At 47.8% G+C, this 139,646-nt stretch overlaps 7 protein-coding genes across 9 annotated transcripts in view; 2 read left to right on the plus strand and 5 right to left on the minus strand.

The window, feature by feature from the left end:
* LOC118698859 (rho GTPase-activating protein 20-like) overlaps window positions 1–2,571 on the minus strand; it is a 16,369-nt gene extending 13,798 nt beyond the window's left edge. Inside the window, exon 1 of the mRNA XM_036402408.1 lies at window positions 2,492–2,571. Within this exon, the coding sequence (XP_036258301.1) occupies window positions 2,492–2,571 (80 nt within the window). The remainder of the gene's footprint in view (window positions 1–2,491) is intronic.
* Window positions 2,572–15,960: 13,389 nt separating this feature from the next.
* Window positions 15,961–38,409, minus strand: LOC118698838 (translation initiation factor IF-2-like). Its single transcript, XM_036402382.1, has 4 exons — window positions 38,380–38,409; window positions 37,510–38,031; window positions 24,962–25,019; window positions 15,961–16,859 (listed from the first exon to the last, which is right to left on the minus strand). The coding sequence occupies exons 1-4, from the start codon at window positions 38,407–38,409 to the stop codon at window positions 15,961–15,963; spliced, it is 1,509 nt and encodes a 502-aa protein (XP_036258275.1).
* A 12,195-nt stretch (window positions 38,410–50,604) lies between these two features.
* LOC118698909 (V-set and immunoglobulin domain-containing protein 4-like) lies at window positions 50,605–60,327 on the minus strand. 2 transcript variants are annotated; one of them, XM_036402467.1, is made up of 8 exons: window positions 60,232–60,327; window positions 58,545–58,901; window positions 57,253–57,534; window positions 56,262–56,369; window positions 55,570–55,635; window positions 54,055–54,177; window positions 53,759–53,780; window positions 50,605–52,945 (listed from the first exon to the last, which is right to left on the minus strand). In XM_036402467.1, the coding sequence occupies exons 1-8, from the start codon at window positions 60,284–60,286 to the stop codon at window positions 52,774–52,776; spliced, it is 1,185 nt and encodes a 394-aa protein (XP_036258360.1). In that variant the 5' UTR covers window positions 60,287–60,327; the 3' UTR covers window positions 50,605–52,773. The 2 variants fall into 2 exon arrangements, with proteins under 2 accessions (XP_036258360.1, XP_036258359.1); XM_036402466.1 differs by having other exon boundaries at window positions 50,605–52,951.
* A 3,448-nt stretch (window positions 60,328–63,775) lies between these two features.
* Window positions 63,776–72,076, minus strand: LOC118698910 (V-set and immunoglobulin domain-containing protein 4-like). Its single transcript, XM_054516366.1, has 8 exons — window positions 71,972–72,076; window positions 70,966–71,322; window positions 69,763–70,044; window positions 68,788–68,862; window positions 67,719–67,787; window positions 66,928–67,041; window positions 65,779–65,800; window positions 63,776–64,677 (listed from the first exon to the last, which is right to left on the minus strand). Exons 1-8 carry the CDS (start codon window positions 72,024–72,026, stop codon window positions 64,494–64,496), a joined length of 1,158 nt encoding a protein of 385 aa, XP_054372341.1. The 5' UTR covers window positions 72,027–72,076; the 3' UTR covers window positions 63,776–64,493.
* A 3,423-nt stretch (window positions 72,077–75,499) lies between these two features.
* LOC118698690 (heat shock factor protein 3-like) lies at window positions 75,500–91,006 on the minus strand. The gene is made up of 13 exons (XM_036402171.2): window positions 90,864–91,006; window positions 89,643–89,751; window positions 87,935–88,062; window positions 85,008–85,132; window positions 84,086–84,161; window positions 83,359–83,420; window positions 82,842–82,923; window positions 82,429–82,562; window positions 81,394–81,639; window positions 80,097–80,202; window positions 79,482–79,547; window positions 78,577–78,643; window positions 75,500–78,007 (listed from the first exon to the last, which is right to left on the minus strand). Exons 1-13 carry the CDS (start codon window positions 90,999–91,001, stop codon window positions 77,676–77,678), a joined length of 1,671 nt encoding a protein of 556 aa, XP_036258064.1. The 5' UTR covers window positions 91,002–91,006; the 3' UTR covers window positions 75,500–77,675.
* Window positions 91,007–91,208: 202 nt separating this feature from the next.
* Window positions 91,209–113,332, plus strand: HEPH (hephaestin). Of its 2 annotated transcripts, XM_036402402.1 has the most exons (21): window positions 91,209–91,289; window positions 94,317–94,513; window positions 96,597–96,841; window positions 97,331–97,543; window positions 98,102–98,281; window positions 98,633–98,887; window positions 99,473–99,641; window positions 100,784–100,923; window positions 101,717–101,848; window positions 102,014–102,225; window positions 103,875–104,025; window positions 104,337–104,549; window positions 104,876–105,080; window positions 105,334–105,473; window positions 106,357–106,488; window positions 107,366–107,472; window positions 108,218–108,440; window positions 109,716–109,855; window positions 110,221–110,383; window positions 111,036–111,068; window positions 112,610–113,332. In XM_036402402.1, exons 2-21 carry the CDS (start codon window positions 94,353–94,355, stop codon window positions 112,852–112,854), a joined length of 3,459 nt encoding a protein of 1,152 aa, XP_036258295.1. In that variant the 5' UTR covers window positions 91,209–91,289; window positions 94,317–94,352; the 3' UTR covers window positions 112,855–113,332. The 2 variants fall into 2 exon arrangements, with proteins under 2 accessions (XP_036258295.1, XP_036258296.1); XM_036402403.1 differs by lacking the exons at window positions 91,209–91,289; window positions 94,317–94,513 and having other exon boundaries at window positions 96,715–96,841; window positions 97,360–97,543.
* A 14,976-nt stretch (window positions 113,333–128,308) lies between these two features.
* Window positions 128,309–136,204, plus strand: LOC118698677 (G-protein coupled receptor 83-like). Its single transcript, XM_036402154.1, has 4 exons — window positions 128,309–129,139; window positions 130,721–130,846; window positions 132,447–132,580; window positions 133,087–136,204. The coding sequence occupies exons 1-4, from the start codon at window positions 128,762–128,764 to the stop codon at window positions 133,709–133,711; spliced, it is 1,263 nt and encodes a 420-aa protein (XP_036258047.1). The 5' UTR covers window positions 128,309–128,761; the 3' UTR covers window positions 133,712–136,204.
* The last annotated feature ends 3,442 nt before the right edge of the window (window positions 136,205–139,646 follow it).

The following is a 139,646-nucleotide window of genomic DNA, read 5'->3' on the forward strand; positions in this document are numbered from 1 at the left end:
ACAGAAAACTGCCTAAAAAGACCACACCAAATCTTGTGAGATTAAGTTGCTGAAATAGTAGTTTTTGAGTAATTTCCAACTCAGGTAAAAAATACTTACTTCCTGCACATGTATGTGAGCTATGACTTGACCATGGAAAGCCTGTGGCTCATGGCGTGGCTCAGCTGGGCGTGGGGGCACTGCCCTTTCTGTGCATGTTTTCCATCCAGCCTGAACAATTTGTCAGCACAAGAGTTGCAGCAAAAAGAAAATGAACTGCATGTACTCATCTAATTCCAGACATCTGATTCTGGCTTGCCTGGCAGCCATCCAGCTTGCTGTTTCCACTGAGATTCATAGAGGTGCTCACCATTTCCAAAAATCCCTGAGGGGTTCTGCTGTTGACTTCAGTCAACAAGGCAGCATGGAGATTGAACCAGACCCTCTCCCTGTGCTGTCCCCAGCTGGAAGAGCTCTGCCAAGTGCAGTGTCCTTGCTTGCAGCTCAGCACCCCACAGAGCACCTCCTCAGCACTGCTCTGGGCTCAGGGCAGCTGGCACAGCAGCTCCCACAGCCATTTCTGTGCTGCATGAACATGCAAGAGTTCCTGCTCGTGTGTTTGTGTGCCTGAGCCTGACTTAATTAGTAAAACTCTGAGACATGGCCTTAGACTGACACAGAAAAAACCTCACAGAGATCCTCCTGTCTCTACACATAGAGAAAAATGTGTCTCTTGCTTGCAGGCAAGGATACTTGCCTTCCCTTCACCCCTCAGCAATTCTGCTCTCCCTCTGCTGCTCTACTGCTCTACCCTCTAGTCTGAGGACACTCTACACAAACAAATAAAAACCCACACAAGCTGTAATTGCAGTATTTTTGACGTTGGTCTTGACTCAGTTTCCACTGGCCTCATAACTGAACTCACTTGATTTCACAGGAATGAGGTTAAAACCAGCCAGTAGCTGCTTTACTAAAATCCTCCCCCATTCACAGGAACACCTGCACTCTGGCAAACAGAAATTCCCTCTTCCCTCCTCCACAGCCACCACCAAGTGAATCTTGACTTATGCAGCTGTGGGGCTGAAAGTGAGAAGTTTCATCACCTTCAGATATGATATTAAAACTCTCCATGTCCATCAGCTGAGCAGTGGGAGCCACAGCATCTCACAGTCCCAAGCAGTGGATTTCCTAAAGCTGGAGGATTACCCAGCTTTATAAACACAATGGCAGGATAGCAAAAAAATCTCACTGATGCTTTCATGGCCTGAGCAAAGATGGCATTGGACCAGCTCCCTCCACAGCAATTCATCACAATAAACACTTAAAGCTTCCCTCCCTCGTAAGGATGTTCTCCAGCCAAATAAAGTCAAGAATTTGTTTCTCTTCCTCACTTTTTTTTTTTCCTTACTGCAATTTACAGGGGGTGGGAGGAAGGAAAAAGAAGTCACATAACTTTTTCAAATGACAACCAAATGAAAATCAGTCCTGCCCTTCATATTAAATGTCCTGTGAGACTGACACTCCCCCTCATTCCAGAGAAGCAGGCTGCACTGTGCATCCATCACCAATGGTGGGATACAAAAGGGATATTCTCCAGAGGGCTGGTCCAGATCAATCAGTTCAGCTTTATCTTCTCCTTCTTACAAAGAGAGAAAAAAAATCAAACTAAACAAATCCCTCAGGAAATGTTATTTACAAGACTGCTATCAGAGCAAGGCAGAAAGGACCATGGTATCCCCTTATCTGTCTCTGGCAGTGACACAGTGCTGCAGGAGGGGAGGAGGTCAAGGAGGACTCAGCTCCCACTGGGCTGAGGTGCTCAGCTCAGGGCTGAGTAAGAACACTCAGTGTTTCAGCAGAAAATGTGCATGACTGGCTGGCATGTGGCTCCCTGACTCTGCTGGCACTCCTCACTGCAGGAGCATCAGTGGAGGCACAGGCATGGGGGCAGCTCTCCACTACCCAAGCTGGCAGGAAGAGAAAGCTGCTGCCCCCTGACAGGGACAGGCTGGCTGGAGCATGTGTGGGTCTGGCAGCTCTTCCAACAAGTGTCCTGAGCTGATGCCATCCTGCACAGGGCTCTCAGGGCCTGGGCATGCCTCCCACCACTGCCTCCATCTCCAGAAGCAGCTCCAGCCCCCTCACCTGCCCAGGTGTACCTGCAGCTGAGGCAGAAGCAATTGTCAGGACTGTCCCTCCCACTGGCAGTGCACACATGGAGCAGGGGCTGCAGAGGGCTCTGGCAGTGAGTGAGCTGCACAGGGGGTGGCTGTGCAGGGAAACTCTGAGGTGGAAGCCCAGGATGCCCCTCAGGGGTGCTAAATCTGCATCAGCCCATGTCCTGCAAACCACCACATCTGCCTGGTGCCTTGTCCCCCCCACCTGCCCCCACCTGCCCCTGCCACAGGACCAAATTGCCCTCAACATGCTTAAATGAATTTGAAAACCCATTTGATTTCAGTCTGTGCAGGCAGAAAGATGGAAACAGGAGTCAGAAAGATATTTTTTCTACCTGGAATGGGACTTTGATTTTCCAAGAGCTTTAGTAATGGCAGATGAGGTAGATCGTCTTCTCTGGACGATGGGCTTCATCTTCTGCAGGACAAAAAGACATTCAAGTTAGCCTGGCCACCCTGGGAGCAGACCTGCTCATTGCACTCTTCAAATTCTCTTTTTGTCTAGCTAATAATCATGAACGCTCAGCACTGAAAGCCATGATCTGTGCTCCCATGTGCTCCCAGACACCTCCCTCCCCTTCCTGATCATTAAAACACTGGTCAACTCTCACATTTATGTTTGCACAGCCAAATCTCAAAGTAATTATATGAATAAACAGAGGGAAAAAAACCAAAGGATGAAGTTCAAGAAAACTTCCAAACATTCATACCATGAAATAATTTGTTAAGGAAAAGTATAGAAATACAATTTAAAACTGGACCAGACCAAGATATGAAGAGCATATAATGCTTTAGGGAGTTGTACTTTATCAGCTAGAGGAATGAATGAGGTTCCTTGGTAGATTTTTCTCTATTTTCATTTTCCATGACTCCCAGTTTAGCAAACAGGTTGTTACCAGGCCCCTCTCCAGGCAGCCTAACCTCAAGACACTTCTGTCTTTTTTAACAGCCACAGCCACCAAGTCTTGTATAACACAGAACTGGGGTGACTGTAATGCTGAGACCTAAGAGTTAGAAATTATAACTATCCAAGTCAACATATACAGAGGTCACAGGTCCCCTTTTATTTGCTAAGTAAATTTTGTGCTGGAGAAAGATGAGAGATTTTAGCCTGGGAGAGAAATCCTTACATCAGTGACTCTTGATTAGTGAGCATGGGAAAATCTGTCCCGTGGCTTATTTCTAATTTCAGCATTTGCCTATGTTAGAGCTTTAAGTGCCAGGGAGTTCAGAGCATGTTGAGACTTACTGATCTTTTGACTTCTGAATGTTACAAAATATGAAAAATTCTAGGAATTAAAGAAACCAAGATTGCTGGTTGATGAGGGAGGGCTCCTAAGGGGAAAGGATGTTGCTTTTGTTAACTGTATACTTTTCAAGGTCTGTGCTGAGCAGTGAAAACATTCATTGCATGGGAGCTCACTGGTCCCATCTCTAAGGATGCAAGGCTGTTACAGCTCAGCACCTTATGACTGCATTACCATTCCTGTGATGCCAGGGGAAGGTTTTATCTCATATCAGGCATGGAAATGCAAAGGACAGAGCCATTTCAGCCAATTTGTGTGACTGGTGTTCACCACATTATGTCAGGTTTTTCAGAGCAAACTGGAAGGCTGGCTGGGGCTGGTTTGCTTCTGTTTGCCCTCCCTGGAGCTACAGGAGCTCAGCATGGCTGCAAGTCTGTCTCCAGGGGTTTGTGTGAGAAAATAAAAATTGGTGGAAGTGATTTAATGCTGTTCAAAAAGGAAATCCATGGCAGAGGCTGGAGTGGAGTCCAGCTGCCAGGGAAGGGACACCCTCCTCATCTCCCATTTAGTTTACAAGACTTTTGACTTCTGCAGCCAAGGACCTGGGAATCCTACAGCCTAGAGCTTTCCACAACACAGACTCCTGACTCCATGCCTGATCAGGTCCAACAGAGGCCTCCAAAGCACAGATGACCTTGTGAAAAAGAATGTATGATTACATAACTCAAAGCTGGAGTGGGCCTGCAAGTGTGACTTAATAAATCAATTTCCTAATAGATGAATATTCAGCTTTGCAGTATCCTTAGTGCTCCCTAAGTAGGTTCCCTGGGTACATGTACAAATGTAGGCAGAGGCAGATGGACAGCAATTTCTCCCTCATACCCTGCTGTGACATTGCCAAGCAAAAATCTGTCTTTGGAAGTTTCACAGGGAGAACTGAATAAAAATAACATCAGCTCACAAATGCTTGTTTTAAAAAAAGGAAGCCCCTACTAAAAGAGAACATCTGGCTTCTGGAAGTGCCTTAATAGGATAAAACATTCCCACAAACATAATGCAGCAAAGCATCAGCCATGCATTATCTGAAGGTGGGCAGTGAGGATGGGTGTGGATGCCCGGGGGCAAATGCCAGCAGCTGCCACTGCAGAGGTCACTGATGAGGACAGGGTTAGCTGAGGCACCTCTGTGCCAGGGGCACTGCAGATTGCAGCAATGTCTTCAGAGGCTTTGTAATAAACCCTTGATAGGATCTCCTGTGCCAAAGAATCCCACGGCAAACAATACCTGGCTGTAGGCAAGGCAATCATTTTGGCCACTCCAAAGCCACTCTCTTCTGGGGTACAAGTGGTGCTAAGGACAGACCTGATGGAATTTTAGTGTAGGAGGGCATTTATCCCAGAATAAACTTCAGGGAGTTGGTACTGGTGGATTTCTTCTTCTGACCACTGGGAAGGCTTTCAGACTGTTCCTGAATGGTGACAGCAAAGCAGCCTTGTCTGAGGATCTGTCCTACAGCACCACCTCCAGCAGGCACTGGGCTACCCCTGGAAGTCCAACAAAGACAACACTGGGACTTTCCAGTGGAATGCTGTGACTATACAGGATATAGATACAGAATACAGGACACAAGGTACTCCCCATCTCTCTGAAAAAAATGCTGATATCATCAGCTGTCCAGAGGTCCAGCTGCCTGATCTCAAACAGACTCTAGGCAAACAATGAAATCGCTTTCCAAGACCTCAGCCAAAGTTCCTTTGATCCTAGCCAGTCCCGTTCCTTTGGCAGGACATCACTGACATTATGGAATCCCCTTACTGTAGGTAAGGCAATCATTTTGGCCACTCTAAAACAATCATCTGACTGAGGGAATTTGACACACAGCTAATTGGCACAATTTCAGGGTTAACGTACTTAATTTGCATATTTAATAGAGGAATAATAAATTGTTCTGCCTTTGGTTTCAGTAGGCATACAAAGTAAAACAGTTGCTTGTTTACTCCCTCCCTGCATGGGAGAACCTAGCTGTGTATCTCATTTTAAACAATTTGATTGTGCATGGGCCAGCCCATGTAAATGATATTTTCTGAAGAGACTGCTGGACCAGGACAGAGTCTCCTAACACCTTGAGTGTTCTCACAGTGCCATGTAAACGCACTCTGAATCCAGCATATTTCTAAGCTCTACAGATTTATGGTTTTCTTGCACAAACCCCCTCCCATCTCACTACCCATTAGCAGCATTACAAGTGCCCTGTGTGATGCTGGAGCCCCCTGACCCTCCTGCCCAAGGGCTGGGCTCGAGCAGAGCTGGCTGGGCTCTGAGGGTGGCTCCCAGCCAGACTCACCTGGCTGCCAGCAGCCTCGGGCAGCCCTTGCCCACAGCATTGCTTCTGCAGGAAGAGGGGACCTCGTTGTGCCCCTCCACACTGGAGCCAGGCTGTGCTTTTTCCTGGAGGTCAGCTCTGCTCTCATTCACTGGGCATGGAATCACAGAAGTGCCGAAGGACATGGCGTGATCTCTGTGCTGTTTTGGTGCCATGGAAACAGAGACTCATTTACCCAACACACTCTGGAAGTGCCTGAACACTTCTAACACTCTGGACCATGTTTGTGCATTACTCATCTGTGAGCTGCTGATTTTAGCTGTGTATTTCTTGGCACCAGGGGGGCTGTGAGTCTGATGCCCTTCATTCCAAATCCATGTATGGTCTCTGCTATCGGCTCAGCTGGCCAGCAGCACTGGTTGTTTTTTTTTTTCCCTGCTGACCTCTGCACTTGAATGTTATTCTCCAAATAGTTAAGGTGGGCTGGAACTGAAAAATAATGACATCTGCTTAGCACAGGGTGGGTTTTCCTTCTGACAACAGCGGGTCAAAGTTTGCAATGCCTGTGGCACTGGAATGATGCTGTTTGGTTTAGTTGCCATTCAGAAATGAAAAAAGAAAATTGTTTAACAGGGCTATTGTTCTGTAAAGCATAAATTGAAATATTTGTTTCAGAAACATTGATACACTGTTTCTTTGAAACCACACTGTGCTTTCTTCAATCCCAGCGTTTCAGGGTGGGGTTGCAGCACCCAGCTCACACTTCCAAGGGGAATTTGCTGCTCCCAGTGCTCGTAGCTGCCAGGTTCTGTTACTCTGTGTGGAGCATTAAGCTGTCAGTGTTACTCTCCCCTCGTTAGACAAACAGTACACTTCCCAGCTGCAAAGATGATTGAAGGGTATCATATACTCTTCAAAAAAAAACCATCCCAATTTTTATAATCATGGATTCAGAGTCCGTTTCATGCTGGTATTCTTATCTGTCAGGGAGGCTTATGTTGCTAATGGTCAGAGAGAGCAAAACATGGGCCACAATGTCTTTGATTATTTGGAGCATCACAGATTGTTCAGAGCCCACAACATCAACATTATTCATATTCTTGCATGGATGTTGTGAAACATTATCTTCCTACAAATATTCTCCTCATGATATCAGCGTGGGGTGTTAGAGCAGATAGCAGATCACTGCTATTGATCAGCTGAGCACAGCTGTCAGTGGAACAGGGCAATTCAGTGGTCTGCTGGACCAGGGCAAACATTACTGTATAAATGTAGCACATGGCCACTTAGTTCTCAGGCAACATTAAAAAAACACTTAAGAGTCCAGTTAAGAGTAGAGAAACAATTCATTGCTTGGACTTGGATCCATCCATGTGAAAACAACTGCTGCTGTCCTGTCCATTAATGAGTTTACATTAGCAGAGGCATGCCTACAAAAGCCTCTTAATGAGATAATGTGGGCACTGCTGCCTCCTGTGCTGTCCATGCTCCTACCATGTACCCATGGCACACTGCTGTTGCATTTCCAGTTAGAAAATGCCATTAGAGAAAGATAATGAAACAGAAGAGAAGATTGTTCAGTCCATAAAAGGAAATCAGGCATTAGGTTATGTGAAAAAAACCCAGGCTTGCCATTGTATGTGGATTTACACTTAAATTGAGTTTAGGGAACAGTGCACTCACACAGCTGCTGTCTCCCTCACCCTGCTCCCAGACTTCATCTGCCACTCAGCAAACTGTACAGTTTGAATGTGACCCCTCAAGCTGGAACAGTTTTAGCAGGGGCTCCAGCAGCTGTTGCCTTGCAGCCGTTCCCCCTTGCTTCAAATGGGAAACCCATCCCAGGGCACCCACTGGGAGGCAGGGCAGTGTGTGCCCCGAGCCTCACCAGGGTGCTGTGCCACTCTGCCAGCCTGGTCCTGGCTGATAGTGCCCTGAAAAGCTCCACTCCTTCCTACAGCATGCCATCAGCTCCTTGGAAGAGGCGTCTTTTCCTCTCAGCCTTGGTTTCCGCCAGCTCAGAATAAGATTAAAAACCTTCCACTTCTTCTCCAAGTGTCTCTTAAAGGTGAGTGATTGGAGTTCTAGGAGCAAAACAAAAGCCCGGTCTGTGATTTGTTTTCTGCACTGTTTTCCCTCTCTTTTCACAGTTCTCAGCCAGGGGAAGATTGGCTCATGTCATTTACAAGGACTGGCTGAGGGAGCTGGGCTGTTCAGCTCTGAGAACAGAGGTGACCTCATCAATGTCCATCAGTATCTGAAGGGAGGTGTCAGGGCTGGAGCCAGGCTCTGCTCAGTGGTGCTGAGCAGGACAGGAGGCAATGGGCAGAAACTGGAAGACAGGCAGCTCCATCTGAACAGGAGGAAGAACTTTACTGTGAAGGCTCTGTGCACACTGGAACGGGTTGCCCAGGGAGAGTGTGGAGTCTCCCTCTCTGGAAATATTCCAGAACTGTCTGTTCACAATGCTGTGCATTGAGCTCTGGGATGACTCTGCTTGAGCAGGGAGGATGGACCAGTGTGGTCCCTTCCAGCCTGAGCCATTCTGTGATTCTGTGAGGATGCCATATATAGCAGAGATAGTGCTCCCATGATGGTGGTCAGGATCAGGCATTGCTAACCAGCTTCCTTCCAGCCAGGCAGGCCAGCATCACCCAACAGGGAGAAGGGAGAAGGCTCCAAAATGGAGCAGGCCCAACAAAAAACATGCTCTGTATGAACCATGGTTTGATGTGAACTTAGAGCTAAGAAACTTGGGTGTAAATATTTATCTGAGCCATTTTACACAACTTCATCTTCCTGTCATGTTTCACTAACTGCTTCCCTCTTCCTTACTGCTAATACACAGCTCCAAACAAACTAAAACATTTCTTAAAATATGCAGAGCTTGGTGGCTGTAAATCAGTTTGCAAGGACACACTTTGAAATATTTCCTTTTCCTTCCAAGAAATGGAACCCTGCTGGTTTGTTTTAAAGTCTCCCATATAAGCAGGGCTGGGAGAAACAGTTCTTGTCTGCCAAGGGCCAAGTGGGTTTTCCACTTGGAGGTGGAAAGAGAGGTGCCTGGGGATCAGCTTAATTCACACAAATCTGTTCCATGCCACATTTTTTCCCTGCTCCCATGGATTCCTTGTGCCTTCCTTGGGGTCTGGAGCAATGCCAGCAGTGGATGGCAGTGAGGGAGGATGGAGGGGACAGTCACCACACAGAGCACCAGTCCTCCTGCCTGAAGCAGGTCTTTCTGAGCAGCTGGTGTCATGGGGATATTCTTAAATGGCACTGGGCTGGAACCCAAATAAGGACACTTGGAAGTTATCATGGCTTGGGGCTGTGTTTCTGGTACTGAGCACAGCCTTGCCTTGTCCTCCACCAGCAATGCCCATGCCTGGAGAACAGCACAAATGTTCAATCCCATAACAGGGCACTGCTGAGGGTCCCAAAACAGAGCAAAACCCTCAGCTGACACTCAAAGACAGGCACCTGAAAAGGGGCCCAAAAGCTTTAAGCAGGAAGGCAAACCTCAGCTCTCATCCATCAGCTGTGCCTCTGAAAAACACACGGTGCCCACCTGCAGCTCTGTGCTCCCTCACTGAGGTCCCAGAACCAGACAGAGAGGTGAAAATTAAACAATACAAGAATTAAAAATATCCTGCTATTTCCAAACCTCAACCCTGATATAGTGTTGGTGGACAGAATCTCTGAAAATTACAGGCAGCCTCTGCTGAGAACATCCACAGGAGGTCTTTTCTCTGCAAATCTTAAGGTTCAGCGAGAGAGGGGTCTTTATGTATTCTGGGACAACAAAAAAAATGCATTGCACAAAAAATGCTTACTGCTGGTGAGGATGATTCCTAGTCATCACCTGCAGCAGCAACAGGCCCTGAACATCCAAAGGATACACTCAAAGTATTTTTTGCATCAATATCAATTTGAAAAACCTTGAACAACACAAGTGCAAGTCTCTTCTGTGTCACTAGCACAGCAAATCACTAACTGATGGAAATTGAAGAGATCAATAAATATTGATGTTGATTCAGAAATACTTCTGAATTTCAAGCATTTGGCCTGGCAAGATATGAACAGCTGCTAAAGGAAAGCAGTGAGAAATGTAAAACCTTGTTTTGCAAAATTTCTTCACCTTTTCTTGGAGGTCCAGACAGTTTTGTCACAATTCTGATGTCCAGGGCCAAGTAAATTTGAAATGTGTGTTGACAACGGATTAGACCGAACACTGGCACCTGCTGGGATTTTCCTGAAGTGCTCCATCCCATGGTGAAAACCCATCACAACAGATTACCCCTACATGTTCTGATAAAAAATTTATATCAGGGCTCTTTCCTCATTCCTTTCCCTCCTTTGAACCAATGCTGAAAGCCACCCCAGGAACATCTCACAAGGAATTCTTGCCTCTATAGCTCTGAAGAAAACCTCTACACAGCTCTACACACTTATAAGGTCTCTGACCTTAAGCTGAGCCATGCTCTGGTGATGAGCATGACACCAGTGGTTAGAAGGCGACTACAGATTCTACTCACATGGGAAATCAGAGGGGGAACACTCTTATAAAACCCTTTGGACCATTTAATTTAGGTTGGTACTGTGGGGTAGAAGTTTCTGTTGTGAAGTTGTATATACATAACATTGGAAGGGAACTTGCTGGGTTTCACAGTATAAAAATTCATCAATGAGGCCAAAGTAAATGAAGAATCATGTTCTTTCTTTAAAAATGCAAATAAACAGTCCACTGAATTGAGCTTTGGCAAAATGAAAAACTTGCAAAGCAGCCAAACCAGAGGAACAGAAAAATGTAACACATTCCTTGCTGCCTTTAAAATATCTCCTTTTCCCCCTGCCTCTTTGTTCAAAACCCCTCCTCCTGCCATATTAAAAATTAAAAATTCACAGACAGCTGGGTCTGCTCAGCTGCAGAATTACTTCAGCCTTTCCATGCAGGGCTTCTGAGCATGAGTATGGTGGTCCAGACCCTGCTAGGGCCCAGATTAACTCCCAGTGCTTGACATGCAGACTGCCCAGGTCTGGTGTGTGACAAAGGAAAATATAAACTGCCCAAGGAAGAGAAAGTGCAAACCACAAACAGTTTACAAGGCAGAAATGCTCCAGGTCTCCTGAGCAGACAGTGCAGCTCCACATGACACTGGCTCAGATCCTCACCTCTCCCACACCCCCACCAAGGTGCCCACAGCACCCCTGGGACAGTGACCAGAGACCCACCAGCCTCAGAACTGCCCTGGACTTGGCTCAGGGATAGAAGGAGGCTGTTTCCAAGCCAGCCTCCCCGGCCCTGCTGGAAACTTGCAGGAATTGTGCACCCCAGGGAAGGTCCCAGGTTCCCCCCAGGGCTGATGTCCCTGCAGGCAGGGGGACAGGGGGTGACACAGCCCCTCCAGCAGCACTGCCAGCAGCGCCCGTGAGCTCAGTGAATGCTGCTTCACGTTGAGTGATGGTGCTGCTCATCTATTTACAATGATTAAATCATTTCATTTGCAGCTTGGCCAGAGAAAGGACTTTGAGGAGAGGCAGCTCTGTGCATCTGGATTTCATTAGAGCTGAGCATTAATCCCTTTATGCCTTATAAGCATCCCGTTAGCATTCTGCAGAGCTGGTGGTTGTGAAATGGCATTTGCAGAGCTGGCTGCCTGAAAAATGGGTTAATCAACAGCATCTCTGCTAGCACACACACCATGAAAGGCATTTTCCTCCTGCTGCTTGCTCATCTGCCTGTCAGCATCAGTGTGGGCACACTCATAGTAGCATTTACTGTCAAACTACTTCTCAAACCCCAGATAGGTTTGTGCTGAATTGCAGGATTTAATTCCACAGAATTCTGCAGTTGATTGAAATGAAAAATAGACATCCTAGCCTCAAATGAGGATCCAATCATGAATTTCAGTGAAGCTTTGAGTCTAAAGTTACATGAGCTGGGCAAATAAAAGTAGATTTTGGCTTAAACAACTGCACTTTTTTGCCAGTTTTTGGAGTTGCAGGAAGGCATTAAGGGTTGAGCAGTGATAGAGGCCAAGAGAGAGACATTGCTCAGCAGCTGAGAAAAGGTCAAGAAAGGGAAGGCAGGAGGGAGCAACTGAACCCATGTGAAAAAGAAGATGCAAAGGAGAGGTTTGAAAACACAGCCTGAAGAGCTGCCAGTGGGCTGAGAAAGGGAGGGAGAGAAGCTGATCAGAGATGATGAGGAGCTGCAAGATCAAATAACCTGGAGGCCAGGGGAGAGTTTGCCAAGGCTAGCAAAGAGATGTGCACATTCCTTTACTAAAAAGAATGCTATGAACCAATGCAAGTCAGGCTGTGTGGCCTTAAAGAACACATCCCATTCTTTGATGGCATGAGAGGTGGAAAAACACCAGCAGTGGAATCACTACTATGCACACAAAGTTCCCTACACAAGGCTGTTATAATTATCCCACAGGAGCAACTGCTGCAAGCCACTGCAGAATCTCAGAGATGAGCCAAGGAAAAGAAACAACAAAGGCAGAAAATGGTGTTCCCTGGAAGGCAGGAATAGAATGCCAGTGTTCTGCAGGGGATGGGGGTGCTGAGAGTGGGTTATCATCCCCTGGCAATCAGAGTAAGGCTAAACCAGAGTTATGACCTCTCATGCCACATGCAAGGGCACAGGCTGGGGTTGTGGGGGTTGGATCAGAGGTGTGGAGGTTCACCTGCCCCCAGGAGCACCTGGAGAGTGGCCATGGGGCTTTTTGGAGATGATGTTCTCTGTGCCTCCATTTCCAGTACAGCCTGAGGGGGCAGGCAATGGAAAACTCCAAGAAACATTCAATTTAAAGACAATTATTCTATTCATATATTATTCCCTGCTTTCATTTCTCACAGTATTTCTTTTTCACTTTTGCCTTAACATCAACAGTGTGAAAACTGTATCAGCTGAAATTAGGCTAAATACAGGACATCCTGTGGGGTACAAATGACCCCAAAGGCTTCCTGATCTCCCTTTTGTGTCCCATTTCCCATTACTTGGGCTTAACATGTTTATGCATAAACTAATACCTCCAGTCATGAGTATTTTCATGGGTCCTTGGTAAACACTTTATAATTTGACATAATCTTTCCAATATTGAGGTGTTCAGAGCAAAAACCCAATTATCCAGCAAGATTTACAGAAGAGCTACATAGAATTTATATTTGCCGTTACTTAGCTGTTAGTACCTACTAGTTTTACTGATTTTAAGGAGGAAAATTTTCCTCAGATTGAGCAGTAGCCTCTTCACAAGTAATGCCTACACAAGGACATGTGTACATACAGATCTGCATACACACATCAGACACACACAAAGCTCTCTGGGTTATAAATTTCCCAATAAATAGAGCAGACAACTTCAAAACCAAACTGAGCCTTTAAATAGGAATTATGAAAAATAAGTTTTAAATCACAAAAACATCCTGTTTTGCTTCAGTTTCTCTCTCACATGCCACAAACTGGGCTCCACCCCAGCTGTTTTCCAAGGGGCTAACTATGGGTGCCTGGTTTTGGAAATTTTCATGTCCTTATCTGTGCTGCCATTTGCTCTGTGGGAACATGAGGAGAGCAGCACTGTGCACAAGCAGAGAAGGGCTGATCCCCATTGCATGGGCTCTGAGCACCCATCCCTGTGCCAGCTCCTCTTCCCACAGCTCTGAGACATCTCAGGAGGAAAGGCAGAGAAGTGGAAGATAGAAGGAGTGGGGTTTATTGGTTTTTAGCTTTGTTTTAAACCACAGTGTCTGTTACACTTCCAGCCCCTGGATGAAATGGAGAAGGTGCTCTTGAGGAGACTTTCTGTTTGCTCTGTTAGAAGTCAGCACCCCCAGTGCTGGCACTGCCTTGAGGAGATGTCAGTCCCTCCCCAGCAGCACACAGAGGGATGGGGAGCTGCCAGGGCAGCTTTCCTGACTGCCTGAGAAGCCATCAGTGTAACACAGATCATCAGCATCACACTTCAGCAGGGCCCTGGGGGAGCCCTGCACGCCAGCTCCAGGCAGGCACCGTGGGGTGTCCCCTCAGCAGAGCTGATGCACTGCCAGCTCCACAGGCTGCTCGTTTGAGACAGGTGCAGTGTGATCAAGGTGTGACTGCACACTGCAGGACACAGTGAGAAACAGCCTGAGGGGCTGAGTGCTGCTGTGGGCATTCTCAGAGCTGTTTGTAACCAGATCTGCTGGGAGCTGTTGCTCCAGCAAGAGCTGAATGGTGTCACTGGCAAGAGTGGAGGAGTGGGTAGTGTATGGATGAAGGTAAACAGAACAAACACAGGAATCTGGGGGTGTTTTGGAGGGTTCTGGTGTGACAGAGGGGTGCTGAGCCTAGGGCAGGTAGGAAGATGGAGCATGGTGTGCTGAGGTAATGCTGTCCATGAGGGACTAGGAAAGGATCCACAAGGATCTCTGTATCAGAGCTGCAAATCAGAATCTTATGCATTGCATTGCAAGCAGGAGGGGATCTGAGATCCCTCATCACTGGTCATGAAGAACAAGCATCCGCTACATCTTCAGGTTAATTAAGAGAAACCATATTCACAGTACATTCCTCATCTCTCCCATAGCTGTGAAGTAAAACCAGTCTGACTACACAGGTGATTGAATCCCATCCCCTGGTTACAACCTAAAAGAGTTCCAGCCCCTGGAGCTAGCTCCTCTGCAAAGACAAGGCCACTTCCTAAGTCTGGGGCCAGCCCAGTTGAATTGTAATTAAGGAAGGTGGAGCACAAGAAGCAGAAGCAATCACCCAGACCAGAGCCATGTCAAGTGATCTACATGTGGGTTCAGCCAAAACCTAAAGTGCACCAGCACTTAAAGACAGCTCAAAATAAAGGAACTGTGTCCAGTGCTGTTGTTGCAAAGACCTTCACTGAGCACCCAGAGACTGCAGGGGAGACACACACTATCATTCTGTATCCATGCCTACCCAAAATCAGGCTATGCAACCATCCAAAGTGTGGTATGAGGCTTGAGGGGGATTCCCTGAAGCCACTGACTCTTGGAAAATGTAAATCTTTTTTAACAGACAAACTAATATTTATTTTCCTCGTGGAAAGAATCTATGTTAATTTTTAGGACCTCACTAGAGGGCGATAAATAGTTGGGCTACAACCAAGCTATTGCCTGCGCAGGCAGTGAGATCTTGGAGAAAACTGGTCAGCTGCAGGCTCGGGGGGTGGCTTTAAAAGGCCTGTGCTTACCAAAACAGCCCCCTGAACACCTCTCTCTGGTTCACACACTAATACTTCACTTCTCTTTAGCTGCTCACTGGAAAGCACCAGCCCAGGGGCCCAGGAAGTTTACCCAGGAGCTGGGGGTGAGCCAGGTCTCAGTGAGGCATTGGCAGCTGTGTCATGACCAGGAACATTCCCATTTGTACATAACCCATCAAGTACCACTGGCTTAATGAGCTGAAAACCATGCTGGACAAAGTGATGACCAGGTCCTTGAAGGCATCAGTGGAAGGCTGAGGTGGAGTGCCTGGTCCTGCTTTGTGCTTCTGGGAACAGAATCCATGCAGAGCCTCATGCTCCTGCAGAAACAGGCGTTCATGGCCCTGCTGCTGAGGCTGTGCAAGTGAGACCTTGGCTGGGATGCTGAGGCAAAGAGCACTCTGTTAAAGGTCCTCATTTTCCATCACCTGCAGATAACGTGGAGCTGCCACATCACAGCAACACTCTAGGTGACACAGAGGTACCAATAGGCAGGGGTCTGCTTAGGAAAATGAATGCTAAGGAATGTTCTAAATATGGAAGACCATCAGAAGGTAAAGGGAAATCCAGCCACCTGTGTCTTAGGTAGGGCTCATAGGTAGAACCTGCAAGTGGCTCTAAAGAACTGGCAGCAAAAGCAGCAATGAACCATCAGTCTGGATCACAAGGATTCTGAGAGCACATTCCAGCCCTGGCAAGCATCACAAGTATTACAACTAGCTGCAAATTTTTATTTTTATATTTTTTAACAGAACTTGCTATTTATTCCAGTGGAAACTCCCTGCAAAGAAAATTGTTCCACTCTGCTACTGTTTGTGTTGGATGGTTCGTTTGAGAATTTCCAACTGGCATTTTGGGAAAGTTTTCCCTCTTATTTTCCATTATTTCAAGCTAACCTTATGATAATACCACATTTTGTTGCTTGTTCTGTTGAGTTGAAAAATCACTAAGGGCAGCTGCGGTTCTGCGCAGCCCGGGCACCCCTGTCCGGCCGCAGCCGGTGCCGCCAGCCGCGCTCAGCAGCTGCTGCCGGGGAGGCGAAGGGACGGGGCAGCGATGGCAATTCCCGTGCCTGTCCCTCTGTCCCGACACGAGCGCACGGCTCGCAGCCCCGACAGCTCCCCCGACCAGCGGCGACCCCGCGAACGCACCGGGGCTGCCGGAGCCGCGCGTGGTTCCCGTCCCGACCACCGGCACCGCACCCGCCCGTCCAGCGCCGCCCGGTGAGGCTCCCGCGGCCCCGGCACCGGGAGCTGAACGAGCCCTGCCGGGACCCGCAGCGCAGCCACCCGGCGGTGCCGACCCGCTCCGCTCCCTCCCGGTGCCGCTCCCGCCCGGTACCGCTCCCGCCCGGTGCCGCTCCCGCCCGGTGCCGCTCCCGCTCGGTACCGCTCCCGCCCGGTGCCGCTCCCGCCCGGTGCCGCTCCCGCCCGGTACCGCTCCCGCCCGGTGCCGCTCCCGCCCGGTACCGCTCCCGCCCGGTGCCGCTCCCTCCCGGTACCGCTCCCGCCCGGTGCCGCTCCCGCCCGGTACTCGCCTGGCTCCGCGCGGAGCCCGCGGCGCAGCTCGGGGCGCGGCCGCGCTGTCATGCCCGCGGCCGGGGCACGGCGCGGCCCATGGCCCGTGCCCGGTGGCTGCTGGCCGGTGGCTGCCGGCGGCCCCAGCGCTCGGTCCCGAGCGGCGGCGGCGGCGAGTGGGCGCGGGGAGGGCGGAGCGGGGCCGGGAGGGGCCGGACCGGACCGGGCCGGGCGGGGCCGCGGCGCCCCCGCCCCGAGCGCGGCCCCGACGGCCGCAGTGCCGAGCCCCGGGAGCCCCTCCGGGCACGGGAGGGGTCCTGAGACCGCCCCGGAGCTGCCTCTGCCCCAGCTCGCGGTGGCCGCGATGAGCACGGTGGGCGCTGCCCAGGAGCCCGGAGCTGGGACGGAGAAAGAGCGACCCAGAAAGTGACGCTCTTTTGGAAAATCGGGACCGATTTTCTGGGCAAACGCGGTGGGAGAGCCAAGAAGTGACAGGAGCCGGGACAGCCGGGCAGTGTGTTCTGGAGGACCACTCTTCCTGCACGCCAGAGCACCTGAGCACTCTGTTTCCCACTCTAGGACTCTCAAGGCTCCTCTCGTGGGGATTTTTGCCATACCAGAGAGAGCAGAGTGGGGTGTAACAGCCCTCAGAGACTGGCCCGAGCTCCTTCTGCGCTCCAGTCTGGTGCTGCCGAGAGTGGAGTCTGTCTGCGATGTCGGCTTCTAGTGCCAGTTATCACAGAGAAGGCAGGAAAAGCAATAGGGACCCGAGTGCATTCCTTTTCTGCCCCCTCGTCCCACCCCCAAACCCATTTGTGGGTTTTAGTCGTTGTTGTGTAGGAAGTTTCCTTTAGAAAGTTTTCTGTCTGCAGTGCAGGGAAATTTTGTGTCTGTGAAGAAGTCTGCGTTGAGAAAGAAGCCTCTTGAGAGGCTATTCCAAGGTAAACACATACCAAGGGCACACACTTTCACAGTTCTGTCACTTTGAGAAATATTTGTGCTATAAAACCCTCTCTGGAGATGTGCTGAAAGGGATATATTACATGAGAAAAATGTTCTCTAATCCACGTTAAGCTATTTTGATCTCTTTCACGTCACAGGTTTCAGTCCTGCAAACAACTACTTAAAGTGTTAAATAAATGGAAATCTTTAGAAAACGAGACTGAAGCACATCTCAGTCACACAGACTGTCTTGGAAGGTCAAAAGATTTTTAAAAACTATGAAGAAATATGAAGGATACTGTATTTGCCATCTGGTACTCTGTGGTCTGATTTTTGTTTTCTCTCTGCATACAAGATTTGACAAGTAGTGAAATTTTGGGAATGACATCTCCTCTGTCTCTAAACAACCCTTACAAGTACTTTTGAATGTAGGATATATAAAGACATTTTCAGAAAATGAAAGAGTAGCCCCCTCCCCCCCATAAATCTGATTTGCCTTTAAAAAGACAAAATAAAGCAGCCAGTCCCCTCCTTCCCTTCCTCCTCCCCGCCTACCCCCTGCCCCTCCTCGCCTCCTCACACACATTCATGGAGTATTCCAAACTATGCAGTCCCTCCCCATCAGCTCTCATTCTCCTGGGAAATACCTCAGGAGGCATTTCCTGTAAGCAAAAGGTACCACTGGGACAGACTAATTTAAGGCTGCAGTCAAGACCAGCGCTTGTTAGTGCTTTTCATCCATATTTTTCCATGTCTAGTGTCCACAGTCTCAATATGGTTCTGCTTACTGTTGTAGCAACAATAAAATAATTAAAATGGCACAGCCTTTTCCAAAGGATTCCCATGGATAAAATTTCTTGATCTTTTCATTCCAAAGTACCTCTTTCCTAATCCATGAGCAGAAAAGATTTCCTCTGCAGTTGTAAGTTCCTCTGAATTCTGAGTTTAACAACACTTATTATACTAGATAAAAATGCTGTAGAACCTCTAACCTTATTACATTTTATTACCACTGGTAGCTGGGTGGACTTCAGCTGTGTTCCTTTATCTCCACTGCATGGGAAAGGGGATTCAGGATATCTGTGTGCCATAGGTCAGAAAAATGTGTCAGGAACAATGGGAACATTTCTCCTGAATTTTTTAGCAAACTTAAACAGAGAATCATATTCCCTCCTCTTTGCCTCCTGCCCAAGAAACATCCATGAATGACCAGTTTCTGAAGAACAGTGAGTCTTCCTTCATAAAAAAGAATCATAAATAGCCCACTCTGTTTTCAAGTTATTTTTTATGGTATCACAGCAGCCATGTAGGGAATCAGATATGGAGAAAGGAAATAGTTCTATCAGGCTGGGGTACAAATGCTCAGGCACTCTTTCCAAGGAGCAGAATTAGGGCTGTGGAATTTAGAAAGGTCATCTCTGCTTGTGTTGGCTTTGCCTGCTTGTGCTTGACTTTGTTGCTCTGCTCCATCATCTGTGTATCTTTCTGAATCACTGCAGTGCTGGGTTTGTTTGTTTTTTTTTCCTTTTTGAAATCTGAATACACATCAAGCATGTTTTAAAGCTACAACTGCTCCAAGCCAGCTAAATTGGCTGCAAGCCTGGATATTATAGGGAGGAATTTAGTCTTGGAAATCTGACAGCATCAATGGTCTTTAGGTCCCTGGTGTCTTTCAAAGGGGCCCTGAATGTCACTGCTCCACTGAAACAGCCTTTTCTAGCAGGTAAGCCCACTAGTAAACAGATCAAAACCAATTTGTTACAACTGTAGCTCTTAGGGTTAAAAAGTTTTATTAAAGAAAGAACTCAGCACCCTCCAAAAAATAAAACCCCAACAGTTTGGAATTTGTTTTCAAAAGGGCATTAAAAATAAATTACTTGACAACTGTTATTCCAAATCACTGGCTTTGGAGAAACACAAACTGTGCATTATCCCATGGGAGGCATCAGAGAGGAACCCAATTCCACACCTCTGGCTCCACCCACATTAGAAAATGAATAATAAGCCCAGGGATTCCGTTCCAATGCAGTTGTTTCTTTTGCTGGTTATGGATTTGTTTCAGACCATAGTGCAAGCAGGGAAGGGCTTGGAAAACTCTGCTTGTTTATGGGACAGGGCTGGAAACTTTGCTGCTGTCAGATCTCCGTGACGCTGCTGTGGGAGCAGCAGGGATGAGCTCTCTGTCTGACAGAAGGAAAACATTCATCCACCAATAGGAATATCCTTCATTTTTTGGACTTATTACTTGATAGTGAAGAGAAACTATTTGAAAGAGTCTACCAGCACACAGGATCAACAAATCCTTCCACCATGCTTCTAGGTTTGTTTTCCATACTACAGTGCTGCAAACACATAGCGTGACTCAGGGCTTGCCATGCTGCTGACACTGCTACCTGTGCATGAAATGCTCTGATGTCCAGTGGCCCTAATTAGATGAACAAACGTGGGAACTAGCTGAGACACTTCATCAAGTCTGGCCTTGCTCTGTCAGTGAGCTGAAACCAGGGAGGACCCTCCTTTTCTAACCCTAACCCTAAAACTTCAAGCACTAAGACATGGACTGCATCTGAGAGCAGGAGACTGGGTTATCTGGGGCATGGGTCAGATCTGTTAAAAAAAAATATGTGTTCCTGTGCCATGACTTGGATGGTAACCTTTGATGAGTGAAGGCCAGCCCATGACATCCTCCCCACACAATATCATTTAACACAGTTGCCTAGGCTTAATCTTACTCCAGCCAAAGGTTGAGCTGGCCCCTTCTATAGAAGTAACACATTCTATAGTCATTGTGACCTCCTCTCCCTGATTTACATGGTGTTTCCTTTAGCAAGGCTTGCTGGCATCCTGTTTGCCTGGTTCCTTTGTGTGTTGTAGCTTCATTCTGGGCTGAAAATACTGTCAGGGTTTCTACACAATGATCAGGCATGTCTGAAGAGCATGAAGGCTACTGCAAGGATTATGCTTCTAAATGGCAGATACTCCTTTTTCTTTCCTCCTTCAGGGCAAAAAGTCAGTTTTACAGCATGATTTCTTGCCACAGTCCTCTGAACCCCCATATCAGGTATGTATTTCCCATGACACTGTTTACCCTTCCTTACCCTCAGCCTTAGGATCTCTCATGACTGACTTGCTGCTTCACTGCCTGCCTAGTGTTGGTTAGAGTGGGGTGACACATAGTTTTGCTGCTAGGTCAGGCAAAAAAATGTATTTACAACAGACACAGGTTGTCCCAGAGGTACAGCCTTCCTCTCCCCCCAGCTCGGGGCTGTGCGCCTGTTTGCAATACAAACACACAGCGTGTCTTGCTGCAGGATTGGAAAACACCTCACTCCTGTTTTGGCCAAGGTTATTCGGCCAAGGTGTTGCTGCTTTTGTGATCTCATCTTTTGCATTTCCATGCACACAAGACCAGCCAGTTCCATCAGGGTTAAATCATCAGTTAGTTGTAAATAACCATGCAAAAATCCACAGTCCACTGAAATTGGTGGGATAACTCCTTGGTTGCCCCCTGTTCTATTTCAATGGAACTTTAATCACATGAGTAAACCCAGTGAGACAGGGCCATGATTTAATCAATGTGATAATTAGGTTTTGTCTTGCTTCTGTTTCAGGTCCTGCAGACTCAGAGGAGAGAGGAGAAAGCCTCTGGATTACCAAAGCTGTATTTTCCAAACAGTTTTGCAGAGATGTGGGAGGGACTGGAAAAGGAAAGAGCTGGAGAACAGGTCTTTAGATCTTTAATAGCAATGGCATGAGGAAGGCTCTCTTCCCCTGCCTGTTCTTGTCATTGCCTGCCTGGAAATATCTTGACACAAAGCTGGTTTGAAAGGGCAGGAATGTCTATTTGCATTGGGACTGCTTAATCGCAGGTTGAATAGAAGATCAGAAAATTCCAGCTGAAAAGAGCACCTTCCCATCTCCCTGCTCTCATTCACTGGGTCTTGTTGGGACAGCTGAAAGGCAGGAGTTCCCTGGATGCTGACAGACCTGTGACTTCCTTTTTTCCTGAACAAAGGCCAGGTTGCCTGAGAATTGTGCTTTGTGAAGCTCATGTTGAAGTCTTCTTCATGCAAAACAACCCAGCAGAAACACTGAAGCAGCAATGACTTGTCCCATGCAATGATGGAGAGTAAGCCTTGCTAAGATCCACTACAAAACTCTAAGAGAGGCCCCAAAGCACTCAGGGGAAACTTTCAAGCACTGGTAATAATTTCCCTCCAGGTTCCACCCTCCTGTCTCCTGCAATGTAACATCATTGCAGCTGGAGATTTAGTGCTGTTGGATTAAGTCCAGGTTTCAGACCTGGTCCTGAACTCTGCCTTTCATCCCTCCTTGATAGAGGCCTGCTGAAAAAAGCACAGCCAGGATTGGTGCAGAGGGGAGGATTGCACAGTGGGGGCTAGGGCTTGTTTCTTTTCACTTTCCTTGAACTTGAAAATACCTATTGGGATTCCATACCAACAAAACAACCTTTCTTAAGAGGGACCAAGCATGGGAAATATGAGGTCAAATACTCAGTGGAAGCAAACTCAGGATGACAGCAAATGTTACAGTGTGATCTGGCCTTGGTGGTGTCTGGTATCTGCTGTAACAGTACACTGAAACAGGGTCACTTCAAGAGAAAATATTCCAAATTTTGGCAGGCTCAGGGAGCCTTTTCTATGGCCCTATGTGACAAAGTTTTTGAAATATAGTTTAAACAGGTGATTAAGGCTGTGTATTTTCTGAAATAGTTTAAAAGGAGTCACTGTGGTTGTTAGAGTACACTCTATCTCCTCAAAGGCAGTTTGTTCAGGTCAGGAGATCCCATCAGATGCTGTCAGTGCCCAAGAGAGGCTGGAGTCAGAGCTGTGTGCTGCTTGGTCTGGATGTTCAGCAGCTGCTGAAAACATGAGTGTGCTAAAAAGGGGCTTTTGTTGCTCTGTGTCCTCCAAGGGCTGGGGGGCAGGTGAAAGTCCCAAGCCCTGTGTGCTAGCTGAGGGCCCCAAGTACCATCAGTGTGCATTGCACTGCCTGTGAAGTCACCCACAATTTTATCCTGCAGTTCAATCATGTCACAGAGCTGCTCCTCATCAGTAATGGACATTAGAGCTCCTCCCTATGCCCACATCAGCTCGTGGTTGCTGGTTCTTTGTGACTGGCCATTTATGGGAAAATATGTGCTTTTGAGAGTATGAGTTTTTGCCATGGAAGCATTCTGCCTATGCAGACAGGGTTGTTCTTCTTGCCAGCTTTCAGCCTTAGTCCTGTGTACATGATTTAGCCTTTGGAGAAGGAGGTAATCAGTGCATCCCACGTGTGTTTGGAGAGGAATGCACAGCAGCTTGTGAAAATGATCCAGTGCATTTGTTGAGCACCAAGAATGTCAGCAGGCAGAGCTCTGAGGGCTCTGCAGGGGCAACCCACAGCTCTTTGCAGTCACTGCAGTCATCAAACAGCCATGCTGTGAGGAGCACAGTGTTCATCCTGGAAAACTGGAACCCCAGGAGCACCTTCCTTCCTGTTTCAAATGGATTAGTTATGAGGAGCACAGCGAAGCTCACATGACTTACCTAAAAATTATTTTAACCTGAAATAAGAGAAATAAGACCTGGGAATAGTCCCCCAATGTGGGATCCAGGATCAGAAACTCCACAGGAGACGTGTATTGCATGGCACAGGTTACAACTGATGGGCTGAGTTCACTGTCTGTGAGCTGTGGGCTGGGGCACCTGAGCTCTGAGATAAACTGAGCTGTGAGATAAACTGAGATAAACTGAGCTGTGAGATAAACTGAGCTGTGAGATAAACAGCACCAGCAGGCTGACAGTGGCTGCAGACCCTGTATCTCCCAAGAGGAGCACATGTGAGTTAACATGAATCCCATTATGTGTGTTTTTGGATGGGTGTGTTTACAGATGTTTTTGGCCCACTTAAAATATCCTTGGCAAGAGGCAGTTCTGTGAATCTGAACCAAGCCAAACACACCTCTGAGGTCATTACTGCCATGAGATCACCACCTAGGCATAGTGCTCAGGACCTCTGAGGGCTCCTTTTGCCTTTTTTTAAACTTTTTTTTCTCCTATTTGAAGCTGATTCAGGGCAATTACTGTCTACCAAAAAAGCAAATTGAAACCCTTTACAAGCCAGAGCTGTAACAGCAGGACATGGAGATGGCATGCAGGGGCTAAGACAAAGTGTGTGTGGCTGTGGTGTGATTCTTCAGGAGGACTCCAGACTCATGAAGTCAGTGTACATATCAGATTACCATGATCCTCTGGAATTCTGAGCAGAGCCTCCCATTAGGTCACTATTTCTATGTTTTCACTTTCTGAAGGATATTTATGAGCAAGCTTGATTTTTTCTTTCCTCTACTTTGTCTTCAAACCTGTTAATTTTATTTATCAACCTCTTTGCCCATGCTTTTCAGGAACCTGGCTTAGAGAGAGTTCTGATTTCAAATGTCACTTGCTAGCACCTCAGGATGTTGGGGTCAGCTGCATCTTGGTCTAAGCCATGTGGGTCAGGCAGTCTCCAAACCAAGCCAATTTTTTTTTTTTTAAACAGAAGAAGCAAAAACTTGAACTGCAAAATGTTGAAATTATAGGGAGAAGTGTAGTTGGAAGGCTACTGCAATGAGGGATGAAGCTTTTGTTTTCCCTCTGGTAACACTGATATGTGTGAATATTTTTTGTAAGAAGATGGCTCAGTGACTCAAACATCAGCAGAAACATTTCTGGAGAGTTTGCTCTCTAATGACCCCCAGACTCAACACTACAGCAACTCTGAAGCATCTCTGTGTGCTCAAGGGAGCTTTGAAAAGATGCTGCTTGTTTGCTTGAAGGGATGGACAGCTCTTGCTGAACCTTGGCACCCTACCCAGACCCTTATACCACAGTTTTTCTTCCTCAGACAAGGACACTGGATATAGAGGGTTAAAAGGGTAAAATAAGGGTGTGGCTGATCGGGTTGAAAAGGTGGTCAGAGCAGCTGGGATGGAGTGTTCTGTCTGGCAGCACAGAGCAGGCGCTGCATCCTTCTCCATGCCACCCACAGACATTCTGCCTCTCATCTCATCTTTGCAATCCTCTCACACACAGCCATACACAGCCTCTTTTGTCTCCTTCCCACTCCCCTGACACCACCCACACACCCACACATCCACTCTCTCTCAAATACTTTCTTCTGCTCTGGTTTTGCCTCCCCTCTGGACCCTGTGTTGCACAACATCCCCTCCTGCCTGGCACTAGCACCCTCCCTCTCCAGACCATGTGCAGAGCAGAGGCATTTCCTTTTATTGTCCCTGCAGCCCCTGCAGCCCCACCCAGCTCCCGTCTATTCCCTGCAGTAACACATTTGGAGTGGAAGTAATCCTGCTCAGAGCAGGCACACAGACAACACAGGAGAGCTGTCTTCACCCCAGATTGCTTCTACTTGTACACTACTACTTCCTGCCTGTGGGCCCAGAGGAAGAGGCTAACTCAGGCTTGGAATAGGTGGTGGCAAGATGCCCTGTGCTGCTCAAAGGCTGTGAGGATGTTTGCAAAGCACCTCTGTGCTCTGCTCTGCAAGAACAAACCTGGCACGGGCAGCTTCAGCAAGGAGTTCTCCAGCAGATCCTGGGACATCCACCTGGTCTGTAAGAATGCATGGGCATGATGGGGATCAGAATGACATGGCAATGTCTTTATGGGTGCTAAAGCACTTGATCTCCTTGCTGAGGGTGATGGCAAAAGGGCTGGAGAGGACCAGTGATGACCATGTGAGACCATCAGTCTGCATTACACAAATCACAGGCAGAACAGCTTCAGTGCAGACAGAGAAACAACACCAGCTTGTGCATGCCAAGGAGCTGATCCCAAAAGGTAAATCTTAGTAGAAGTAGGTGACAAAAAAAATCCACCAGAAATAAGAGCATAAGCAGGACCCTGCCCATATAATCAATTTCTCCCTTAGAAAAGCAAATTTGGAGGCACAGAGCAGTTCTGTATTGTGATAAGCTGCAGCCTACAGGACCACACTGGACTAGAGGAGATTTCCAGCAGTGTCTCTGAGCTCCTTCCTCAGGACTTCCCCATAAGGAGCTTCTGTGCCAGTCATAAACTGGGAACACTTTTGGCTCTCTACCACTGTCTGCTCATGAGAGGCCAAACATAACCTGGAGTCCAGTATTTAATACAGAGCTTCTCAGCCCTTTCACAGCAAATCTAAGTTTTCCCTTACTCCTCCTCATCTCCAGAATTCCCAGACCCTGCCACTGCACTGCCAGCTCCATACAGAGCCCAGAGGAATGTGTTACAAGACACCTGCTCCTTGCTTTATTCTTAGTGTTGGTGTATTTTGCTAGCAGGGTGCACCTTGCTGGTGAAGGATCAGTGATGCCACAGAGGGCAAAGGACCCAGTGAAATCAGTGCTGCCAGGAGCTGTTAGTGAGGCACAGCCTGATCCCAAAGTCATCAGACTCTGGCATGGAAAGGACAACTGGGGCCCTGGTAATCACTGGGAGCTGGCTGGGTGAAATACATGTGCCACTTTCTGAGATGAAGCTGGGATAAGATCTTCAAGCATCACGCAAACCCTGTCAGCACTGCTGCTGCTGCTGCTACTGCTGCTGCTGCTGCTGCTGCTGCTGCTGCTGGGAAACCAGCTCATGCCAGTTTAAAGAGAATCTGAAAGTAAAGGACAGACAGAAGCCAAATTGTGGTGGTCAGTGCCAGGGCTGGCAATGTAACAGCCCCAGCTGCTGACTCCTCAGCCAGGGCAGCAGTCCCTCACTCAAGCTGGCTATAGACATGCAGAAGCAAATAAACACAGCAGGGAAGCCACAGAACCTGAAGACTCCACATCTGTATCTCTAAGCTCTTCCTCTCCTCATTTGGCTGGGGACATTTGGCAAGGGATATTGGTACAGCCCTTCCTGAGCTGGGAGAGTGGCAGGAGTGAAGGGCACTGAATCCACCAGCCCTAACCCTTGGTACACCACGGCTGTCTGAGACTGGTGAGGACCATGGGCATGTGGCAAACCTGATTGCCCTGGAGATGGTTTTAATAGGGAAACCTTGCATTGGGATCACTTCTGGGACATTGACATCTCTGTCAGCTGCCTGGAGCAGGAGGAGTAGTTGTAGGCTTTGAGAGGTGCTCAGTGCTGCTGTCTGGAAATGTCTGACAGCCCCAGTCCAGTAAGAGCTACTGATTCTCCTTGCCAGAGAAGACATTGCCAGAACTTTGTTCAAAGTTTAACTAATTAGGAGCTTAATTACTTTGGTGTTATATGTAAAAGGAAACCCTAGCAAGGACTTTTGCCACACAGACAGATGAGAGGCCAACATTCTTCCAACCAAAACTAATGAATCTGATGAAAATGTGGTGAAAATTTGCAAGTACTCAGATGTAAAACCTCCCAGTGCCCAGACCTCACTTCATCTTATGGTTTGCCAGACTTGGTTCACAATACTTTCCTTCCCACTCCATGTTTTGAGGTGTTAGTAATACTTATTAAAGAGAGGACTCTTGTGTTCCATTGTTTTATATAATTTCTACTACTAAAAATGTATGTTCTTATGAAAAAAGGTCATAAGAACACGTACTAAGCATGAAGACATGCAAGTCCTCTGGCTTTGTAGTCTGACTGGGCATTAAAATTCATTAAAAACACCATGTCCAGGTGAATTAGAGACTTCTGGTTTGTTTTGTGATGGAATTATGTGTTTTTCACACTCAAAATAAGCAAAGCTATCTCTTTACTGCCCCTCTCATCTCATATAAAGATATATTTAAGTTTAATTGTAAAGTGCTTCACAATTCTTGGGTGAAAATTTCAAAGTGCCAAGTACCACACTGCTGCAATTATCAGTTTGGCCCCCTATCACAGATGCTGTGATGTGCATCCTCATTAGAGAGGGGAACCTTACCATGAGGATGAACTCATGTCAATCTTTTCTTTTGGTGTGCTGGATTCCAGACTTCCCTTCCCCATCTGACATGTGGGTTTTATTGTTCAACTGGCTTTCTTCTTGCACAAACATCCTGGCTGAAGCACATGGAAAGGGAGGAGGGCAGACATTCCTCTCTGTATATGTTTGGGCTTTTCTGTCTTCTTGCTATGTGGTCCCAGGAACACAGGGAGGTCCCTGCATATTTAGAAGCTCTTTGTTTCCCAGTTTCCAAAGCCAGATGACACATTCTGGTGTCTTGTGGCTCTTTTACCTCTAGGCTCTGAATTTGTTATAAACAGAGCTGAGATGCTCTCACCACGGTACTGTGCAGCTAAGGAAGTTCCTATGGGTAACCACTGTGGAAACAGGGCAAGTTGCTCTGAAAAAAAGGCAGAGGAGACCCTGGCAAGGCACTTTCCTTGCACTGATCTGGGCAGAGGGCGCTGTTCTCATCACCTGTGCAGAGATCTGGTGCCGTGCACCTTGGCCACTGTCACAGCACAGGGGATGGATTTGCTGGCCACACCCAAGTTCACTGCACTGCATCTGAGTGCACAGGTGCCTTCCACTGGGCTTTGGACTTGGTCCTTTGTGCCTCTGTTAGCAAAACAAATGGTCAGGTGATCCCACCTGGTTTTGGCATCACCTTTATTATTAAACAGTTTATTATTGACTCGATTGTTATAATACCTCAGTGTTATATTCCACATAAGCACAAGTCTCAAGGTGGTCCCTCATAGTCTCATGCAAGGAGAGGAGTAGAAGAGTCAATAGAAGAGTCAGGAGTAGAAGAGTTGGAGTTCACTCATGGACATGCCTTTTGTCATTCTGTTTGGGAAGAATGCTGCAAACCATGTATGATTGAGAAGGTGAGCTTGTAGTGTATATGTGGACTAGATTTCTGCTAAAGTGCAGGAAGTAGAAGAAGGTATCCACTTGTCAGGACACGGTCTTATCTGAGATTGTGAAATTATAAATTTTTTTTTTAGATGACCATAAGATCCATGATCTACAGGGCACAAAAATTCTTATTCATCTTTCAGTCAAAACCTGCAACGTGTTTTATATCAGAGAAGGCATGATCGAACTAGGTTATATGATTTTCTGAAATGAAAACAGCAGGATGGCTAAGGCCCAGGGAGCTGAAATGCTGGAGAGTGGGAGCAAGAGGAGCCAGGATGCACTGCTGGGGTAGCACTGCTCCCCCTGGGCTGTGCCTGGCAGGGGCTGCAGCACATGTGTGCCCCTGCCTGCCCACAGTGACTCCAATGGCCAGTGCTCCCTGAAAGAGCTCATTTAACATCTAGGTGGGAGAGCACAAAGGAGCCATGGAAGTGAAGGCAGTGAAGCCAGGCTTTCAGCTTTCCACCCTTTAAAGGATGAAAACATCAGGGAAGGTGTCACAAGTCAATTTGCTTTGGCAGAGAAAGGGGGAAAGAAACTCTGTGGGCTGGCTGGGGGCCAGAGGATTCGTGCTGGCCACAGCCAGGGTGATGCTGAGCCCAGGAACAGAGCAAGGTCTGTGTGTGGGGCTGCTGACCCAGCTCTGAGCACTGGGGAGGGCTGAAGGTTCTGTGGGGTGAGGGCAAGGACTCACCAGCTGCAGGTATCATCTGAGGTCCTGGCCTGTGTCCTGCTGTCCTGCAGGGAATTCCTTTCCCTGCTCCAGGATGTGTGTGTGCCAGACCCTGTGTGTGTGTGTTTGTGTGTGTGTGTTGGAATGGGGGGTGGAGGAGGAAAAAAGCCACCATTCAAGCTAAATAACGTCCTTGGCATTAACCTTCACCTTCCTGGCTTTTTCTGCCCAGCTGGACAAAGGAACTCTCTGAGGGATGAGCAAAGGAAGATCCCATCCCTCCATGCAGGGAAGCACACAGGCTTCTTTGCATGGAAGTTTTTAGGGACACCTCACTTTGTGTCTGTCTCACTCTATTAATTTCTACATTCTGAACAGTCCTGAAAGAGCCTGAACACCAAACTTGCCGACCTGGAGGAGATAGGCAAGGTTTTAATCTAAACTGGAAGTGAAAGATGCATCTGTTCAGGCTCTTTAATCAGTAAAGTATGATCATGGTGTTGAGAGTTCAGTCCATGTCAAACCCTCCCCACCTCACACCTCTGGCAATAATTCCGCCTCTGCTCACTGACACATCTGTTTGCAGCTGATTTTATTTTGGTGGGGAGACCAAAACAGAAAACAGGACAGATCTTATTTTAAAGGACATGGAAATCCTGCTCTCATCTAACAAGCTGTATCTATCTCCCAACCTGTAGTTCTTGTTTTTGAGTCCTACATATGGAAATTGTTACTCTGAGTTATTACAAATAATTACTTCGTGACACTGGAATTCCTGGGCTGGGTATCACACCCATGTTAAGGCTCCCTCAGACATGCTGGACTGTGCTGGCTGTACTGGGGCAGGACCAGGCTGCTGTCTGCAGCCTGTGATTGCTGTTCTGAGGAAATGGGCTCTGTGCAGGGGAGTTAGTCACAGGGCTCTGAATTGGGTGGAGGAGCTTTGCAAAACCGTCTCGCCCTTAGAAGCATCAGCAGGAGCAGATCAGCCAAAGTGTCATCAAAGTGTTCCCCTGAACTGCCTCCTGCCTTGGACAGCTGCTTATCGAGGTGGCAAAAATCCCTTGTAGGAAAATGACAAATGTTTCGAAACAGTCCCAGTCTCCTTCCAACAACTACGTAATTTTCCTGTGACCTCACTCCTTCTGAAAAAATGCATGTAAAAGTTCCAAGATTTTAATCTTACTCTCTAACATCATTGTCCTGTGCTTCCAAAGGTGGAGCAGCTTAGAGACCTCTCCAGGAAGTCAGAAATCCTCAAAATATTTCTATTAAGATGCAGCAATGCCCATATACAGAACTTTGCCACCATCCCTCCTTGAACAGTGAGGCCCATCAGCCTCACTGATGGGAAAAAAACCCCATTGTTGTGTGAGCCCTGGGACACAGTGAGGCACAAGTTGTGTGCATGAGATGGGTCAGAGGCTCTGAGCCAGTCACAGAGCTGGTGATGTGACAGTCTTGTGACACCCTCCCTTGTCACACTGGCATTTGGGCAGAATGAGCAGCTCTTCTGCTGTCCGTGTTCCCAAGGATTTTATGGGATCATTGCGAGACACTGTACAGTTAACAGACATAAGTTAGGAATAAAACAATCTCAGAAATGGATTTTTGTGACTCTCATGACAAATGAACACAGAAAATAACAATTCTTTCTGTTTTCTTACTTTTCTGCACAATGGTCAAAACATTTCAGAAATTAAACAATATGAAAACAAACCAAACAGTTAAAAGCAAGCAAAAGAAATCTCTTGTATGTTTCTTTTTCTATTTCTTTTCTTTTTTTCCAAATTAACTGCAGGTAGCTTGTCCCTCATCTTGTAGGACCAGGGCTCAACTCTGCACATTTTGTCAGACAGCATTTCTCTGAACCCTTGGACTGCTGGCACTTCCTGACCTGTGAAACAAGAGCTGGGAGATGTTTTGTAACTTGTGCCTTTGACTTACATGAAAGATCCCCAGCAGCCAGGCTCCCACCCATACCTGGAGGTGCAGGCACACCCTCCTGACATCATCAGCCAACAGGTTGGAAATTCACACCCCCAGGCTTTGAAAATGTTTTTAATTTTTTGTGGGTTTCCCCCATTCCTTCTTTGCACTAGTGCCAAACACTTCCTAGGACAGGAATTAGTTGGAGAAAAAGCGATGATGGAGACAGGCAAGCAGAAACATCTGTCAGCCAAATGGTTACCCAGAACCAAAGCTCCAATTTTCAGTCCATGAATGGCACTTTTTGTCTCTGCCAGAGAGTGAGTCTGGGTGAGTGCCCAGGAGCCAAACAAGAACTGAACAGAGAAAGCATCAGCACAGTCAGTAATACAGGAAAAGGTGGAATTTTTGTGGAATCTTCACTCTTTCCTGCTGGTTTCCTGCTTGCTACATGTGAGCCACAGAGACATCTTTTGTACTGCAGAGTAAAGCACAGCAGTGATTCTGGGGTGACCAGATTGAGAAAAACAGCCCATGGATAAGCCACTGCCATTAACCTGACTTCAACTTTTGTTGTGATGTGCAAGTCAATTAACAACTTCTCTGGTTACCAGGGATTTGGTCAAAGTTCTCATTCTCTTTATTTTCTCATTCCTTCGGTAGCAGCCTGGCAGCCCTCCAGCATCAGGGAGGATGGCCACACTGGAAGCCAGTGCTGTGACCAGACCTATCAATGTCACACACAGGCACCCAAGCAGCTCCACACCTGCATGGCTTTTCCCTGTCATGGTCATAAGAGTTTCTATTTATTGATGTATGCTAACCTATGTGTGTATTAATTCAGGAAAACCTTTATCTGGAGATCTCTCAAACCTTTTTTTTTTTTGTGCAAGGACTACTAAAAACCTTTCACATGAGTTTCCTGCTCTTGAGGACAGAAATAAAGCTGGACATTCACTAAGAAGTTTCACTTTGTTTTAGACTTGGTTTGGCAGTGAGGTGGTGTGATTTATGGTGAACACCATATCCAGCACAAGGCTGCTGTAAGCTATGTGAGAGTGTGTTTTTATAAAGAGATTATATTTATCTCAAAACCAGAAGGCTGGTGGGGGAAAATTTCCCAGGGTCCTTTCAGTATCTTCCACAGAAAAGAGGGGAAAAAACCCAACATAAAACCTTACAAAAAATATCATACTGCAGTTTTGGGATTGCTTCTGCTACCAAAGCTTGACCTACCCAAGAATAAAACAGAATAAATGAGTCTGCTTTTGAAAGAAATGCTTGCTTTCTTTTGAAAAAAACAGTCCATGCCCCATCCCAAGGCATCTGGCTTAAGAGCAAGTGCCAGAGAGATGGGAGCCTCAGAGATAATACACTAAGCAACCCTCTGTTATCATGGCTCAAACATGATTAATTCATGTGGAACTTGCTGTAATAACATTAGTCTGGTGACCTCATTTGTTATACATGTTGCTGCCATTAGAACTCCAATACATCACCTAAAAGATACAGAGCCCACAGCCATCTGTGCTGTACCTGCTTGTGAGGTTCTCTGGATCTCCTCCTCTGCAATTCTGCCCAGTTCTTTCCCCCTGGTAGCTAAGATTTCAAAAGAAAACTGCTGGCAGTGATTTGGATGGTTTAGGTTTCAGAACCAGTCATTCCCCAGCATGTTCAGACTTTGTTTTGGTGCTGCTCCACTCACTAAGAAATCCTCACTTCATTCAATTTGTCATTATTGAGTTTTGGTATTAACTTTTTTTGTCCTCTTTCCCATCACCCTCACCAAATCTCTCCTCTTTATCCATCTTCTTCACTTAATTCTCTCACCTGACAGACACTGGGGTTCTGCTGACCTTCCTTCCGTCCACAGCATGGCTCTCATCTTAACCTGATTATTAGAATAAGCTGGAAAGATTAAATCAGTTTAGAACTCTTCTTTGTTTGCCAGATATATGTGGACCAATCACAGCTACTGTCAGATGCTGCTGGGCTTGGATCTTCTGCTCAGGGTTTAGGCTAGCAATCCATTTCCAGTGCAGCATCACTAAAATTCCTTCTGTGCTGTTCAGCTCTCATACAATCAAATCAGGCACTTGGAGTCAGATTAATGCACTTTTCTTGAGTTTGAGCCTTGCTCCTAGAAGCCCCCCACTTGTCTGTGCACTCCCCAAGCCAGCAGGTCCAGAAGATCCCTGTGGGGATGGATGCCCAGCACTGGAGATGACCCAGCTGGGTGGGGGCAGGCACAGGGCTGCTTGATAACCCACGAGATCCAAATGCCCACCCTGCAATCCCCTGCCCTCAGCTACCCTGAGCACTTTGCAGGTCTGCACTATGAAGTTACTACATAGGGACTTCACAGCAGTTATAAAACTTCTTTGGTGTCTGCATCATGAAATGTGTTTTTAACAATCAGCTTTGTTTTCCCAAGGACATTTTGTCCCCTTCTATCAATGTACTCTGCAAACATCACTTCATGCATTTCCCTTGGCTTCATTTCAGGTCATTCTTCTTCATTTTAGCTTGTATCTGAAACTAGTGGGATGCAACTGTGCAAACGGATACTTAAGATTGAAACCTAGTAAGAAAAATGCCCTAACAGCAAGATTTGTAAAACCTTGGCAGCATTTCCAGTGTGAGGGGATGGAAGCCCTGCCACTTAAATCATGTTAGTCTGGGCTCAGTCTGCAGCTCAGGAATGTGCTGCAGGGAACCAACTTCTGCTAGGCCAAAGTACCTTCCATGCATATGAATATTCCCACTTCAGATGCGAGGCTTGGAAGAGGTGCCATGGAGTAAAGGCATCTCCTTGTAGTCTTCCAGTTTGATTTTCTTCTACCCTCGCTTTTCACTAAAAGTCCCTGGAACAACTGACAAGTAGAAACATCTAAGAAATCTTGTAAAGCTTGCTGAGAACAAATAATAATTTAGGGAAGGACAGGCGGAAAAGGCAGACCCTTGGCAGTCTCACCCTAGCTGAGCCAGGTGTATTCACTAGGAAGGTCAGGTGCTGATTTGTGCTCCCCAGCTGGGAGCTGCCTGTGGCAGAGGATGTGATCTCAGACTGGAAACACAAATAGTTTTAAACAGTGAGTAAATAAAGAAAATGGTGGGGAGGAGTGTCAGAACAGAAAACTTGCAGAGGGTGAAGTGTATTGGATCAATTACTGACTATGAGCAATTTCTGCTGTGCTCAAGAGAAGAAAATTAGCTGTTTAAGAGATTTTAATGTACTTCCAACCACATGAAAAGTCTTTATTCTCAAATGCTTTTCTTTTAATTTAACGACCTTGAGATGTTTTTGACTACTTTTCCATGGAAATGTGGACCACCCTGATTTTAGGAATAAGCCACATTGATTCCTTCCTGATCCCAATACTGCTCCCATAGTATTTGTATTCTGTACAAATAGCAGGAGCAAAGAAACTTCCTGGGCATTTGAAGAATAACCAAGGCAGCCCTTCAAAACTGTATTATCAGTGCATGCAGCCCTGATCCCAGTTGCTTTAGTATCCACAATCTCTAAGAATGGCACCACAATGCTACCTGTGATGCTGTTACAGTCCTTGGAGAAAAGCCTCCTCCTGCTCTCCAGGTGCCAGTCCTCTGCTTGCTACAGACCCAGCACATCCACTGCATCCCATTCATGCCTGAACCCCTACACAGTGTGCAACACTTCGTGTTCCTCTTTTGAACCAAAACAGCCTTCGTAGTAGAACTGATTTTGTGATTATTTATATAAGAATATAAAAATTACAGTGCTTGAATTATGTTATGGCAGCTGATGGTCACTGAAAAAGAAGAAGCAGTGCAGTGTTGGAAGGACCAAGGTTTCCTGATGCTATGGGATATCCCACTTGGCAGAGCAGTGTATAAACTGCATATCTTCCAAATCACATCCCTCCAGTTTCCACTGATTCCCAGGCTGTGGCTATGGTGTAAACAAAACATTCTCAGCTTAAAAGCTTCAGCACTGGACCAGTGATTGTCTATCCTACTTAATTATTAGCTCACATCCTGGCACTATTTTAGCCTTTGCTAATAATACTCTCCTAAATGATGCCTGAACACTGTTTGGACAATATCATAAATCAGGAACAATTGCCAATAGGCAGCATGGGCAAGCTTACAGTTCCGTGCTATGCAAACACTGCTCAGATGAACTGCAGCATGGGATATGGTTTTTTCCATATACTTTCAACTGAAAAAAAAACTACATGAAAAATTGAGGCTTATTCTTTATGAACACAAAGGCTCCACATGTGGATTCAAGGGCTTTGTAATGTGGGCACAAGCAAACTCATGCTGTTTGATCCTGGGGCTCAGCAATGGCCTGTTCTGTTCTGTTCTGTTCAGAGGTGTGGGCAGAGCTTGCTGCTCCCCACAGGACCTGGGTTTCATCCCACTGCCCTCCCTCCTCTTCTCCAGCTGCTGGGCAGGACGAGGGCACATCCCCACATCACCTGCCCCTTGTTTGTGCTGGGTGGCACTGGCTGGACCATGGCCAAGGGAGGGCACCAGGCTGGCTGGCTGACTCTGTGATCCAGGCTCCTCAGGGCAAGGCTGTGCCATGCTGTGGGCTGCAGGTTAGGAGGGAAGAAGCTTTTCTGTTGGAAGAAAAAACCTCCTTTAAAGACAGGATGAAAGAAAATGGGAAGAAGTCCCACTGTGCCAGTTTAGCCTTTACTGGACCTTGTTGAACTTTGTTGCAAATGTATTTAAATTGGTATAGAGCTGAAATGCAGAAAGTTTTAGGGGTTTGTGTCTTTCAAGTTCTTCCTGAGACAGTTTCCACTGCAGTGACCCACCAGGACCTCTCTTCTCACAGGACAGGCAGCTTGCCTGGTGCCACTGCTAGCAAGGTCTGGGACAAGCACAGTCCAACCAAATGCTGTCAGTGTGGGGCAAGCTCAAGAGAGGCTAAAGCCAGGACTTTGTGAGAAGTGAAATGATCCCAATCTTTTTTATGTGAGCGAAAAAAAAAATTGAGGAAGACAAACTTGCTTTCAAGCTATTGTCACACTGTACATGCAGGGAAGTGTTGTGTGTGTCTGTGTAAACTGAGAAAAGGTTGAAGAGACAGAAGACCCCTAAATTCTCAGGTCACATGAAGTAAGAAATACTTTTTATCTTTCCCATGGGCACATGATGCAAAAGGTTAAGAACCAAGGGCTGAAAGGAAAAAGTATCTGAAATATGCATTTACTTTATTCTTCCCATGTTTTTGCAAGTGAAAAATGTTATATATGTAAAGAAACTGGAGAGCCCTCTCACTTCATCAAGTAAATGAAAGGAAATCTGAGAAGGAACATGCCACACTCAGTATGCATATATACTTTTATTTATCTCCCCAAAACTGATTAAAGCAAAAAAATAAATGTGTCCCTGAGTAAAGAAACAAAATATTTCATTCCCTAAGAAAATGGCATTGCAAACCACATCTTCATCAACAAATTGCACCAGTAACAGTGTGACTTGGGAGCTGCTCAAAGGGGATGAACAACCTCTGTGTAGCTGTGAGCAGGAACACTTGTGGGACCCCAGGGGTAGGAGCCAGAGCCCGGCAGAGATGCACAGGGAGCTCTGGCTCTGCTGCAGGAGTGAGGCACACTGGCATGGCCACACAGCTAGAGAGCAGGCACTGATATTTTGTCTGCACCAGCCTTGGCTCTCCCCATCACATGGTTACAGGAACTCCAACTCCCACTGCAAAGTGCAGGTACTCCTGATGATTCAACTCGGGTGTTCTTGAAGAGCAATGTCTCCCTTTTTGCCCTTGCTCCACTGTGCTTTGCAACTGCCATCACTCTTACCAGCCCAGGCAAACCTGCTGTCCCTGCTCTCCCTGGGTTCCCCTTCCTCAGGATGTGACCTGCCTGTGGGTCAGCCCAGTTCCTCACCTCATTTCGCATCCTCCCAGGGCTGGCACAAGCCCCTTTCCTGTGGGACATTCCAGTGGTGAGTACTCACTTGCAGCCTGACCAATGCCACATCCACACCCCCGGTGCTGGCTGTGTGATGCAGTCTGTCACTCACCCATCCTTTTTGTTCCTCAAGTTTCCTGTCTCAAGGCATTAGCAGCGTGAAACTCATTACAGTGCTCACCCCAACTGGAAACACCTGCAAAACCTGAGAGACTGTTACTGCCAGATAGCCGGGAAGAACTTGGCTGGGTCAGGCTGAAGGAAGCAAAGTTAGACCAGTGGGGGAAAGATGGTCACTGTGATCCTGTGCAGAGGCACGTGGTGCCCAGGAATCAGGTCCATGGCAGGTGTTTGCCATCAGCTTTGTGCACACAGTACCCAGAAACACTTAGGGACAGTCCCTGAGCTTGGCAGCAGTGCTGGGACAGGGATGGAGATGGCAGGCAGAGCAGTGGGAGTCTGGATATGGTCTGGGGCTGACAAGAACCAGGTTCTTGCCATTACTGACAATGGCACGCCCTGCAGAATTTTCCAAGGAGAGAGCTGTGGCTGACACAGCGATATCGAGGGCCACAGCAGGGCTGTCAGGAAGGCAATTCCCAGCACAAGGATTTCCTCGGTGCTGCAGCTTTGAGCAGTAATTGAGCGGGACTGCCCTGCGCTGACTGCGAATGAGCCTCCGGGCCCGTCAGCCGGCTCGGGCTTTATTTGCAGTATTTTTACGCGGATTTTAAAAATAAAACCGGCCCCCCCTACCCCCGCCTGAAAGTCGTCCTTGTCCCTTTCTGACCAGCAGTCCTCTCCCTGGAGAGGCCGCGAGCCCAGGACCGCCAAGAATGTTCCCACGCAGCCTCCACGGCACCACCCGCCGCGGAACGCGGGGCTCTGCCGGCCGCCGGCCCCGCCGGGCAGCGGGTTCCTCGGGGCGCTCCTGGCGGCCGCAGCGAGGGGCCGGCCGGACTGGGCTGGGGCCGGACCGGGCCGGGCCCGGGGCTGAAGCCGAGGAGGACCTGGGGCTGCAGCCGAGGGTCCGGGGCTGGAGCCGAGCAGCGCCCGCGGCTGGAGCGGGGCCCGGCCGGGGGCTGGAGCCGGGTCGGGCGGAGAGCGGCGCGGCAGCGACACCTGACGGCCGCGGGCGGCAGCGCGGGCGGCGTTGGTCGTTCCGCTCCACCGCAGCCCCGGCCCGGCCGCGCCCCGCCGCAGCTCCGGGCCCTGCCCCGAGCAAGAGCCGCTCTGGGCTGGGGGGAGCCCGGCCCGATCTGGTCCCGAGAGGCGGCTCTGCGAAGCCGGGGCAGCTCAGTCTCCCCTGCAACCTCCGGAGACAGCGCCGCTCTCCCCGGTGGGCCGGTGACTTTGGGAGCGTCTCTCCCTCTGTGTCTCTCCCCAGTTCCTTGCACCAGTCACGCTAAATTTGACTTTGTATCTGCCGAAAAGTTTTAAATCGTTAATATAACACATACCTCTGATACACAGCAGAACAGTTTTTAAACACTTGCCTCCGTGGCCTGCCCAAATCCCAGCTGAGGCTCTCCCGACAGGACACTGCTGAACAGCCGTGTCCCTGCCCAGCCTGCCCATCGGGCTGGGTATTTACCTGCTCAGAGAAGTGGCCCTGCCTCGAGTTACCCGGTCTGCTCCAGGTTTAAGATTCAACATTCGCATTTGCTCAGCCTTTTACAGAAAAAAGCCACGAGAAGGGCTGTGTCCCTGCCAGCCCTTCGGACCAGCCCTGCAGGCAGATGGATGGCCCAACTCTTTGCCTGTGGGCATTTCAGCGGATAATCAGAGCTCTAACACTAACTCCTAACTCAGGCCATGTGCTCTGATGGGCAATTTCTTGTCTTTCTTGGTGCCAAGTGTAAGTTCACTGTCTGGATAAGGCTAGGGTGCTGCTTAAAATAGACCTTTATGTGCCGTGTTGGATTTGTGCAATATTCCATAAACTGCTTTGGAAAGAGACATTTGTGTCTACATTTGAACTTTTCAGTCTGAGTGTTGTTAAAGCTCATTCACATCCTGGGATAAGATTAAGCCATGAGGGTCAATATAACCTCTTTCCTTCCATGTATTTTCATGCTCTTGCCCAGTTCAGCTATAGTGTGAAGGCATAAGACTTAATGAATAATCTCTTAAGAGTCCAAAAGAAAAGAAAAGGCCGTCCAAGTTATGAGGGCTGTGGCCTCTCAAAGTACAGTTTTCCTCTTGGGGAGGGTGAGAAGCCTTGCAGCAGCCAAGGCAATGCTTATGAAAATCAGAGTTCCCACTTTTGCAAACTCGTTGGCAGTTGTACCAACCCACACAATTCTGTTTTGGCTTTTCTTGTGCCACTCTGAAGAGGTCTGATGAAGCAGGTCATCCTGCTGTGACAGATGTTTTTTCACAATGTCTGTGAACAACTTCTGTGTCCCAAAAGGGGAGGTTTGATGTAATGACTATGAGGTGGCCTACCAGCATGATACTTCATGTACTGAGAGACAGAGATGTGTTATACAGAAACCTCCTTCTGTTCTGTTATGATGGTCTTTGGGAAGCACTTCATTGCCACAGAGAAAGGTGGCTGATGTAAACCCAACTGTCACTGTTGAGCAACCCAGCAGGCGAGCTGCAAGCCAGAGCCCCGCGGTCATGGACTTCCCTTTGACAGTGACTCTGCAAGCGGAGGCAGCGGTGTTGAAATGCCCTCTGTGTTCTATTGCGGGGGGGAAACATAACTGCACATCTGCCTCCTCCCAGAAGCCCAGAGTGAAGGGTCTGACAGTGGTCAGTGCTGAGGGATGTCTCTGTGACACTGCAGCAGTTGCCTGTGGAGTGCAGGACTGATAAAACACCAACTTGGAGTTTAGGTGTTCCTGGTGTGTTGGTTCCATGCTGTTCCTGCAGTCAGTTCTGAGGCTTAACTGAAGAGCAGAACATCTGGAACATCTGCCCGGGGTCAGACTCGGGGCTGGCTGACCCAGCACTCTATCACTTGGGGCTCACCAGCACAGATGCTAAAGGAAGAATGAAAAGACTGGGCAACTGGTATCTCTCTAGCTGCAGTCCTGGTTTCCAGCTATCTGTGACTTAGGAGCCTTTAGAAGTGGTATCTCCAAACATGAAAGGCCTGATGTGGTTTTCTTTCCTGACTGCCAATTGCTTTTTCCAGCACTGGCCCCTTGAGCAATGGGAGGGTAGCCTGAGAGCATCACTGCAGAGCTGCTTTTCCTGTTGTATTCCCACGTGGGAGAGAGCCTGGCATGGCAGAGAGACTGTAGCTGCAGAGCAGGAGCGTGCAGGTTCACCACAGGCCTTTTCCTGCCATGCCTTGTAGCCATCACCAGTGCTCTGTACCCAGGATATTCATTTGGTAGGATCTCCAGAAAGTGGCAGCAGAGAAACTTGGCTGATGTGTGGTTTCTGAAAGTAATATGCAGAGAAAAAAAAATTAGTTACTGCATATTCAGTGATGAGTGTCAGAAGCACGGTTGCTCTCTGCCTTCATTGTCTGTGAAAAAGAATTGGCACAATCCTGTCTTTGACAACTTAAATGCTTGTTAATTTTTTTAATGAAAAAACCCAATAGATATATGAATCCACAATTGTCTTTTTAGAATTCTAGGGTTGGATTCTGTTTTCAGAAGTAACTGTATTGATACCAGCAGTGAATAAAGCAGCTCCATAGCTCATGATTTCTTTAAGAGATAATGTCTATCAAGACCTAGAGTAAGACTTTACTCTTTGTCTAGCCATGTAATAAGATTACTGCAAGAAAAAAGATAGTCCTTTGATGGAGCAAACGTGGAAAATGTAGCTTTATTTTTCAATGATGCATTAGAATTAAGGAAATTAAGGAATTAAGGTGACTGCAATAAAACTTTATTTTGAAGCAAAATCTCTAGACAAGGTTACTTAGCACCTCTGAACAGAGAACTGGTCTCAACTGAACAGGTATGCCAGACCTGGGGAAAAAAGGAAGTCTGGTTTTCCTCCACTCATATAAAAATCCAAGTGTACTCATTAAAATTAAGTAAGAATAAGTCAAAGCTACATGAACTTACTTGACCTCTGGCTGGTGCTATTTTGCTACTTCTTTAGAATTAAATATCAACACTACTACTGTTCCCTGAATACTATTCTTAACAGTGTATGAGGTACAGGATGTCTTCTGGGTCACTCAGTAGCTGTGACAGTTAGTGGGGTTTTCTTATCTCTCACTGTCCATCTGAAAACCAGCTTTGAACCTCTTGGTTGGTGTCTGCCTTTTTTTTTTTTTCTCTCTCTCTGTCTGTCTTTCTCATTTCTCCCCCCCTTAACCAGAGGTCTAAAACAAGTGTGCCAAACACATAATCAGCCATGAACAGAAATATCCGCTGTTTGCTGGAGCCCAGCCTCTGACTCTTGTTGCTGTGCACCTGCCAGAAAAGAGGGCAGGAAGGGAGGATGGCACTGACAGCAAAACTTGGAGGTCCACATGGTGTGTTGATTTGTTTTTCTTTCTGAACGAGGTGAAGAATGGAAATGGGAACAAGATGTTCACACAACTCAAAGCTCAGGCTGGCCAGTGAGGCAGGGCTCAGCTCAGTGAGTTTTTCTGACAAGACGTGGAGTTGAGAAGTCTTGTTCCTAGAGGCAGGCTTGTGGTGAGGATGAAATGCCTCTAACCTTGCTGGCTGAAGAGATCCCTGCTCAGATGTAGGGATGAAAGACCTCCCAAGGGAGTTCCTCCATCATGCACAGCTTGGCCTTCAAGGAATACTTGTGATATTTTCCTGCACCATTGCAAGTTGTTTTAGTGCCTGGAGCTAAGCTGTCATAATTAGCCATCCTCTGGAGGGAAGGAACTCTGGAAACACTCACCCCATCTTGCTCCCTGGAGAATCCAGCACCATGAGTGCTTCCAGTGGCACAGGGGGGAAGTGCTGCAGTGGCAGCTCAGGGCTGCTCCTGGTCTCCCTTTTCCTCCTCTCCTCGTTCACATGGTCACTATGGTTGCTCACATAAACACTCTTCTTTTCACCCTTTCCCCCATGTGCATTCATGTTGGGCTGTCACTGGGCCTCACAGCTTCTTCCAAGCAGCACCTGTAATGCTGACAAGTGTCAAAGCTCACTCACATCTGGACAAACTGAAAAGGGTGGTGTTATAGCTGACTGCTGGAGGGGTCACTGCTGGCTTTGTTAGACCCTGACCATTACCACCTCACTGCAGTGCAAGGCAGTGCCTGCTGTTCTCACAGATAGCTCAGGAGAAAGTCTGGTAGCAACTGGCTCTCCGAGATTTAGTCTGAAAGCTCTCCAAGAACTAAGGATGAAGGAAAACAATTTGAACAGTTAGCCAGTGCATGAGTAAATAATAGTATTCTTCACCTGGGAGGAGAAACTTCAGAAGAGCGGTTTGGTATTTTTGAATTAAATGTATGAATAATTTGTCTTTCCATCCTTTCTTATGGTGGCTTTAAAACTGATGGACTTAATTCTTGATGCTGCTGGATTGCAGAACTAGATTGACTGAGCAAACTGAAATGGAAGACAGTCATTGATGACTGGAGTTGGGCCTGACTTGGTAACACACAGCTTTAATTCCTTCATCAAAACAAGTATGTTGGCTTTGAAGATGTTTGTGCAAGGAGCCATCTCAATGTAAAATCTCCTGGTGTGCTGTGAAGAGAAGCTGACCAAGGGCCACATTCTGCAATCACCTGGCCTTGGCTAAGTCAGTTTGGATTACAGAAACATAGAAAGTTAAGGGTTGGAAGGAACCTTAAAGATCATCTAGTCCCAACTCCCCCTGCCATGAGCAGGGACACTTTCCAGTAGACCAGCTCGCTCGAGGCCTTATCCAGCCTGGCCTTGAACTGTGACAGGGTTGGGCCTTTCACAACTTCCCTGGGTAATTTGTTCCAGTATTTCCCCACATTTACGGTAAATAATTTCTTCCTAATATCCAGCCTAAATTTCCTCTCTTTTAATTTGCACCCATTACTCCTTGTCCTGTCAATACAGTTCCTGATGAAGAATCCCTCTCCAGCTTCCAGTATCTGTAGGTCCTTCAAATACTAAAGTTGCTGAAAGGTCTCTCTACACACTCTTCTCCAGGCTGAGCAGCCTCAACTCTTTTCCCTGTTTTTGTCAGGGAGGTGCTCCAGTCCTCTTATCAATTTTGTGGATCTGCTCTGCAATTGCTCCAAGAGTTCCATGGCCTTTTTGTTTCATGTCTGTGTGGATTGATCTGCACAGAGCAACATATTAAATGAGTCCCAGTTTTAACATGTCCAGTACAAACCTGCTAATCCTTCATGTCCTGCTTTATGGCAGGTAAAAAGTACAAGAATTTGAGACTGCAGAGTGAGAGAATTTGCTGCACACTAATCAAATGGATGCACTTTTTTTCATGTGATTTTCCAAGAAAATTTGGGGAGCAGTATGCAGAAGCCACTGAAACATTATTTGATGCCAGTCTGTGATGCCCACAGCTTCTCTACCTCCTTTCTTCCTCTTCCCAGAGCAAGCTAAGAGCTGCATGCACTGCAAGGGCACTGAAAACAGTCCCTTCATTGGGAAATGCTGAGTGTGATTTCAAGGCTGTTGCACAGACTAGGGCAGTGTGGTGACATCTGCAAAGTATAGAGGAAATCAGCTTTCCTGAGAGCCTTCCACCTTGGATGTTACTGTGGGCCCACAGGACTGGGCTGGGGTCAGGTTCAGGCAAGGCAGAGTGTCCTGGCTGGGGGAGGATGCTTGATCTCCCACTGCCCCAGCTGCTGAGTCTCAGGTTTCTGGTGGCATGTTGGCTAGAAAGCCTTCATGGACTCAAGCTCATGCTGGCTTGCATAAAAAACTACAGAGACTACATGAACAGCCCTACTCCTTGCAGACAGTTAAAACCAAAGTAAAAACAGAACAAAACCACCCAGACCTGTCCATTCCTCTTTTACTGTATATTTTAAAACACAGGCAAATGAAAGAGGAACTGGACAGTAACTGTATTCCTCATTATCTGACTTTTCCTCAGGCACAGGGAATGGGTTTGACTGTTGGCAGGCTGCTCTTACTGTGTCTGCACAGAGTCTCAGGAGTACCTCGCGGGTGCTCCCAGGGGGCTCAGTTACTTGGAGGCATAAATAAGTGCTTTCCAGATTAAGGGTTTGGTCAAAGCTGCAGAAACATAAAGTCTGTGGTTGCAGTCCTGGCACGCTGATAATGTAACTGAAAGCTGCTAGACTAGGGCAGGCCCCAGCCACCAGCACAGGAGGGTGTCTGTGCAGTTTGGTTGAAGAGCCAGACAGCAGTGGGGAGGCAAAACTGGAAAGGAAGGGCGGCAGATGAATGCTGGGAGTGGGAAAACCAATCCTACAAGAGGGATATCCCTCAAGTGCCCATCACACCATCAGGGCTAGCTGATGGCAAACATGCTTGGGATGGTGCAGACACAGAGAAATATATGTTTAATGAATCAAGGTCTTACAAAATATACTGTGTATCATACTGGCCTAGAAAGATGAGGAATGCCTCTAAAATTCCTGGGTTTGCTTGAAGTCATCGTGGTCTTGCATGGCCAGACTGTGCTGCTGGCCTGGGCAAATGCAGCTTGCTGGTCTCTGTCCCCACATCTGTGCTGACCAGCTGAGGTTCTGGCCAGGGTGGATGAAAACAGCACTGATTCTAGGTGCCACCTGAGTCTACCTCATAGTGAGGGTGGTACAGGGACGGGACAGGAGAGGAGAAACTGTGGGACTTGCTTTGGTTACAGCTCTGAACTATCCACTGGTGTTTACTTTTCTGTGCCGGCATTGTGGATGCTCCAGGACAGGGACCTCAGTGGTCACCAGAGGGTGCGTGGAGGGACCAGCAGGGGAACAGAGGCAGGGCCAGCTCCTTGGTTGGGTGCTGCAATTGGGAAAGCAAATCCTGTCTGCTCATGTGAGTGCGAGGGAACAGAAGAGCTGAGGCATGGCCATGAGTTCAAAAGCGAGGTGAGCCTTGAGGGGCAGCTTTGGGAACAAAACCTCCTGCAATGGCTGGAGCCCTGAGGACAGAACTCTGCTTCCCTGCACCTCACTCAGACTCCTCTCAGGGTGAGAGATCCACCCCTGGGCATGAGCCTGTGTCCCGAACCAGAGCCCTTCTGGCTGTTTGTGCCTTCACAGCCCCCTGCATGGCTCCTCAGCAGCCAGGGCAGCGGAGCCTGCCCACTGTGAGATGGAGGTGGCTGGACTGGGGACAGTCGGTGTGGCTGCTCACAGCTTCCCTGGTGCCCGTCCTTGCCCTGCCGGTGGCTGTGTGCTGCAGGCCCTGCGTGCCCGGCCCCTGAGGCGTCATGGCTGCACTGGGCAAAGGCCGCAGCACTCGCCCTCACCCCGCTCGTGAGCCTCGTGCAGGATGGGGAGAGCTGCTTTCACAACCTGGATGTGTTGTCACTCACATCCAGACATTTCCTGTTATCTAACCTCAGCCTTATCTTCCCCATTCGCAGCTTCCTCTTGAAGGAGGAGCAGCCCCTTCAAAACCGAGCTGTGTGCCCGGGCTGAGCCCCCAGCGCGCTCCTGCACGACCCCCGCTGAGCCCGCGCTGCCAGCCCGGCCTGACGCAGGCTCTGCATGGCCACGCCATGGTAGGTGCCAGGTCCCCGTCCTGCCCACAGAAGGGGGGCTGGGGACAGGGGAGGATGTATCCTTTGGGCTTCATCCCAAAGGCCTGTGGGTGTTGGGACACCGAAAGGTGTGGGGTGTCCATGTTCCTGGCAGTGAAGAAAGCTGTCCTCCCACCCCATGTTACACCTTGAACTTTGAGGGGTCTTAATCCTGCTTGGGTTTGGGCTGCTTCCCTTCGGTTCTGGGGCTGTGTCTGCCTAAGCCAGAGGGGCTTTTTGGTGGCTCCTTTGAGGGATGAGGTAGCATTTGGCTGGGTGTGCTTGGGGAGGGCAGGCTCAGGGATGGAATGCCACTGATCCCAGCCAAGGAGCACTGTGCCCTGGCTCCTTGATGAAGATAAATTATGATTAGCAGTGATCTGTAGCCCTACTCAGCAGCTGGGTACATGTGTCTGTGCTCCCTCAACTCACAAACATGCTGCCTGTGAGCTGCTGGCAGTGGGAGATGTTGATCTAAATTAGTCATAGATGAGGCAGCTCACAATGAGCACGGGAGGGTGTGGGATGGAGGAGGGTGTAAGCAGGGGGAGACCCTGTCCCAGCCGTGTGCGAGTGTGCTCTTCAGCTCCATTTCTCACTGTCCCCATGGTTTCAGTAGAGCAGATGAAAGTTTACTGCACTTCCCCTCTTCCCCTCTTTGGGCATCTGGGGATGGGGACAGAGTCCAGTGTGCAGGGACTGGGGCTGTGGGGCTCAGGGGAGTGCAGGGGTTGTGAGAGCGTGTGAGGGTGACCTGAGGGTAATGGGGGATTATCAGGCCCTTCCTGAGGGCTTTGAAGCCAACCGGCATTTGTCTGGCAAAGCTCCTTGCAGTGTCCACTGCAGGGCTGGGGGCATAGGAAAGTCATATGTGGAGCAGGACAGCATCCAGTGGAAGCCTGCCATGAGCAAAGGCTTATTTGTCTCGGTTATGACGAAGTCTTCCAGCTCCTAGGAGAAGCACAACCCAAGGTTTCAGCTGGCCAGGGGTTCAGCAGACTCTGTTGCCACAGATCTGTGGGGATTCTTGCTTTCAATTCAGGATGTGATTTGTGTTTCACCCAGGGGAGAACAGAGATGACCTTTATTCCAGTTCAAATCCTGCAAAATAAATGCATGCCTTGAAATGGCTTCAGCCTGCATCCTAGGGCTCTGCTACTCAGCATGTGAAAACCACACAGCCACACTTCCATACACGCTGTTATTACGTTTAGAGTTGAATCTATCCAGTAATCTTATTTTTCATTTATTTTCATTACAAGTTCCAGAACAGTCTGACAGCCCTGTAAAAATACCTGAGTGATGATGTGCAGCCTGGAGGGGACATTTTGTGAATTTGGTAAGGGACTGACTTAAGAATGCGGGAAGAAAAATTCTTTCTCTTTGGCCTTCAGAGTATGCAGTAGATTACTCAGTTTTATAACACTGAACTTTTACTGGGGAATGCCCACTTTAGCTTGAAACCAGAAGCTCTGACAATGACAAATCCATTCACATCAGATATGATCTCTACGGGTAGAGTTGCAAGTTCCATTCCCATCTGCTGATAGAATTATCTCCATTGTGTCCCCACCCCTTATCTGTCCCTCACAGCAACATTTTAAGTGGCTGTTTTTCCCCTCAGAAAGCCACAGCAGGGGATTATTTTAAGCTTCAATTGCAGAAGCAGTGCTGCCTTGTTTTCTTCTTCCCCTTCCAAGGCCATATCTGCCCCTGTTAGACATCAGCACTGAGATGAAGGCAATCTGGTCACTGATACCCGTGGAAGAGCCTGCTTAGTCTTTCTCTAGTGGCTTCCCCACATTTTGGTATGGATAGAGTCCTTTGGGGAATCACAGGTTCACATGTACTCCAGTAGGCTGATCTTAAATCAGCTCATTAACATAGTTTTCTTATCTTCATGAAGTGCATATGCTGATTTTATCCATTGCCACATAGTTTTATCTGCCGTGGCTGAACTGCATTTGGAATGAGGAGGCAGAGCACAGAACTGGTCACTATCTGCATTGCACCCAAGGCAAAGGTGGAGACAGGGGAATGCCAGAATTGCAAAGCCTGGATAGTGACTCAGTCTAGAAACAGATTTTACCTTTAAAGCTGTTGCTGTTTTCTTGCTCTTAAGTCTTACTCTGCTCTCTTTTGGTTTTGAAGAACATGTGTTTGCTATGCTTTCACCTGAAAAAACCTTTTCCTTTCCAGGTATGTTTCTGTTTGTGATATTAGATGAAGTCCTATGATCATCTGTGTAAAATAGAGTCACAGAAGTTACAGGTGGAAATGGTTGATGAATTGCCCACTGCATGATACTGTTAATATACTTAATCTAATTCTACTTTAATGTCTTTAATGGTCTACCTTAAAAATATAATTACAAACATTTTAGTCTTTATTTTGATACTAAAAATAGCATGACTACTTTCTCACAAACTGGTGATGCTGGTCATGTGAAATTAAAATCTCTGGACTGTAAGGAAGCTAAAACACCATGCTAAAAACTCAGCTATATCTGGACATGTCCAGAAAAAGTATGAATGACATAAACAGCGTTGTGCTGAATGGGTGTGTGACTTAGGAGCCAGTATGGATTTTTCTGGGACAGTTGTATAGTATCAGAATTTCAAATCTCTTTTTAGACTGATTTTCCAAACAGTCAGCATCTGAGAAGGACACAGAACAGAGTAATACTGTGCAACATATTCTCTTGTGTATGTTTTGTTATTTAGTTTTCTTTAGGTGCATTTCTGCATTTCCTGCACACTCCTGGTAAAAGAACAAGGGAATAACAGTATATTTGTGCCAGAAGTGTGCGTGTGTGTGTGTGAATATGATGTTCACCCTTAAAGGCTGGATTATGCCAGTGTTTGGAGGTGGAAAGCTCCACTTATTGCAGGAAAGGCTTTCCGTGTTCACTAGAAATGAAGCAGAAGGGGGCTCGTTTGTCAACGGAAGAGAAAGTTTCACTTCCCTTCTGAAGAAGTTCATTGTTTCCCTTTGTGGAGCTTGGTTTTCTTTCAGCATCATAATCTTTATAGTATTCTGCCAAATGGAGGAGCCTCCAACAGAGTCAGTGATTAACCCCTGTGTGTATGCCCAGGAGCAGAGTTGTACTTCTGACTTCTGAATTAATAGAGTGGATATTTTCCTCAGCAGCAGAAGGCAGTGTCTGCTGGTATGGTTCTCTCTCACCCAAAAAGAGTGCAGGAGGGGGAAATATAGGAGGATAGACGATGCTTTTTTGCTAACTGGAAAAAGCCTGTGAAGTTAACAACAGCTGCTGTGCTTCTCTTCCCTCTGTGTGCCCAGGCTGGCATCCGGCGAGGCCGCCGTGACCCCGGGAGCTGCAGTGTGGCACTGCGTGTATTTGACAAGCTGAGTCCGACACTCAGTGTGCAGAGTGTCAGTTTGTCAAATACCCCAAGTGAGGCACTGCTGAGCAACGCGACGCCGAGGGTGCAGCCCTTCCCTCCTGCTCCGGCAGGAGCCTTCCTCTCCAGGCTCGGCATTTCTCCAGAAAGCCACCGAGGTACTGAGCAGCCCATCTCATTGTTCCAGAACACCTGAAGGATCCTGTGCTGCCAGGTTTCCCTTCCACCCCGGTTTTGGAAGTATCTGTTGGGGTATCCCTCCCAACAGTAAATCAGAGCAGAAGTGGTGCCGGTGCAACTTCTCTGCACGGTGAAGACAGGGAATTGTGCCCCGGGTCCTTGTTATTTGCATCCAAATACAATGCTGTTCTCTTACACAGCATTAACTAGCCAGCTGTAAATTAAGCTCAGTTAACAAGGATCCTGGCAACTATAATCACAACATCATGGCTAAAGGCAGCATTATCCATAATAAAGAATCTTGCCTTTGCACATGTAGTAATCATTTTATATGGAGTACAAACTAATGAGGCTGCTCATTAACTTCCCTCTGGCCCATTAGCCTGTGAAAAATGCATGTTGGTTCAAGCTGTTTTAAATTAGGCCATGGAGTCCATTGCCCCTCCTGGGAGCCTTGCTGTTTGGAGAAGACTTCTTGTTTTTGCATGGTTATTCCTAGTCAGCACTTGCAGCAAGGTTGCCTATTCTGCTATTTAATTAAAGTAATTCCCTTCAAATCATCCCACTTGAAGATGTAACGGTTGCTAAGTGTTTTCAGTAACTGACTTGTAGCATTTTAGATATGTCATGGTGGGGGAATGACAGGGGCAGCATCCAGCCCATTTTGACAAATCAAACTCTCTGAAAGCATTTGACAAGGAAAACTCAAGAATAAAATAAAATCCCAAGACTCTACTGACTAGTTTTAGGACAGTACCACCAGAAAAATTTTGCAATATTTGAGAGTATTAATAAACTTGAATACTAAGCTTTTGGGCTTTTTATTGCGACTATTCCTTAGTAAATATTTTGAAGAAGCTGGAGTTTGTACTAAGCTGGAACCTATGAATATATAATTGCCTAAGCAAATTGTGTTCTGCTTTTTGAATAGCTTGTGCACTTCTGGACAAACATGGTCCACAAGTGGTCAGAAATGGCCCTACTCCTTGTGACTCACACTCCCATGGTCACTCTCAAGCACCTCCTCATGACTCACAGACATCACTCTGATCTTTATCACTGAGGTTAGCTTCAAAAGAGAGCAAGGTCTAAGATTTCAGGCTTTGCTTTGTCCCCAGTGACTCCTCCATGAAGCACACAGCCATGTCAGCCCCAAGTCCTGCTGTCATTCAAACCTTAAGATGTCAACAGACCCAACCTCCTTTGCACCACAGCTGGCCAAGGGTTTGTTTATGCCCTTCATTCTTGTTTTCTCATAGATTTTCAATATTTGCTTCCAGTAGTTTACCCTCTGCTTTTTAGATAATTCTTCCCTTCAGCTCCCAGATCCTTCCAGATGACTGGGGTGAAGGGGAAGAAAGTAAACCCCTTCCTCTCTTACAAGAACAAGCATCAAATTACAGTGGTACAAATTTCTCTGTGACTTCATCTCCCACCTCCCTGCTCTGAAGTATGGTACAAACCCAGCAGTTGTAAAAGCCAACGGGTCCCCTCCATGGAACAAGCACTGCAAGGGGAACTGCAAGTCTCATGACACTGTGCTGGACACTTGAGTTAGTGTGTTTTTGGGGGGCAGTGTCCTTACAGGGCAGAAGTTGAGCTTTTCCTTCCGTTCTGGAGCAGAGCTCAGCAGATGAGCACAGTGCAAGGAAAGGAGAAGTTTTCTGCAGAACTCCCTGTGGCTTTCAGAAGAAAAATGTTCTATTGCCAACAGGTTTTATTAGAAACATGGAAAACATGCAAAAAGTAAAATACAGAAATAATCACACACTTGTTATCCAGGGAAAAACACCTCAGCACTGGAGACAGGCTTCTAATGTTCCCACTGTTCTGCTACTTGTGACCAAAGTCCTGTCGCTGCCCTAACTAGAGGAGTGACAGCATGGAGTACATGGGGGCTGGTCCATCTGGGTCCATCTGCTCCCCCTTTCTTAACTCCTGTTGCCTTCTTCCTCTGTATCTTCTCCCAGGCTTCATGTCTTCTGAGGAAGGTATCTAGACCTTATCTAGACCTTGTCAGAGCAGATCAGTGCTGGGAGGAGTCACAAGATGGAAAAAACCATGGTGTTACCATAGTCAATGAGTGAACCTGGAGCTCAGAGCTTTAAACAGCAGGAAAACTTGCACAAAATACCAAACTAATTGAAAATGAATGAGCATGATTTTTGGGTCGGGGTGGGGGGGGGGGAAGGGGGGAGGAAGGAGAGTGCCATGTCATGTGTTTTGGGCCTAGATTTGCTGAGGTAAGGATGGGGAAGCTGAGAAGTTTTCAGTTCCCTTCTCACCCAGTATTGACCTTGCACCATATGCTACTGCCCTGCATGAGCATGGCTGCAGCTCTCCATTCCCCTCAACTCCTTTGTTCTGCACCACCCCTGGAACTGCTGATGCCAGCAGCTTCTGCAGCATGGGGTCTTCAGGGCTGGCTGCCATGAGTCCCACAGGGACAGACTGGATCCTGTCTGCCTCCCTGGAGTGCAGCCTGACAGCCAGCACAGCCCTCCCTGCATGGCTGTCACCATGCTTGTGAAGCCCTCACAATATAGGCAGGAGATTTTTTTTCTCTGATCTTTCCCAGCTCACATCCTGCAGTTCAGAACTGTAAAGGTCAAAGTGTGGCTCTACACAGCACTTAGGCCACAAACAGCAAAGTGACCCTGCTGTTAGGCTGCTGACCCAAACAGAGATGATTCATGGCAGCAAAGATGAGCCTTGTGGGTGAAGTCAGGGCCGAGCAGGAGGGTGTGTGTGACTTGAGCTCAGCTGCTTCCCCATGCTTTCCTTGCTGCACCCACTGATATAAAAAAGCCAGTAATTCTTACAAATTTGGTTTGCTAAAGCCAGGAGGCATTCCTCCTCCCTGCCAAGTCCCTGGAGGACAAAGGGATGCTGGCTGGAGGCACAGACAGAGAGGACAGAACTGACAGCAGCACTGCCATCCAGGCAAGATGCAAACAATTAACAGTGACAAGGCAAATCAGGCTGCTGAGTGACAGTGTACTGTAGGGAATGCACTGCAGCTGAAGGCAGGATTTGCATCCATGTTGCACAACAGGTCAGCATTAATAATCATGCAGATTGACTTACATCCCCCAGAGTAAATTGGTGTCAGCCTGTTGTATTCAGAGAGATCCCTTAATGGCTCAAATTTCTATTTTATCATGCCTCTGGTCCCCATACTGTAAAAATTAAATGCCAGCATTTCCTTCAACATCAGTTCTTGTTTTCCAGGAGAAAACTAGTGGGTGACAGTTCAGAGACTCATTCCCTCTCTCACTGAGCACTGAGCTCCAGTCTGATAGCAAAAATGGCATTCCTGGGACATCAGCCTCCCCTCTGTGGTCCCTTTACCATGCTGAAAAAAAAAAAAAAAAGACTCAAGCACAGGCAACAGGCAGGATGTAATGTACAACCAGTATTTGCTGAACTGCAAAAGCCAGAGGATCTCCATTTCCAGCACAATCCTGGTTCCTTGCAGCCTGGGATGTCTTAACAGGAACGCACATTGGAGAGTACACCTTGCTAGTGTTACTGACTGGCAGCATTGCACCAACTACTCCTGGATTTACAGGCTAAAGAATTTCATGTTCTCACTCCTTTAGATCCTTTCTTCCTGCCCTGGGTCCTTCAGGTTGCTCAGAAACAACTTGCTCTATAGAAGTGGGTAGGCAAAGAGTTGGCTGGGGGTTTCTGCTCCTGCAGGCAGGGCCTGGTCTGCCAAAGACCAAAAGGTTATGCAGCTCCTCTGGGTTAAAGCAAACAGTGAGAGCAGAACAGAGGGACAACAGGAGGAAGAGTTTCCTTCTGCTGAGTTCACTATTCAGTACCTGCAGCCCTGCATGGCTGCTTATGTGGAAAAGCTGGCACTTTACAAAATTCCTTCTGTTTCATATTGAGATTCCATTGCAGTCACAAGGTTCTCATACTCAGGGCTTTTCCTGCCTTTCATGGTGGTCTTTTCAGGGCTAGAGTGCGTTTCCTCCTGTAGGCACTTAACAGGGACTTCCACCTCAGGGTGCAGCAGGGCGACATCTGCAGTTCTGCGGCTGGGACAGAGAGACATGAGTGAGAGGGACAACTAAAGCAGATGGCACTTCATTTACACCTTAGAGACAAGATCTACCACATAATCTGTGGATCAGCAAAATTCATACTATTCTATTGAGGGTCTGGGGGGCTCTGAAAGACACTAGAAAGTGATGTTAAAAGAATTACACAAAAAGAAGCACTGGTTAATAGTGGTACTATAAACTCTCGTGGCATTATCATGTTATACTCTAAAGTTACCAGCAGACAGTCCAGCCTTTGGAAAATAAATACCAGGATTATTTGGGAAAAATTGCTACAGATGGCTATGGTGTGTGTCTGAGTAGGAAAGCAGTATGAAGGTGTTGAAGACTGAGATGAGGACAGGGCAGAAGATGTGTTTGTATAATCATATGCTAACAGGAACTCTGCAAAGTAATACTTGGCCAAGCACTAAGACATGTTTCTTATAGAGAAAGGCAAGTGTAGAGGGAACTTAAAGGAAGAGCTGAAAATTTATGTCTTTTGCTTTCCTAAATAATGGCAAGAACTTCCCACAGAGAACAGCTTTCCCATGGCATGTGACAGGCACAGCAAAGCACCCAGAGTATCTTTCAGTTTTTCTACCATATTAAAGAACAGTCTGAGTATCTCCTGTGACCATGTGTTAAGTCCTCATGTTGCTAACTAAACTGCCAAGGTCTTTAGATCCTCCCCCTGTAAGATAAAAAAAATCTTTGCTTTTTCCTGAGCAAACAGGCTTTTTAGGAACAGATACCAGTACAGTGCCCTCAGTCTTAATGCCCCAAGTAGAAAATTGTACTCACAAAGCAACTTCATAGAGAGGTTCTGAAAAAAAAAAAAAAGAATTTAAGATATGCATCAACTTGTTTTATGTGTCATAGAACAAAACATTTTTGGGAATAACCCTTCCATAGGCTTCTCTCTGGAAGGGATCAACCGGGGATGGGAGAGACGGGGATGGGAGTGATGGGGATGGGAGCAATGGGGATGGGACAGTCCCTCCCATCCGTCACCTCGGACCGGGCCCTCCACTGCCCACCCATCCCCTCCTGCGGGGCTGTCCCCACCGCCCGGCCCGGCTGTGTGTGTCGCTGCTCACCGTCCTTCCTCCGCCGCCGCCGCCAGCAGCCCAGCGCCGCCGCCAGCAGCGCGCCCAGCGCGGCGCCGCCCAGCGCGGCCGGCAGCCCGTACAGCAGCGGGGACGGTGCGAGCCGCGGGGAACCTGCGCGGGGGAGCAAGAGCGGATTTGTCTTTACAAACAAGCCGTGGGTCTGCTGGTAGATAAAAGCAGCACTGGGAGATAGAAGAAACAATGGGAAGGATTCCGCTGATTGATGAATGGAAAAATATATTTGCTTTTCCTAATAAACTTTAGGTTTGCTGATAAATGAAATTAGACATTGAAAGATGAAAGAAACAATGGGGAAGAAAAAACCCTAAATTCCATAAGAATTAAAAATTAAAAGGGAGGGTTATACATTAGAGGAGAATCTTTAGTATCAGGGGTATGGGGCAGTCTGAACCTCTCAAGTACCGCAGCCAATGGGGAAAGAGAGAAGGGAAATGTGGCCGGGAAACTGGGATAAAAAGGAGGCTGCATCCTCCAAAATATGTGAGAGATCCCAGGGGAATGCCCCATGGCCTCTCCCTTTATTCGAATAAAGTAAAAGGACTCCTCTGTCTCCTTTTTGGACATAAACCTCTGGTGTTTGTGGATTAACTTTTCTAACGGGGGGACAGCGCTGTCACCGCGGCCGGGGGACACGGGGGCCGGCAGCCGCCACTCCCCCCTGCTTTGGACGGCCTTTAAATCCTAACCGAGAAAGGGCCGAGGCCACCTGCGGGTTCAGCCACTTGCCGGCAGTCACAGAATGCCGGGATGGTTCCGTTTGGAAGGGATCTTAAAGGGATCATCTCGTTCCACACCCTGCCGTGGGCAGGGACACCTTCCACCAACCAGGCTGCTCCAAGCGCCGTCTAACCTGGCCTTGGACACTTCCAGGGATGGGGCATCCCTGCGTGAAAACAAACAGCCAACTTCAGGCTGCAGACACCCCCACCAACAGGCGTGTGGGCAGGAGTCAGGAGTGCAGCTCCTGCCTGGATAATGCCTGGCATTTGGCATGCCAGGGTTTGTTCCCTGCAGCCGGTGGCTTTAAGTAAGTTACTGCTAGATGTAAACAGCATTAGACATGCAAAACAAAGCAACTATAGATTTCTTATTGTTATCTCATAGATGCCAAAATTTTAAAAGTATGTGTTGCATGAATTTATCAGATCACAGTGAATCAATCTACAAAAGCATTGCAAACTTAAAAAAGAGAGTCAATCACAAGTAGATGACAGATAGAAATAACTAAATAGTTTTTTCAAGAGCCAGAGCATAATTGAGTAACTCAAAGCCTTGTTGAAGACTGGACTGTTAATTTTGTTAGTAATTGAAATTATTGCTCTGTGTCTCCCTTGTCTGCTTGGATTTTTGCATTGAGCCCTGCAAAAATCCTTGTCAGCTGTGTTTGTATCTGCCACAAGCACAGCAGCCAGATGTGGAGCTGGTCTGGGATGATGTTTGCCAGTGCAAATCTGGAGTTTTCCAGCATGAGATTCCACTCACCTATGTCTGTGAAAGGCCCCACTGGAGCAGCATCCATCCTGGAGACCCGTGTGGTTGGGACTGGATCTGTCAGTGGAGAATGGTGGATGCATTGCAGCCCCACTGGGCATCAGGAAAATGGGGTCTGCTCTGCCAGCCTAGATTCACCTGTTACCCTTTGCCAGCAGGCCTGGGGCAGCATTTGGCACTCATGTCCCCCTCCCTGACCTTTGCCCCAGGTTCCTGGCAGCCCTGGCTGATATGATGCATCATGCCTGGCTGCAGCATGGCCTGGGAATGCTTTGGCTTTGTCCTGCTGGCATTTCCCCAGATTCCCAGAGGACACCTTCACTCTCTCTCTCTCCTGTGGTGACTCCCTGGCTGGCCTGGGGGGCTTTGCCATCAGCTGCACCATAAACTTCCTGAGGTGTAGAGGCCTAAGCCAAGTCTCTTGCCCCAGGTGACCTCCTTCAGAAGCTCTGCAGCCTCAACAGTTCTGGTCCCAGAGCGACACAGAAATCATTTTCTTGTCCCCTCCCATCATCAGGCACATTCTCAAGTAGGAGTGCCAGCCTCTGGTGGTGCCTCTCTGGGTAACAATCAAGACACAATTCATACTCAGTATAGGTGTCTGGTGTGGCTGTGGAAGAGCAAACTCCCTGCCTTGGTCTTCTCCTGCCACAGAGGTGAATAACCCAGGCCTGGGCACTCACCTGTCACTGTGTGCTCCATGTCACTACTGTCTTCCTGACCAGTGGTTGAGTGGTGTCCCCCCGTGGTTCCCACATCCCTCTGCAAGGCTGCTGTTGTTGTGGGCACATCTGCAAGGTGAGGGGGAGCAGAGTCTTACACAGGGGCCTGACCACCATGGTGATGCTGCTGTGGTGCAGAATTCCCCACGGGTGGGGGAGCAGGAGGAAGCAGCCCCGTCCCAGCTGACAGGAGGGGGATGCTGTGCCAGCAGCGTGGGGCAGCAGCTGCAGCACTGAGCCTGTTCCTGTGCTGCTGCCTCCAGGCTGGGACTGCTGGGAAAAGCACCCAGGGCTTCAGCCAGAGCTCGGTGCCCGGGAGCTCAGCAGTCTCTGCCTCTTTCCCAGGCCACTGGGAGGTGCCTGTGCTTGGCTCTGCCCTCAGGGGCTTCACAGCTCTGCTGATCCAGTCACCAGCCAAGGAGAGCTGCAGGTTTTGCACCAGGCACCCATCATGGAATTGATTAGATCGAAAAAGGCCTCTGCAGCCATTGAGTCCAAGCTGTCACACAGTGTCCTGCAGAGCCTGGAATGAAGTGCAGTGTGTCTCCCTGAGACACGCAGCTGGCGAGGGGGAGCAAAGGCCAGCTTGGTTTGTTCTGCCACTGAGTTACCACTCCCTTGTTCCCGCTTCTCCAAATAAAGCCCCGACTCCTTGTCTGAACTTGCTGAATTGCAATGGGCAGCATTACAGAGCCAGGGAGAACTTCAAAAAACCCACAGAGGAATAAATAAATGAATGTTTGAAGTAGAAATCTGGTTTTGCATCAGAAAAGAGCAGTTCCTCAAAGAGGAGGAAACTGAAGCGAGGAAATGCAGAAGGACGCAGGCTGGAGCCAGCGGGCAGGGCTGTGTCAGGGTGCTGAAGGCGTTCGGCATTTCCTCCTTGCCGGGCAGGGCAGGAGGATGCGGTTCCCGGGCCCCTCTGCAGAGGGTTTGCGCTGCCGGCACTCACCTGTGACCGTCAGGCGCACGGCATCGCTGCGCTGCACGGCGCCGGCCCCGGCCCTGTTGTGCGCCTCGCAGAAGTACGTGCCGCTGTCCGAGGGCCGCAGGCTGGGCCAGGCCAGCTCGGCCCCGCTGCTCAGGGGCTCGGCCGTGCCCGCCGGGCCGCGGCGGAACCAGCGGTAGCTGATGGGAGGGGACCCGCCGGCCTCGCAGCTCAGGCTGGTGCTGGCTCCGGCCGGCAGCGTCAGCCCCGGCTCCGCTGCTCTGATGATGGGCTTGGTGGCTGCCACTGCAACACAGAGCACAGGGGCCGGGTCACGGAGCCCTGGCTGGGCTGGGCACGGTCCCCCTGCCGCAGCAGCTCTCGCTTCCCAGGAGGAAGGGTTTAGCTCGGCTTTAGCATCGCCTCCCTGCACAGGATGAGCTCAGGTAACCTGTGTGTTAATCCAGGTTACACCAGCTGTGCCACTGTCACAGACATCTTTTAGGAAAAATCTTTTTTTTTAGGAATTTTCCTCTTGAGAAGCTGAGAGGCCTCAAGAACAAAATGTAAACATTGATTTTCTGCTGCTGTGGAATGCAACAAGTAGATCTTTGATTTGCTTATGTTCGATGTTTCTAATTAATGGCAAATCACAGCCCAGCTAGCTCAGACAGAGAGTCTGAGACAGACCCTTTGTTATCATTCCTTCCTATTCTATTCTTAACTAGCCTTCTGATGATCGCCTTTCTTCTATTCTTTTAGTATAGTTTTAATCTAATATATATCATAAAATAATAAATCAAACCTTCTAAAACATAGAGTCAAATCCTCGTCTCCTCCCTCAACCTGAGACCCCTGTAAACACCATCACAGTGCCACCATTGCTGCTGCCTTTTCACAAAGTCCTGCTCTCTGGGGTGGCTGGCCCCCTTGCAGAAAGAGATTTTTCTAGCACACCTTGAGGATGCTCGGGAAGGGGAGAGGGCAGACTTGGCTCACACAACACCCACCTGCTACAAGAACCACAGAGATATTGGCTGCCTGCACAGAACCAGACCTGGATATTATCTCAGACATTATGGGTTCAACTGGCCCATCAATAGATCCAGCTTGGCCTGTACACTAACTGGCTCTCTTCCCCAGTTCATTCCTACACCTCCATGTGTTGGGAAGGTTAACCAACACAGCAAGGGAGGCAGATGCTTCAACCCCCAACCTTGTGTGGTGTGAAAGACTATTCATACCAATGCTGGTTCCCCTACCTTCTTTTGGTTTAACCTGCCTGCACAAGAGCAGGACTTTACTGCTGGATTTACCTTTGACAACTTTAACTATAGTGGTCACCTCTCTTGTTATCAATCTGTCATCTCTGGACCTCCAGATGATTTGACAAGTGTAGTGTCCACTGTCAGGCATTTCAAGGTTCTGAATGAGCAGTGAGGCATCCCCTGGGTTATGCTTTGGGACGCTGACTCGGCCTCGGAATTTGGAGAGCAGGACGTGGTCACCGGTGTTGTCCCTTCGGAAGATGGTGGAGGTGCTGGAGTCCTGCTCCACGCTCCAGCTGAGCGTTTGCTGGGTGAAATCTTCTGTAGGCACATAGGTGCATGGTAGAGTGGTGGATGCCATCCATGTGCCCGTGACCTGGTGGACACTAGACAGATCCAGGAAGGCTGCAAGGAACAGCAGTGGAAGGGAAGAAATGAGAATGCAGCAGAGGAGGGAAACGTCCTCCGGAGAGACAGGACTCACCGGGCAGTAGTGCCAGCACTTGGCTAGGTCTCAGATGTGCTGTACACCACAGCACACAGCCAGCCCACGTCATCAGACGTGGGGAAGGGAACATCTGCCTTGACCTCATGGCTATTTTTATTGAGTTTCTCTCTGGGCACTTGCCAATTCTTAATTCTTTCTCGGTACAGACAGTCTCCTTGTGGGCAGGAACATTTAGGGGTATTCCCTGCAGTACTGAGCCTGGAATAGGAATGGTGGACCAAAACCTATCCTTTTGCTTTAGCCTTGGAAAACTTCAGACCTGACCTAGATCAGCACCCTGCCAAGTGTTCAGGTAGGCACAGGAGAAGAGTAGGCAGATTTTCTCCACACATTCTCCCAATTTCTCCAGCTGCCTGTCCATGGATCCCACATCTCTGGGACGTGCCTCTTGTAAGTAGCAAATCACCTGAATTTCCTTTGACTTGGCTCATCTTTCCCAATACCCCTTATTCTTCTCCCCTTTCCCCTCCCCGAAAAGACGTTGGTTAAATTCAACAGCTTTAGCTCTCTAGAAGTTGGTTGAGAGGCAGATCCCAGTAATCTGCAAAGCTGGGTTTTTTATGAAGAAATAGGGACTATATTTCAACCCAATTTTCTAAATGTCAGGAGCAATCCTATGCTTTTGTATACAACGTGTAAGAGCACTTTTCTCCCATTTCCCAAAACTATTCTTCTGCTGCTGCCAGTGTCAAACATGCCCTGAGAAAGGATATATTCAGTCAGGGGAATAGGAACTGAAGCCAAGGTCCCAGTCCCCGCTTTCCTGATGCAACCAGAGAGTCATTAGGCAGGAGAGACCAAGGGGAATCAAATGTGCCAGCACCTGGTTCACAGCTCTTCTCCTTCCCAGGGCCATGCTAACAGAGCAATGAGGATGAGTTATTAAATTTAGAATGCATATTCCAGCTTCACCAAGACTATTTTGAGAGCTGGACACCAGAGTGGGTCACTGCTAAAGGTCCCAAAAAGCTGTTTTTGCTCTTGCCTTGGGGCAGGGAAGCTGACTTGCCCAATACTGCTCCATTTGCTACACTCTTGAAAGCACCTCATTGTATCTGATGCCAAAGGAGACTCTCATGAATTCTCAGGCTCTATGGTTAATACAATAAGCTAAAGACTTCCTAATTGACTTGTCAATTAAAAAAAAAAAAAGCTATAATTCAAAAGATTTTTGCTATCCTCTTAGTACTCTGATTTTTTTTCTTATACATGGAAGCATTTACTCACCGTTGCAGCTGATGAAAGTCATCACAAACACCACAATCCATCCAACTTCTCCCATTCTCCCAGAAGTGCAGGTCTGTCCTCCTTTCCCCAAGAGACTCCCACCCTCCAGGGACCAGACTGCAAGTGAAGAACACTTCCCTTTATTCTGTTCTTTTTCATCTAGGATCCTCTTTCTGAAACATCACGAGTCCATCTGAGTTAGGTGAAGGGTGAAGGAAGGAGAAAGGCTCCATGGATCTTTCCAGTCCCATTCCCTGTCCCCATCATCTTCTCTTGATGCACCAGGACCCAGCTGCCTTTCTGAGCTGCAAGTGCCCATTGCCAGGTCATGCTGAGCATCATAGACTCTCTCAGCTCACATTTCTGCTGCAATAGTCCAGTTCATGGGCAAAAGTCGTGTTCTGAAAGCACACACTGTGTTTGCCAAGGAGGTGACTTCTGAGTGGCAGCCAAGGGGACATTCTGAGTGTGCTCTGTAAGGTATCTATAAAAGTACTTCCAAGAATTTTATAGGTGTGATAAACAGGATTGATCTGTGCTTACTAATTATTACCAGAAGGAGTTACAGAAAGATAAGAAACATGTATAAAAGCAAATCTAGTGACCTAGTGAATTCTGTAATAAGTGTTTAATAGTCAGTAGAGGAGCTTTTTGGGATTTATTCAATAGCCATGCCTTAGCAGATGGTTCTAACAGCTGCATCAGGAAAACAGTATCTTTGAGCAGGAGGCAGATGTGTCTGAGGGACAGGGAGCTGTTTTCTACTGGAGCTGGGAGAGAAGGTAAATGGGATGGTTTTGCTACAGCCTCGTCCCATCACAACAAATACCTGTCTGCTGGGGCTGAAACATTCACCTTGCAGCTGAAGCCATCTCTGGAAGTGCTGCTCCATGTCAGTGACAGCTTATTCCCTCTCTGCTAGGGTGATGAGAGCTGGAGATGATCTTCATTTTCCCAGAGTCAGTAGGGTAATGAGAGCTGGGTGGATCTCATTTCAGTCCCAGGCAGAGGCATGCCCACCCGTGGGACCCTTGCTGAGTGTGATTCCAAGTTCCACCCTGCTGATCTCTGTGGTGGAACTTGTCTGGAGCAAAAAGCCAAATGTTGTGCTGCAAGACCTGGTGGAGCAAATTCATCCAGGGCTCTAAGAGCCACCACCAGCTGCCACCCTGCTGAGGAAGACGACGGGGGCAGCCACACCCGTTCTTGCAGAACATGTCTATGTAAGACATTGAAACTTCATTTTTGCTGATTTTTCTTCTTTACATCTTTGCTGTGGGTACCAGTGCACGTGGCCTGGATCCATCTGCCCATGCTGCCCCTGAGAAGATTTTAGCAATGTTTGAGTCCTCCCTAAAAGCAAGCAAACAAACAAAAAACCACTTGTTAAAGTTGCTAGCTGTGTCACTCAGAGAGGGAAATGTGTCAACTTTCACAGAGATGATTTGAACTCAAATCTTTCCACACCCTGATGCATAACTAGCAGTAGAGCCTTGTCCCAGACAAACAGTCTCCTCCACAAAACAGTTTAAGAGAAGCTGGGTTTTTGGGAACACGCCCTGAAAGAAGTTGAAAACCCAAGCTAAAACTGCTGATATGATTATTTTTGAACAGGACATGCAAGACTTCCTGAGGCTCTAATTATGCAGGATTAAAAAAAAAAAAAAAAGTCTATTTAACTAAAGCAGAGATGAATAACTGTAGTTCCCCAAATGTGATGTACATGACATCTTTCTCTCCCTGGATGCAGACATAGCTCCCTGAGTCACACAGTCAGCCCATTTCTTCCTTACTGAAAGGACTCCTCAGAGTTTTGTATCTGAACACAAGCAGAAAAGCCTTCAATGTCTCAGACATGCTGGCTAGCTACCTGGTTTATTAAGATGCAGTATTTTATTCCAGTGTCTCTGCTCTGGGCTGAACTTCTGCTCTCTCCCACGCAGTGCTGCAGGTGAGGCACTGCAGCCTGTCCCCCCAGGTACCCACCTTCCTCCCCCACACAGGACAGGACACTCTCTCAAGTGTCATTTCTTCAAGTACCACAGCTCAGGCATGTTCTGTCATTTCTGCTACTCATCTTGGGCTATCTGCAGGTGACACAGTAAAGTCCCCATGTCCCCCCATGGTCACTCAGACCCTGTTCATAGGGACTAGCTCTGCTGTGCCTACATCTTACATTCATCTTCTGACAAAGTTTGCCAGTGGCCAGAGAAGTTTGCTGTCATTTTTCTGGTGATAGATAAGATCCTTCCTGTTCAAGGAGATGAAATTCAGTACCCAACTATGAGCAAATCACCAAAAAGTAGATAACCAAGAAGAGGGGTCTTAAAGTACTCTTTTCCAACCATATGCACTCAAAAAAGAAGCAATTTTTGCTTGAGACTTTCTTGTTTGGTCCAGCCATAGCTAACTCATGGATCTGACTCAACAGAGTGTATTTTGCTAAGTACTTTTTGGATGTCCCTCAGAAGCTGATTGTGTGATCTCCCCCAGCCATTCACAGCACAGTTCTGTCACATCAGATAATCATACAGTCAGTCGTCAAAACATAGCCTTGTTCCACTTCAGGAAAGAGAAATTGGTGTAAATTAGCATTTCCCCTCAAAGCTTGTGTGACTGAAGAACGTGATGTACAAGTGCTCTCTCTGAAAAATTCACTTCCCTTCCCAGGTCAATGACATTAGTTCTGGGTTGCTTTTAGCTTGGCCAAATCCTTGTAAACAGCTCCTGATTCCAAGAAAGTGCCCCATGTGTTCGATGTCTTCCGAGTTCTCGTTTCTTTCCTGGTGCTGCAGGTGGGCTGCACCCCCCAGCCATCACAGATGTCCCTTACCTGCAGTCACCACACACCACTGCTGGTGCTCTCTGCACTCTCACTCAGCACCATCTGATGCTGGCTTTTTTCAGGCTGCCCAGCTCCTCCTCCAGTGCTGCAGAGGCCGGCTGAGCTCTGGGTTTGCTAAACAAATCTGCTGCTCTGGGATGTGTCACAGACACATTTTATGAAAAATCTTTTTGTCAGGATCTTTTCTCCTGAGAAGCTGAGGGGCCTCAGAAACGAAATGTAAACAATGATTATCTGCTGCTGTGGAATGCAACAGGTGCATCTGTGATTGGTCTCATGTGGTTGTTTTTAATTAATGGCCAATCACAGTCCAGCTGTCTCAGACTCTCTGGTCAGTCACACAATTTTATTATCATTCTATTCTTTTCCTTTCCTTGCAAGCCTTCTCATGTAATCCTTTCTTCTATTCTTTTAGTGTAGTTCTAATAGATAATTTTCTTTTACTATAATATATATCATAAAATAATAAATCAGCCTTCTGAAACATGGAGTCAAGATTCTCATCTCTTCCCTCATCCTGGGACCCCTGTGAACACCACCACAGAGATGAGCTACTGTGACTTCAGCTCATCCTGTGCCACTGCCCAGGGTGCACAGCAGCTGCTCTTCTGCCCAGCTACATCCCAGACCAAGTCAGGACCTGGACCTTGTCCAGCTGTCCCACAGTGCATGCAGACACAAAACACATGGAGACCAGAATTCATGGAATTATTTTCAGTTTAATGAGTTAGCCTTACAACAGCTGTATCTAATATCATCAGATCCTGGTGCTGGCTGTCCAGCCAGGATAACACTGCTGTTTAACCACATTGGACCTCCCTGCAGTGCTGTGCAGGGGGATCAAGGGCAGCACAAGGACAGCAGGGCACATTCCTGCTTCCTGCACTGCTTCTCCTGGTGTGGCAGGTTCCTGAATTTCTCTTGGCTTTAGTCTGCCTTCCATTGTTTCTATAAAATATCTCTTATATTAAATCTGTGCAGCATCAGGTGGGCAGGAGAAGAGCCATCAATTCCCAAGCCAGCCTCATCCTGCCCTGCTCACCCATGGGGAGGGGAATGCTGAGCAGGCCTCAGTGCTGGCTCTCCTGCCACCACACAAAGGCTGGAAACACTGGTCCTTTTGGCCAGATACAGCAGTAAGTTCAGCACAGTGCTCCTAGTCTGGGACCTGCCTGGTGCAGCATTCAAAGGGCTTTAGTGGATAGAGGTGTGAACGGGAATCAAGGAAAACAAAATCAGAAATTCTGTACAGCAGTCTGTAACTGAAGTTCCTGCATTTTTCACTGCAGAAACTATAAAGGGAGAGCAACCACTGCTTGTCTAACCTATTTGTCAGGGGCAGAAGGGAAAATAAATATGTATTTTGTCTGGGTGAAGGTGCTCCTCAGGACTGGTATCTGCACAGCACTGTTGGTTCTCAGGAAGTGTCCCCTACTTCATACTCAGATTCCTGGGGGTTTGCAACACAGCCAGACACATTCTTATTTACTTCTTCAGAGACTTTGTTTTCCCCAAGCTCCATCACATAGTGGTTTTCAGTGGCAGAGATGGGTTCCTCATAGAGACCTGTGCTGGAAGAAGCTGCTGCTCTCGAGTTGTGGCTGAAATCAAAAAGCAAAAAGAATAGCAACCAGAGTGAACAAAGCATCTCCAACCATCAGGATTTTAGCAGTACTATGGTCTGACTCAAACCCATGTAACCTTGGGCTACTGGGCTATGGCAATTTTCTGAAGGAGAGAATTTTGTCCTTTGCTTTCTGGTGGCAGAAAAACCTTGGGCATTGTAGCAGCATTGCTTCCAACCCTGAGAAAGCTTCCAGGGAGAGGCAGCAAAGGGTGTGCAAGCAATGAGAGGATTACCACCATTTCTTGCACAATCAGATAATTGCTGAAGAGAAATAAATATTTGTAAAAAAAACTGGAGGAAGTGTAAATTGAGAACTGAAAACAGCCGACATCCACTGTCTGGCTTATGGTACCTAATATTTTTAAAATTAAGATAGAACCCCTGAGAACAAATGTCATCACAGCATTTGTTCCATTGCTCAGGGTTCAAATGTTACTTAAACTTCTGCCTTACACACTGCTGGGGAAGCCTAGCACTGGGATGCTGGCACTTCCCACTGTAATACTCAGGTCAGCAGCACTTTATACCTAGAGAAATGGTTCTCCTTCTATTATCAGGCTTTTCAGTAAAACTTCCACTGGTTACAAGTAGATCAGGATGTGAAACCTGTGTTTAGAAATAGCTACAACTTCCTTCCTAGCTATGGTTAGAAGAAGCAAATTCAGCCAGGGACGTTTTCAGGATAAATCAGAGTATAACCAGTGGTCTCTAGAAGGGGAGTTCCTTTCCTTTGCATTTGAAAAAACACTGGAAATTTAGCCTTGGTAAAACAGAGAGAATTCAGCCTTGGCAGTCATCTTCAGTAGCCCTCCCTGGGCTTAGGAGTCAACAAGCAGCTCTTGCTCACTTCTACAATTCTGATATTGCCATGAAAAAGCTTGCTCTTCCCACCTTCTTTGTTGCTGTGGAAAGCCCACAAGCCATTCTGCAATGTGCTCTTGAGCTAACTGTGAACCTCTTCACCCAGACTGCTTAAGGGGGTTTTCATTATGACAGCTAATAGCAGTGCTTTTTGTTTCTGCTCTGATACCTCCCCCCAGGACTCATTATGTGCCAGATAAAGGGTTATACTCACAATTTTACATCATAGACTTGAGCTGGAAAAGAAAAAATCAGAATTTGTGTCAATAATTTGCATTTACATTCCTTAAAAAAGAATTCCTTTGTTTAACTTCTTGGTTTAAGAAAATGACTTCTCAAGACAGAACAAAAATAACAGCCTTGGTTATCATGTCAGGTGGGTGATGACTCAGTTTCCCAGGATTCAGTCCAAGAAAACAAAAACAACCCAGCTATCACACTACTGGGTTATTTTGACCCAACGTCAAAGATAAAGTTGAGGTTAGAAACCAGAACTCCACAGGTTTCCCCAGTTTCTCTATTCATTAGAAATCAATAAAGAGCAGTTTTGAAAGTGGCTATTCTGGATTCCTCAGAAAAAAAAAAAGGAAAGAAAAATAAGGAAAATGGTAAAAGAAATATCTGACAATTTTATTATTAATTGGTAGCATGGAGTCACAGGAAGATCATTCACAAAACAAAGGCAAAAATGAAGTCTGTGGGATCTCAAAGCCCAAAGCACATCTGTGTGCTCCCTGCACAGCTGGTGAGGAGGGGGCTCCAAGGAACATTTGGTCAAGGGGATTTCTGGTGGCAGTGCAGGAGAGACAGAGCATTCAGTGAACGGATCCAGTGACTAAAGACCAGAGAGGAAACAAATTCACATGGAACAGGGAGAACTGACAGTGACCTCTTCCCTCTGGGTGCCAACTACAGGAACTGCTGAGCAGCAGCTGCTGCCAAAGGTTCTTCCCAGCAGCAGGACAGGATGAACCCTCTGCCAGAGACTTTAAAGATTTGGAACCGTGAACCTGGCCAGGCAGGTGAGTCTGAGCCCTGGGATGTCTGTGAGGAGCAGTGGGAAACACCCATCCCAAGGCTCTGTGGCAGAGAGCCACACACACACCTTGGGATGGGCTGCAGGGCAGGGATGGAGGGAGCAGCTCAGGAGCACCAGGGCTGCTGCTGCCCCAACCCCACAGCTGGAGCCTGGAAGGCCCTCCTGGCTGCAAGGACTTCTCTGCCTCTTTGGGTCTCCCACCATCTGTGTCATCTCCTGCCTGCTGGTGGCTGCAAGCTCTGCTCCAGGCCCCAAAACCCATCAGAGGTAAAGCCATGCTGGGCATGAGTAAAACATTCAGGTTTTCCAGAACATTCTACTCACCATCTTTGGGCCTTCTAATGCAAGTGATAAGAGAGATGATAAGGAAAACCACAGCACCACACACCACAGCAATCAGGATGACCAGGTACAGGGACAAGCCAGTCCTCTGGAACTCTAAAGCAATACAACAGAGGAATTTCAGACAGGGGAGCCCCCCTGGGTGACAGCAGCAGCAGGGACATGACATTACCATGTCCCCAAGAGCCAGCCCTGCCTGAGCACATGGGGCTGTGTCCCCACAGAGCCTTGGTGCTGTGGCTCTGAGTGGGAGTTGTGTGTCCCAGCACTGTGTACACCTCAGCAAGGGACCCCAGCTGTACAGACAGTGTCCAGCTCATGCTGAGGTCACAAGGAATGTGAGCTGGGCAGGATCATTGCACTGCATATCATGAAATAAAGCTTGCCATTCGAGGATGCTGTTCAGTTCTGTTTGGGAAGTGTCTAAACCATTCACAATGCTGCAAAAGCTGGAGGATGTGTAGGTCTGGCTCGAGGCACACATTGAGGTTTTTCTGCTGTTTCAGCTTTGACAGTCCAAGATAAAAAATGGACTGACTGCTCAGGAGCACAGCAACACAGCAACAACTCTGTGTGCCCCACATGTCAACTTTTTTTTTCTTATTCTTCCATAAAAACATCCAGAATCTTTAAAAGAGCCACCATAAATTATCAGGGTTCTTTGAGAACAGCTGTTAATGCAATTTGCAGCTAAAAAGGCAGAATATTAATTTTGACTACAGAGCATCTGGTTTGGGTCCTTAATCTTCTTCTCAGCTTGGTTTTGCTCTTACCATGAATTGTTTCATTCTTCCCTGGATATCCCACACCACTCTCAGAAGTTGTTGCTGTTATGGGCAGATCTGGAAAACAAACATGAGTTAAAGTCTGACTGTGCATTTCCAGCCCTCATTTTAGCACCAGGAGATCTGGGATTCGAGCTGTAGGACCAGAAGTGAATGCCTCCAGCCCCCTTACAAGGCAGTGAAAACAGGCACACTGCAGAAATGAGCACTATGTATACTCTACACTATAGAGAGAGTACCTGGAGTACCATATGGTCACTGGATGGATACTATATATAGTATATATACATATTTATGTATAACCAAACTGCACAGACACACACCAGGTACCTGTGTGCATTTGCATGTCTGTACACACACACCTGCAGTAGTGGTGGAGCCCCATGGAGTCCAGGAGATTGCTGAGGTACCTCCAGACACCAGCTCTGTTTGAGGTTTTTCTGCAAGAACAATCAACACCTGCCAACATCTTCCCCCAGCTTCCACAATCCCCACATGATTGCTGGGGCACCATAAATGCAAATGAAACATAATCCAACAAGCAGGCCTGCTCTAGTCCAGGCAAAAATTCCTACATGCCACAAAAACAAACGGGAAACCACAAGCCTCCCTCAAACAGCTGTCCCTGGTCAAGTACGTGGTTTCAGTTGGGTCTGAGGAAGCTTTTGCATTCCTTGTGTCTGCCACTGGAGACACCAGACCTGCCTCCCCTGAGCAGCTTCTACTCAGGATCAGATAACCAGCAAAAAAACCCTTTAGAAAAGAACCAAGCGCAGAACATCCCATTCCATATGATCTGCAGCTTAGGAAAAGGCATTTTTAGCTGTCCTAAGACACGTTCAGTCTCTCCTACAAAGGAGAGACGTATTAGCCCTGCAAAGATTGGAAACTGAGGGAAGAAGATCTACTTTCAGAAACATCTGAGTTAAAACGGAGGCATATGGACTGAAGTTCAGTAGTGCCAAGACTCTGGTCCCCAGCAATAAAACCACATCCAAGCACTGGTGACACACGGCCCCAACACCCCAGCCCGGCCAGCAGCTGCCACAGCTCTCACCCTGACTGGTGGTTGAGTGGTGTCCCCCCGTGGTTCCCACATCCCTCTGCAAGGCTGCTGTTGTTGTGGGCACATCTGCAAGGTGAGGGGGAGGAGAGTCTTACACAGGGGCCTGACCACCATGGTGATGCTGCTGTGGTGCAGAATTCCCCACGGGTGGGGGAGCAGGAGGAAGCAGCCCCGTCCCAGCTGACAGGAGGGGGATGCTGTGCCAGCAGCGTGGGGCAGCAGCTGCAGCACTGAGCCTGTTCCTGTGCTGCTCCCTCCAGGCTGGGACTGCTGGGAAAAGCACCCAGGGCTTCAGCCAGAGCTCGGTGCCCGGGAGCTCAGCAGGCTCTGCCTCTTTCCCAGGCCACTGGGAGGTGCCTGTGCTTGGCTCTGCCCTCAGGGGCTTCACAGCTCTGCTGATCCAGTCACCAGCCAAGGAGAGGCTGCAGGTTTTGCACCAGGCACCCATCATGGAATTGATTCGATCGAAAAAGGCCTCTGCAGCCATTGAGTCCAAGCTGTCACACTCTGTCCTGCAGAGCCTGGAGGTGCCAGAGCCTGGAATGAAGTGCAGTGTGTCTCCCTGAGACACGCAGCTGGCGAGGGGGAGCAAAGGCCAGCTTGGTTTGTTCTGCCACTGAGTTACCACTCCCTTGTTCCCGCTTCTCCAAATAAAGCCCCGACTCCTTGTCTAAACTTGCTGAATTGCAATGGGCAGCATTACAGAGCCAGGGAGAACTTCAAAAAGCCCACAGAGGAATAAATAAATGAATGTTTGAAGTAGAAATCTGGTTTTGCATCAGAAAAGAGCAGTTCCTCAAAGAGGAGGAAACTGAAGCGAGGAAATGCAGAAGGACGCAGGCTGGAGCCAGCGGGCAGGGCTGTGTCAGGGTGCTGAAGGCGTTCGGCATTTCCTCCTTGCCGGGCAGGGCAGGAGGATGCGGTTCCCGGGCCCCTCTGCAGAGGGTTTGCGCTGCCGGCACTCACCTGTGACCGTCAGGCGCACGGCATCGCTGCGCTGCACGGCGCCGGCCCCGGCCCTGTTGTGCGCCTCGCAGAAGTACGTGCCGCTGTCCGAGGGCCGCAGGCTGGGCCAGGCCAGCTCGGCCCCGCTGCTCAGGGGCTCGGCCGTGCCCGCCGGGCCGCGGCGGAACCAGCGGTAGCTGATGGGAGGGGACCCGCCGGCCTCGCAGCTCAGGCTGGTGCTGGCTCCGGCCGGCAGCGTCAGCCCCGGCTCCGCTGCTCTGATGATGGGCTTGGTGGCTGCCACTGCAACACAGAGCACAGGGGCCGGGTCACGGAGCCCTGGCTGGGCTGGGCACGGTCCCCCTGCCGCAGCAGCTCTCGCTTCCCAGGAGGAAGGGTTTAGCTCGGCTTTAGCATCGCCTCCCTGCACAGGATGAGCTCAGCTGTGCCCCGCTGTAGCCATGATATTTTCTGCGAAATTCTTTCCTTAGGATTTTTTCTCCTGAGAAGCTGAGAGGCCTCAGGAACAAAATGTAAACAATGGTTATCTGCTGCTGTGGAATGCAACAGGTGGATCTGGGATTGGTCTCATGTGGTTGTTTCTAATTAACGGCCAATCACAGCCCAGCTGTCCAGACTGTCTCAGTCAGTCACAAGCCTTTGTTATCATTCTTTTTCTATTCTTAGCCAGCCTTCTGATGAAATACTTTATTCTTTTAGTATAGTTTTAATATAATATATATCATTAAATAGTAAATCAGCCTTCTGAAACATGGAGTCAACATTCCCATCTCTTCCCTCATCCTAAGGTCCCTGCAAACACCACCACACCGCACAGGTGTCTGCAGCCCTGTGCCTCTATAAACCCCCCACACTGGGCAGAGGGAGGGCAAGCACATGCTGGTGAAATTTAGTGAAAGAACAGCAATACAGCATCCCCAGGACTTCCCCACTGCTGCATTCCACTGGGAAACATTGAGCCATCAGCTACAGATAGAGCCAGAGCTGAGCTGGTCCTTGAGGAGCCACAGGTCCTCCCTGAGCTGCAGCATGCTGTGTCCTGGGCAGAATTTCTCTCTGACCTATTTGCTGTTTCTTGCTTGAGGCTGACACTGATCAGCAAAGTGCTTCTGCATGCAAACACACAGTCACTGCCTACCTGCTCTAATTCCCAAAAGCCTTCCTGAGCCAAGCCTTTCCCTCCTGAATCCTTCTTGGATTTACCTTTAACAACCTCCAAAGTGGTGGTGATCTCCTTTGCTATCAGGCTGTTGTTGCTGTCTCTCCAGGTGACCTGGCAAGTGTAGGTTCCTTTATCAGAGATCTCCAGGCTCAGGATGAGGAGAGACACATTTCCTGGGGCAGCCTTTGGGATGCTGACTCTGTCCCTGTACTCAGACAGGAGAACCTGGTCCCCGGAGTCATCCCTCCGAATGATGGCACCTGAACCCTTGTCATGCACCACAGTCCAGGTGAGGGTTTGCTGCACGAGGTCCTCCACAGGCACATAGGCACAAGGCAGAGTGACAGAGTCCTTCCAGACCCCTTTGATCTCACTGGGGCCACTCAGCTCCAGAAAAGCTGCAGGAAGAAAGGAAGACGAAAATGAAGCCACAGAGCAGCCAGGGTGAAGGCAGCTCTGAGGTGGTGAAGCCCTGGCAAGAGCATTGGCAAAGAGAACCCACCAGATGAGGAACACCAGCAGGCAGTGGGGAGGGTGAGGGTTGGGCTAACCAAAAATCATTGTGGCATGAGACAGATGGGAAGTGGCTGATGGCCGGGGCACTGACTCCTGCCATGGGTGCAGCCTGGCTCTCCTGCTCTGCCTGGTGCTTTCCTGCCACCACCAGCACTGAGTGGAGCACAGGCTCAGAGTTATCCAATAACTCAGGCTTGAGGGAAGGAGTTGGTCTGAAGTCCAAGTTGCAGCTCTCTGGTCTCAGACAGTGTCTGCCCCCAACATCACCCTTGGGGCTTCTGAGGAACAGCAAAGACTTTCCTTCTCCACTGCCTATTTGCATTTCTGAAACACACCATTCTCTCAGCCTGAGCCAAACATGAGAAACTGGGTAAAGAAACCTACAACTCTTTTTGCTGTAAAAAAGCAGACCATTGCCTTTGTCCCAGGACATTTCTCTCACTCTGAGGACTGAATCTGAGCTCTTCCCAAAACAGAGCTGCCCCTGCCAAGCACACCCAGGGCAGGGCCCCATGCCCAGCCCAGACTCACCTCTGCAGTGGAGAAGGGAGCTCAGGAGCACAGCTGCTCGCAGCACCATTCCCATCCTTCCTTCAGGGCTGCTCCCTCTCCAGTCAGGCTGGTCTGCCTTTCCCAGGCTGGGGTAAATCAGGAACACTTCCCTGCCTGGGCTCACTCTGTCACCGAGCATCCAGAACAACAGCTGCTGGTTCTTCCTTCCTCTTTATCAGAAAAGTGTCTCAGTAACCACCAGAGGCGTGGGCAGAGCGGAAACCCTGAGGAAGGGTGCGAAGAAGAAAGTTTAAAAATTACGTCTACGTTTTTTTGTATTTTCTGCTGACCTCTTCTGTCTTTTAAATTTTTTCCTTTACTTCTTTTGATTCCCAGGCAACCATTTCTTCCTCTTTTCCTCCTTGTGTTCCTTGCTGACAAATAAGCTTTAACACACAGTTACACACACAGAGGTCTGATAGAGAACCCATAGGGAGCTGAACCATCTAAGTCCTCACAATTCACTTTCTCACCAGCTTCTGTGACACCCACTACTATGCTTTAAGTTAAAGTTCATGAAACCCCTTAAATCTTTATATTACCAGTGCAAGACAGATGATTATTGTAGGCCTCTTCAAGCTGAAATACTCTATATCACTCTACCACATTTAAGAGAGAATGAATTCAGGTATACAAATCTAAAACCAAAAATTTCCCAAGAGCTGCAGACATCTGAGCCACCAATCCCACTGCATCTCACAGATAGATCCTCCCTTTTCACAGAGCAATTTAGCTGCTTGGTTTAATTGGTTAATTGTTTTCAATTACAAGTCTTGATTGGGGCCATACATCCCTCCGGTGCTTTCAGGCTACTCGGGAAACAGGTGGACATGAAGATGCCCAGAGAGAAAAAGAGGAACTTGTCCCAGTTGAAAATCTTTGAGACCATGAAATAATGATTTCTTTACTGTAATGATATATTACTATTCATTAAATGTTATAGTTACTCTCTATAATTCAGTAATTGAGCACTAGCCCTGTCTAAGATAACTATCTGTTTTCTACTGAAATATCCCTTTCAAGGGATTTCACTGCCTTTTGCTGTTTTCTACAGCTCTCAATTTTTTTCTGCTCCAGTAAAATAATCTCTTCTTCTTCTTTGCATTCAGCTGAACTGAAATGAGTCTTTGCTGTTGTTACACCCAAATTCAACATCCTCAAATACAAGTAATCAGACTAATTTAATACAGCCAACCAAGTCCCAGCCCCTGGTGTGGACACTCCTGTAGTGCTAGTGAGACATGGTTTGGCTCTGCAGTGGCACAGTGGGGTCCTCCCTTGTGGCCCTGTATTCCTCCATCAGAATCTCCCATGAGATGCCACAGCAGCCTGCAGCCACTGGGACAGGGAGAAGCAGGAAAAGCTGCCATGGGCTGCAGTGTTCATGTACTTGTCCAAGGAAGGAAAAGACCATGTTAAGGTCAAATCATTGGAAGTCCTTTGCAGGGAACAGAGCTTGCTGGAGGAGGGTAGAAGCCTCCATTGACTTGAACTAAGCCAAAGACAGTGGTTTGGCTGGGGTAGAATTAATTGTCTTCACAGTGGCTAATATGGGGTTATGTTTTGCATTTGTGCTGAACACAAGGCTGACAATATAGAGACTTTTTGTTATTGCTGATCAGTGTTTACACAGAGCCAAGGCCTCTTCTGCTTTTTGTATGGCCACGCTGGTGAGGGGGCTGGGGACACAGGGGAGATGGGGAGGGGACACAGCCAGGACAGGTGACCCCAGCTGACCCTGCCACAGGACATCACAGCATAGAAAGCTGGGGGGAAGAAGGAGGGGGGACACATGGAGTGATGGTGTTTGTCTTCCCAAGTCACCACTACACGTGATGGGGCTCTGCTCTCCTGGAGGTGTCTGAACACCTGCCTGCCCTGGGAAGCAGTGAATGAATCCTTTATTTTTCCTTGCTTGTGTGCCAGCTTTCGCTTTCAGTATTAATCTGTCTTTATCTCAACCCAGGTGTCTTCCAGCTTTTACCTTTCCAGTTCTCTCCACAATCCCACTGGTAGGAGAGTGAGCAAGTGGCTGTGTGGGGCTTGATTGCTGGCTAGGGTAAAAACACAACACAAGTGTATCACCAGCAGGATCTGGACCAACCAGGAAGCTGAAACTCAAAGTGTGTGACTAAAAAAGATGTGTAGGTATTTTTTCATGTATTTACATTTACCCTGTTGGCTGGGGGGAACAGTGGCAAGAAAAGTTTTATCCTTTATAAAATGCAGCACCAGGCTCCTGTAGCTAAGGTGACTGTGGCAGCAACCCTTGCCTTCTGCTTTGGGCATCTAAAACAAGAATCTTGTTTTAGGAGGCAGCAAAACATTCTGAGCATGGATGGATGAGGTGGCATCACACAGCCCATAAGAGACAGAGCAAAATCAGTTTTTCTTGTATTCTGGAAAGCTGTTAGCAAGCACACAGGAGATGTGAGCTGATGGCAAGGCTCCCACGGTCATTGTGGGCAGGGCTGGGTCAGAACAGTGCAAAAGTAGATCTGAAAGGAGCATGCAAGAGGAACCTGGCACTTTCTCAGTCTGCACCCACCACGCCTGGGAGTGTTCTGTGGATTCTTAGCACGTGAATGATAAGGGAGAGCAATCTTTCCTCCCCAGACACAGAGATAGAGCCAAGGAGCCAGGCAGCAGCCATGAGCACTGATGCTGGAGAAGGAAGGAAGCTGGCTGCTACAGTGAGGCCGCTGTGGTCACGGGTGACAAACTGGGGACACCTCAGGCTGCAGGGGGGCAGGGCCCCACCCGGGCTGGCACAGGGGGGCTGCTGACCCAGTGCCTGGCCATGGCCCTTGGGCACAGGCTGGGCAGCAGCTGGACTGGGCTGCAGGTGCACTGGGCTGCAGATTCAGGCAGCTTGTCACAGCAGAGGAGTCTGTCCATAGCTCCATATGCCAACTCCATTGCTGTGTCCTTGTCCTGAAGAGCAGCATGTTCTGTATAAAGATCCCTTTTCTTGGCAGTGGAAATGACCAACAGTTCCTTACTTCAAGGAAAATCCCACAAAACCTGTAATGCCTGTGGTGCTAGTTACCCTGGGCAGAGTCTGCACAGGGATGCCAGATCTGGGGTCTGCCTGATGCTACAGATGATCTGGGCTGTTCCATTTCCTTCCTTCCATTTCCATTCACTATCTGCAGTGAATATTTTAATCCATACCTTATGGAGCTGAGGGCCCTTCCTACTGGGGTCTGTGGAGAATATGTGCAGGTGTGCCCTACAGCTGGTGTATTTTTCAGCACCCACGCTATTTTGAGCTTTCACATCAACCCTTTTAAAAACCCAGTCCCAGATGCTGTTCTCCCACGCTCTGGAAACAGACACCAGGCTTTCCTCATCACCTTTTCCTCATCCTGAACCAGCAACAGCTGCATCATGAGACCATGCCCCAGGAGCATGAAAGGTCTTAATTCTGGAGAAATCAGTAAACCGGTTTGGGAAACTTGGCACAAACAGGAACACAAATAAAAGAATGTACAAGAAACACAGTGATCTTTTTGCAATTCTTGAGTTTAATTACTTCAGCATGTGGTTTTTTTTGTCATTCAGTCTTCCCCTTTCCATTGCAATCTTTCTTAGGAAAGTTGCACAAATACTTTTCCGGACCTGTACATAAACCAGACACATAGATTTACAAACTTTTTTTTTCTTTTTGCAATTTTTGTAAGCCTTGGTTTCTTAGCTTCTTAAGAGAGAAAGTGTATTAAAACCCCATGATGCACTCAGACCCAATACCTGACAGTGAGCTGCGCTGAGGGGAGATGACTCTGAGACAGAGGAACAGGACACTAATCCATCACAGAAATTACAGTCCAACCAGTGCAGGGAGTCAGAGGCACAGATCAACCTCCCAAAGAACTCTGTTGTCTGCATGGTGCTGTCACACCAGAAAAGCCTGGTTTTCACTAATTCACACTTGGCAAAACTCTGGCCTTTGGGAAGGAATTAACAAACCAAACCTGACCTGGGACAGATACAACATGCTCACCTCCCCCTCTCCCTTCAGCTCATGAAAACTTGAGACTATTCAGCCCTTGACCTCAACAAGTCAGTGAAAGAAAGACTCTGAAGGCTTGAATAAGACAAACTTGACAAAAGGCAATTCAAAAGATGGAAATGAGAAGGGTCACGAGGTAAGAACAGGTACAGAAGCACAGAAATGAAATTACACTGAAGATGTTACACACTCAGGAGCAGGACCTTCCTCTGCAACTCAGATTTGACAGTGAAGCACAAATCCAATGAAGTTGGGCCAGCACAGGTAACATGCATTATCTAGCAGGCTTCAGAATATCTACCTTGGATTCTCGAATATAGAAGAGCTCAGCACTTATTAGATCAGGAACATTAGAGAGAACAAAGCCTGCAGGTAGCCTGAATTCCTAAAACTGGAAAAAATTTAAAGTAATTGTGCTGGCAGGTGATATTATCCAAGGGGGTTTCTACCTGCATCCAGACCTCTTGCAGCCCCAGCAGTTTGCTGTCACTTCAGCACAGAGCAGGTTTGTGTGGGCTGGTGGAGCTGTGACATGCTTGGTACCAGCACACACCCTGCTGCTCCACTGACACTGGGGCTGGGCTCCACAGTGCAGCTGCTCAGAGAACTTGGGAAACAGTGCCAAAAGAAACTTTGGGGAATGACTTTTTGGTGAAGTGGACACTAGTTTATGTAAATCATTGTCAAAAGACTCAGATGCATCTGGTTGATTTGGCTTTAAGATTCCACGGGCAGAAACTGCAGCGTGAAACCTGAGTCCATACAGGGGCAGGGAACAAAAGCTGCTACCAGCAGAGACACCTTAATGTGAGTCAGTGCAAGGCACCCCAGGGCTCCCCTTCTCATTTCAGGGACAGCTGCTGGCCTTTGCTAAACGTGAATCAGTCCTAGTGACTATCTCCAAGGACACACAACCTGTGAACTGGGGGCAGGTTACCCCGGAACTGCCATGCAATGTGCATGAGAAATCAGCACTACACAGGAGGGCAAGCACTTCCTACCACAACTCCTACAATCCAGGGCAATGGATGTGTGCTAGCATGTTAAAAAATAATACTCCACAGTTAAATGTCATTTTCCATAGGAAAAATGTTCCCTAAACCTAGGAGCAAATCTAGGAGTACGAAAGTAATCTAAGCAGATGCAAACAATCGTAGCCAGTAACTATCAAAAAAAGAAATCTCAAATTAAAAACAAAATTTAAAAACAACTTAATTTCAAACAGTAGGCAAGCCACCTATTGAAGCAGGCTCTCCAAAAAGAGTAAAACCCAGGTTTAAAATATTACACACCACATTACTATCCAGCTAATAAAAACAAACACCACCCCCCAACAAAAAAACCCAGCCAAACTTTACAAACAGGATACAAACAGATTTCCTCTTGCAATAAGAATATTGGATAAAAAGTTATGGAATACACTGTGGTATGTTTACAGGGTTGTTGTTCTTCCCCTCTGTCTGGTGCCTTCACTCCACCAGCTCTTGTTGTTGTTGAGCTTGTGTTCAGTTCTACCAGATGTGCTCCCTGCTTGCAGCAAGAGAACTTCCATTTGTCTGTGCAGAGCAGGGTCCCCAGGAAGCAGGTGAGGACCCAGCTCACACTTGTTGCTGCTCCACTCCTTTGGTGGTTATTCCATAGCATTAAGCTGGTTACAGATGTTCTATGAGTTCAGGAAATTTCTATCTCAGAGGCCTCATCTATGAAGTTAGCAACAGGACTGAGAAGCAGGAGTGGAAATAGTTTATACTCTCCATTCCCATCCTCTGGGAGGACAGGTGGATCACCCACTCCCAGAGTGTCCAGAGGCTCGGCCTGGCTTGCTGGAGCTGCAAGTGGCACCACAGTTCCACTGGCTGATGGAGGCTGGAGAGCAGGTTTCTCCTCCAGGGGAGGCAGCAGAAAGTCTTTCGGATCCTCTGCCTTCCCTGCAGCTTCACCTGAAGGCAGCTCTTCAAATAAGGAAAGCAGAGGGTTGGCCCTGTACTGGATCAGCTGCATATCTGAGGAAAAACAAACAGTTCAAAGTGTTTCACCAACTGAAGGCTCTTACTCAAGGCAAGGAAACCTGGAGAGGTTGCTTCAGACTTGTTGCACTACAGGAAAGCCCAAGCTGGGCTGGAACAAACCCCACACCCCAGGGCTGTCAGAGTGAAGCCAATGCCCCTGTGCCTGGAAACATCAGTGCCTGAAGGCCACTCCAAGCCCATGACTCTCCCAGCATGCAATGGCAGCCCTGCAGTGGAAACCTGAGCAGCTCTGCCTCTGGGGGATCGCAGCCTGTGCAGGAGATACTGCCACAAGGGCATCTGCAGATCTGCTCCCCACTGTGGCACTCGTGTACAAAGGGACACAGATGGGATCCATGTCTTCTGTGTGAAAAACCTCAGGGCATAGGATGGGCCTTTAAAGACTGAGGCACAGCTTCAAGATCAGTGAAACATCAGTCTTCACAAGAAGCTTAAGCCCAAACCAAAGAGGGAGCTATTACAGGCTACAACAATTCAATTTCAATATACAGTTTTCAAATAGACTGGAGCTGCCACAGAGCTCAGTGTTCCATCCTGCCCACCTTTGCTTCCTGCTGTTTCCCTCTCACTTGCTCCCAGACCTTCAGTGCTCTCTGCCAAGTTTGCCATCTGAAACAAAGCAGACAGAGAGTTATGACAATGTTTAACAACAAAATGGAAATCTTTACTGACTGGTTAACAGAATTAGACGTGAAAGGAGGAGGAAAGAGAGATGGAGAAATTGAGCAGTGAGCCTGTCATGGCACACAAAAGCCTGCACACAGCAGCTCTCAGAAGGAGGCACAGTAAAATACAGACAAACTTAACTTACTAAACAAAACAAGCTTTTAACTAGCAAATATTTGTTCTACCTTCCAAACCAGAAGTTTTATTATAATGGGTCTTGTTGGGATAACAGTTAAACATGATTTCATCATGTAATTGAATTCTGCAGGCACTGCTTAAACACAGCTGCATTTTATATCAGTTGTAGTCAAAGCTCTTCTGACTGGGAAATCCTAGTTTAAATATTATTTCAGGACTACAACAAAAATAACACTTGCGAGGATTTTTTTTTAAATAGTATGAATCAATTTTAGGAACTGGACCAAGAGAAGTAAGTTTGTGCTGAACTTCTGTGTATCTTCTGAGGAAATCCCACAGAGCTATGTTCAGAACAGCTTCAGTATATTGCATTAGAGTTTTCATTTAGTACTTTTCCTTTAGACAGGCATTCCAAGTGTATGACTGCACTAGGAATGTAGGACTGGAAATTATCTTGAGATCCCTCCTAAATTCCAAGAAACCAACATTGATAATTGAAACCCTGGAGTCAGCTGGATGAGATGAACCAGCAGTGTCACCCTGTGCCATCCACCCTGTTCCCACCCTTGAGCTGCATCAAGCAAGATTCAATTCCCAGCATCACATTTGTCCTCCCCACCACAGAAGTCAATCTTACTCTTACATTTTCAATACCAGGGGGAGTTTCCATCAAGTTCATATCCAGGGCTGGCAGCTCCGGATTAAATGTCTGAAAATAAAATCAGATCATATGTCAACCAATGAAGTTCTTGAAATAAAACTGAAGAGAGCTCCTGAAAGCACTGCAGGACCCAGTGAGCTGCTCCTTCCACTGAAGCACAGGGACAGTGGCACCTCCATGGGCCTTCAGCTGGGAGCTTCAAAGCTATGGCAGTAAACTGAGGTCACAGGAAGAGAAAAGGCCACCCTATTTCCCAGTGATTCCAGGAGTACAGCTAAGTTTCACTCCATAGCATCCAGATGGATCAAATACAAGGTCAGGATGTGATGGTATGTGATTAGGCTTGAGAAGGGAAAATGAGGCAATTTTTTTCCTTTTTTTCCCCTCCCTTCAGTTCTGTAGAACAGGAATCCTGTATGACCTGGAAAGACTCCCAGTATTACCTTGTACACTGTGAATACCTACAAATAATTCTATTTGTAACTATTTGCTTTTCAAGATGTTCCTGACTCTTACCCATTTCAACATGAACTAAACTAGCAGCATTTCATGGCACACCTGAGCAGTATTTCTCAGGAACAGTGAGAAGGCACTCACATCGCTGAACGCTTCGGCACCGAAGTTGTACTGCTTCCCTGACAGCATTGCTTGGAGCTCTTCAAGGCTGGCATCGATGCAGTTCAGAAAATCCTGAATTTCCTCTCTAAAAAGACAGAATTACATAGCACTGTAAGGCACAGCTGGCAGGCAGGGCCTTCTCTCGCCCCACAGGGAAGGTTGCCTACAATCCAGAATAGCCAAATGGATGAAATCACATTCCCATATCACCTTTCACTCCAGCTCTTTGAGGTACAGGTACAAGGGAAGGCTTCCTGAACAGCAAGCACAGCTACAGCTACCAGGTCAAAAAGCAGCTCCTCCTTCCATACCTACTTCCTCCCTCATTTGAGTGTCTGGTGAATGTTCTCAGGTCCCAGCCTGTACCCTGGTATCTGCGTTTAAATAAAGGTCTGATGGCTTTGCCCTGGGACAATAAATGAAAAGCAAAGGGCTGGAAATAATTTGGGCCTGAAGGAACTCCACCTACTTTGAAACATCGGCTTGTTGCCAAACTGGACATGTTTCCAGGGACAGTGGGAAGGACATGAGGGACAGTGAAGAACCTGAGAAGGCAGCTGCAGGCACAGTGCCCACACTGCATGTCTTGCTATGCCATGAAGTGCTCCTGTACTGAATTCCCTGCATGAGGAATGGGCTGTTCCAAGGCACTGCTCCACATCCTGCAGTGCCCAGGAGGGAAGGTAGAGCAGGGCCTTCAGACATGAGTGCTGGGACATCGCCCCAGACCCTCCAACCTTTGCTGACCACAGCAGAAGAGCTGCAGGAGCAAGGGTAAAAGCTCTGTCCTTGCTACAGCTCTCCTGCAGCCACAGTGGGGCAGGAACCCACAGCCTGCACCCCTGATCTGTGTGATCTGACAGGGCACATGGGAAACAGCTTTGTACAAATAAGGGGCAGAGAAGGAAAGGTACAGTGAGATGACCACCAGTACAATCCACCACCAGGAACTAAGTGCCCACAATGCCAGCCCTGCACCTGCTGCTTGGCAGCACCTGGCAGTGACAGCAGTGGGCTGACAGGACACACTGACGCACACACCAGCAGTCAGGCACATGTCACCATGAAGGTGACAAAGACACTTTCCCTTTCTCAATGTGTGATGCCAACACTTGGCTTTTTCAAGCCCTGGTAACAAAGGTGTAGAGAATTCACTTTGTCAGTGACAATTCAAAAGCTAATTCCCTATGTTGTGCCAAACAACACACCCTCCAGAACTCTGACAGCATCCCACAAGGTGACAACAGCATAACACTTTTCAGAAACAAGTTCATACCTGTCCAGCAAAGGATCATTTTGGTTTCCAGAGCTGCTCTCATTCAAGATGGAGTCAATTACTGACACAGGGTCCTCTGGAGCATTTGGCTGTGCAGTGTGGAGCTCCACAGCAGCCGTGCCTATTTCACTGGGTTTGCTGACATCGTTTACAGGAACTGATGGGACAGGTTCTGCACAACTTAACTCACTTGGCTGTGATACTTGACAAAGAGGTAAGCCAGGATCTAGAGCTGCCTGTGGCTCTCTAAAATGTGACCCAAACAGAAACAACACACAGGAGAAGTTATCAACCACATTATTATTAATTTCAGGTTTAGGATCTCAAATCTAAATAAGATTAGGCTAGTCAAGGATTCAAATAACAAACTGGTCTTTAGAAAAAGCAGCAAAGTGGCAGATGAAGAATCTCTTACTAAGCTTATACAGAGACCATGTATTAGAGCAAAACATCTCTTTTTCCCAGGCAAAAAGCAGCAATATAGTATATAGGAATTAGGCAGGAGGGAAACTCCTAACAGACAGACTCTAGAAAGAAAAAGATTGCAAATCAGATTCCATATTTTACTCTGGGCATTAACAACTAAATAGTTTTCAGTAAAATCTCTTGCCACGCAGAGAATGCCTTCCCTAGGATATGAGAACAGTATTGAAACTGGAGTTAAAACTATACATCTTGATTTGTAAGCAATCTATATACATTTTGGATTATTAGAAACCTATATATGCACTCAGGTCCCTGTTCAGTTGAAAAGTCAAGTATGTGTTCATTTGTTGAACAGACAGAAAAGCCTCAGCAAATTAAGCCTGCAATACCCATCAGCCTGACAGGCCTCCAGGGACTCCTGAAGAGACATGAGCTCTGACAATGACCAATGCTATGTGCTGCAGAAGGAAAGCCTACAACAGGCCTGTCATGCACAAATGGACATTTAGAGAGACATTCTGTTTCCCAGAATCCAGATGGATCATCAACATTGACAGAACTACCCAGTTATCAACCCAGGCATAAATACTTCATATATTTTGGACATACCTGGCTCTGCCACTTGTGTGTGCCACAGCAAGGAGGCCATTGGTGGCATTTTCCAGGGTGTCAGTGATATCTCGGATTATCAGACCTGTACCATTTCCATCCTCTTCAGCTGCACTATGTTCAGAAAAAGCCATCTGCAGATACAGCACAAAATGAGTAAACCACAGGCTCTGACCTTTTTCTCATACTGAAGCCCCATTCTCCTTGCAGCTTCTCTTTCCAGTTCACATTTCATCTGTGACCAGTTGCACTGATTTGCATGATTTTACAGCCAGAGTGTTGCTCTAAAGCTGCCCATTACAAAAGGGAGAGCATTTGATTACCAAGGTAGGGTATTTGTAGCTATGAGGAAGACTGATATCACTGTATATCATCCTGTCCAACCCACTGCCTGTGTCCCTGGGGAGACTTACAGCTTGGCCACTCTCCACAGGGATGCGGACATACTGACGACTGTACTTGGAGGGTGAAGCACCCGCAGCATCCGTGAGAGACCTGGGACAGAGCAGAGCTTTAGTTCATCCTGCCTGCCACAGGGAAGAGCTGCAGCAGTGCCAAGGACAGGCAGTAATGGTTGTTACTCCTGCCTCCCAAAAAGCCTGGCTTTTGGGAATGTGTGATGGGCAGGGTACTGCAGGCAGCCTGTCCTACACACACACACTGTGGTGTGGAAGAAGTCAGTCATGTGCGCACATTTTGAGATTTACAATTTCTGATAATTATGCACTTTGGAATTGAAAATGTATAGAATATTCCCTTCCCACCTATTTTAGTGATAAGGAGGAAATACTTATATTGTGCTTGACTGAACTTCCATCAGCTTTCTCAAGTTTGAATATACAAGTGATAAAAATACCTGTCACACAACAGAAACTGATTTATCCCTACAATTCACATCTGACACTGGTCTGGGACCTATCAAGTAATTACCTTTTTCTTTTGACCCCAACAATATAATTTCCTCGCATCAAACTTAGTATAAATTGAAGAATCTAAAAGGAAAGACAAAAGAAAACCAAAACCAAATGGTCAATTAGCAATCCTAATAATTAATTCTTAATTCAGATTTTACTATAAAATTATATGGTTACATGACAGAAATTAACAGGTATTTTAAAAACAACATTTGCAATTGTATTTTAAAGAATAAAGCAAGAGTTAAAAACTGCACAGAAAAATTAGCTCACTTTGCACAGTTGGCTTTTTTTTTGAAATGCAATATAGCAGCACAAGTCACTAGAGGATTCCAGACCAGAAACAGCTGAGGAATAAACCAGAGAAAATTTTTTCCAGCGTGCAAACTCCTACAGTTTCTGCGTTCCAAGTTCACTTCTCAAGTGGTCTAAGTGTATCCTGGTCCAAGATCTTTCACAGACTCCGTTCCATGTGCCTGCAATCTCTCAAGTTCTGGCCTCCTGTTACCATGCACTGTCTCCACACACTGACATCCTACTATGACTTTTCCTTAGTGCTTTGCTCGTGGTTCTTTACTGTGCTACTTCTGGGACACTCAGGAACTGTGACCATTTTCTTTATGCTGTATTAATACAGCCTGTTCAGCTCTGTGTCATTTGTCATTCTACATAAGCAAAGAATGCCATGAAGTATCACAGAGGCAGGAATAAGGATGGTAGCACTGAAGATGCTGCAATGGTACCTTAGACAGCAGCTTCTGTTGTTGACTGTGCTTCTGCCTTAGAACTGCCACTTCTTTCCACAGGGCCTTATTTTCTCTGCAATGCAGAATAAATCAGAAGACAGAGGATGAACAGAGTTTACTTTATATGCTCTAGTTTTACAGCTTTCAAACTTTTAGAGTACCTTGCAGAACCAATGGCAACATTCCCTCTGTGGATAACTAACCCTCAGTTAATTCGATTCACTAACAAACTCTGGGTTAACTTAACTCCATTTTCCATCAGCAGCATGAAACTCTCACTTAAAAAGGACACCCTCATCCTCTGCTGCTCCACCAATAATCTTGATCTGAGGTATTCCTTCAAAGCCTCAAAGCTGCTGAATAAGGACTTAGTGTTACACTCAGCCTGTTTCCAAACACTGATAGCCTTAGGACAGATCTAAAGGTGGTGTTCAAAGGGCTTGGCTATTTTTTTTTAAGGAACAGAGAGAGAGAAAGGTATGTCCTGGACTCTGGTTGATATATGCTGGCATACCAATGACCTGAATGAATTACCAGTACCTATATGAAGGGGATCTGAGAGAACAGAGATAGGATGTGCAAAGTCCACTTCCAGTTAGAAAGAAAACAAAACACCAATTGTCCCTCACTGCATCAAACCCTGTTTGTATTCAAAAAATGAAAACTAAAAACTACTACAGGTGCTGGCAACCAGAGTGAAATCTCAAGGCAGCCAACAAACACCCAGTCTAAATCTCCAGTCTGTAACTGAAGTACAAAACCAAACAAGATTCAGAATGTTGTGTGGGGTGGAATGGGCATTCTTAGGAAAAAATATAGCTTCACCTGTTTCCAGTTCAAATGAAACCCATATTTAGCCAATCTCCATCAGATATAAGCAACATTCAATGCATAAGCGCCCCGAAACAGCCGAGTCTACCTCTTCATGTTAGCCAGCCTGACATCCATGTTGTTCTGCTGCTCTCTCATCTCCTGCACCTCAGACAGGACTTTGTGCAAATCCTCTGTGCAGACCTTGAGATCCTCAGTTCTCACTGCAGACACCTGGAATAGGTACACACACTTTACTACAAACAGTGCATGCTCCTTGGTGCAGGGAGAGTGCAGCCAGTCTGCAGGGCAGGACCCCATACAAGACCAGGTAAGACTGCAATTCTTACGTGGCACAAAACACCACAACTGCTACAGGTGACAATCCTTAGGACAGGCTGCACTGTATGAACAAAACAGATGCCAATGAAAACGTGAGATTAGCACTTTGTACCTGGAGACAGTAGATTCGTGACTGTAATTCACAATAAAAACCACTGACTGCAAAGGGCATTCCCTGGGGGTTCCCTGCCAGGCCTGGTGACAGTTTGCCCTCTAGTGACACAGAGTGAACACCAGCCAAAAAAACCCCACACCTGATAGTGGAAGAACAAGATGATCATATTCCTTCTAGGTGTGGGTAAGTGTGCCAGCAAAGGAGTAACCAATTTCCAGTAAGTGACCAGGAGATGAAGGTGTCTAGTTAGATGCATCCTACTCAATCCGAAAATTTATCCCACACCAGTTGAATTGCAGAGTCCCCTATTGGTGTTTCCTCTGCTACCTCTCTGCTCAGTGACATTCCAAAGTTATGGAGACTTGTCTGCAGAAGGAAGAGTCCAAACAGCTCTTCTGCTCACAGCACAATCTGTGAATGCTGCTGCTGCTTCAAACGATGGTGGAAAAGCCATCAAAGAGCAAAAAGTTCACCATCTCCTTCCTGCACTTCTGTATTAAACAGTTCCTTCAGCAATTCTCTCTGCAGCAGAAGCACTGTTGGCTGCAACACAATTCAGGACTTTTTTGTGGACATAATTTTGAACATCATTTTGCCAAATACTGACTATAATTGAGCCACATGGAGTCATACCAGATGTCCCTCCCAACCTACAGCCTGCTGGGAGTTTTCTTGTTACTCTGCTAAATTCCAAGGAGGATGTGAAAGCCTCTCATGTGGATTCCATGGGGGAGATGAAAGCACCAATGTGGTATTGGCCTGCTGAGGTGTGAGATAACTTCTGTGCAGGTTGGCTCACACATCTTGTCTTCCAAAGGGGAGTGGAATGGTCAGAAATGAACCAATGGTGTTATAAACCAACATCCCATCCCTTTGTGCTGGAACAGAACACAGCTGTTGTGCAATCACTTCTCAGACATGACTAACTACTTTCTTGACACAATCCCATGATGCAAAGGATGCACTGAAGGGTCTGACAGTTCTCCTCCCTGTCTGCAGTCTAGATGCTCTGCTGTTTGCTGCAGTTAATAAATTATGCTAATGTACACAGGGTGCATCCCAAATGGAATTCAAGGCTGTCTGATTTCTCTTCACATCACCCCTCTGTGGGAAGACAGCCAAAAGTTGTAGGAAGTGGGTGGAAATTCCAAATGCAGCCAGCTGGCCTCCAAAAAACCAAGAGCCAATATAAATTCTGCCCAAGTACAAGGAACTGCTCTTCAGAGTCCCCAACTGGCTAATCAGGGTGTCCAGTCCTTGGGTGCTGAGGCACTGTCACAGGCTGTCCAGGGAAACTTGACTGTCCCATTCCCATCCCTGGTTGGATGGGGCTTGGAGCACCCTGGTGTGAGGTGTCCCTGCCCATGGCACTGGGTAGAATGAGATGAGCTCCAAGGTGCCAACTCAAACCAGTCTGGTATTCTGTGAAGACTGATAGGGTGTCTGCACACCAGCAGAGCTAAAAGTGAAAGGGAGGAAGTAAAGCAAGTCCTGCATTCAAACCAGCATTCCAGACAGAGGCTTGAAATACAGTTTAGAGCCAATACTGGAATATGGCCCCATTCCAGGCAGTAGAAGAGCAAGGAAATTAATGACGGCTTTACAAAAACAATCACTAACATTTCCTGTGCAACAAAGAATCTCTCTCACCAACCTATTCAACACTTCACACGAATATCCTTGGCACTGAGCAGAGCTTTTGTCTTTCCATCTAGAACACTCCACCCAGTGCACCACCCCTGGGACACATGGTGCCACACCTGACGTCAGGGTGCACCTGCCCTGCCAGGCGTGCAGGCTGGGACATGCTGGGCACAGCAGCAGGGGGGGACAGGCCCCAGGCAGTGCCACTCCATCGATCCTGGCTCCCAGCAGGGGCAGCTCAGTGAGGAATCAATCCAAACATCATTGTGCCTCTCCAGCCTATGCTGGGCTTTTATCGCCCTGGGCAATGCAGCCACACCTGACAACAGCCTAAAGAAAAGATCCTGCTGTTCAAATGTCAACGTGATGTATCATGATACTCTCTTCCTCAGGATATGATGGGCTGTAATGTGCCAATAGAGGATAAATATCTGTGCAGAAACAGGTCACACAAGGCCTGAATGGACAAAAGAAAAGCAGAAAGTGCTCATAAGGATGTAGCTTAGTGGCAACACAGTTTTGGAGGAGCAATATACTTTAAGCAAACTCATCCAAATGAACTGGATACTGATGTCTTTGCTAATTTTTAATGAGCGCCAAATGGGAATTTTTTTCTTTTTGCTTCTTTTACTTTGTGCCTTTCTCAGAGCTGGAGATGCTGACAGACCTGCAGACCATGCTAAGCTGCAATCAGAGATATGAACTCTGTGGAGAAGGGCTGTGGTTTGATGCTCCTACCTCAGTTCAGAACCAAGAGCAGAACAGGTTTTGTCTAAGCACTGCCACAAGGAGGCCCAGCCAAGCACTGGCCTGGCATGGTGAGGGAGCTGCCTTGGTTCCCATGGTATTTGCTGGCTGTGTTTGGAACACCCATATGAACACCTGATAAGCCACTTTTTGTAACTAAGTGAAGTAAATATGTGCTTAGACTGTACCTTGCGCTTGATGTTCTCCAGTAAATGTGCCTTCCCTTGCTTGAAGAAAGGGTGCTGGAACTCAATGACTGAGCTTTTTTCTGCTGTAATGATACCATTCTCCAGAGCAATCACCTTCCTGAAACCATCTGTGGAGAGGAAATCAACAAATCAAATCATTTCTTCCAGTTGAAAGCTGACTTGGAATACATACAGTTTAAGAAAAGTCCAGTGCTACCAAAACACCCACTGCACTACAGTTACTGGGGGCAGAAAACATGAAAAATAGCCAAGGTAGCCTTTCCTGGTGCTCAATGATTTCATTGCTCTGATTTTCACAGCTAGAGAATATGTCCACTGTCTGCCCCTGGCAGGCTGCACATGGAGCTGCACAGCAGAGGCCAGCCATGACCAAACCATCACAGCCACGTAAAAGCCTTCATAACAGTTAGTTAGAAATTAGATTTATTATGACATCTTGAACAGAATCATGTCCCAGTGGATGCAGAGGAGTGGTACACTTTCCCTTTTATCCCTGACAACCACGGTCTACAGAATAAAGCAAGGCAGAGAAGTTAATTCCTTGCCTGCCTATGCAAACACCTGCAGCAGAGCACCTTCTTCATACTAGACTGCCTGCACAAAGTAAGGTATTGCCAGTTCTATTTCCATCACTGCTCAAACACCACAGGGTAGAGATGCATGATTCAGCTGACAGGCCAGTCCACGTCTCTCCTCAGTCAAGGTTTTAATACAATTAATGCACTCCAATCATTATTAGAAAGCCAGGATAGATCCAGCAGGAAAAGGAGGCTGCCACTACATTGTATAGCTACATTGGAATATTTGCTCTTTTTTTTCATTTATCCTGGCTACAAGGGAAGAGGTGATTGTTTCTTTGGATTATCCTCTGTCACTCAGTGATGGATCTTACAAACACAAGCACAGGACATGAACAGAAGCATCTACCCTCTATCCAGAGACTAAACAGATGTGATACAGGTTACAAAACATACACAGGCATCAGCTAGAGAGATCAGGCAAACCTACTGGGCAAGGACAGAGAGCTCCTCCCTCTCAGTCTGAAATTCTAAGGGAGCACCTCCTGTGCTGTTTCTCCTCCCTCCACTGGTTCCTGAAGCTTCTGCAGTTATTCCTGTTGGTTGCTGCAGCCCTGCATGCTGCACTGGGCCCTTAAGCCACCCTCACTGCACCCCTCTGCCTGGCCACACTGCACACATGCTGTGCAATGCTGCCACACGATGCTCTCAAGTTGAGCAGAGAAAACATAATGAGAAATGTAGTGCAGGACTGCTCTGGTTCCCACACAGCAAAGCAGGCAACAGCAGTGGCAGCCCCAAAATCCAGTCAATTTTTTTTTTTCACATTTAGGTGTAAGGATGCACACACAGCCTCCTCTCCCATGGGTACACACCTGTTTGCTGCAAGAGCCATGCTGGAGCTCAGGGAACCTCACGCTACCTCTAGGCACCAGCACACGTTCTTACAGCTGTTACTCAAAAGGACTTGGAATTAAAACACAAAAACCCAACACTAAACCACGCTCCACCATCAATCTTTTCTTCTGCAAAGCAAAGTTAAGGCCAGGGCTCAAGTTTTTGGGGATGAAAAACTTGCCAAGTCCATTTGCTTGTTTAAAGAAATGCAAACCAAAGCCCATTAGCCATGAACTTGGCAGACAGAGCGCAGAGGAAGCGCTGATGCTTACACATGTTGAGCTGCCGTATGAAGCTGGAGATATTGTTGTGTTTGAAGTACTTGGGGAGCAGCTCCTTGGCAAACCTCTGCTCATCCAGAATGCAGAAATTCTCGCCATTCTAGGAAACAAGCAGAAGTAACAGTTAGTGAATAAGCACAGCTTTTCTAAGGTGTTGCTCTTTAGTGAAGATCATAAATCAGCAAAGACTGTTTTGACAGCAGAGAAAAGCAAAAGACTTCACCAAATGAACTGTCTGTGGGAACACTTGGGACTGGACTAAAAAGTTTGAGTTCAAAGACACATTTACATAGAACACTTACATTGAACAGGGAATTTTCTTAAAGCCCTGACACACTCATCTTAATCCAAAGCAAATTTTTTCTAAAAGCCCGCTCCCTTTGTCCCCAATAAACATAAGCATTGCACAAGCCAAATGGAATTCATGCCACTAAAGAGATTGCATCTCCTTTCATCAGCCTGCCCAGCTCCTGACAAGATTCTTCCATTGTACGTGCTATGTCATCACTAAAAATAACCACGTAACGTTGCTCAGTTACCGAAAGTTCAGACAACACAACCCAGCGGTGACCAGGGGTAAGTGTGACACCAGCAGTGCCAGATTTTTAATATGCTCAAGACCAAACTTCCTGGAAACAGGAAGAGCTTTTTGCATCACTTTTATATTGTTCATGAAGAGGACAAAAATACTGCGTTTCTTTTCATCTTTGTCTTTGTGAAGGGCAAACGGCTGGGAAAAAAGTGGAGAAAAACCCTAAGGATTTAAAAACGACAGGGAACAAAACTAAACACAGTGCGCGTCGGGGTGCCTGGTCAGTGTGTCCGTGCCCTGTGCCCGCGGGGCACGTCCGTCCCCGCTCCGGAAGGAAAGCGGACAGTTAATGGCTCCTGACAGCGTCCTTGCCGCGCTCGGAGCCGCTGAGCGGGGATTCGGGGCTGTCCCCGGGGATGTCCCGCTGCGCCAGCCCCGCAGCCACCGCGGGCCGCACGCGGGGGGGGCCGGCCAACGGGGGAGGGCCCGGGCACGGCCCCGCGCACGCCGGTCCGCCCGCACCCCCACGAGGAGGGCGGGGAGGCGGGCTGGGCACGCTCCGGGCAGCCGGGGACGCTCCGCCACCGCCCGCCGGGCTCCGCAGCCCCGGCCCGGCGCCCCCACCACCCTCGAGTCCTTCGCGCGGGCCTCCCCGGGCCGGGCCCGAGCGGCCGCCTCACCCTGCTCCAGCAGATGACGTCGTCGCTGTCCGGATCCTCCAGCAAGGCCCAGAGCTTGGCCAGGAAGCCGGGCACGGCGCCGGGGCCGGGCGCGCCGGGGGCGGCGGGGCCGCGGGGCAGCGCGGGCGCCTCCCGCATCCTCGGACCGCGACGGGCCGCGCCAGCGGGGACGGGCCGCGCGCCGCCGCGCGACGCACCGAGGGGCGGGACCGGCGCGCGGAGCGGACGCTGATTAGCGGGAGCCGCCAGACCCCGCCCCTCGCCCCGGCGGCCGCGAGCGTGACTCTTGTTGTGCTCCCGGGGGAGCGCGCGGCCGCGTGACGTCACCGCAGGCATTTAAAGGGGCCGCAGCCGCCGCCGCCGCTTCCCCGGGAGGTCCCCGGGGAGCGCTTGCCCGGTGTCGCCGCTGCCGGTCCTGCCCAGCAGGTGGGTGCCGCTGGCCGCAGCTCCACCCGCGCTCCCGCCCGCCTTCCTGGGGCTCCCCGCAACGGGGGCCGAACCCTGGGCAGGGCGGGGCGGGCAGGTGCACGCCGCGGACTGGGCTCCGCGTGCGCGGCTGGGGCGCGGCTGGGGCGCGGCCCGGCCTGGCAGAGGCGCTCCCGCAGGTGCGGGGCGGAGTAGCCCGGCCCGCCCTGTGGGCGGGAGCGGGCGCGGTCGGCGCTGCGGGGCCGGGCTCGGTCAGCCCGCGGAGGCAGAGCCCTTTTGTCCCTCCCGGGCTGGTCCCCGCCGGCGCTCCCGCGTCCCGCTCCGCAGCCCCGCCGCGCCGCCTCCCGCTCCGCACGTAAGGGATGAGCCGTCCGTCCTCCTGCCTTCCTTCTGTGCTTTCTTCTCGCTGTCGGGCTGTAGTTTCCCTGCAGTCAGGTGTCGGGGAATATCCCTGCATCGTCCGCCTCGATCAGATAGGAGTTGGATCCCACCAACCCGCCTGAAATCTGATTTCCGTTCATTCGCGATTCCTGTGCTGTCGGGGACCCGGTAAAGGGCAGTCCTGGGGGAGGATTCTGCTGTAAAGTACAAGATTCAGGGATGGATGTAGTATAAAACTTGAGTTGGTTTTGGTTTTCTTTCTTTTTCTTTCCTTAATCAAGGCAAATATTAATATCAATGAAAAATTGAAACCAAAAACTTTTGAAACTAATTTAGTTACTTTGACGTGGCGCTAGTCACGTAAATAAATGGTGATTAGTTACTGTGAAGGCTTTGTGAGCACCGACTTTGTGACATCTGCTCCCTCTCCATTTAGGGATATTTTTTGCTGTTCTCTAGAATTACCCCAGAGGTGTGTGCGATGTTGGTCAAACTCCGAGCAGAGTCCAGGTGGGACTCTTGTAAAGCCTTGGGAAGGCTGTGCCAAAGACCTGTCCTTGACTCGCCCATGGCAGGGCACGGCACGGAGCGCTCAGGACAGACTGGTGGCCGTGCGTGAGCCCGATGGGCGCCGTGCGGGGTTCGGGGCGGTCAGCAGGCGGGTTTGTTTTCGTGGGCAGCTTTCCCTCCCAGCCTGGAGAGCCTCTGCCCTGCCGTGCCGTGGTGCTGCCCGCGCAGAGCCCGGCCTGCCCCGGCTGCCGCCACAGACACCGGCCTGGCCCCGCTGCCCCGGCTGCTGGGCCTTGAGGAGGCCGCCCCGGGCGCCCGGAGCTCCCGCGAACTTTGCCCTGAGTTGACACAAAGGCCGCAGCTTGGGCTGAGTCAGGAGCATCCCGCTGCCCTTCCCTCGGGCTGGGTGGTGGCAGGGTTGCAGGCTGAGGGCTGCTGCTGCTGTTTCTTTCCGTATTGTTGTCACCATTGCTTTTTTCTGGTCTTCTGCGGTGAGAAACAGCACAGCTATGGCTTTCCAGACTCCTTCCTTTGAGTCCACGTTGGCGTAGAGTGAGTAATAAAAGGTGTTTTAGCTCCCTGTGAACAGCAGCAGGGAATAAGCTGAGTGGTGTGTGGGGTGGGCATGAGCCGCTGCGCTGCTGCTGTTCCCACACTGCCAAAGCTGCTCTGAAAGGGCTGTTCTGTGTCTGAGTTTTATCAGGTGTATGACCAGGAGCTGCTGAAGGGCTCTGGCTGGTGGAGCCACTGCAGCAGAGCTATGCTGTGTTGATGGATCCAAAGCATCTCAGATTTAGAGATCCCTACTGCTTCCTTCTGAGAAAGGAGGGAAAGAAGGTGTCTCTTTGTCCAATTTATTGACTATTTGGAAATAGCAATTCTTGATTATCATTAGCTTCTGAGAATAGCACAGCATCTTTGAAAATCAAGAAGTGAAGCTTTGAAGGTGCTTAGTCCATTGCCATGTGCTGGGGTTGAATCATGTCTGTTGGGTATCAGATGTTTCAAAGCAGCTCTGTGTGATGCTGTGCTCACTGAAAGCTTACAGAACATCCAGCTTTGCTTCAGACAAACCTTATACGTTCACGTTGCTGTTACAAAGACAGTAAGAATAAGTAATGATAGTCTCTTTATGAAAAACCTTTGCCATGGTGCTGTGTCACTGTCCCTTTCTGTATGAAAGGAAACTGATTCTTCTGAGTTCTCTTGCTAGGTCATGTTTCTCATTCTGTTGCTTTCTGTTTCTCTCTGCAATTCTGAGTTGCTGTTGCATGTCTCAGGAGCTGTATCTCAACAGCTCGTTTAGGTGGGGTTTGTTTGCTGGCTACATCCAGTTTTGTTAAGGATATCATTGTGTGAGAACTTTTGTAGTCATTTTCATGTGATTTTTAAATGCAGTTTAATCCTTCCTTATCTTTTGGTGTAATTCTACTGCCCATATTGCATCAGGTTCTCCTTCATACAGGCGGTTTTTCAGCCTTTATTCACAAGGTTCTTTGAGCCTTTATTCAACTGTATTTTGATGATTTCAGACAGTTTTCCCAACTCTCTTTAGAGTACTTCTGATGCTTAGTGCCAACAAGCTTGGTGTGAATTGGAAGTTTTATGAGTAAGCTACTTACTGATCAAAATGATGGGGAAAATAATGGAACAGAAAGGAAAAACTTTGTGTAGTCTATTTGAGATATACTCCTGGATTACAGACAGCTGCTCCCTAAGAGCCATCTTTAAAGAAGTTAAAATTTAAAATTACTTCATAGTGACTAAACTGTACTTCCTCAAGTGACTTAAAATAGAGAGATCTTGGTGACAGTTTAAAATGTACATATGCCAGGACTATTTTGTTGAGCTTTGTATGTGGACCTGGAAGATGATTTGGAATATGAGCAGCAGTGAAAAAAGGGTTTATTAAACTATGATGAGAGCAGCACATTTGGTATTGGCGACTCATTACCAAGGCATGATCTCTATCCACCTTGTATGTCAATTTTGTTACAGAGTGATTTCCTTTTTCAATATTTGAGTAATGATCCCAATAATATTTACACTTGATTTCTTCATGCCCTCTCAAAATGTCCAGCACCTTCAAACCAAATGGTCATATCCTGTTTCATTCTTTTTGTCTTTCCCAAATAGGTGTAGCTTCCAAAACCACCTTCCCTTCAGGCTGAGATGGGCTCAGTCTGGTGGCTGCTGCTCTGCATCCCCATGCTGTCACCCACATCTGCTGAGGGTGTGATCCGAGTTTATTACCTGGGGATCCACGAGGTGCACTGGAACTATGCTCCAACAGGGAGGAATGTGCTTGCTAACCAGAGTGTTGCACGTAACAGGTATGTTCCCTTTGAGTAGAATTTAGTCTGGGGCTGGCTTTGAGCTGTCTTTTGATGTGTAATTTAATGCAAGTATTGTGGGGCATCTGAGCAAGCAAGAGACACACTCCCGTAGATTCTGATCTTTATGAGCTTAATGTTTAACTTGTTTTATGCTCCAGTGGTAAAACCTGTGTCAGTGGGAAAAGGGATGGTTATTCTGGAGAGTCCAGAGCCCATATGCTGGAGAGAAGGGTATGGAAAACAAACACGGAACAGAAAATGGAGCAGATGCAGAACAGATTGTTCTCAAATCGCCCGGATTTTGCAATGCTCTACCCTCAAGTTTCATTTTGCTTAGTTCCAGCTGGTGATCAGCTTGTTTATCCTGAAGCATGGTGACTTTTCATCTTTATATAAATGACTTCACAGAGGCAGCTTGTTTTTTTTGTTTCAGTGGAATTTCGAGCCTTAGACTTAATGGGACTTCCTGCATGGGATTTTAGGGGCTGTTTGAAAAACATTTTTGTTTCTCTTGCGAAAGTAAATCTGGAAACTGCAATAACTGGTTCAAGTTACTGCACAGTGTTTTGGGTTTAGCTTTCAAAACATCAAGACTTTTTATTTGGTTGGTGTTTTTTTGTGTGTGTGGTTTGTTTTTCTTAAAGGTTTCATAGTATTTTAAAGGCATTTGTACTTTTTTTCCTTGCTCCCATTTTCTGTGGCAAATAGCTGGTATTTTTTGACCTTCTCTCATTCCTTTATCCCTCCAAAATAACTAACACTCAGGTTCAGACACCTCCTTCAGAAACAGCACAACAGGAACAGGAAGGGTGCACAGAAACATCAAGGTCTGTCAGTGTAGCATGGAAAAGTCTCTGTTCTCTGGAGATGCTGTGTAGATGTAAATAAGTTCCCAGGAAACACCCCAAAATTCAGGGTTAATAAAGATGTTACTGCTGACTCCTAAAGTGGTAATGAATGCAGTGGATTTTGTTTGGTTCTTCTCACAATAAATGAGGAGAAGGAAATGAAATTCAGGCCCATTGAACTTAAAAGCAATTTAAAAACTCTTGTCACTGCAAACAATTAGTTAATGGGACCTCTTTGTACAATGATTGCAGAAATAAAACTGGCAATTAGAAAGGGATGAGATGTTGAGATGATTGATAGAGGTAGCAAATTATTTCAAGGAGGTTTTTTTTGTTCGGAAGAAATGGACTGTGTGGAGAAAGAGGCACATCTGTAAAACATCTTAAACTCTTTGCTGATAATGGCTGCAGGGATGGCTTGGCAAAGGGCTGAGCTCTGGATTGTATAGCCAGAGCCAAGCCTGTTTTTGAACTATGAAGCCAATGTTTAGTATTTGGATCTCCGCTGTTCATTCTCTGAGATTTGCATTAGGGTTTAGCTCCCTTCCAGGGCTGCTCGTGCTATGGGTGATCAATCCCAAGGGGGAAGTGAGGGGAGTGACCTTGTCTCTCATTTAGGCTGGTTCCAGTAATACCTGGACTGTGATTCATCTCTTATCTATTAAGAATTACCCATAATGAGCAAATATGCTTGTGAGTTAAACTTTAGTGCCTGTAGGAGGTTTTAAGTCTGGAAGCTGGTTACGTGCTGGGTATGTACCTGCCTGACTCGTCTGCCACTCTGGAAGGAATTTGGAAACTGTTAAGTAGAAAATCATCTTTCAGACTTCAAATTTTGGCCGGAGAGCTCAGGACTCTACTCTACCTGCCTTGTGATTTAGCTGGAAATACCACAGAGGAATCAAAATGAATTTTGAAGAGCCCAGTGAAGGCTGAAGGAGGCGTGAGAAGGGCTCTCCCTGTGACACCCACATGGGATTGTCTGGGAAGCACTGTCCTTCCCATGCCTTGTTTGCAGGGCACAGTTCAGGGAGCACTTTGTGTCTGTTGGTGAAGAGCTGGGGTTGAGGTTGTGGCCATGCATGGGTGGCTTAGAGCATCCCAGGGTCCTCTAATGCCAAAGCTTTTGGCTGTACCCCAGAGAGTGGAGTGTCACCTTCACTGTGCTGCGGTATTGACCAGCTGTTGTGTATGATGGTGACTCATGGTGCCTTTCCCTTTGAATTCAACAGCCAGGCCTCAGCATTCCTGCAGTCTGGGAAGGACAGGGTGGGAAGCACCTACAAGAAAGCTGTCTACAAGCAGTACACTGACTCCACGTACACCACTGAGATCCCCAAGCCTGTCTGGCTGGGGTTCCTGGGACCTGTCATCCGAGCAGAAGTGGGGGATACCATTCAAGTACACCTAAAAAATTTTGCTACTCGACCATATACAGTCCATCCTCATGGTGTTTTCTACAAAAAGGACTCTGAAGGTAAATGAGCTACTGCCATCATGGAGACAGATTTTTCTCAATGGGAACTTAGGAGTATGCATGGAGGAGAACTGCTCAGAAAGCCCCAGCTGGAAGACAACTGCATTTGGGTGCTTGGTGAAGACACCAAGTGTTGGGTTAGTTGGGTCATGGGGCTGGAGTCCTGACCTGGGCCCAGGTTTCCTGATTTTAGAACCTCCAAAACACTGATCAGCTCTAGAGATTGTAGAGAGACTGACTGTGGGGGCAGAGTGCAAAATTGAAGGCAAAGCAGCACTAGGCAGAATGGAAATAATCCTGCTGACTCTCTGCTGACCTGTTTACTGGGCAAGTTGCCTTACAGTAGCTCTGTGCCTCAGTGCCTCTTTGAGGAAGGCATGATTAAACACTTCCAGCCTTGGGATGGTGACTCTCAGCTCAGTATAAGGTGACATGTTTGGGCATCTTGGCTCTTCTTGAATGGATGTTGTGATTGCTCAATTGTTCTAGGATCCCTGTATCCTGATATGTCCCCCCAGGATCAGAAGAAGGATGATGCTGTTTTCCCAGGAAGGAATTACACCTACACTTGGACTGTCCCTGAAGATCACAGTCCAACTGATGATGACCCAAACTGCTTGACCTGGATCTACCACTCTCATATTGATGCACCAAGGGACATTGCATCTGGATTAATTGGGCCTTTACTTACATGTAAAACAGGTAAAAACACCAGGAGAAAGCAGCTGAGGCCTGCAGTTCCATAGTGTAAAGGTCTGTGGTGACATGAATAAGGATAGGATGTGAAGATACTCTGTGCAGCTCCCAGCTTCAGGGGGAAATGCAGCTTGGTTAGAGAGGACAGCACCTGGGCTCTGGCTGGGTTCTGGCCATTGCATTCTCCTTATCCCATAGTGATTGGGCAGGCGAGCTTGCAGGCCTCTTGATCCAAGAGAGCTGCTTGAATCCACGTTAAAAGCAAGGCTCTTGTCCAAGATCTAGTTTGTGTTTGAAAATCACGGTGACTGGTTGGTTCCAGCAGGAGTGAGAAGACTGCAGGTGTTGTAGTTGAAGTGTCCAGTGGCAGAGTTGCTTGGGAGAGAGAGCTGTATTGGCAGGGATATATTGGAAAAGGGTGAGCTGTGAGGATGGTGGGAAAGCATCTGTCTCCAACTGATGTGACAAGACTCTCTCTGCTGCTGTGGTTCTCATCTCTTGCCTGATGTGTGATTTTCTGCATGAGTGATTTTCTGCATTCATTCCTCTCTCCTTTCACCTCAGGAACGCTGACTGGCAGCTCTCAAAGACGCTCAGATGTGGATGTTGACTTTTTTCTGATGTTTAGTGTGGTGGATGAGAACCTAAGCTGGTACCTGGATGAGAACATTGCATCATTCTGCACAGATCCTGGCTCTGTGGACAAAGAGGATGAGGAATTTCAGGAGAGCAACAAAATGCACGGTCAGTGTCACCTCTGTGAGGCCACTGTGTCTGCCAAGACACTCAGGAGTGTCAGAGCTCCAGGATCTGCTCAGGATCTGCTCTGAGGTCATGTGCTTAGCAAATAATATCTCAGGGACAGGGCAACAACTCCAGAAAACTGAAGTATTGTTTTGGTTTTATCTTTGGCTTGAGTGAGCTTTTGTACTTTTTGTTTTAGGAATGAGCTGTGGAGCTGGGCTCTCCAAAGCAGAAGAGGAGGAGGAGTTCTGCTTAGGTCCATCCTCCTGTTGTGTCTGTGCTGTTACCCACTGGCAGGAGCTCTGAAGGGTCCTTTTCTGCTCTCTAATTTTGACTTGCTTCTTTTTGCAGCTATTAATGGTTATGTGTTTGGCAACCTGCCTGAGCTGAAGATGTGTTCTGGGGATTCTGTTTCATGGTACCTCTTTGGGATGGGCAATGAGATTGATGTTCACACAGCCTACTTCCATGGAGAGACACTCAAAATCCGAGGCCACAGGACAGACGTGGCCAGCCTCTTCCCAGCCACTTTTGTTACAGCAGATATGATTCCCAGGAACCCTGGGAGATGGCTGCTGAGCTGCCAGGTCAATGATCACATACAAGGTAAGGCAGGGGGTGGAATATGTCGTGGACTCTGTGTCCTCTGGTTTTGATGTATGTGATGAACAGTGTGGTAGGGATCAGTGTCTTGGGCGTGGAAAAATGTCCTTATGACATTTTTCCCTATCACCCACAAATGTGTGGGTGATGCCTTGGACTCAGTGATCTTAGAGGTCTCGTCCAACCTCATTATTCTGTGTGATTCTGTGATTCTGTCTTGTAAAATTGGAGTGGGTTGGTTACTAGTGTGCAGGGCAGCTTTGGTGGGGGTGACTTGTACCATGGTGTGATGTTTGATGTTGGGTACAGCTGAAAGCTGAAATGAGGCAGTAGCATAAGAGCTCTGGTCTCTGTAAGAGGCACTTGCATGATAGATCTGAGGGCAGCAGAAGACTCTAGTCACTCTAGGTCCATACTTCCATAGCATCCAATGTCTAAGGTTGGAAGTTCTGCTCACAGAACTCCTTGCTGTGGAGTTGCTTGCCTTCTCCCATCCCTGTGCCTTTTGGGACAGCAGAGGGGAGGTGGGACTGTCCATCAGGCTGGCTGGAGGGGCTAAGTGAGTGTCCCCCTTCATGTTTTGGGCAGCTGGGATGGGGGCAATCTATGAGGTCCGGCCCTGCTCTCGGCAAGCTGCAGCCGCCAGCCTGGGAGGGAGAGTTCGGAGATACTTCATAGCTGCCAAGGAGGTGCAGTGGGACTACGGCCCCTCGGCCCTCGACCAGCTCACTGGGAAGCAGCTCACTGACCCTGACAGGTGAGTGAGAGCCTGCTGGGCTTGGGCAGGGTTTGGGGAGTCTGGCCTGCATCAGGAACGCTGCTCAGGAAAATGTGGAATTTCTTTCTTTTCAAAATTCATGCCTGCTGCTCACATGGGGTGCATTTCCTGGACGGTCATCAGCCCATCTAGAAAAGAAGACTGCTGTAGCTGGACTGCACTGTGAGCAGTACAGGTACCTTGGGGCCTTCCCATGAGAGGGCTGTGTGGCACAGCTGTACTCACAAGCAGCAGAAGTCCCAGCAGATGTACAACATGAGCTGCCACATTTGTCTCTGGGCTTCATTTCTGCTTGCTGTGCCTAACCTAGGAACAGATTGATCTATTTGAGAAATGATTCAAAACACCCCTGGTGCAGCAGACACAGGGTGGCATTGCTGGCCTGCAGATGGGCCTCAGGCTGGCGTTGCTGCAAGATGCAATTTCTAGGAAATCAGATGCCAGCACTTGGGTGGCAGCCCTTCATCCCAAGGTCAGGGATAGCAGTTGAGAGACTTCCTGTTCAGTCTTTGGCTAACTGAAAGAGATTCTTCTCCTTCCACAGAGATGACATCCCTTCCCTAGTAATCTGTTCCTTATTCAGATGGAGAAGAGGAAATGTAGAGTGGTTAATTATTTACCCAATGTCATGCAGCAAACCTTGCAGACCTTAGACCTGTGAGCTGGCCTTGTAACTGCACTGCCTCTCCTGCAAGGCTTGTTACTTATATTTGGTGAGGGTGGTAGGAAATAAATACCTTTACAGCTGTTTATTTTCGTTGGGAATGGGGCTGTCCCCAGCTTCTGAAGAGGTTGGAGTTCTAGCACTGCCTTCCCACTGACTGCACTGCAGTTTTGTTCATTCCTTCACACATCTTGTGTAGTGATGTTGATCTCACCTGGCAGGCTCACCTGGGATGGAGCTTTGTGCTACAGTTGCTCCCTGAGCACACACACAGGTGATGAGTCTGTAAGGGCAAAAAAGCTTTGTAGAGTCAAAGCTGTGCTTGTTCCAAACTAGAGATGGTGTCCTTGTCTGAAATACTGCTTGATTTGGAGATACTGATGGCCTTGCCTGTGGGAGCAGGGCAACAGGGCTCATTTTTCTGTGACATGACCTGACATTTGCTTTTTGCATTTAGTCCTGCTGAGCAGTATTTCAAGCGTAGCCCGTACCGCATTGGCGGCGTCTATTGGAAGGCAAAGTATGTGGAATACACTGATGAGAGCTTTCGTGAGGAAAAGCAGCAATCAGAAGAAGAGAAACACCTTGGAATACTTGGTGAGAGTCATCCAGAAACACAAATCCTCTGTCAGTGTCTATGAGAAGGGTGCTGATGCTGGGAGTGCCAGGTGGCTGAATCTGCCTGCTCATTTTGGGGGGCAGGGAGGGGCACAAGAGCTGCTTCACAACAGTCACATCTGAACAAGCCAAGGTGCAGGGTGGTAGAATGTACAGAATCCCTTCAGGGGTCATTCTGAAGGTGTTCTAGAGGTGGGAGTGAGGGATACAGTACAGTATGTGGGACTAGAGCTAAACAGATCACAGCAGTAGCTCCTGGTTATGTGTTTTTGACTGAGCCCCTTCAAGGCATGCTGCAAAGCCATGTTCTCACAGAGAGCTTTCTCTCCTGGATGGGTGCTTGGGAACAGGCATGGTGAAGGCTCATAGCTCCTCTCTGGCTGGCTGGGTTGTGAGCTTACAGACTCTGCTGGGCTTGGAGCCTCTCACACCTCTGAGGCACATGTTTTGGATGGCTGAGGAGGCTTTACATAGGTGGAGGAGAGGCATGGACTGATCCTGAGGGCATTCCAGCACATCTGCCTGTTCTGTTACTTCCCTGTGTGAAGGTGTGATGCCTGTCCGAGTTCTCCTGTGCACCCAAACTACTTTCAGACAATCCTTGCCAGCCCCTGCTCCCATTGAGCTCCCTTCAGCAGCAGCAAAGCCAGACCATCTGTTACCTCTCATTTTTGGCCCTGCAGCTTGGAGGAAGGTGCCCTGTCTGCTTTGGTTTGCCTGATGGCCTGGGGAAGTGCTCTGTTGCTGATGTGCTCTCCCTGCTCTATTCTAGGTCCAGTGATCAAAGCTGAAGTTGGAGACACCATCCTGGTGACGTTTTTTAACAAAGCCTCGTGGCCCTTCAGCATCCATCCACATGGAGTGTCCTATGGGAAGGCATCAGAAGGGATATGGTACCATGATGGTTGGTGGATCTCTTTTCTTGAGTACCCCCCCCATCACCCTTCAGAGGTGCTGGGTGTTTGGTTGGCACGAATGAAGTAGAGTCTGCTCTGAAAGTACCTGGTGAGAAGGTGTGACAGAGTTTGTGCAGGGACTTGGGAATAATCCTGTAATCCCTGTTTTAAAGGCCTGTCCCAGAGTGGGGTTTCTGTGGCACCACTGCACAACTTCACCTACCACTGGACTGTGCCAAGGCACGTGGGGCCCACATCCAGTGACCCTCCCTGCCTCACCTGGATGTACAGCTCAGCTGCAAACCCTGTCAAAGACTCCAGCTCAGGCTTAGTGGGGCCTCTGCTCATCTGCAAGGCAGGCACTCTGGATGACAACAACAAGCAGGTAAAGGGGCTTTCCTGCCCTATTCCTACCAGGTTTTTGCTTTCATGTAGAGAAAGGAAGCATCAGCAAAACATTAGGGAGCATATTAAAAACAAATGTGCAGTAGTGTGAGTCCAGGAGAGTCAAATCAAAGCCTTGCTGTTGGCCAAGTCGATGCTGGTACAGCTGGTATCAGCTTTTTCCAGGCAAGTAGTGTTCTGGGAAAGGCCAGTAGTGTTCTGGGCTCTCAAGAGCTGCCCTCAAAACAGTTCCTGAGCTCTGCTTTTAATTCACAGATCAACTTGGCTGAACAGCTATGTCTTGGAACAGTTACTTTATCTCTTGTCCTGAGGCTTGTGTAGCAGACTGCTTTCAGAGAGGCACGTGGAATAGTCCTTGCAGTCCCAGAAACACTGAAAAGACATTTTTGCTTACAGGTGTTCTGCTTGGTTGATACAATGCTTTGAGATTTGGGTGAGCCTCATTTATTCTGCCAGAGAAGTTAATTTTCAAGCAGAGCTGGCTACAAAAAAGCATGTGAAAATCCATGTCAGTCTTCTGCTTTTGATGGAGAGGTGAAACCTGAATGCAGCCAGAACTTCCTCTTGGAATTTCACTCAGAAGTAGTCTACTCCTGGCAGTAAATCTAGGGAAGACAGTAAATTGATATCCCTGGGGAGGTACCAGACAGAGGAGCAGAGCCTTGTAGTAAAAGACAGCAGATGGCAAATCAAACCCCAACTGCTGTCCTGCAGTGTGGCTCAGGAGTGGTGACAGATCTGGGGACTGCTGTCCTCAGAACCTTCCTGGGGGAGCTCACAGTCAGTGGGGGCACCATGTGACTAAATCAGGAGTGCAGAAGAAATCAATGTGCACCCAGGGTGGAAATGTGGATCTGCTGAGCAAAGAGAACTGGGAATACAAACAGCCCTTGAGGTGAAGGAGCTGTGATAATGATAAACACAGGCAAGTATTGAAAGCATGTAAGCAAAAGAGACAGACCTTTGTGAATGTAAGACAGAGAAATCACCTGGGGTGGCAATTCTGGCTCCACAATCTCAGGCAAACCTTTAATGAATTGTGGAAGGTGCATGGCCACTCTGCTGTACCCATGTGCTGCAGCCTGGGAATGGCTCACCTCCTCAGCAGGCTGGCTGCCTGTGTGCTGATGGGGACAGTGACACCAGCAGGAGAGTCTGGACACCATGGCAATGTTCTTTTAGTGGGGAAACACCATGATTTGGAGTGCATTTCTTAGGAGAATTAACACTCTGAAGGATTTTGGGTAATTAAAAAATCCCCAATCCAGGCCTGTGATAGGAGGCAGGAGGGGTGTGGTGTGGTCATCAGCCTGCATTGTGTCTGGGCTCTGGTCTTGGGTCTGGTTTGGACGGACATCTTAGGTGTAGGGGAAGAAGGGGGCACTGACTTCATGGCCTTGGCTGAGTTTTGTTCATTTTATTCATGTGAAATATAATGGAAAATGCACAAGTCGTGCCTTTTGTGAAATAAAAGATGAATGTTCAACATGAGTAAGTGACAGAGTCCTGTCCATCAATAAACCAAGTTTTAAAATAAAGGGGAATACAAGACCCAAGTTAAAGAGATTTAACTCTAAGGATACTTAATTGTTGCATTTTAAAAGTTAACAACCATCATTGTAATTGTAGAAAGGGATCGACAAAGAATTTTATCTTCTCTTCAACGTGTTTGATGAGAACCTCAGCTGGTATTTAAATGCCAACATAAAGTACTATTTGAGGATGGAAGAGACATCTGTGGAAAAGGATGGTGACTTTGAGGAATCCAACAGGATGCATGGTATGGTTGGATGCTGCTCTCTGACAGCAGGGATGAACCTGCAAAGCACGGGCTGATGTTCACCTAAAGGCTGATCTGGGGGCTGGAAGGGCTGTGTGGTGTTGGCCTGGAATCAAGCCAGGCTGGAGGCACCAGGAGAGACATGGACAAGCAGCACAGCTGTCTGGAGAAGTGTGCTCTCAGTGTATCCAGGGGTGAATTACAAACAAGTTACCCTTCTTCTGACTGGCAGGCCTGTCCTACAAGGTGTATGCTCAAAATCTCCTGGCTGACACCTGCTTGCAGGGAGTAAATTGCTTTCTCCTTTCCAGCCATCAATGGACTTATGTTTGGTAACTTGCCTGGGCTGGACGTGTGTGAAGGAGACAGAGTGTCCTGGCACCTCCTGGGCTTGGGCAGCGAGGCAGACGTCCATGGAGCTGTGTTCCAGGGAAACACCATGCAGATCAACGGCATGCGGAGGGATTCAGCCAATCTGTTCCCACACACGTTTGCCACTGCTTTCATGCAGCCTGATCACAGTGGTGAGTGCCTGCACAGCTGCCTGGGCAGATGGAAGAGTCTCCCATTGTGCTATTTGCTCCTGTGGCAGATTCTCTAGCGTGGTATGAACTCTTACGGGGTGAGCTGTGCTACGGGTGCTTATTGTGTAAGAAAGCTTCCTGAGATGATGTATTTGTAGGACTTTGTGGTGCTATTCCTGCTTGATTTCTCCAATGACTCCTTTTAACCTTGGCCTGTGGCAACCAAGCTCCCTAAGCACCACAGAGATACACCAAGCACATACTGACACCGGTCTCCTGGAATCTTCAAAAGCAACTGATTTCCTTGTTCGTCCTGCCTCCCCCAGGGACTTTTGAGATCTACTGCCAGACGAGCAATCACTACCAGTCTGGGATGAGGCAGAGGTACAGCGTTTCCAGGTGTGGCAGGACGGGCTCTGCCCATCACTACAGGGGAGTGAGGACGTTCTACATCGCGGCCGAGGAGCTGCTCTGGGACTACGCCCCCGACCGCAGCTGGGAGAGGGAGCGCCACAACCACTCTGCACAGAGGTAGAGCCCACCCTCTGGGGAAGGCCCAGCAGACCCTGGTGGAGCCTGTTGGGTGTTTTGGCCACCCTGTGACCTGGTGCACGTGCTGGTGGTGCTGCTGGTGGGAGCGCAGCCCTCCGTGCCATTGTGATCTCCTTTGCAGCCCAGGCTGGCTCTGGGAAGCCCCTTCAGCTTGTGAACCCCCTGACACGAGTTAGTTGTTTGTTTCCCATGAGGTTTTGGTTTATCTCAGTGCTTGTTTTGCATTTCCCAGCTATGCTGATGTGTTTCTGAGCAACGAGAATGGATTGCTCGGCTCCAGGTACAAGAAAGCAGTTTACAGGGAGTACACAGATGGCACTTTCCAAACCCCCAAGGCCAGGCTAAGTGGTGACGAGCACCTAGGGATACTGGGTAAGGATGTGTGCACAGGGTTCACCTTCCTCTCACACAGAAATGGGACTGGGGCTCTAAAGCTGCAGTGGCTCACAGCTGTAATCTGAAGGCTCACTGGATATTTAGGCATCTGCTGTGTCAGTGCAGAGAAATTGGGACTGTCTGCTACTCATATCTGCCACCTTGGAGACAGCAGTTAGAAGAGTCCTTTGCACAGCTTGTAGGAAAGTCTGGGCTTTTCCACTTGCCTTTGCACCAGTGTTCTGTCATGGCTTGGACAAAGCATGTTTCACAGCTGCATGTCTCTGACTATGGGACAGAGACAACCACTGACTTCTGGACAGGGGTCTGAGAAAGAGAGGGGGAAATCTGTAGCTGTGAAAAATGCTTCTGGGGCAAGAGCAGGCAGCCTTGGGAAGTGGAGGAGCATTTTGCACTGACTAGTGGAGGCCTGTGGAGACAGAACTCTGTGTTATGAACCCAAGGCTGTAAGTGGTGTCAGGGCAGCATCTGCCACTCAAAATAGGCTGCAGCTCTGATTTGTGACACTGTCAGGCTCAGTTGAATATTACCACATTTTTTGAAACTGATAGCAAGGGGTGATCAACATGGGATATTTACCATAGCAGTACTCAGAAATCAAGCTTTAGCTGTGCTGGCCCCAGTTAAGATGTGAAACCACCTTCATTGTCCTATTGTGAAAATCAGTCTGGTTTCCTAAGACTTGAATTGGGACTGACATCCAATTCTCTTTTTGGGAGGTAGTGAAGAGGAAGGGGAACATGATAAATATTATAAGGTAACATTTCTGGGAAGAAGATGTTGAGAGAGGGCTGGGAATATCCCAGGAGACGTGCTGATGGATTTTGCTGGTCTCAGAGCTCACTCTTCCTGTCTCAAGGCCCTTTTCTGTGGGCGGAGGTGGGCGATATTCTCAACGTCGTGTTCAAGAACAACGCCTCACGACCCTACTCCATCCATGCACACGGAGTGCTGGAGCAGCAGGCTGGACATCCCCAGGTGGCAAACCCTGGTAGGTCCCTGTCTCTAGCTGCATTCCTGTGTGGGCTCACTCACACAGCTGATTTTATCCCAGAGCCACACTGGTTTCCTTCAGCAGCCTCAGATGTCCTGGTTTTGTTACAGTAGAGTGCTGGGACTGGACAGGAACTGGTTTTTCAGGTCCAGCACAGCTTCAGTGGTACCATTTGTGTGGGGATGGCAGCCCTCTGGGACATGTGTAGGACGTTCTTCTGTGTGCAGCCTTATCCCCCCACACTGAGTGGGGTCTCTCTGTGGGAAGGGGAGGGCGATGGCATGTGACAGCTCAGCCAGTCCTGGGATGGGGAGACTTCTTTAGGATGCATGAGCACAAAAGTATGAAAATAGTATGAAGTGGGAGAAATGCACAATTGCTTGTTGGGATCTGACTGAAATGGCCACTTTGTCTCATGATCCAGATACCTGTGTATTTAATTTTTGCTCCCCTCCAGCTTGCCCAAACTGTCCAAGCTGCAGTCAGGCTGTCAGCCAGATCCTGAAAAAAGATTGATTTTAATCCCCAATTTGAATCAGCATCATAAATTCATTTCAAAGAGAAGAAAGATTTTCTTAAGCTCCATCTGAATGAGCTTCCATGGTCATTTCCATGGTCAGGTCCAGTCTCAAAAGCAGCAGATAAACCTGCATTGTGCTGGTGCCAGACAGTGTTTACATCCTATCACCCCCTCAGTCTTGCTCTGAGGGGGAGCTTCCACCTTGCTTTGTGTTTGGGTAAGGCAGATGCAATATCTGGCAAATACAGAATTGAATTTGGGCTTTGGAGACAGGATTTTCTTTCTCCATTTGGTTTTGCTGCTGCTTGGTGAGTGGGTGTGTCACGGGGTGTGTGGTGCTGCTCTGTCCCTCAGGTGACATTGTGACATACCGGTGGGAAGTTCCTGAGAGATCTGGGCCGGGGCCAAATGATTCAGCCTGTGTTCCTTGGATCTACTACTCTGCAGTGGACCCAGTAAAGGTAAAATAGAAGTTATAACCAGAAAAGCATAATTAGGCTAATTTTTTACCCCACTTAGAAAACAATGTGAGTTTGGTACAATTTAGAGATTGGACCAGCTAAGAGGTGGAAGAATCACCTGGTAACATGTCCAGCCTTCTCCATGGAGAGGAAATCCTCTGAATTTTCCTGATGTCTGTCCTTATTTTTTCCTAACAAACCTTCATAAAACAATTCCATCATCTCTCCTTGCTACTAACCTCCCTCCAGTTATCTGTAGGCTTTTAGAACATCTCCCGGTTGATCGTGGTTTGTACTGGTGAGAGCCATAGGGCTAATCTACAAAAGGCAGAAATTGTCCAAAATAAACCTCATGAATAAAGCAGGCAGATTTGACCATTGCTAGAAGTGTCATAGCATTAATTTCACAGGGCAACAACCTGGAAGATCCTGCAGTAAACCATCACATTCAACCCAGAAATAATGGCCTTTTTATCTCAAGTTGCAGATGTTTTTGCAGTTACCAAGTGGAAAATACTTTGATACCATCCATATTTATGACTTTTGGATTTGCATTTATAAGAGCATGTACAGTTCCTGTTCCTGTGCTTCAGTGGCTGGTGCTCTCCAACAAGAATAGTTGTACAGCAGCACTGCTTGTTTTAAGTGGGGTGATGGGAGAATAGAAAACAATTGCTGAAAGGCAGAGAACTGCATAAAAGAGGGTGAGAAGGTCCCTGCCTCAGCTCTCCTTCCTTCTGCTCAGGACATGTACAGTGGGCTGATCGGGCCCCTGAAGGTCTGCCGGAGAGGGGCCCTGCGGTCCAGTGGGAGCAGGAAGGATGTGAAGAGGGAGTTTGCTCTGCTCTTCCTGGTTTTTGATGAAAATCAGTCCTGGTACTTGGAGGAGAATGTGGAACGTTTCAGTAAGGAAAATCACAAGATCAACCTGCTGGATGAGAAATTTGTGGAAAGCAACAAAATGCACGGTAATGTTGGTGTTGATTCTGCAATGTCTCTAAGCAGGGAGCCTGACTTGGGGTGAATGTCCTCATCCTTTCCCATCATCAGTGGCACAGACAGAACTAAACTGTCTGTTCTCAATATTGCAGCACACCTACAGCCCTCATCTTTGATCTGCAGTGAAGGCTGATCGTTGTGGCAGTCCCTGTAAGGAGGAATAGCAACATCCAAGCCAGAGAGGTTAATCTCTGATGTGTCTGAGTGACTCAGAAAAGGAAATAAAATCAAACATGAAATTAACTTGTCAGACAAATTTAATTCTGTTTGTCTCAGGGACCATCAGAGTCTGTTAGGCTTCAAATTAATTTTCTGAGCTGTGTGGCTGCAAAATGTGGCTCGGTTGTTTTAGCTGTTTTAGGTTATTTCTACCATAGAAGGATGAACACATTTGTTTAAATTAACATGTTGTTTATGTTAGTTTCTCTCCATATTATATCTAAGATAGCCTCAGCAAAACAGGTCCCTTGACAGTTGTGGAAATAAGAATACTGAGGAGTTGCATTTTGTGTACTGTCATTACTGCTGATTTGTATGGGTGAGATAAAGATTCTCCAGATAAATGTCCATGAAGGTGTAATTGTTAACCCTGTATTACAGCTAGCAGAACCACCATGCTGAACTTGGATACTTGTTTTAGGCTACACAAATTGCCCAGGGCAGACCTGGGAGTAAAAACCTGGTGCTCTGCCCTCAGATCCTGCCTCTTTCCATCTTATTCCCTCTATTGTTATCTGAGCACAAAAGTCTCCATGTGTGTGCCATAGCAGTCAGCTCACTCACTGTTTTGATCCCTTTCCTGTATGTGCAGTCACAGCAGGATTCCTTCCAGCTGTGCTACTTGAAAAAGTAGGTAAATCCTACCCACTGGCAGGATTTACCCCTCGTCAATGTTCATCAAGGAAATGGCTCAGACATTTATGTGTATGTAGGTATATACATGTTTCTCCATCATTGGGCTGGAAATGCCATTTTTATGCATTTTGACTTCTAGAAGCAACCACTGCTGGCTGACTGCAGGTTTTCAGCAAAGGTAGTTTTTGAGATTTATTTGAGCTGAGCTACAGCATGGCCTTGAGTGCAAGTGACTTCTGTGAGCAGAGAGGATAAGTAGCTGAGCTGGGGGACACTGAGTGCTGATACACTGGGTGCTGTATGAGCTTTGTAGCCTCTAATTTGTGCAGCACCCATACAATTTCACTGACAGCTGACAGCCTTTTCCCCTCTGTGTATTCCCTGCACAGCAATCAATGGCAGGCTCTATGCCACCTTGCCTGGGCTGACCATGCATGAGGGAGAGAGGGTGAACTGGTACCTGCTGGGAATGGGTCACGAGGTTGATGTCCACACAGTCCATTTTCATGCTGAGACCTTCATATACAAGGTAAGAATATCTGCTGATGGTAAAGCAGATACTGACCACTGATACCAGCACTTCTACTTGACTCTGTGTTTGAATGTTTTTTATGACTCTGCAGAAGCTCCACCCAGCTAGGAAAAGGATGTGGTTTTACACATCCCAGTCTGACTCCCTGAGCCTGTGTTGTCCTGAGATGTCCAGTTTGATCCTTGTTAGGGTTAGGCATTACCAGACTGTTTGCTTTCCAAGCTGCAGGACCAGAGCTGCTTTTTGAAAGCTTTGGGGGTTTTTGAGCATTAAAAAGCTGAAGTCCCCAGCAACACTGGCAGAATTTTCTTCCTGAGAAGATGCATTGAGCACTGCAGCTAATGGCCTCCCTTTTTTGACAGAATGGCAAAAGCTACAGAGCAGATGTTGTGGATCTGTTCCCTGGGACCTTTGAAATGGTGGAGATGCTGGTTGGGAACCCTGGGACGTGGCTGCTTCACTGTCATGTATCTGACCATATCCATGCTGGCATGGAGATCCTCTTCACTGTCCTGCCCAGAGGAGGTAGGGAGCTGTCACTGTGAAACATCCAGCAGCACTTCTGCTACTGCTGTGGAATCTGAGTGTGTCTCAACTCTCTCACATACTTTAAAAAGCCAGTTAATGGAGCAGATAATTACCTAAGTGTTATTAAATTATGATATTCCCTTTAAATATGGTAATGCCTAGAGCAAATTGTTTTCTGGAGTTTACATTACCTGTGTTGTTATTCTGAGTTTGATTTTTAGTTTGTGTCTGAATTGCTGTGTTCAGCTCTCAGCCAGTAATTGCTCTTACTGAGAACTGGAAGGTGCTCAGAGGTGAGTGACCCTCAGTACTGGAGCCCACATGGTGATGTGGTTTTAGATGTGTTACCAAAACAGTGAATGCCCCAGTGTTTCAGCTGTGGGTGACCAGTGCCTACCCAGTGTCAGGGCCATCTCTGTTTCTCCCTCAGCACTTTTCCTTCTGAAGGATGGAAAGGATTGTGCACTGGAACTGGGGCTGCCTCTGAAGCAGGTGATACAAAAACTCTCATGTCATGTAGAGAGGGAAAATATGGACAGGACAAAGGACAGCCTGCTGCCTCTGGATCTGACCCTTGCCAGATGTGCCTTGTTCTGGGCTTTGCCTGCTCAGCCCAACACCTTCTCACCCTCCTTTTGTTTCCTTTCAGAGTCAGAGCTGGAAGACTTGACTGCCACCCCAGGTATGGTGTGTACAGCACTGCCAAACTCTGTCTGTGGGAAGGGGAAAGGGCAGATCCCTGAGCAACACAGAGGTTTGGGTCAGTGTAAGGGGAGGGAGGAACACACAGCACCCACTGCCTCTACTCTGCCAGCCTGGCAGGTCCTTGGTGTGAGGCCTTGCTTCAGTAGATAACAGGGAGGGCACCAGTCTGTCCTCTGGTGATAGAAATAGGGAATTTGGGCTGGTTGGGTTTGTTTGCCTGTGTTAGGTGGAAAAGACTGGTGACCTCACACCCTGTTGTGCCTGCTATGTATGGATTCAGAGTCTGAGCTTAGGTACTGGCAGAGATTTGGAGCAGGGTGCCTGGGATGGGTTGTCTTCCCTCTTTGGACTGTCAGTGACCCTGTGGTTTAGGGAAGTTTCACAATCATCTCTACAAGCTGAAGGGATGGAGTCAGCATGCAAACAAGCACATCTGCCTTCTGCTCTGATGCTCCCCTGAAAAAAGAGCCCAAGCATGTGCCTGGAGCTTTTTAGGCATTGTAAAGAACAGATATGAGAAGGCTTTTGGTTGAGCAGCACAGGGAGAAGGGGAGTGGTAGATATGATGCCCTTGAAATTTTCTGTGGTAGAAGTCTGAATAATGTTCACTGGTGGTTTATTTTCCCGATTTTTCATCTTTCTTCACAACTCCATTTTTCAGCTGCTATGAGGAAATTCAGCTGAGCTGATTTGAGAGCCAGTTCAGGCCAGCTGCAAATGCAGCCACTTACCTACAACTCAGCAGACTTTCTCCACTGTTATTTCAGTCATTTTCTCCCCAACGTTTTCTTCACTCAAAATGGACAAAGCAGAAGAGGAGTAGGAAATACGTGAGAGCAATGGTGGCCATATATTAAATAATTTGGTTTCATACCATATGCAGATATCAGCTTGTGTGTGCTCACCAGGCAGAAACCTTGGCCAACAGCTGTTGCCTGAGCAGAAAGCCCCTTTTCTCAGGAGGTGGCTGCTGCCTCTGTGTGGAGGCCCAAGCAAGCTCAGGTGACTCACCATGGGCATGGCTGTGTGAGTGCACTCTGTGGTGTGTAGGACAGCAGCCATGGGCACAGGGAGCCTGCACTGGGGCACTTGCAGCAGCCCCAGCCTGGACACGTGTTCTCATCTCTGGGCTGGGCACTGCAGTGGCTGACTGGGCCTGGACACCTGTGAGACACTGTCAGGTTCTGGGGTGGAGCAGGTTAGGGAAGGAACCATCCATCTCAAATCTCTGTCTGGGCTCAGGGATGAGGATCTGATGATGGATGGATCCTTTGAATCATTAAGATTGGAAAAGACCTCCAAAATCATTGAGCACAGCCATGAACTCAGCACTGTCATGTCTACCACTGAAACATGTCTCTAAGCTCCATATCTACACATCTTTTGAACATTTCCAGGGTTGGTGATTCCACTACTTTGCATCACGTTTTTCTTAATGCTCCTTTGTTGCATTTCTTGCAACCTTTCAGTTTGGTATTGCTGGCTGTTGTTGCAAGTACCTTTCTGTTTGTCTCTCAGGGTTGGCACTTGAGGATGAGGATGAGTCCCAGAAGGTGATGCTTTTTGGATCTAAGGTAACCCAAGAGCAGATAGAGGCCACAGTCATCTCCCTGGCTGTTGTAGGAGTGCTGCTGCTCCTGGCTGCTGGTGTGCTCCTGGGAGCAGTCATCCATCTGGAGAGGCAAAGGAGGCTGCGGCGCAATCGGAGATCCATCCTGGATGATGGGTTCAAACTCATGTCTCAAAAGAATTCTGGTCTCTGAAAGCCATGTACAAACCTTGGGCTGTGTGCTTGGAGCTGGGGCTGGATCCTTGTCCACAGCAAAGATTTTGGGGCATCATTTCAATTGTGCACTGTACTTCTAGAAGCTGAGGAGGGAAAGCTGGAGCCCTGACCTCTTCACATATTCTCCTCAGCTCTCTGTAAGGAAAATCCAGGAGAGATCCAAGGACTCTTTGAACTGACTGAAGACCAATAATGTTTAAGAAAGCTCCTTCTGGAATACTCTCCTTCCCCAAGGAAGAGAGGGGACATTTTCTTATCTCCAGAACAGCTCCAATTGGTCTTTCCTAGCAGAATAGCTTAGGCCAGATTCCAGTCTCACTCCATTGCCAGAACTGAGTTGGGAATTATCTCCCAAGAAACTGTGAACCATTAATGTAATTAATTTGAAGGAGAGAAAGATAATATTTTCAGTTTTGTGATTCAATGAAGAATACAGAAAAAAGATTGTTAATTTAGAGTTGGATTGCTGTTTTTGATGAGTGAGCGGGCAGACACAAATTCAGGGCACTGCATACCACTGTGAGAACCTCATCAAGGACCATGGTGAGCTGTGCCTCACTGTCAGCCTTGCTGTGACACATCCTTCTGCTCTTTGCTGGGGGTGGGTGGTGGGACCAGAGTTCTGTACTCACCTGTGGGCTGTGGCACTGATCTTCTAGCATCAGTGTGCCCACACATCACCATAACATCCTCCTGTGTGTGCCCACACCTCCCACAGTCCCGCTGCCCTGTGGGTCCAGCACTGAGCCCTTCCCTGTGAAATACCTGTCCAGCTCCCTCCCCTGAATCCCCATTACCCAAATGGATGCAGGTTAGTGCTTCTATATTTCTGTGCCTGGTTTTAAAATGGAAAGAGCATAAAAGCAATCTGTTCTGGGTGGCTTTCAGAGGCAATTAAAGCAGCTAAGTGGCTCTAATTACAAGGGCCTGCTGAGGGCTCCTTAGGTATAACAGCACCATTTTCTTCAGAACAGTGGTTATCACATACATAATCATGTTCAATTCATATCAAGCCCCTGCATATTTCCAGCTGCCTTTTCCTTTGGCAGTAAGGACAAAGCTCATTCTTTTTCTTTCATTACACTTCATTAAGTCTGGTGAGGGGCTGGAGGGCTGTTGAATACTCTGAATATGGATGAACTTTGCTCAGATTCAAGGCTGGTTCAGTTGCTACTGCAAACCAGAGATTTCCAAACCCATCAGTTGCAGGGAATTTTAGAAGCTATGACATGAGAAACAAGAATGAAGAAAGAAGCCTTTATTTTATTTTTTCCCCCTCGACTTGTTAAAAAATAGATCAAAAAATGTTTTGGGCCTGCACTGAGACAAAGGAGTGAGTTTGAATGTATTCCCTTGCTTCAGGGCAGCAGAACAGGGAGATTGCCCTTCCTGCAGCTCTGGGCTTTGGGTGCTGGCCCCAAGCCAGCAGCAGAGGGTTAGGAGCTGGATTATGCACGTTCCATAAACAGCAGGCTTCCAAAATTCCTCCAACGTAATGTTTTATGGGCCAAGTGGAGCATCAGTGGCAGAGGTCTCCTCTCCAGCAGGGCTTGAGGAGCACTGGGGGCAGGCTCTGGAGAAGCCTGTGATGTGAGGGCTGTGTCCTGTGAGTACCAATTCCTCCCCAGACTGAGAAAACTCAAGGGAAAGCTTTGGACAAAACAGAAACAGATCATAAATTGCTTGGTGATCCAGACTGGCCATGTAGCCTGTTTGCAATTTTGTTGGCATAGCAAATTATAGGAGTGATGGCAAGTCTGGAGTGATGGCAAGTCTGGAGTGATGTGCTCACAGACTGCCTGGGGAGAGGAATTTTGGCACAACAGCTGCCAAAACAAGGGGATCTGCAAGGTAAAATCAGAGGATGGATCTGAGCAGAAGAGAAAGCTGCATCTGGTGTATTCATGTGTGGAGTCTGGGATATGGGATGTAGGAATTAGGCAATGTGCTCACACGAGGTTCCAGACCTGCTGCAGCACTCGTCTTGGAAACAATCAATAAATTCAGTCACAGACTGTTCTGGGATGTGAGAAGAGCAGGACTGGGCATGTGATTGATCAAACAGCTGTTGCTGAAATTAGCATTTATAGTGTTAAAAATCAAAGCCAGCCTGTCTTGGAAATCAATTTGTTAATTTGCTTTTATTTTGGGGAAGTAAATATGTTGCTCACCAGGTGCTTTGTAAATGTAATATCCTTTGGTGTTCTTGAGAGACAGGTTTCATTCTGCATTCTGTAACTGTGGGAAGGATGGGTGAGATGAAACAGTCATCTATCCCTGAGGAGACACAAGCAAACAGTAAAGGAGGAGTTCAGGGTGTTGGGAGAAGGTGTGGGCAGGGTGCTTTTTGTGTAAGAGACAGTTCAGTGCATGCTCTGCATGTTTGGTAGGCTTAGGAAAGAGAAATACTCTGTTACTCAGTGTCAAGCATAACAAGTTGTCTTACTTTGTGTATGTCAATATGGGAAACTTTGCAGTCTGTCACTGTAAGGAGCTGACAGAAACCCAGCCTGTAGGACCTTCTTACTGGATCCTTATTTTTTATATTTAGGTTTTTTTTTTTCCTCCGAGGAAATGCTTCCTTTTTAGAGGCAAGTAAAGAGCAGCCATCTTCTTTGGGTCAGGCTGACCTGCTTGGTGAGAAGCAAACAAGCCCAAAGCAAAGCTGAGGGTGGAAGTGAGCACAGTGTGTCCCTGCCTGCCCATGGGCTCCTGCTGCTGGGGGCTGTGCTGGGACTGTGTGAGGGAATGGGGTTGCCAGTGAGACAGTTCTATTCCTCATGTTACTGCCAAATGCAGGAAGGTCTAAAGCAAAACATAACATGTGGGAGGGGCCACTGGTGTGGGTGCTTTTGGAGTGTCCCTCCAGGTTTGGTGTTCCCTCCCATCCTTTTGAAAACTTCCAGGTTGTTGTGCTTTGGAGCCAGTGGGGTAAGGGATGTACGGCCAGATTTGGATGGGCTTATCAAAACTGAGCCTCTCGTACAAGGCTGAACATGAGAGTTGTGACTAGTCCAATTTGCAGACTCTCAGTTTGTTAAACATCAAAAGAAGCCAAGGAGTGAGAGCAGCATGGGAGTGAGGAGGTGGCTGTTCAGCTGGTGAGCACTGCACTGCTCCAGCAGGGCCACAAGAGCTTGTTAGAGCTGAAACAATCCTCAACCTCCTTTCATCAATGCCCTGTGAATATACAACTCAGGAGGTTACAGCTGGCATGTGATCCCAGAAAACTTCCCTTCTGCTTCATTTTCTCAATGCAAAAGAAAGAATTTTTCTTGGGAAGAGCTGCTGTTTGATTTATCTGCTCAATGGCCCAGATGTTTGAGCTCATGCTGCTATAAACATGCCTACAGATGTTCCTGCATACATGGATTTTTGCACCAGCCCAGTGTACAATACCTTATTCCAAGGGCTGTGCAGCCACAAGGGAGGGGCCTCATAGCTTGTACAGCTGCACAGGAGGGCCCTGTTGCCCACTGCCAGCCCTGGAGCCCGTGCCTGGCTCCTGTCCTGTACCAGGATCTGGCCACACTCTTAAACATGGAGCTCCTTGCAAAGCTGAGCATTTAAAACCATTTCCCACTGCTGAAAGCATGTCATGCCTTTAAGCTGTAATCTCTTGTTTCACAAAAATGTCAATGCACATTTCCTAACTGAAAGATTTTGCTTCATTAAAGCTGGAACAGGCATTCCAGCTCTACTTTTGGAATATCTGAGGGTGATTTATGTCACAACTACCCTATTTCTTTCGAACAGTCTTCACAATGGAAAATGGAAATTATCCTTTCAGTTCACAAAGCTGTTTTGATGTGACCAGAATGATTAATTTGATTTTCACAAGCTGTGACTGAAACTGTTAAAAAAAATATATCGACCTTTTAGGTTGGGGCTAGAGCCTGCAGTAACTGAAGTTTGAGTTTGTCCCTTTCTCCAGTCATTAGCACAGACCCAAGGCAGCTGCCTGGGAAGGGCCAAAGATGGTCCTTAAGTGAAGCTGCCACCCAAGTCCAAGCTGCCCTTTCCTTGTGAGCTCCTCCCTGCACCTCCCTGCCCATCCTTGCTCCCTCTGAAGGTCTGGCTGCAGGTCTTGTGTCACAATGAATTGTGGCTCATGGTCCTCTCTCTGCAGCCTTTAGAGATTTTTAGTTTGGGGGTGTTCTGTGGGTTAGCCTGGAAGAACTGACCAGGATCCCCTGGCATTGCTAATTGCCAGTCTGAGAAGCCCAGTGGATGAGGAACCATGGCCTTTATGCCTTTGTTAATATTCCAGATGCACAGCTCAGAAAGGGATCCTCTTGTGTCCTGTTCTGATCCTCAGTGAGTGGAACCCACAGACTTAAGGCAGAACTGCAAATTTTAGGTGTAAAAATACCAGGTTTCACAGTTGCTTTATGAGGACCCTCCTGGGAAATGGATTGCTGGTGCTGTGGCTGAGTTATGTGATTTCCCTTAGGTGAAGCTCTACAAAGATTTGATAAAACTGATAGCAGTGTTTCATTAGCCAGCAAATTCCCAAAAGGCTGACCATCCACCAGAGCATCAAATTACTGTCTGCAGTGATAGAGAATGGGAGACTGGGCCACAGCTTTTAATGCTTTGAGAAACTCAGATAAATCACTGTCAGGGTAAGTTATCATCTTCAGTCAAGTTGAGAGCCTGAAGACTGGCTTACAGGTGGAGAGGCTGTGGGGAAGGATCTGGAATCATCGAGCTGAGCCACAGTAACACAGTGCTTGAAATGCCCAGGGGCATCACTTAGCATAATGGTTGGTGCCTACATGCTGTGACCTCAGGGTCTGTTAGGAAGCAGCTGGCATCTCAAAAGGCTTTGGGAGTAAATTGCTGCTGCTCCTTAATTTTCTAAGAATTTGAATAGCAGTAGGTGATGTTGGTATTTCACCCCATGCTTCAGACAGCAATTTCATTCTTTACCCAGGGGGATATCAGTATTGCTGAAACACAAACTATATCCTAATTTGTGGAATTTTAATAGTCAAGTGAAATGGAACCAAGATTTAAAATTCTTCTCATTTCAGTTTGCCCAAATTTTGCCCAATGAAACCAAGCACCTCCACAGACTTTGCCCATATTTAATCAATATCATCCAATTCTTGTGTCCTGAGCCACATGGCTCCTGCACTTGATCTGTGACCTCTGACAGCTCTTTAGCTACCCAGTCATGCTCTGTTAGGGCTTTCCTGTGGATCCTTTTCCCTAGGCTGCTTTGTGCTGCTTCATTTATCTGCCCTTCTGTGACTGTGTTCACAGGGGTCTGAGGATGAGGGAAGAGACGAGGATCTCACTCCATGTTTCAGAAGGCTGATTTATTATTTTATGATATATATTATATTAAAACTATACTAAAAGAATAGAAGAAAGGATTTCATCAGAAGGCCAGCTAAGAATAGAAAAAGAATGATAACAAAGGCTTGTGACTGACCGAGACAGTCTGGACAGCTGGACTGTGATTGGCCATTAATTAGAAACAACCACATGAGACCAATCACAGATGCACTTGTTGCACTCCACAGCAGCAGATAATTATTGTCTACATTTTGTTCCTGAGGTCTGTTCCTCAGCTTCTCAGGAGAAAAAATCCCAAGAAAGGATTTTTCAGAAAATATCATGGCTACACCCTTCCATACCCTCACTGCCTCATTAGTGCTTCATGACAGCAGCTGCTTTGTGGGTTCCATCCCTGCCTCCCCACCAGGATTTGTCCCACTGACCCCCTCTCCCAGGGTGTCCTGGTGCTGCTCTACACACTCCATTGAGCAGTTCTTGAGTCTCCTGCAGCACCCAGCTTTACTGCTGCTTCTCCCTAAATGGTGAGTCTCAGAAGAACAGCAAATTCATTTTACAAGAGTGTTGCCATGGCAATGCCACATCTGGATCTTGTGCCTGTTTGTACCTGGACTGTACAGGTACGTCCTGTAACTGAGAGTCTGGGATCAGGGAGCAGATGAGGATTTTGATGGAATGGCAATAAGTTGTAAAGCACATTCTGAACATGTCCTGCACCTTTCTGGGTCTGTCCTTGTCCTGCCAGTTGACAGTCACGACCCAGCTTTCTGTGGGTTAAAGATACATAAATTACTAAACCAAATGGAGGAAAGTCAGTGAACCCCTGGGTGTCTTAAGGTGATGGCAAATAAATGTCACAGTGTGGACTGGAAGGGCAACAAACCTTAACTGGATTCATCCCTAGCACAACAAATTCCTGACAGCAGGGCACAACCCCACACATGACAGAACTCAGCTGGGCTTTTCTGACATTCTGGTTTGTTTTGTGTGATAAGAAAGAATCTTTTCAGCAGGTTGTCTACCTGCTCCATCTGACACTTCGATGCCAAACCTGTGTGAAGACAGAAGTGATTTGTTCTGCTCCTGCTGAGTGAGCCCCTCGCTGGCTCCTGGCTGTGTGTCACAGTGATATTGGCTGTGGAAACGTGATCAGCCCAGACTGGAGCACAGCACAGAGGGGGAATGTGAGAATTGATTGAGGGAAATCAGAGCCTTGCAAGGAAGGAGGGTCCCGAAGGAGCCTCAGAAATGTGAATTGCAGTTTGTGTGCGTGGCTCAACCTCCTCTGCTTATCTGGGGTTTGTGGCCAGTGGCCCCAGCCCAGGACTGTGGATTCCAGGCCTGGGTCACCACCCCCAGCCCTCGCCAGTGCACTCTCAAAACATCTGTGTTTGTGCTGATGCTCCTCACAAAAGCCCGAGATGTTTTCATTGCTGTCAGAGCATTTAGCACAGACATTAGCACACCTTCCATGCCCTGTGTGTGAGCTCTGGGAATTTGGCTGCGCAGAAAACAAGAAAAAAGTCATATTGTCCTAGATGCTGATTAGTAACAGATGGAGCAAGGTGGTGGCCAGAGGTTCAGGGCTGCCTTTTGCCTGCTTTTCTGTGGCAAAAAGACACTACAACAAACAAAACATCCTAAACCAAATGCTTGTGCAGAAGTAGTTTCTTTGATTTTTGTTTCACACACATGGGGATGTTTTCAGTGTTCTTGCAAATTTGGCTGGCTGCTTATGCTTACAACTGCTTCACCCTGCAGCAGCTCCAGCTGCTCAGCAGTGGCTCCAGAAGTCCCTGCCCAGCATGGGTCAAAGCAGAACTATGGATCTGAGGACACAAAGGCATTCTTTGTGTGCAGGGCTGCTTGTTTTGCTTCAGGTTGACTCATGCAAATGTTCCAGTGATTCAGAAAGAGATGATATTTGGTTATGGAGACCTGCTGTGCTGGGTCTGAGCTTCAGCAATTCAGGTGCTGTTGTTGATAATTGAACCTTTGTAATTAATAGCAACTTCCACTCAGGGCTCTCAAGGTTTTTGAGTGTTATCCTGTTAAGTTGGCAGCAGAACAGGTTTGTAAGACTGCCAGGCACAAAATCCTCTGCTCAGCATGGGAGAATTTTGGATGTAATTCAGGACCACTTTGCTTCAGATGGACTATAATTAAAATTTCATAATACCTTCTGGAGGTCATATTTATGTGCAAATCAGGTACACAGGTTCATAAAACCTTTTTAGCTGGTGTTAGAGGTGCTGAAAGGAGACAGCCTGTTCCCAAACAGCTTATTATTTTTGAACATTCATGGGGCTAAGTTCTGGGAAATTTTAGGAAAACACAAACAATAACAATACCATTCATTTCAAAGGGATCAGGATTAGAGCTAAAGACAGGAATAGCTGTGTAAACTTCTAAGCTACTTTTATAAAATTAAGTGCATTTCCCTGTGTTTTGGGTCAGTCGTCAGCACCTTGGGAGCTGCTGGGATGTCAGGGTTTTTTTTTCTCCCTTGTTTCTTTCTTTTCCTCCTGTATTTCTCCCTTGTTACGCAGTGTACCCATTCCAGAGTGATGTGTAATCACCCAAACCAAATCACTAAGAAGTGATTGGAGAGAAACATTTCTAAATTAGATTATTTGGCTCCCAAATTGCATCTTCCCCCTCTTCCCCCACAACTGATTTCAGGACAGCTGCAATTGCAGCCATGATCTGTTGATGACCAGAGGAGATGGGAGCCCTCAGAGAAGCTGCCTGTGTTTGATTGATGCCCAAGTCTGTCCAGCCTAAGGAGAAGGTCCTTAACTAAAGTAAACAGCAGCAGAAAAAAAAAAAAAAGAAGGAATTTGTAGTCTGTGTTGAAAACCTCTCACACAGGAAACCTTCTCATAGACTTCTGTATTTCTTTTCAAGTTCTGACTGTTAGAAAAGAGGTAATACAGTCTCAAACTTCATTTCTTTCTCTTTTTCAGTTATCTCCTTTCAGGCATTTCTTCCAAGCTGAGAGCCCAGATACAATGGTAGTCTCTGAAGGAAAATAGTTATGATGATGACTGCAGCCCTGGTGGCATTGTTCCTCCTTGACATTCTCCTGTATGAAAGAAATGAATGACATTGCCTTAAAAAATATGTTCTGGAAGCAGGTGAGGTCTCATCAGCCTGATTCATCAAGAAAAGCCTTTAGGGTAGCTTGACTCAGACACCTTTTTCTTTCCCTAGTTCCCTGCACCAAGGAACTCCCATTCTCAGTGATTCAGTCCTTTGGAATGGCTTTATCTGTCCTTCAGAATGTTTTTTTCCTTTATTGTTAGTTCCAGGACAGTGAATGGTTCAGCACTTGCCAGTGGGTCTGGCTGAGCTGTGTTCCTTCTGCTTAACAGGGAACACATGAAGATGTTCTTGTCTCTTGCTTATGACCTGAGGGTCAGCAGAGCAGTGCTGGGCTCCATGCTGGGGGCAGCAGCAGGGAGGATGTGCTGGCCATGAGCTCAGGCTGAGCTGCAGGAGGGGTCAGTGCACCCCATTCCTTGGAAGTGTCCTGGTGCCCATGGCTCCCAGATGCCCAGGAGAGGAGTGGTCAGGTCAGGCTGTGGTGCCCCAAGCTCCCCTGGCTGCCCTGGGCAGGTGGTGGGCAGAGAGCAGGGTTCAACCTGGATGTTCACTTTTTAAAAATACTTCTACACAGTAAGTTTTATAAACACCCCCTGTAATTCCCCACACCTTTGCCAAGTCACCTCATCACATTACTGGTGGTACTTTGAAAAAAGTGCAGTCTCCCCATACAGGGGGCTCTGCCAGGGCAGGGCATGGTGCCCCAGCCCTGTATCCTGGTGCCAGCATCAGACCTCTACAGCAGGAGACACACTGAGACCAGAAGCCTCAGACTGAACAGGAAAAAGGATTCTTCCAAAGGATTTTGTGGTTTTTCTAATATCTCTTTATCTTTAGGACCAGCTCAAACAACACATCTCTTCCTGGATACACATTCAGCTTCTTTTCTTGCCAGTTTTCCTTCAAATCCAAGTGTTACATGGAGTCCCTCAAGACCAAGCTGCTGCCACCTGCGCTGTGCTCACTTCAGGATGGAGCTGCCAGGTGGGAGCTGTGGGACCACAGCAGGAGTGTGGGGGGTGGTTTCTGGCACCTGCCCCCAGCTTCTGCTCTCAGCTGGGAAGAACTGCTCTGGGACCACCTCCTGCTCCATTACCCAAAGCCAAGCCCCAGGCACAGCAGTTTGGGCTCTGATTTGTGCTCCTCCCAAGGCTCTCTGTTTCCCTGAACTGAGGGCTGATACCACCCACCTGGCTTCCCCCAGCACCAGCAAACAGGCAAAGAGAAGAAAGGCTGGAATGTTATGGAGAGAGGGTAACAGCTGTGTGATTTTACATAACAGCACAATTTTGGGACGTTTCAGCTGATTGTGCCATAATAGCAGCTGGTTTTGTGCTCCTGATGGAGCTGCAGTTGGTCTGTGCTCAGAAATGGGTCCGTGAGAGGAAGGAGCTGTGAGGGCCATCACCCTGCCATCAGGGCAGCAGTGGAGCTGTGCATTTCACTGAGCCCTGCCCTTGCTTTCCATCTCTGTGAGGAGGTGCTGAGGCACAGGGTTTGGCTGGGAAATGGTCAAAGCCCCTTTAACTCCAGCTGTGCCCCTGCTGCACAGCAAGCAGCGCTGAGCAGAATCCTGCCAAGCTTTCCTCCAGTACAGCCCTTGTTTGGAGCTCACTTCTGAGCACTGACATCACTCCTGCAGCTTGCCAAGGAGCCTTTGGGGGCCCAGGGAATCAGGAGAGCTCTGAGGAGGGGCACCAATGTGCTGCTGTGCCAGAGAGAGGTTTGTCTTTGGGGTGTGTGGTGCCTCTGCTCCTGAAATTTTGGATGTTGAGAAGAGATTTGGGCATTCACAGATCATCTGGGAATGTGGCATCTGGCATCTAAAGGAAAAAGTACATGTAAATTTTTTTCCCCCTTGCAAGCCAGGAATTGTAGTGAGTGCAGCTGGGGCTGTAAGGAGAGAAAACAAAGCTGTGGATAATTCTGCTTTTCCTGGAGCAGTCAGATAAAGGGCAGTTGAAAAGAGAGAAGGGAATGAATGCAAGAAATGCTTTTCATACTAGGAATGCAAACTAACCCAAGCTGGAATTGTCATCAGTGTTTCCCAAACTTAGCCCCTGAAATATCTGAAGAAATAAAAAAGAAAAAAGAAAATCCAAGAGGGAACAAGAAGCACTGAAAAAGGCTGTGAATGCTTTAAGGGCAAAAGAATCCCAGTGGGAGATGCCCAGACTGGCAAGGATGTGAAGGGCACTGTGGAGTGGATGAGTGCTGGCAGGTGGGGGTGAGGGGTGAGCCGCTTCCAGAGCCAACATCCCCACATCTGAGACAAGGCCATTTTCTGCTTCTCACTGTCATGGAGCACCACTGCCCTCAGGGAGGGACCCCTGCACAGGGCCACGTCCCCTGGAGGCATTTGCCTCCTCCAGCTCTGTACCAAGACCCCAAACTCAGCAACTGAACTCTGGGCTGAGAGACTGAAGTTGGAAATTTTATTATTTTAGAGAAGTATTTGCTTCTGAAGTATAGCAAAGTATTTTTTTTTTTTTTAATTGAATGAAGTAAAATATATTGTCCATAGCTAAAACTTCAGATGGCTGGTGATGGCATTTATGTCCTGGCTTTCATTCAGATTTTCAGTGAAAAAACAGCATTTTCAGAATACAACCTGCAGAACACCACCTATTCTCCAGTTACTCTCTGAAAAAGAAAGCTGCTGCTCGTGGATGAGTTTTGGGACTGTATGTTCAGTGCTCATGGCCTCCCTGTCTTCAGAAATGTTTCCTTTCAAATCATGCTTTATCTTCTGCATCACTTATTCAAGAACCCTGGCTCTTGATTTCTGTCTGAACATTTGTAGCTGCTATATAGTCAGACTTCTTTTTTTTTTTTGTTATTTTTCAAAACTTCAAAGTAGTTTTCCTTCCAGAGGAGTTCGCTTCAAACTAAAGAAAAAAGGCTTGACCGAGGCTTCAGGAGCAACTCCCCACCCTTTGCCAGTGTCAGCTGGCTCTGGAAAAACCCACCTGGCTTTTTCTCCTGTTATTGAACCCTCTAGAAAGTGAAAAACCCCAACATTACCTGAACGTGGCAGTGCTCACTTCTGTCTCCTGAGGGACCACGAGTGACAGCAGCCACGTCAGCTGCCCTGTACATCCTGTCCCCTCTGGATCTGCTGAGCCTTCCTTGCCAAGGGCCAATCTTCTGCATTAGTGCGTGTCAAATTGCCTGTCCTGAGCCAACAGAGACTCCCTGGGCTTTACTTCACAGCCATTGGATAGTCATAGGGAATGAACTGAAGTTTTAGACTAGAACTCTGTCCTTTCAGCTGAGAACAGCTTGCCTCTGCCCTCCTCAAGTGCTTTGCTGTGTGTGCTGCTCCTCTCTGGGTGTGTGGCACATGGAATTAGAAACAATTGTAGCTGCAGTAGAGAAGTCATGGTAAACCTGTCAGGCACAGTGTTTTGTGCTAGAGCTGACTCTTCCTCTGGCCCTGGGGAGCTCCTCCTCCCCAGCTGAGGGACGCTCAGCTAACCCAGGCTGCTCCCTAGGAAAGGACATGGTCCAGTACAGGGCAGCAGTTGGCTCCAAGGCCATGCAGCTCCTCCCCAGTGCTCCAGATCACTGTGAATAATTCAGATGTCAGGCTTCACTGCAGAAAGGCTGGTCTAGTGTGTTTGAAGAGGTTATTTCCAGCTCCTAAGTCAAGCATCAGCACCCTGGTATCCCACACGTGTCCTCCATTGTTTGTTCCCTCTGTCTGTCTGCAGCATGAGAATCCAATTACACTGCTCCAAGAAAACTCTCAGAATAAAAGCTCAAATCTTCTTTCAAGGGGATGTAATTCAGTATCTGGCAGAGACAGTTTGTGCCTAGTGCCTTCCTTCCACATTTTCCCCCAAACAGGGATTTTTCTCAGGGAAAAAACAAAAGCCATTGGGATTGGTAAATTTACCACATTAGGAGTGGTAAATGTTATGATTTTGCCCAAAAGTCTGCCCTCATTAAGTGAAAATGTTTTGTAAAAGCTGGATTATAGCTGAAATGGCTCTCATGTATCAGGAGGGAGCACACAGTGATTGATGTGGGTGGGATGGAGGAACACACAGGTGACCCTTGTGCTGCTGTGAGCTGAGCAGATCTTTCCCTCCCCGGAGCCAAACCCTGGCTCACCTGCACAGAAAGGCATCGTGTGTAGTGTGGTTTTGAATTGTTAGCACCTGTCTGAATTACGGAGCTGCTTTATTTAATGTATTACTGGGGTATTCACTCTGTCATCACCGAATGTGGGTTATTTATTATGATCAAGTCCATGAAATGTCCTGTAAAATTCCTGTGCCTGTTCATCCCACGTTTTCTGAGTCACAAGAGCAGGAATAATCATTGCAAATGGAGAAGAATACAGTGTCCCAAGTGCATTAAAGCAAATATGAAAAGAGAAAACGTTGCAGATTCATGGTATGTAAGGAATGTCCAGACCTTTATTTCTAACACACCTTTTGAGTGAGATAAAACTTCAGGGGTTGTTCTATAGCTCTTGTTGTTTCTGTTATTTATCAAACTTTTATTTCACGTAGAAAAGAGCAAACTATGAAACTCTCTAGGGCAGAGAAATCTTGCAAGAAGCTGCATGGTGCAACAAACACATTGAATTGAATTTTCCTCATTCGGACTTGACAATTTCAGCTGTTGAATTTTCTCCCTTTGGATGAGGCTCAGGCACTGAAACTTCCTGTCTGCTTCCAGCTGCTTTCAGCTCTGAATGGCAGGCAGAGACACTTTCTTTTTCAACTCAGAAATCTGATTATTGCACCAGCAGACCTTGGTTTAGGCTTTGCCAGGATCCCTGCTCCCAGCTGGCAGGAGAGGGGATTCTCTCCGGGGCTGGACACTCCTGGTGGGTGCTCTGGGCATCAACTCTGGGTGTCCTGAGTGCAGACCCAAAGCAGAGTGGCCCTTTATCTCCAGCAGCTCTCACCTCCTTTCCTGATGACACGGGAAGCCCACACTCAGCATCAGGAGTGGAGCTCAGGGAAGGATGGATGAAGAAGACCAAGGCAAGAAACCAAAAAATCCACAGCTGGAACATGATGGGAATATCTGCATTAGGAAAAGTTTTAATGCAGTGGCCTCAGGTTCATAGGATTTCTCATCTGCCTTCTTGTGAAGGTTTTACATACCTCATAAATATGAAACATAGCAATCTGCAGGGACCTGTGGGGACAATTTTATTCAGTTTTTGAGCTCAATACTCCAGTGATGACAGCATTTTCTGTACATCTTCGTGGGAGCAGACAGGGACAAGCATTTGAATGCAGGTACCCACTGAGCCTATAGTAACAGCCAGCAGAGAAAATCTCCACTGCTATTATGATTTGCCTCATCATTAAATTTTGTCCAGTAGTGGAGATGAATCATGTCTTTAGAATTCATTTCCTTAAAATAAGCTTAAATTCAGGTGCAAGTGCAAGCAGCCTCAACCCTGGATGCTTTTACATGCTGTACAATGAGTGTGACTGCTGAATTATCTCACTTCTCTCTGTCAGGCAGGAACAACTCCTTGGAGGGAAGTACAGGAAAGATTCCATGAACCCACTGAGCTCAGGGACTTGTTCCCAAGAGCTCCTTGGCCTCCATGGGCAAAGGCAACGGACCATGGCAATGTCCTGTGAAAATGTTTGAAATCTGGTGTTTTCATGTTCCCAAGGATCTGAGTTTTTATAGTACAGCTCTGATTTCTCTGGCCCTCATCAACATTGATCTGCTGATGAGATTACATTAGATCACATTAGATCTGTTCAGAAGGTGGATATGCATCTCAAGTGACATTTCAGCAATCTGACATTTCTTTTCAAAAGAGCATTAACAAGGAGAATGCTAAATAATCTCACAAAAAATGAAAATTTCCAATAATTTGTGTCTCAAGTAGTGTCAACATGTGAAAGTCAAAAATCTTCTACAGAAACAAAGGGTGGCACAATGACCTGGGTGGCTTGGCAAAAGTGCATTTATCCTATGCTTTGTCTGTCTGCCTGAGAGGAGCCAGCACCAATGCATGATGAGCCCCAAAGCCTGCTTTGAGCAGCTCAGAATGTTTGCAAGTGAATAATAACTGCAGCAAACCAGCATGTGATTGCTGAAGTGTTTGTACCTGCAAGAGAATAAATCTGTTCTGCAGGAATATGGGATGAGAGTCACCCTCCTCTGGCACCTGGGACATCTCACTGCTGTTGGGGTCATGCTTGTGCATGTTTCCCCCTCAAATCCCAGTACCTGAAACCTGCACTGTTTTGAGACTCAGGGAGCAGAGGGGAGAACTCCAGCTTTCGTGGCAGTGGACAAAACACAAGTGCTGCTGTGCCCCCTCTCCCTCCTGATGCACAGCAGGGAAAAGGCAGGGAAATGGCAAAGGGGCCTGTTGGAGCCATATACAGCAAAGGAGCCCAGGGATGGAGCCCTGTGCATTCCTGCAGCCTCTGCCAGGCTGCTGCAGAGATGCCAGAGGTGCCTGAGTGCCCTGGGGCTCAGCAGAGACCCCAGCCCAGCCAGGATGCAGAGAGTGGCCATCCTGGGTGCCCCCCGTGCATGCAGGGCTGCTGCTCCTACTGTCAGATTGCATTTCACTTGTCACTCTATCCTCTGCACCACATGAGAGCAGGAAGGGGCTGGGGCCAAGCACAAGGGCCTCAGATGTTCTCTGCTAAAACTCTGGGATGAAGAGAAAGAGAGGTGCCACAAAGTAGTGAAGATGCTTCACCCCCATGCAGCACTTGTGCTGGGTGTCCAGAGAAGAGCAGAGAGCAGACAGGGGAGATCATAGCACATCCACCCTCCATCTGTGTTTTGCTGCTCTCTGGATCTGCACATGTCAGGCTGCGCTGTTGCCCACGTGTGGGTTGTGATACACCTCAGGAAAAACTGGGAAGAGATCTGCCATTGGCTCCTTCCTGTGCAGTGTGTCATCTGGCAGCTGTGTATATCACAGGGAACACAGGGACCATTCTGCTGATGAACAACGCTGCTTCACTGAGTTGTCAGAGATACTTGGAGGGGGAATAGCAAAGCGAAAGGCAGCCCTTGATTTTTTGTTTCTGCCAAGCTCTGAAAACTCTTGGGAAACGGAAACCTGATGGATTAAGGACTGTGTGGAGAACCAGTACAGCAGATTTCCGAGGATAAGTTGCAGATTGAAGAAGAACAGTGCCCAAAAGGAATTATTCACTAAGATTTATTCCTTGGTGCAGAGAGAAAGTGTTTGGGGATCTCTGATATTTCAGCCTCTGAATCAGCATCTCTGAGGGGGACATATGGGACTTAAGGACAGCCGACAGGGAGCCTCTGAGGTGAAGCTGATGTGTCCCCAGCACAGGCAGAAGGACCCATTTATCAATCCTTTTCTCTAACTCGCAACCATGGGGCAGATTTTTAAAAGGCAAGTGTGTGTGTTCCCTCCTGCAACCACTGGCTTTAGCAGCTGAGCTGGCAGAAGGCGCTGACGAGTGAGGCTGGACCAGGGCTCTGCTGCCCCAGCCATGAGACAGCACACCTGGTTCCCCTTGCAGTACATGCCCAAGCCCTTCTGGAGAGCAGAGAACCACAACACCACCAGCTTCTTCTCTGCACTGTACGGCTTCCCTAACCAGTCCTTCTTCCACAGTGACTTGAACCTGGAGGACCTGGGGGACTTTGATAGTGGAGCCAAGTATGAGGGCGAGTCCCAGAGCCGGACAGTGCAGGCGCTGCTGATCGTCGCCTACTCTGTGATCATCTGCATCTCTCTCTTTGGCAACATCCTGGTGTGCCACGTGGTCATCAAGAACAAGAGGATGCACTCTGCCACCAACCTCTTCATCGTAAACCTGGCTGTTGCTGATGTGATGATCACCACCCTGAACACCCCCTTCACACTGGTGAGCCCCGTCCAGCCGTGCCTGCCGGTGTCTGTGTGTGCCTGTCAGCTGTGAGCACTGGGATTGAAGGGCTGGGACCAGGCTGGGATCCAGACTTTCTTTTGCCCCCCCTACCCCTTTTGCCTCCTGGAGAGGGTGCAGTCATGGCCCCCATCCCAAACACCTCCTGAGCAAGTGGAGCTGGGGGCTCACACCCCCTCCTCACAATCCATTGCAGGGGTCCCTCTGCTGCGGCTTCCCCCTCTGCCTGGGCAAGGCACAGGTCTGGGAGCCCTTTTTGCCTGTAGATGGGGAAGGAAGTGGGGACAAGTTTGACACGAGAAAATCCAGCTAATGGCTGGTTTCCTATGGAAACAACATGAACCAGGTCAGTCCTTGTGCAACATCTCAGGGAAGTGCTCAGGCTGCACTGAACAGTGTCGGTGGCATGTCCCTCCCTCGGCCACTACAGACGGTGCTTCCTGGCGTTAATGGTCCTTTTTTATTTTCAGAGACTAGAAATATATATGATATAAAATACTATTAAATGAATGAGGTGGGAAAAAGGAAAGATTAATTTCTTGCCCCACTGTCACAGACTATACATGCCATGTACACAGGACTCTGCTCCTGGATTTAACCCAGCACTCCTGTTCAAAATCCTCCTGCTTCATCCCTGCCCAGAGCGCTCTTCAGCCTTCCAAAAGCAGGTTTTGAATTAGTTATTGGAATTCACCCTTTCTTAAACTGATGCTGTTTCTTTGGTGGGACTTCCCTGCCTTGCTCTGATGGGATTTGCATCCTATAATTTGTTCAGGGAGAGCCTGGTGCCCTCTTGTGTGTTCACACACAAACAGCCACACACTGGGCACGTGTAATTAAATTTCTATCAGCTCTCTCAGGAACGAGCTTTGCACCAGCTCCAGAGATCCAGCACACTGCTCCAGTTCAGTGACAGTCAATGCTGCAAGAGTCACCCCTACAGGGAAATTAATTAGACTAATTGAAAACAGATTAGCTAGTCTAATTTTCTGTGGACAGATGCTTTGTAGTAAATATACTTTATTTCAAATTAGCTTAATCTGCAGGAAAATGAGTGACATTAATTTGTAATTAATATTACACAGTCAGGAATAACAAGGGAAGGAGGCAATTTGGCACATTCTCCTCTGCAGAAAAGCCATCATCAGTAAGACCTCTCTGGGAACAGGTGAGATGGATTTCATGGATTTCTCTCACTAAGTTTGGAGACTGTGCAGCTTTCAGCATCCAAAGGTATAATGTTTTCTGGGAGGCAACTAGTGTGCCCTGCAGAGCCTTAGCCTCAGAGCTAAGATTTCATGTGTTCCAGAAGGGCCATGGTAAAATTACAAGTGTACACATGTACACAACATGCACAGAGCACTGCTCAAGCCATTGGTTTGCACAGTGCAGTAAGTCTCACCTCACTTTGAGACCCTCTTGCACAGTCACTCTTTCTCTGGGAAAAAATGAGAATAAAGCACCTCCAAAGCCTCAGCAAGCTGTATTAAAGCACCTGGGAAGCCAATTTGCTTCTCTTCGGGTACTGCTCCTCTTAGTCTGATGTTGTCTGTTCTCCAGGTGAGGTTTGTGAGCAGCACCTGGGTTTTTGGAAAGCTGATGTGTCACATCAGCCGCTTTGTTCAGTACTGCTCTGTCCACGTGTCTGTGCTCACCCTCGCTGCCATCGCACTGGACCGGCACCAGGTATGTTGAAGACACCACTCCTGTGCTTGCTAGAAAATAATGTGCTAAATACATATTTGTTTCCTCCCCAAATCCCAGTACCTGAAACCTGCACTGTTTTGAGACTCAGGGAACAGAGGGGAGAACTCCAGCTGTGGACAAACCACCCATGTTTTTTACAGTGAGGGTGAAGAAATACTGCAATGGGCTGTCCAGAGAGGTTGTGGTTTGTGGGAGTCTCTGTTCTTGGAGGTACTGAAAAGCTCGGGAGATCAGTGCCAGACAGCCTGGTCCAGCCCTGCTCTGCCTGAGCCATTGGGCTCATGGGCTCCCTGGCCTCCTCAGCCCTGCCTCAGAGCACAGGGAATGAGTGCTGAATTCAAACATCAGCCAGCCCACACGATCTCTGCACACAGATTTATGAGAGTCTGTCTGTTCCGACGCTTGCCTCATTCCTTGCCTTAGGCTGGAAACAGTATGTAACTATGTTAACTCATCCAGTTCAAGGTCAGAAATTCTCTCCTCCTCCTGCCCTGTGATACTTCCCAGCCAGGAAAACCTTTCAAGTCAAGCAATCAGTACAGACTGAAGGGTTTCCTTAAGTGAAACAGAGTTTGTAATTTGTTCTTTAGCTGATGAGTGCTGAGTGCTGGGAGGCCAGATCCAGCAAGGTGAGCTCTCAGGCAGATTGGATTTCTTGCAGTCCTGGAATCACTGAAACAGTTGCTACAGAAAAGCAACTTCAGGTGATAAATGCCGAGGCTGGATGAACTTCAAACCAGGAACTGGCTCCACCTGGTGTCAGAGAATCACGGGGACTGCTGAACCATAAATCAGCCGCTTCTGTCCTTTTTACCACCAAGAGTTTGACAGTCTGCCCATTTCATGTGCAATATTACAGCTCCTGAAATCAAAGCACTTTGACAATGATTTATTTTAATCAGTATATTCTAAGTTGATGGCAAGGCATGGCTAGGTATCAAGAAGTGTTTGCTTAATTAAGGGCAAAAAATACATGCCCTTTAATTCAGTGGAGGAGGTTCCTCAGGGCTGGAATGAACTAGTATGGCCCAAGGAGATAAAGACAGAAGTGAGAAGATGTCCTGGACTAAAGAGAAACCAACACTTGCCTCTATAAATATTGCTAATCCTGAGAAATACCACAGCAGACAGATACTCTGGGGGAGCTGTACAACTTGATTAAGTAGGTATTTATAATGGGACTAGAAATGACATGCATAAAATACCGAAGACCTCATCAGCCAAGAGATCATCTGGATGGCATGATAGGTCTATTTTTAATTACTGTTTCATTGCCTAAGGTAATCCTCCACAGTGCTTATAGCTCAAGAGAGAGCTCACTACCGTGGTCTCTGGCATCCTGCTGATGGGTCATACAGAATGTGTTTCTCTGCTCAGGCTCTGGGCCAGCAGTAACATCCAATACACACACAACTTCATGCATTTCCCAGCCCTTGTGCTCCCTGAAGTCCTGTAAAGTGAGTCTCTCTGCTGTGGAGAGATGTGGAGATGTGGAGCTGATGCTGCATGTCACATGCAACATGGGGCTTAAAGAGTGACCGAGACGCTGTAAATCCTCAGGAGCTGTTGTTCTCTGCAGGTGATCATGCACCCTCTCAAGCCACGCATGTCCATGGTGAAAGGAGGGATTTGCATCATCATCATCTGGGTTATGGCCAGCTGCTTCTCACTGCCCCACGCCATTTATCAGACTCTGACAAAGTTTTATATTGGGTAAGACATTTACATATTTTTCGTTGCATGATATTTGTAAAGCCCCAGAGCCAAGGCCACACCCCTCCATCCATGATATTAGAGCAGAAAGGGTGGTGAAACAGAGAAGTTTTAGTTCCCTTCACATGGGCGCTGTGTCTGTCACAAAGGGACAATGACAATTGATGGAATTGTTTCCAGGTTGGTTCATTAGTTGTTTTGGGCTCAGAGGTTCAACCATGTAATTTGGGGCAGGCACAGGGGAGAAAGCCTCCTTGTCAGCAGAGGATACAGATGCCAATATGGATGATTTCTTTCTTTTCCTGGGGATGTGTTTAAGATAACCTTCACTGGAGCCAAAGGTCAAACCTAGAGTAAAATTTTCCATTGAAAGTGGCACCTTCCTATGACATCAAATGAGTTCTGCTACCTGGACCTGTACTGAAACTTGTCTGAATGTCTGGGCTGTTTGTCCTCAGATGTGCAGCTGGTAGTGGAACTGAGAGCTCTTTCTCTTTGATCTTCAGAAACAGAACCATCCGAATGGTCTGCCTCCCCAGCTTCCCTCCTCCTGCTGATCTTTTCTGGAAGTACTTGGACCTGACTACGTTTGTTCTCTTGTACGTTCTGCCCTTGCTTGTGATCTCCATCACATACACCATAGTGGCCAAAAAGCTCTGGCTGAGGAACGCCATCGGGGACCTCACCATGGAGCAATACTATGCCCACCAGAGGAAGAAGAAGATGACGCTGAAGATGCTGATGGTGGTGGTGGTTGTGTTTGCCGTGTGCTGGTTCCCCCTGAACTGCTACGTGGTGCTGATCTCCTGCAGGGCCATCCACAGCAGCAACGCTCTGTACTTTGCTTTCCACTGGTTCGCCATGAGCAGCACCTGCTACAACCCCTTCATCTACTGCTGGCTGAACGAGAGCTTCCGCGCGGAGCTGCGCTGCCTGCTGTGCGTGTGCCGCCGCAGGAGCACGGCTCAGGGCCATGCTCTGCAGCCCATCTCCCCCCTGTTCCGCCGGGCCAAGCCTGAGAACTGCCCCTGCAAAAGGAGCAGCACGTGCCAGAAGGCACAGACCCCCTCCCAGAGGAACTCTGCAAGGACGGACATTTCCAGCGTGCAGCCGATCGTGGCAGAAAGCTGAACCTTTCATCTGACAGCTGGGCAGCATCACACAGGGATTGCAAAATCATGGGGAAAATGGGTTGGGAAAGGGCTCTGGAGACCATCAACTCAACCTACAGCATGCAAACTTCAACCTTTGACTGGGTCATTCAGGACCATGTTCTCTCAGGTATCACAATTCTCTAGGGATGAATTGCCCACTTGTGGGCTCCAGAATGAGGGGTGTTGAGTGAATTTTTCATTAGAACAGTCAGCAAAAATGAAAAGAATTATTTAACAGCACACAAAGCCTTTCATGGTCTAAGCAAACATGGGGAAGCTACACTGGTTATACACACACCAGCTACACACTATGGCTTGATGTAAAGCTGTTAGGGCTTTAATTTTGTGAATTGACATTTCTTTGGCATAAAATCTAAATAATTTTCACTTTCAATAATATTTTATTTTTTACCAGTCCTCAAGAACTGTGTTCTTTGTGGATCCCCTGCCAGCCTGGCAGCCCTTCCCCTCTGGGTCAGCCTGTCTCCCTGTCCTGTAGTTATCCTGTGGGCAGCAGCAACCTTTAAGCAGCTATGGAATTGGGGGTTCTGCCTTTGTCTGAGCTGGAACCAGCAAACCAGACCTGTGGGTTTTCAATCCAAAAGGCAGGAGATGGAAGAAGTTTAACCTGTAACAGGTAAAGTGTCATGTATTCCCTGCTCAGTTAAACTGAGCATCTGACAATGTGCCACAGCATTCACCTCAAGCACGGATCCTTGTGTTGCAGCTACATTGCTGGTGGCAGGGCACACCAGTGATGGTCCTGGTCCAAACAGTGTCTCTGGAATTCAAGAGATAGCTGGGATTCCTGGGGATGTGTGTGCCTGACAGCTGGCACCAGCAGCTGCTGCTCTGGGGGCTCACAGTGGAGCCAGCCACCACATTTCAGAGCTGGGTTTGGGTCACTAGAAAGAGATGACAGCACATGGCCAGCTTCAGCCTATGGCTATGAAAAGCCACCAAAGTTGTGTTCTCCTCTTTCTCAGAAAGAATAACCAGTTTCTTTGTGTCCATTCTGCACTGGCTTATCCCTTTTGTTGGTAAAGGGTTGAGCTTCAAAAGACAGTGAAAAGGAAATGAGCTTCAGTCTTCCCATGCAAAATACTCTAAATTACACCTCTATAGCTGAGCATTTCCACCCAGACTGGCAGTATGTCACAGCTGCAGGCCCGTGTGAAAGGCTGTTTCAATTTGGAAATCAAGATGCTTTGATGGGTACAAAAATATGTGACCTGAGAATGTATTTGTATTTCAAAAAGAAACTGTGAAGGGGAGGAAGGAGTAAGAGTAACAGTAATCTTGCTTTTTCCTAAGTTATTGTGGGAAGGACGAGGACAACTACAGCTGGGACAGGGACCTGGCTTGGGACACTGCAAATCCCAGTGGCATTGACAGTACCAAGGCTTCAGGTCTGGGCTCCCATCTGAGGCACAATGATCTCTTTTCCTTCACATCTGCAGGAATTACTTTGCAGAGGATTTGCTATGGGGAGGAAATGGAATTAGAAACATCTCCTCAAAGAGCAAATACCCAGGGCTCAAGTATTGGCTCTGACCAGGTGAACCTTTGATTTGGTTCCACTGGAGCGGAGTCCTGCTGGAGCTGGCACCACAGAGGGAGTACCAAAACCTTTAATTCTGTGTTACAAGTAAATTACAGCATTAACCAGACATCACTCCTAACTGGGTGTTTTACTGTCTGGAAAACTGGGAATCCATGACACTGCAAATGGCATTTCCCTACTATTACTGTCTGGAGGTTTCTATAAACAAGATGTCTCTTCTTAAAAAAACAAACCAATCACAAATGCAAATAAACATTGTGACTGTAACTTAGTAAAACTTATTCAAATGCTCTTCTCTTTACATAGGAAAAAAATCAATGAGAATAAATAACGCAGCTTGCATGTATATCCCCACCCACTCCCAGAGAACTGTCAAACTCCTTACTCTGGGCTGAATAAATCAGAGTCTGTTCTTGCCCCCCCATCCTTCAGCAGGACAGCATGCTGGCTCAGCATCCCTCAGCCTTGTGTGGATGGACGGATGGTGCAGGCCAAGGTCAAAGCCACAGGCTGCCCATCTGCCCTTGGCAGCAGGGAGACATCATCCCTCACCTGGCAACATCATCCCTCACCTGGCAACAGCTCTCCAAGGGACAGTTTGCTCCCAGATGAAAAGCTGACATTGTTTCCTCAGAGCACATCCATCCCATGCTGATCCTTGCACAGCAGTGCTTTCCTCATTAGGAGTTTGCAGTCTGGCAGTGTTGAGCTGCCTTAAAAAACATCATTTCTTTGAGGTGATTGTTTCTGTAAAAGTCTGGCAAACCTCCTTCTGACTACACACAACCTCCCACCGGATGCTCTTGCTTTAATACACACTCTGTTAAAATATCTGTGTGGTTGTAATAGAGTAAGATTTGATCCACCAATGTTCTTTGGGGCCTAACAGTCAAATAAAATACTGGTTCAGCACCCTCGCTCTCCTCTGGGTTTTGTGCAACTTTCAAGTCATGAAAAGGAGATGATATTCCCTCTTACAAGAGGATTAGCAAAAAAGCCAAGACTGCTGCTTGTGGCAGACATAAAGACATGACCAAAACTTTTGTCTCCACGTGTCTTGACTTCTTTCAGCATGAAAAGTCCTTTGCACAAAGAAGTGCTGTGGTTACCCAGGTGAGGAGTCAGCCATGGATGTGCCCTGACTGCAAATGCTGTTTCATTGCCATGTGCTTCCCTGCAGCTCAGGCAGTCTATGGCTGGTCCCAGCAGCACTTTTTGCCTGGCACGTTGGTACAGGCAGGAGCATGGGATACTTTGAGATCTCCTTGAATTTAATTGTTACTCTCCAATAAACACTTCCATGAAGAGAAGCACAGCCTGATCAATTCCTTGTGCATTTCTCCTGCTGGGATGCTCAGCCATCCCCAGGACACTCCCCTCCCCTTGCTGGGGAGCTCGTGCTCTACCTCAATGAATGCAAGCAAAGAGGGCAGGAACCCTGCACAGCAAGTCTGCTACAGCTCTGCCACACATGAAAACTGACCATCAAATTCAGATTTGTTTGGAAGGGGCTGCTCAGTAACAACACGTGTGCTGTGACTGTGCCAGCCTCAGGCTCACTGAGAAAGCTGCAAGTAGGGCAGCAAGAGCTGGGGCAGGTAACTGGTCACCAAAGATGATGCATCGGTTTCCAGCTATACATCTACTGAAAACCAGCAATATGCCAAATGCAGAGCCCTGCAGCTACATCAAAATAACCCTTTAGCATTCAAAGTGTTAAAATCGGGTGATTGCACCAAAAGAAGAGACTATTTTTATTGCCCTCTCTGAAGAGCTGTTTCTTATCTCTTCTTTTGAAGAAACTTCCCAAGCAGAATAATGAACCTACACTGTGAATCATTTAACCAGCCCTGATGAGCTTGTGCAGCCCACAGAGGGCTCACAGCCTTTTTGAGTCACTTCTGAGTGATTAAAATGAAAGCTGTTAGATGGGTTCACTTCAGCATTGCCCAAAGCACTCTGGCACCCTCCAAATCCAGACCAAATGACTTTAGTTTGAAAAACAGGGAGATGCAGGAATAGGAATGTGTAAGTCAGAGGAATGGGAGAGACATCCCTCCATGGAGGGTTCCTCTCTCTTTGGCTTTAACTGTGGTAAGAAGACATCTGAGAGTCTTCTCATAGGGTGCTCTACCCCCCAAAACACAGTGTTGAACACACCAGAGGGGTCACCTGAGCTGATACTCAGTTTGGGATTGCTGCTATTGTCAAAGAGCCCAGTGCTCATTGCGCAGGAGTTAAGCTTGCCAGTGGAGTAATTATTAGCTAACTGAATAACTATTAAGCTGGTAAAACCAAGTTACTTGGTCTGACACTTTACTGCTACTGTGGACTTTGGTCATTTTAAAAATTTTTTATCCCTGACTCAGGTACAGGAATTGCTTCTTCTTGATGATTTTTCCATACAAGAGAAGTGTTAACTCACACAGTTCAATTGTTTGCACAGAGACTGGTATCTCAGGTGAAGAAGAGTGGCCCTGGCCTCTTACACGTCAAAATGAGAAGCCACTCTTTTTTTTTTTTCACAGGAGGACAAAATTCAACTTTCTCAAGTGGAACATCCTCTTCTGTGTCATCTGCATTGAGCTGTAAATGATCCTGAATTCATTTTTATCTTTAATATTCCTCTGTCACTATGTGGACAAGAGTAAGTGGGGTTTGTTTTGACATTCACCTCACAGAAACCTGGTGTAAAGTGTCTCCCAGGATGTGTGTGGGCAAGGGGCTGGGCGTGGGTGGCTGCCACAAAGATGGGAGAGAGCCTTCAAGCACAGGGACACTGCAGGAGCAGGATGGAGCACGGAGGGACCGAGCTGCTGGCAGCTTTTGGGAAAAATGAGGGCCTGAAGGGTGCTCATGACACAGGCTGTGTCCTGTCCCAATTCTCACCCAGGAAGGAAGAGTGAGAATCACCAAAGGTCAGGAAGAGCAGAGTATTTTTCAGCTGGAATGTGTCACACTGAGGTCCTGTCATTGCTGAAGGCCTTATGACTCTTTATAAGATCTGCATTGCCAACAGGGCTTTATACAGGTACTTCATACACCTGGGCTGGCTCAGCTGCTTCACCTCTGCCTGTCTGTGAAATGCAGGAATCGATGTCACCAGTGACATAAATTTTTATTTTTATTTTTATTTTTATTTTATTTTATTTTTATTTTTATTTTTATTTTTATTTTTATTTTATTTTATTTTTATTTTTATTTTTATTTTTATTTTTATTTTATTCCTGGAGGTTTGCTTTGCTGTGTTCCAGAATGTGAGGTGTGGAGAAAGTGCCCCCGCCTCTGCCCACTCAAACACCACTCAAACCGGGACATATCCTGTGGGTTTTCCCCCGCACATCCCAGCTCGCTCGGCTGCTCCTGTGCCAAAGGAAGTTTTGAGTTCAATGAGCAGGAAAATCCGCACGGGTCTCATGGCCACAGGGGTCTGGGGAGCCCAGAGCTGAAGTGCCGCTATCTAATGACCGGGGCCGCCGAGAGCCACCGGGAACGGCCACGGCAGCGTCGTTCAATGGAGAAAATGAGCGGAGAGGGGTACGGGGGGAGCGGGAACGGCGGGAGGCGGATAGAGGGCACCGGGAGCTCGGGACCGGCGGCGGGAGCCGGGAGAGGGCACCGGGAGCTCGGGAACGGCGGCGGGAGCCAGCAGGGGGCGCTGTGTCACCGCCCCGCCGTCAGGGCTCCCACACGGTCCCGCAGCGCCCGCTGGCGGCCCGCGGTTCCCGCCCTGCTCGGCCGCGGCGCCCCGAGGGGGAAAAGGCCCCGGGACCGCTGGGACCGGGCGGGGAGGGCCCGCGAAGGTGCCCGTGACCCGGGGAGGGCCCGCCAGGGGTGCCCGTGACCCGGGGAGGGCCCGGTGAGGGCCGCCGGTTTCGTCCTTAACCGCTCGCCCAGAGAGCACCCAGGCCTCCCTGGCTGCCGAGCTCGGCAGTGCCGGCGTGCTCCGAATGAACGGGGGTTCCTCTGAGAATTTGAAAAATCATATCAAAATGTAATTCAGAGTTCGAGAAACACCATACAGACTTGGGCACCGGTCTGAGCTTCTCAGGCATCTGCTGCAGGAGAGAAGAATGTGATAGGTGATAAAAAGTGTGTCCATGTGCCCACCTGTCCCTGGGGGTTCACCTGATGTTCGAGAGGCTCCAGGTGCGACAAACCAGGCACCCTGCTTGGTTGGGATGTGGCACAGGGACACTGCAGGATGTGGCACAGGGACACTGCACCCTGCTCTCTTGGGATGTGCTGCAGTGACACTGCTTGTACTGATGCTGGTGGTCTGGAGCTGTGCTGGTGCCTTGGCAGGGACCCCCTGAGCCTCGGACACAGCAATGGCCAAGGAGTTTGG

The sequence above is a fragment of the Molothrus ater genome, chromosome 14 (assembly GCF_012460135.2).
Source record: "Molothrus ater isolate BHLD 08-10-18 breed brown headed cowbird chromosome 14, BPBGC_Mater_1.1, whole genome shotgun sequence".
Taxonomy (NCBI): domain Eukaryota; kingdom Metazoa; phylum Chordata; class Aves; order Passeriformes; family Icteridae; genus Molothrus; species Molothrus ater.

What these genes read in the sequence shown, in the direction of transcription:
- LOC118698838 (XM_036402382.1), bottom strand. Translation starts at nt 38,409, where the DNA reads ATGTTGAATCTTAAACCTGGAGCAGACCGG. An exon ending in TTAAACCTGGAGCAGACCGG is followed by an intron (nt 38,032 to 38,379) that starts GTAACTCGAGGC and finishes CCGGCTTCGCAG; the next exon opens with AGCCGCCTCTCGGGACCAGA. An exon ending in GCTGAAGCTGCCCGTGCCAG is followed by an intron (nt 16,860 to 24,961) that starts GTTTGTTCTTGC and finishes TCTCCGTCCCAG; the next exon opens with CTCCGGGCTCCTGGGCAGCG.
- LOC118698909 (XM_036402466.1), bottom strand. Translation starts at nt 60,286, where the DNA reads ATGGGAGAAGTTGGATGGATTGTGGTGTTTGTGATGACTTTCATCAGC. An exon ending in GACTTTCATCAGCTGCAACG is followed by an intron (nt 58,902 to 60,231) that starts GTGAGTAAATGC and finishes TGTTCCTTGCAG; the next exon opens with CCTTCCTGGATCTGTCTAGT. An exon ending in GCGGCGGCGGAGGAAGGACG is followed by an intron (nt 53,781 to 54,054) that starts GTGAGCAGCGAC and finishes TTTTTTTTTCAG; the next exon opens with AACCTCTCTATGAAGTTGCT.
- LOC118698910 (XM_054516366.1), bottom strand. Translation starts at nt 72,026, where the DNA reads ATGGGAATGGTGCTGCGAGCAGCTGTGCTCCTGAGCTCCCTTCTCCAC. An exon ending in CACTTTGGAGGTTGTTAAAG is followed by an intron (nt 70,045 to 70,965) that starts GTAAATCCAAGA and finishes TCTGTGTTGCAG; the next exon opens with TGGCAGCCACCAAGCCCATC. An exon ending in GAAGAATGAAACAATTCATG is followed by an intron (nt 67,042 to 67,718) that starts GTAAGAGCAAAA and finishes GTATTGCTTTAG; the next exon opens with AGTTCCAGAGGACTGGCTTG.
- LOC118698690 (XM_036402171.2), bottom strand. Translation starts at nt 91,001, where the DNA reads ATGCGGGAGGCGCCCGCGCTGCCCCGCGGCCCCGCCGCCCCCGGCGCG. An exon ending in ACGTCATCTGCTGGAGCAGG is followed by an intron (nt 89,752 to 90,863) that starts GTGAGGCGGCCG and finishes CTTGTTTCCTAG; the next exon opens with AATGGCGAGAATTTCTGCAT. An exon ending in CTCCCCCTGGTATTGAAAAT is followed by an intron (nt 78,644 to 79,481) that starts GTAAGAGTAAGA and finishes GCTTTGTTTCAG; the next exon opens with ATGGCAAACTTGGCAGAGAG.
- HEPH (XM_036402402.1), top strand. Translation starts at nt 94,353, where the DNA reads ATGGGCTCAGTCTGGTGGCTGCTGCTCTGCATCCCCATGCTGTCACCC. An exon ending in GGAATCCAACAGGATGCATG is followed by an intron (nt 104,026 to 104,336) that starts GTATGGTTGGAT and finishes TCTCCTTTCCAG; the next exon opens with CCATCAATGGACTTATGTTT. An exon ending in AGACTTGACTGCCACCCCAG is followed by an intron (nt 111,069 to 112,609) that starts GTATGGTGTGTA and finishes TTTGTCTCTCAG; the next exon opens with GGTTGGCACTTGAGGATGAG.
- LOC118698677 (XM_036402154.1), top strand. Translation starts at nt 128,762, where the DNA reads ATGAGACAGCACACCTGGTTCCCCTTGCAGTACATGCCCAAGCCCTTC. An exon ending in TGAACACCCCCTTCACACTG is followed by an intron (nt 129,140 to 130,720) that starts GTGAGCCCCGTC and finishes TCTGTTCTCCAG; the next exon opens with GTGAGGTTTGTGAGCAGCAC. An exon ending in TCGCACTGGACCGGCACCAG is followed by an intron (nt 130,847 to 132,446) that starts GTATGTTGAAGA and finishes TGTTCTCTGCAG; the next exon opens with GTGATCATGCACCCTCTCAA.